This window comes from Haliotis rubra, unplaced genomic scaffold (assembly GCF_003918875.1).
Source record: "Haliotis rubra isolate DU_JTF1 unplaced genomic scaffold, ASM391887v1 Scf50, whole genome shotgun sequence".
NCBI classification, from domain to species: Eukaryota; Metazoa; Mollusca; class Gastropoda; order Lepetellida; family Haliotidae; genus Haliotis; species Haliotis rubra.
The window spans coordinates 2,804,153-2,948,331 of record NW_025767191.1 but is presented as its reverse complement, the minus strand read 5'-3'; the positions used below and the strand labels follow the sequence as shown (position 1 = coordinate 2,948,331).

General features: G+C 39.6%; 2 protein-coding genes, 1 long non-coding RNA gene and 2 pseudogenes across 3 annotated transcripts; 1 reads left to right on the top strand and 4 right to left on the bottom strand.

The window, feature by feature from the left end:
• Positions 1-25,592: 25,592 nt before the first annotated feature.
• On the bottom strand, positions 25,593-28,634 carry LOC124291878 (annotated as a pseudogene).
• Positions 28,635-32,940: 4,306 nt separating this feature from the next.
• On the top strand, positions 32,941-75,822 carry LOC124291877 (atrial natriuretic peptide receptor 1-like). Its single transcript, XM_046728943.1, is given in 21 exon segments — positions 32,941-33,131; positions 47,737-47,846; positions 53,324-53,517; positions 55,423-55,536; positions 56,253-56,388; positions 57,765-57,895; positions 58,482-58,593; positions 59,477-59,558; positions 59,994-60,093; positions 61,006-61,179; positions 61,713-61,817; positions 67,547-67,618; positions 68,495-68,518; positions 68,520-68,658; positions 69,238-69,390; positions 69,483-69,687; positions 70,538-70,678; positions 71,210-71,592; positions 73,290-73,373; positions 73,919-74,010; positions 75,772-75,822. Coding segments are annotated over 21 exon segments (2,793 nt in total).
• Positions 45,864-45,978, bottom strand: LOC124291885 (annotated as a pseudogene).
• Positions 75,823-77,944: 2,122 nt separating the features above from the next.
• LOC124291883 lies at positions 77,945-88,730 on the bottom strand. The gene is made up of 3 exons (XR_006902305.1): positions 88,542-88,730; positions 85,567-85,568; positions 77,945-77,955 (listed from the first exon to the last, which is right to left on the bottom strand). It is a non-coding gene; the product is annotated as an uncharacterized LOC124291883 (long non-coding RNA).
• Positions 88,731-89,435: 705 nt separating this feature from the next.
• LOC124291876 lies at positions 89,436-90,827 on the bottom strand. Its single transcript, XM_046728942.1, has one exon. The coding sequence runs from the start codon at positions 90,825-90,827 to the stop codon at positions 89,436-89,438; it is 1,392 nt and encodes a 463-aa protein (XP_046584898.1).
• Between the last annotated feature and the right edge of the window lie 53,352 nt (positions 90,828-144,179).

Here is a 144,179-nt window from a genome sequence, read left to right as displayed (position 1 = left end):
GTTAGATTGCAATTCATCGGTCCGCTTTTGAGCCAAACGGACTATAGGTGAAATACCTTTTCTCATTTTGTAAAATGTAATCAATTTGAAACGATGTCTTTCGTTCTTTTAAAGGTTGAAAATGTATTTCTTTGTATATATTGACATGGCTACTACCACGAACCGCCCCACAAATAATTCTCAGGGTGTCCAAATACAAATTCTCGAATAATAATGATTGTTCGTTGGTACAGTTGTCCCTGATATGACAACAGTAGTCGATGTTAGGCAGGATTAAGACACAAAACATAGTATCAAGAGGATTCTGGTCAGTCTGTACTTAAAGAGCAGTTGATCATTGGACTTTCTTATCTGATAATTTTTGTTGATTTGGATTTTCCCTGAATGTTCTCTTGAAGTGTAATTCCTAAATGTTTATGACTTTGAGCTTCATTAATAAGAATATCTTCTATGTATTTCTATGTATCCCCTAACCTTTCAAATCTATACTCCGGCTTTGAGTGCAGTAGCCCTTGTCAAACAACTTTTGAGAAAGATTCCCATGGTGCTCTTTAAAATATGAGGAGAAAGGGAACGTTCAATTGTACATCAAACATTGTGTGATGCAGGCACTAAAGGCTGGAACAGGCAGAACATTTTTTGACATGGGGAACGAGCTGTTAGAAAACAGTAACAATTTCAGTACACAAAGAAGGGTCACTAAGTATTGTCTATTTACGGTAATTCATAGGGACCAAGGTACACATGACTGTCTCGGTGATATACTGACATACTGAGTTTTCGTGTTGGAGAGGTCTGTGGCGAGGAGAGAGAGAGCTAAGTGTATCGGTACACTTTGTCGGAGAGTCATGTACTGGTTTGGTCTAACACTAAATCAGACGTTTTCGCCTTCGTCTTATTGGGGTTGCAAACAAGAGTACTAGTTAAATAGTATCTTTACTTTACTGAGAAAGTGTAATCCAGTCATCGAAACACTATATCATTTTTGGGAAAAGTTATCTCCAGCAGGACAGCCTGCACGTCTCACCACGGTCCAGTCGTCCACATGTAACGTCGGTCAAGAAGACAACCATATTTTGTTGGTGCATCTACGGAATTTATACACCCACCCAGTTTTACAATTGTCCATAGGCACCCAAGCTGAGTTTGTCAACTTCGTAGGTTTTGGATTGGATGTGCGATGGTGGTGGCACCATACCAAAATGGCGCATGACATCGTTCAATATCATTATCTGACCCTTTTTGCAAATAAGGGGACGTTGCAACAGCTAGTGGCCGATGTTTTAGGGCAACATAACATTGCTGCACTGCTATGGTCGACTGTTACTCCATACCTCTTCCTCGAAGTATGCTTTGGATGAGATCAGTATCCTGGTATGGGTTTTGTTATGATGTTTAATTGCCATTTTAAATTGATCAGTACTTACATCACTTGATATGAAGCAGTTTGTTTTCCCCCGTTAATATATAAAATGTCAAAGCAAGATAATATCCATCGAAACTCATTCCACTGGCCACAAACGATCAAATAGCGGCGAAAAGATTATATATAGAGATCACTGAACATTTTGAAAAAATGAACTTTATGTCATCTTTTTTTTTCATCATAACCATGAACAATTCTCACTCGCCTTCACACGTTTGTGAAGGATCACGACTGTGCAGTCGGAATTGTGTAGCCGACCCACATTCGAACTGCTTTTGTTTCAGTTAAGGCATCCTTGTACAATGTATGAACGAATTCTAACGAATGTTTAGATGTTCAGTCTAACTTGAATGTTCTTTATTAGACTTCATAAAGGCATTGAAGTGTGATATCCTGTGCTTCGTTGTCAGCCACCCATAGACATGCGGCCAGTTCGCCCCGCAATGTTGGATCTGAAGGTGTGGATGAAGATTCATCACTTTTTTTACATTCATGGAGGTTTGTGGCTTCTGCAGCGTTCCTGGTGGTTGATCCATGGTCCTTTTGGGGTTTCCTGACTGAGTTTGGGCCTTCGTTGGAAAGTGTTGTTCTCACGTGAGTTCGCTCGGACGTAAACTATGGACCATTGATCCATCCAACCTTTCAAATCCTCCAGCTTTGTGTGTTGTAACCCTTATCAAACAACTTTTGAGCAAGATCCGTATGGTGCTCCTTAAAGATCACATATACTCTAGGGGGGTACAAATACATAAATCACTAACTGGCATCCCTATAAATTAAACCCCGTCATTAAAACTACTCACTTCGATCTTTAATCAACTTAAATCGACCTTTTTGACAACAGTGCACAATTCTCACCCGCGAACGAAATTTCAATTAATCAGAGCGGGGCATCTCTGTGACGTCATATGAGGAATAGATATGAGGGCCGATGCAGAATTCATCTACATTTTAGGGGGTAAATTATCTTGTTTACAGGTTTATATAAACCTGAAATCGTGACAACTGTTGTGGAAAATGAAAGCTATATGTTCTCACAATCTACTGTCATATAATTTTGTCTCTTGCTTTGCCTAGTTTCCGAGTTACAACTTGTTTTCATAGACGATTCTGTCAAAATCGCTTGGTGTCGTTAGGCCTTATTTGTATAATGACTGATCCAAATTGATCCCATTTCTGTGTTTTTCACCTCGATGTTTAATCATGTCATGTAAAACTATGACGTCTATTACGTATGATATTAAAAATTGACATTTGATATATTTGAATCGGTAAACTAAACAACCCTATTTTGCCATTGCTAGAAGAATCTGAAATTTTACTTAGGTAAATAGGTACATACAGTTTTAGCACACAGCAAATGCTTATATGTATTTCTTATACAACAATGAAGTTCTGTTTGTATTCTCAAAACAGTGTCGGCCCATAAGTTTTCACATGCAATTAAAACTGCATGCAATACAGCAATTAATACTCCCTCGTTGTAACCTCGTTGTTATTTGTCATCATTCACTTGATGGTCAGTTAATGAATTTATAACAGGTATAATTAGTGGTAACACCACTTAGATTACCCGACAAAGGTTCCCATTTGGCATTTCTTGTGTCTGGAGTAAATATTCAACATTATAAACATCGATCAAAGGATTAACTGATAACACGCTGATTGATTAATTACTTTTATCTTACACAGCGGATTTGTCAAAAGGTAGTGTTTATGTATGTAGATTTACTAATTTATACTGAATACACTCTGTCGTGTCTGTGTCTGCGTAAAAACAACGTCCTTCCTTCAAAGGATTACCCGCCAATACAGTGATTGATTGCTCATTATTGGCTAACTAAATTACCGTTTTTAAAGAATGGCGGACATTATGCAATCAGTTGCCAGGTGTGCTATCTTGGGTGACCAATGAGACTATACACCAATGTGACATACCTGAAACGATATATCACTTTTTCGTATACTAGACTGTTAAAAGACACATTTCTTGGAACAGCTGCATATCCCTCGTTTTTGTGGATATTGATGGATACATTCCTCGAACAAGGTAATAGCCTGACATTGTTCCTATAAATTTAATCTGTTTTAATTTTAATATTTGCATTTTGTTTTTATTCATTTGTCGTAGTATTCAACAGAATCGTTGTTTTCGCCGTGAAGTGTAATGAGACATACACTAGGGCGTGTGTGCGAATTATGATTCACATTGGCAAACTATAAAATGTCTAGATATTAGTCCTGTTATAAATGCACTATAAGTATCAGCAGATCGTCTGCTTTTTATTTAGTTTCAAAATGCATACACGTATGATAATAAACTAATTAGGATTATAAGACCAAATATAAAGACGTACATTGACTAGTATCTACATACTGGTGAGTGCACGTTAACCACGTGAATGTAGCCAGAAAATTATTAGGCAGTATTGTCACTTCGACCCCCCACCTCGCTTCCTTGGAAGAAATCGTTATGTTATAAGTTGTGTCATGCAAAATGCTTTTGGTTATGATTCAAATACATATTTAACTACGAGTAGAAAGTAGTTTTGATTTTCTAACTTGATGAAAACAAACCATAATCTCATTAATTCTAACAGACTTTAGCCCATGACTCCACGATTTTCAAAAATGGCGGCGCCCTGTCGCGAACATCCGCCAGTCTGAGGATAAATGCTATTTAGGTTTGTTTTCACCGAGTTACAAAATCAAAACTACTTTCTACTGGTAGTAAAATATGTATTTGATTGATGGCCAATAGGATTTTGGATGACATATCGTATAACATAACAATTTCTCTCGTGGAAGCGAGGTGGGTGTCAATATAATACTACTTACAATATTATTGTTACTTCAACCTCGCTTCCCAGGAAGAAATCGTTATGTTACAAGTTGTGTTATGGAAAATCTTTATGGTCATCAATCATATACATATTTTACTACGACTAGTAAGTACTTTTGCTTCTTAAGCTACCGTGAAGCGATCTGAACACAAGTAAGATATCGTTTCAGGCTTCCACAACGCTCGCTTCGCACTCACAAACATAACCCATTTTGCACGAACTGCGGGGTCCTGTGGAAATCTGTGCATGGCGACACCATCGCCCGACATCTAGGAGCAATTGACGACAACGCAACGATTTGGCATGTCTTCGTTGGTGTCGAGAAATCATCAAAATGACGAGCTTGCTACACACTTTCCATACAACTAACTGAAAATCCTTCCTCATATGACGTCACTGCAGTGCTCTGGCGACAGAGTTACGTAACCTGTCTGTGGTTTCGTTGGCGGGCGAGAGTGAAGCAGGCGACTTTTTGGCAACTTTTAATCGCTCGGTACTAATTAACCACAAGTTTTTATAGAATGAATTTGGTGTTCCACATAAGACTGACCACAAATCTGTCATATGTTATAGTTAAAAGAGTAAAAAAAACCAAAGTTTATTTGTTCTTTAAAATATGAGGAAAGAGCACGTTCATTTGTACACCAACATTGTGCGATGCAGACACTAAAGGCTGGAACAGGCAGAACATTGGCTGTTAGAAAACAGTAACAATTTCAGTACACAAAGAAGGGTCACTAAGTATTGTCTATTTACGGTAATTCATAGGGACCAAGGTACACATGACTGTCTCGATCGTATACTGACATACTGAATTTTCGTGTTGGAGAGGTCTGTGGCGAGGAGAGAGAGCTAAGTGTATCGATACACTTTGTCGGAGAAACATTCTCGTCAGGACAGGTACCAGCAAAAGTAGTTGTTGACAATTTTGACTCTGATTCTCTGCCCTCCGTCTTCAGACTCGAGTGTCGACAGGAAGGCTGAGGATAGTAAAATGCAAGTTTTAACTCTGGAGGACAATCTGATCCACCCGGGAATTTTAGTGTTGGTCTGAACGAATCGAAACTCGGGATCCGCGATGGGCCCTTTAGGCATGATTCATTGGACTCGTCACCATATGTTGAAGGTGCAGAGGGATGGCGCTGTCTCTTATGTGTTGTCTTCATATCAACAGCTCCCTGTCCCAGAGAGTATTTGCTACAAATGGTTCTTCTGCGAAATCCCTTTATAGACTCTTTGTGCTCATTCTTCTTCATGTCAAATACGGAATCGCAGTTTATACTATTGGACAAATTCATAAAAGTTTTCTTGGATGCTTTTCTTGCCTCAAAGTTGTCACTGTACCATGGAGTGTCGAACATCGGTACTTCGTTGTCAGTAATGACGCCTTGTGTCTTTTCACTGTGTTCCTCAGGTTGAAGAGTGGGCGAAACTGTGACATCTTTCAAAACCTGAGTGGATACGTTTTTGTCATCAATCAAGAGAATACCAGAGATGCTCTGGTTTATAGGACTTTCGCGAGAATTGTCTACATCCCTTTCACAAATATGGCTAGTAGGATCATTTTCCTTGATATCAGTTAAATGTACTAATGGTAAACTGTAGGTCTTTCTAGCTAGATTGCACATTGAATCCCAGCGTTGTGGAGAGGTTGCACCCCGTAGGTCATTGCAGGTTGTTGGAATGCAGTCGCTTGATTCATTCATATCCCTTTCATGCTTTTCTACTTCAAGATTCCGACTGGATGTGCTCCAATTATTTGGATCTAGCAGAGGTTCGGTAAGAGGTTTATGTCCCGAAACTGGCCCAGGAGATTGGGAAGCTGTAAAGGTTTGAGCTCTTTCTCTAGCAGTGGGCAATTGGTTACTAAAATCGTCATTAGACACAGCTGCATTTAAATCAGGACAAGAGTTGGCACAATTGAATTGAAAATCACAAGTGAATCTTTCTGATATTTGCTCATTTCGGCTTGTAGGGCGATCCACTAGCGCTTGTATTGGGTCCTGTGTTGGTAGTAGGTGAAGTTCGTACAAACTGAAGGTAGGTTTGTATGTTGTGTCGATATGTGTAGGATTCCTATCATCTATGTTAGGAATTTGAGAAACCGAAGCTCTTGTCACACGCCGAGCTGCAACTGGTTTTTGACTTGTGAATGGGTAGGGCCTTCCTTGAATGGTAGCTACCGCTTTGAGTTGACTTCGATTATTGCTTTTGTGACTGATATTTGAATTTGTAACTGGACACATTTCTTGGCCACTAGTGCCATTTAGATGACCAGAGGAGGATTCAATGTGATCAGAGCTCTCTTCGAGACTACCGAAAATGGATTCACGTCGGTCTGTGTTGTGTCTTGCGTTGTGGTTCGTATCACTGGTAAAGACAGATTGTCTCAAAAATCTGCTTACAAACATGAGAAGGAATGGTTTCAAACCCTTCGGGATGGCCTGCAATAAGCGATACCACCATTGACTTGACACAGTGGAAGCACATTTCTTGTCATGAATCAGACCAATGAATGAGATGGAGGCGAGGCATGCGAATGACAGAACTTCCACCAGGATTACCCAACGTATTGCCATAGCTGAACTCATTTCGTTCTTCTTGTCATTGTAGGTATTCTGTTGAGGACGTGCTTCCACAGCAGCCACTCTAGTTCCCATCTTTAGAATCCATCTGCTGAGGCTGCAGGTTACTCCAACCGTTGTTGCAACCAGCGTCATGGATGTCAGGAAGGTGAAGGCATTACTTGCCACTACAGTTTTACTGGCAGCACACATCGGATCGGAGGTGAAGTGAGAGGTCCACGGAGTTGTCACACCTATTAGGAAGAAGAGTGAAAATGGTAGACTGGAACATGCAATCATCTGTGGAAATGGTTTGGTCGATCTCATTCAATGTTAGCAATAATGAATACATATCTTGTCAAGATTAAGATGGGTGGTTTGTTGTTTAACGCCGCAATATTCCAGTCATATGACGGCGGTCTGTAAATTATTGAATCTGGACAAGACAATCCAGTGATTAACAGCATGAGGATCGATCTATACCATTGGGAACCGATGACGTGTTTCAACCAAGTCGGCGAACCTGACCACCCGATCCCGTTAGTCGCCTTTTATGACAGGGTTGCTGAAGACCAGTTCTAATCCGGATCTTCAGGGGTTTCAATGCATAGACATTACTATATTCACACAAAAACAGTTTCATTATTTATATCTAAGAGATCTTTCGAGTAACACCTTGTATATGTGCCTGTGATCAGGTTGATTCTAGTAGCTTGACATTAAACCTGGGTATGACACGCTGTCTAGAACCCAAGTAAAACTGGAAACGGGCCATCCTTCACATCTCGTCAATACATAATACAACACCACAAACCAGACAGACCAGATCCCGTGAATCCGAAATTCGGATACTGATAAATGTTGGTAATAGATGCAGTATCCCATAACTAATCTGGAGAGTTGTTGATGTTTATGTATATAGTGCCAAATATACTGTGCACATTAGCAGGGCTTTATGTATACTCACAGGAGACAGTCACGACGATGAAAATGATGATGCGCATGGTAACAGGTTTGTCCCACATCTGAAAGTGAGTGTGTGTCTTCACGGCCAAGTACCTGGAATATCAAGTGACAAAAAAACCTAAGTTTATACAACACATTGACACCCCAACCCCCACGTACACACACATACACGCACACACACACTCACACCCATCTATCTATCTATCTATCTGTCTGTCTGTCTATCTGTCTATCACACCAAATAACTAAAACATCAAATGTGCTTCATATGTGCTTTTCAGCCAGAAAAACAAGCTGCATATCGTGTTCATCGCGTAGAGTGTAAGTGAGTGAATTTGGTTCAAAGCCGCAATGGACAATACCACGGCGTGGCAGCTTAATGAGCGGGCAAAGCCTGAAGTCACACTCGTGGCAGACGTTTTTGACCTTGGCATATACTGCTGTCAAAAATACAAACATAATCGGAATGACCCGGGATTCAAACTTGTGCCTCGCATACATCCCATAGCGATTTGGAGAACTAGGCTATTCGTGTCCCTTAGTAGCAAATGTCGATGCAGATAATACTTGAGCAGAAAGTATATTGTGTTTGGTAGCAGGACAGGATCATGATTGTACCATATAAAACATATTAAATGCTTCTCCTTGTAGTGAGTGAGTTATGTTCCGCGCCGATCATGACATTAAGGGTAAAATAAATACCAAGGCCACCAGATGTGTGGCTCGCACGGGTGACCTGGTCGTATACATCCGGAGTCATACCTCATGATCCGTCTTACGTATCCCTATCCGTATTATTGACAAGTATCCGCATAAACGTTTTCACTTGAGATATTATTACTGTATCACAGTTGAATGAAGTTCAATTAAATTGAATTATGTGTCATGATACTTTCATGTATTTTTAACCACATATTTACAACCTCCAAAACATGAATTCTGAGCGAAACTAAACGTTCTCGCCCAGGGGCCCAGCTTGCTCTCTCGTATCTTAGCGCTTTGTTGATTATGACACCTATCACTATACAACAGACTGTTTGTGGCACCAAAATGGTAAACGGGTGTCGCAAACATCAGCCGGTTTTCGGTTAGCATTATGATGATTAAACATGAAACGTTGTTTAAGGCGGCATTCCATCTGAGTCATCACTTCACATATCCACAACTGTACACAGATTCGTTGTACACACCTGTCTATAGAAAGGCCAGCTGTTGCGACAAGAGCTACACTGCTTATATAATCCATGACAGCGTGAACTCCTGGGAGATGGTGCTCCTCGGGGGAGGCCAGCTCGTACACCTGCAGACCCGTCCCCAAAGCAAGGAGAGCCATGTCGGCGACAGTCATTAGGGCAAACAGACCTGCAACAAAAGAGCAGATGTGGAAGTGGACAGTGCATCTTTTTGCGTCGGCACTTGCTCTTACTTATGTATTTTCGCTTAAAAGGTCCTTTGAAACAACTACTGATTCATCCCACCAGCTTCAGAATACAACAGTTACTTCTTCGTTTTTTACTTTTGTGCTAGTTTAAACGCATCAGTTCAGAGGATGTCGTATACACTTTCCGCTGAACAATTTCATTAATGGCCAATAGTTATCCCCTATATGTTCTTTGAATTAATTTGTTCACTCTGTGTTAAGGAAGTAAGCAGTTTATTAACTGAGTGTGTTTATTCAACATATACAGTCCTAAAATTGTCATTGTATATGTATGGTGAGATAATACTTTTATCATTGACCTTTCAATAATCTTTGTTTCGTAAGTCTTACTTTATTGCCTGTATTTACCTTTTATATGGTCAGGGAGTATTTGCAACAATGCCCTTGAATTGACTGGGCAAAACTTGGCTGTTTACGTCGCGGTGGTGTAGACTAATGCTTAAAGCATTCGATTACCCGCATGGGTACACTGTGTGACGCCCATTTCTGGTGTCCCCACCGTGAGTTTAATTGTCTACTGCTGGGCTGTTATTTTTTCATAATTGTCTGAGTCTCGGATGCTACTTGGAAAGCAGGACATGTTTAGCCTTTTCGCTAACACCTGTCAAGTGGTCCATTGATTTGATTTTCACTAGTATTTGACCTCTTACGCCACATCTAATTTACTGAGGCTAATTATTTACTGGTATTGAGGATTTAAATAAAATAGTTCCTGCCTCAATGCTTTGTAGTCAAGGAATATTTTACTAGACCTTGACCATAGGTCTAAAGGTATCCTCTGGTTTACTGTAGAATAACATATATGTGTTGTATTGTCAGATAATACTGTAAGAATGTGTGTATATTCAGGGGTCACTTAAAAATTATTTGCGTTGTCTATGCAATTAAATGAAATTTGTGCCCATACAGTTGGTTAGCACTGATGATTAAGTCGTTGAATACGAAAGAATAAAAAAAAAAATCTAATTATCGCCATTGTGATGAAAATGTGAAGGCAACATCAGTGATCCTTATCTAGTTAATGGACCAAAAACCATTTACTTGACTTTATTCAACCCTGTGCTAGTTGATCCCAAACACGAGTAACTCCAAGCATGGAGAAAATTGAGGCGCGCAATGTTATCAAGTTTTTGCACTTGAATGGATGTACTGCCCGACAGATTCAAGAGGAGATGAAATCTGTTTATGGTGAAGATAGCCCATCTTATGGTACTGTTGTGAGATGGAAAAGGAATTTTCAAAACTCAAAACCAGTCATATGTCCCTGCCAGATGAGCCAAGAAGTGGATTTCCCTCACTGACTGATGATATGGACACCGTGAAGAAAGTGAGGAAGATCGCCGTGTAACCATGCAAATAATAACGCATGAAACCGGCCTGAGTTATAGCAGTGCATGGAAGATCATCCATAACCAAATGCACATGTCCAAGAAGTGGTTTTGGACGCTGGGTTCCTCGGTTACTGACTCCTCTTCAAAGACACTCGACGGAAACTGTCACGACAGTTGGAGCTTCTGGAACAGGATGAATAGGATTTCGTCAGTCGGCTTGTAACCATGGACGAAAGTTGGGTCTATTGTTAAGATAGACAGATGCGTAAACAGTGGAAGCACGCCACGTTACCCCTTCCGAAAAAGGCCAGGGTGCAAAATATGCAGGTAAGATTATGGTGCCAGTTTTTTGGGACTGTCGTGTAGTCATACTGACAGACTACCTTGCAAAAAGTCAGACCATCACCGCAGTTTAATACTGCAACCTTTTGTGCACGTTACGAGACGCCATCAAACAGACACATCGCGGTATGCTAACAAAGGGAGTACACCTGTTAGCTGACAACGCGCCAGCCCACACGTGTCAAGCAGCTGAAGTGGAGTCAAGACGATGTGGGTTCCAAATCATGCCGCATCCACCCTATTCACCTGATCCTGCACCAAGTGATCTCTTCTTATTCCCTGAGATGAAGAGTCAACTTCGTGGACGCTGTTTTGACGATACCAATGGGACCGTTCAAGAGTTTGATTTCCATGAAGTCAGTGGACTTCTATTCAGGCGGTCCGCGAAAGGTCAGTGAGTGAGTATGGTTTTACGCCGCTTTTTAGCAATATTCCAGCAATATCATGGCGGGGGACACCAGACATGGGCTTCACACATTGTACCCATGTGGGGAATCGAACCCGGGTCTTCGGCGTGACGAGCGAACGCTTTAACCACTAGGCTACCCAACCGTCCCCTGCGCAAGGTCAAGCAACTTTAGGAGAAATGAGTCTTAAGGACAAGAAATCAAAATAAAGTTTCTACCCTGAATACGTCTTGGTGATACCCCTCGTACAGTTTATATTCTTGAACTACTTATTAATACGTTTCTTCAACACCATTACATACCCACAAACGTTGTTTTCTTCTCTGAAACGACGATCATAGCTCTGAGTGATAATCCGTGTCCAAGGCAACCGCAGGTGCTGATGATGAAGATTGCCACTGATGCCATTATAATGATCACGTACATGATCTCAAGTACGGGGATGGTAGTTCGGTGTGTTCACAGCTGTTTCGACGTCTGTGCTGCCAAGTGAAGTGAAAATCATAAGATATATAAACGTCAGTTTGGAATTTTCCTTCGCAGAAACGGGTAGCTGTAAACTCATTTAATGTTTTGATTGTATATTTTTGACAACATCTCCAACTTTACCTGAGCAAAGACATTCCTTCCCAAACTCAGAATGGAACCCAGGAAATGGTCTCAAAAACGCAACCTGATCTCGGAGATGGTACGGTGTTCTCCATGTTTTTCATGCAACTCGTGCTGCACGTGCTGTCCACAAGGACCAGCCCTATAAAATGCACCCTCAAACCTGGTTGAAACATTCACATTACAACGTCAGCAGGATGCCACGACTCACGACAGCTCAGAGGAACCAGGCGCTAGGAAGCTGGTCACTCTGCATAAGCTGTTGCCAATCACTTCCAGGTCAACGTTCGGACCATCTACAGGCTACAGCAATGTTTCCGGGGCACCAACACCACAAATGATCGCCCCCGTACTGGCAGACCAAGGGTGACCACAAGACGACAAGACTGCCATGCTGTGCGACAGCATGTACAGAATCCCTTCATGCAGGCAATCGAAACAGCACGCCAGACAGTGGGAGCACACGGAAGACCAATCAGTACTGATACAGTACGCTGACGTCTTAACAGCGGGAACCTCCATTGCCGTAGACCTTACCGTGGACCTATCCTCACCCCTCGTCATCGGAGTGAACGTCTACAGTTTGCCCTACAACACCAAACCTGGCGATACAAGCAATCGCGACCTGTTCTGTTCACAGATGAGTCAGTACTGCGTATCAACTGCAGATGGCAGAACAAGAATATGGCGACTACGTTTACTCAGACCAATGTGTTATGGGAAGAGACTCATGGGTAGGTGCAAGCATCATGGTATGGGGTGGAATAGGCCTGACCCAGAGAGTGGGTCTTGTGGTGTGCCGGAACCTTGGTCCTACATCGACCAAACTCTCAGACCCCACGTCATACCACATTTCGCACGTCACCCGAACAACATTTTCCAGCATGATAACGCCCGGGTCCATACTGCCAGAGCTACACGGGACTTCCTACAGCAGAACGGTGTCAACATTATGCAGTGGCCAGCCCTTAGTCATGATTTAAACCAAATTGAACATCTTTGGGATGAAATTCAGTGGAGACTGAATAATGTCATACCAAGGCCGAACACAGCCGATTTATTGCGCCAGGTCTTTCTCAGAGTGTGGTTCAAGGTGCCAATGGGCTTCATCAATCGATTGGTGCACTCCATGCATAGACGCTGTGCTACAGTTATTGCCGCTCGTGGTGGTCACACTAGATACTTCAAGGGTCTGAATGGACAGCAAACGTTATTCATTGATATATCAAGATATTGTACACAAAAAATGTTTTTGATCCGCTTATTATGTCCGTTTCTGTAATGATTTAATACAGTGCCTATCTAATTTTGAATTCGTACTGATGTGTTTTTTGCTGCTGAGTATATAATATGATTTAGTATTTTATTGTTTGAGCACACTCCAAACATGATAATGAATTTTGTAAATTTGACATTACACTGGAGGTGGGTATTTATAAATTGTTCTACATTGTGCCAAAAGTTTTTAACTAAATCAAAGTAAAAACATACATGCGTATATGTGTTCTGAGGTATTTTTACAAAAAAATACATGTATCAATCTCAACTAGCTTCATCCTCTGATGATGATACTCTAAGAAGGTTCCTCTTATTTTGTACCTCTGTTTCAGATCTTCAAAACTGAGAAATCCATTTACATTACAAATATCTCTGACATGATGTATACCGCAATCAAACCAATTTTTTATCATGTTGAAGATTTAAAGAAATGATTTAGCCAAAGTAACTCAGCCAAGATTTGGCTCCAATGAGGATTATCATTGTCAGATAAGCAATCAACAGCATTAGAACCAAGTAAATACAGATGACTTAAGGGAAAGATGCTATTAAAGCTTTAATTTTTCTTAAGTAACATTTTAATAATGATAATTTCAAAGCATCGATGAAACATTCAATGTCAATCATTCTGAGGCCTCCATCCTCATAAGTTCTATTGATATTTGACCTTTTAATCTAATCATTTCTATTATTCCATATGAATCTATAGATTATTTTATTGAGTTCATCGATGAATGTTTTTGGCGGGTCAGGGAGTGCAGAGAAAATATGAGAGTTTTGACAACAGTGATTTTTTCCGATTGGAGTCAAGTTTCGTCTTCGCCAACTAGCGAGTAATCTATTAATATGTTCTAGGCGTTTTCTTGTGTTAATTACCCAAAGGTCTTTAAGAGAAGCATTCAGTGTTATTCCTAAGATTTCAAAGTCACCACTGTGCCAGTCAAGATAAAAGTCATTGGCTAAAGTTATATTACTACCTGTCGTTGAGCCTATCCATAATAAAGAAGTTGGCATCTATAAAATTCTCTTCCTCATGTGTATCACTTTTAAATGCCACACAAAGACCTGATGAGGGACAGGACAGACATTGATCTATACCCGTACAGACATTTAAGTTCATTATACCTTCAATGACATCATTTCACCAGTTCCCTCTGTCTTCGTTTATACGTGTACATATCGTTGATGTAATAACAATAACCGTAAATCAGCATCATTGCTAACAGAACCTTGGGGCAGTGGTGTAGCACCGCTGTTTAAGCATTTGCTCATCACGCCGAAGACCTGGGTCGATTCCTCACACTAGTACAATTTGTGGAGCCCATTTCTGGTGTCCCTGTCGAGATATTTCTAAAAGCTGTGTAAAACCTTACTCACTCATTCACTTCTTAGGAACGTGATTTCAGAGTTCCAGTCAGCATAATAAACTCCAGTAGAATTGCGCAGGTATGAATGTTGTATAGCACCGCAGTCAGAAATGTTCCAGTTAAACCACGGCAGTCTGTATATAAGCGAGTATGGACGAGACAAATCATTGACTGACCCCATGAGCAGCTATCCACACCGCTGGGTACCCCAACACCCGCCTTACGAATATATCCCACATAACATCAATTTTAATTGACACAAAAATATAAACATTTTGACATTCGGTCAAACCGTGCGGTCCTCTCTGTCATCGGAAAAAATCAACTAAAATGGATGTTAATAGAAATAACCCAGTCTCAATTATCTGTCTAAACATATTCCAGTGTGTATGTCAAAATAGACATGACAATTATTACAACACAGGAAATGAATATGTATTGTCGACACAATCCTAAAAGTATCATTTTCGTCCGATTTTTACATTCGTTAGAAATGCTTTCATAATACCACCTACCTCCTGCTTCGTCCTGAATAATTTTCTTATGAAGATGTGATGTCTTTTTATGCACACCTTTGACATGTGTACGCAAACATCTTTTCGTTGCCATGGAAACCCTAAAGTATTTCTGTCAGCCTGACAGAACCTGAGAAAAACATTATTCCGACTATTCCGAGTTTATGAATAATTAATAAATAGTGCCACCAGATGTCACAAACACAGACAAGTCAACATGGGACATGATACAAGACAGCTTGGAGATTGTATCAGACGTTGTTTATGTTATTGGTGCGACAGGTACCATAACACGTGAAACCTCCACAGACACTTCCATGTTGTAACCGTGGTCAAGGTCACTTGGTGCCATTGACTCTTCGTAGAAAGAACATGATTGATTTTAACTCAAAAGCTGCATAAAGGCTATTTTGTTCAACATAAATGGAAAGTTATAAAACAACAGTACATTAAGAATTTTTAAACGTAATTTCGCTTCACATTTGTTATGGTATTCAGTATGGATTCAGTACAGTTGGGGTCAAAGGCTGTTATTTAAATACGTTTCTGAGAAATTACAGCTATACTGCGGCGGTCCGTAAATAATCGAGTCTGGATCAGACAATCCAGTCAACACCGTGAGCATTGATCTACGCAACTGGGAACCGATGTCATGGGTCAACCAAGTCAGCGAGCCTGACCACCCGATCCTGTTAGTCGCCTCTTACGACAAGCATGGGTTGCTGAAGATCCTGTGACTGTATCATGAGTATGTGTTTATTTAACGCCGCATTCAGTAGTGGTCTGCAAATAACTCGAGTCTGTTGTCAGGCTCGCTGACTTGGTTGACATATGTTATCGTATCCCAGTTGCGTAAACCGATGCTCATGATGTCGATCAATAGAGTGTCTGGTCCAGTCTCGATTATTTAGAGACCACCGCCATATGGCTGGAATATTGCTGAGATTAGTGTTAAACAAGGAAACAATAACAGAAAAAGTGGGCTAGATAATCCAGTGACTGACACTATTCACCCCTCTGAATCCTCCCCTGACGATACATGTGAAGGTATATCTTTGTTCACCTCGTTTATTTACAAATGCGTCCTGGATGTCGGAATTAAGTTTTCCCTTACGTTTGTCATGTGGGATAGTGGTGTGCAACGTTGAAAATTCAAATGTTTTGACAGAACTGAACTCGGTCTTTTTCTGAGATTATAACCAACCTCAAGCATATGCTTTGGGTTTTTGAGAATCCACATGGTATTACTTTCAGTTGTCTCAAATACTTTCTGTGAAAATATACTATTGACACTCTGCTAAGGATCAAATCATGGATTCAACAGAAAACTATTATGCAGGGGCAAATTTGGTTTAAATGCCTAAGCTTATATTAAGCATGGATCCTAGGTTTCAGTATGTCATTGCATCTTTTGGATCCCATATCTGCTATTGACATGTGTTGTTTATTTGTCAATGACTCGTTCCATGATTTGCAAAATGGTTGATTGGTGCCATGAAAACCATTTTCATGGTTACTCATGTATCAAGTGCATAAGGTTAGATTAAATGACTATTTGCCTAATGAGGGGTTACCATATTATTATTTATCTAGTTTTAAATGGATACAATTTCAAATTATAAACCTACGTTTAAGTAAAGTTGTGAATTTGTGTGATCCTTAGCAAAGTGTGAGTAGTATATACATAAAGTTCTGCCTCGATAGTATTAAAGATTATGGTTAATCTTTGAGCGATGGATTATGTGGTACATTTACTGGACCCAGCAATATCTCTCTTTGTACTGATTTTTATGTAGCTTTGGAATCCAGTATAAAAGAGGAAAGGACATGTCTTCCGGTTTCAGAGCCAAGACAAACGTTGATAGCACAGATGAATGGTATTAGCATATGTCATCCTCAGTTAACATACCGGCCCTATTTGTGACATTGTGATATGTCACGTATACCAAACTATTTGATCAAACAATGTATGTAATATGCTGGTTATATTATTTAAGACCTTGTCAATGGCCAAATGGCAATATAATGAGCTATAGTCTCTAGTCTATACGGTGGGCTTTTGCCGTGTTGGATAATCAGCAGGAATCTGACTTCGCTTCTCAGTAAGGTAGTTACAGGCTCACTCTTTCCGAGCCTGAATGTCGCTAGAAGAATGTCCACGTAGAATTAAATGGTTATTGGCTGTTGGTTATAGTCTCTTTTATGTACTTTGTCGGCAAACTGTTCTGAGAGTGGGATGTGAAATTCTCGTTTTGTATCACCAACATACTGTTTTTGCAAAATTTGCAAGTGAGCAGGTCACAATGAGTGTTTTACAAGTGGTTCCACGTGGTGTTTCGGATTTGTTGCTTGTTGTGGTACTGGTATTTTCATATAGGGAAACATTTTCTGCAATGTTTTATCTGGCAAACAGTTTGTATGCTAACTACTGTTTTGCCCTGTTTACTAGTGTTATGAGTGTACAGTATCGTGGGTAGAGGATGGTTATCAAAATGTGGCACAACAGCCCTCTCAAGGATCTCCAAGGCCAATTAACGTGGTAATGCGGTCCATCTTGCAACACAAGGAAATGCATACCCGTGCTACGATTGACTTTCCCCCAAAGTGAACCGTCTCCTGGATATTGCAGGGAACCATAGCAGTGTTCCTTTTACTGCAGACACGTGCGACCATTCACTATGATGTCACATACATCAGTGGCATGCATCCGCATCACATAACGTGTTAATACCTGACACATGAAATATATGATATATAGGCATTTTACGGGCGCACCTGCAAGTCCGGACGTCCATGATGGTTCCGTAGCTTATCCGCACTTTAGAAGGCCATACACATTTTCTGACCCTGCTTCTCTCAATATCGTATCATACCCCTGACACAATTCCCACAGAACGAAACCGGTCGGGTTTTCTAAATCACTTCACCGAGGTAATAGCAAAATCCTTGTCCTGTTTAATAACATTTTGAAAAATGAAATTTGTGCCATCTTTTTTCTCATCAGAACCATGAAAAACGGATTACCACCCACTCGCCTTCACGACTTCTTGTAGGATCACGGCTGTGCAGTCGAGATTGTGTAGCCGCTTCACATTCGAATCGACGTTTGTTTTCACCTCAGACGAACGTTTAAATTCTCAGTCGCACATGAAACTTCTTTACTGGACTGTAATATACATGTATCTTCAGAAAGGCTTTGAAGTGTGCTACCTTGTGTTTTGTAAATCTGCAGCCTGTTGGCTCTCAGCAATGTTAGATTTCTAGATGACGATTGAAGATTCTTCACATTTTACTTTTCTGGAAAGGGTTGTCACCAGAGATCCCGGGTCCTCATTGCGTTTCCCTGGGTTTTGACCCCCGTTGGCATGCTGTGAATGTAAATTGGCGTTTTGAGTGACACAGGAGATTGTGTTTGCTTTCACTTAAACCATGGGTAATTCATCTTAAGGAATCTTTACTACGACCTTCAGTGTTGTAACCCTGATCAAAAACTTTTGAGGAAGATTCATATGGTTCTCTTTAGAGTACAGGATAAAGGGCATGTTCAATTGTACATCAAACTTTATGCAATGTAGACAGCAAATGCTTGAACAGATAACATATTACTTGACATATAGTCATATATATATACATATATACTTCATTTTTAAAACCATTGGAAGTAACAAAAGACCACTGAAGTCTGAAAGAGAGTATAATTGTTCCTGCGCATGTGTAGACTAATTGATATTCTACACATGCGCAACGGTAATCGAAAAAGGGCGACAACGCGACAATGTGACACATTCATTATGTCGCGTTGTCGCAATGTCGCGCATTTTTAGGCCTTTTTTACACATCTGAGATAGGGCGACAATACGACAACGCGACATATTTTGACCTTCAAAATTGTCGCTTTGTCGCATTTTCGCCCTTTTGATGAATACAAAATTATTATTCAAAAATGCGTCATAGCGACAATGCGACAAATGGCCGAAATGTCGCGTTGTCGCGCTTTGGTTATTTTTACCTCTTTTTGCTTGTTTTTGAGAGGGCGACAACGCGACAATGCGACAATGTCCCTTCTAGGATTCCATAACAGACACACACACACACACACACAGACACACACACACACACACACACACACACACACACACACAGACACACACACACACACACACACACACACACACACACACACACACACACACACACACACACACACACACACACACACACACACACACACACACACACACACACGTTCGCGCCAGCTACGGCAATCTGAACATATTCCAGTTTGTTTATGAAAGTGGATGGGACACGTATTATAAAACATTATCATATACTCATGCCAATAATGGTTGTCACCACCCTCCCCACCCCACCCCACCCCACCCCCACTCACACCCCCACCCCAATTAAAAAATTAAATGGGGTGACAACCATTATTGACATGAGTATATATATCGTGGACGTAATCCTTAAATGTTTATTTTCGTTCGATGTTTACATGAGTTAGAAATGATTTCATCGTTCTTCTTACCTCCTGCTTAGTCCCGAATAATATTTTTATCAAATTGTAATGTCTGTTTAGCCACACCTTTGACATAATTACGGAGGTTTTTTTCGTTGCCATGGAAATCCTAAAATAATCATGCCACCCTGTCAGATCCTGAGAAACACATATTTGTTTCAACTGTGAGATGTGTCATAGCTACGTATGTCGAGAGTCTCATATTAGGCGCATTCTTTGCATTTTTACCAGATATTGCTAGAGTTATATACACGTGTTCATCTAAGTATTTCGATAAAGAAACTTAAAACTTCCGAAATCATGCGACGTCTCTGCTAAAAGCAAAGTACATCCGACTATAGCATAAACATGCGTTCATGTGCTCACCTCAAAACACGGGAGCGTAAATATTACACCAGACAGGGTTAGAAATTGTATCATACATCGTTTGAGTCAGGTTGGAAACTACCATAAAACGTGAAATCATTGTAGACGCTTGATTATTGTAACCGTGATGTTTCGTAGAAAGCACATTAAATGCTGTGTATAGTATACACCAATGTATGTTGACTATTTTGCTCGATACAAAGGGGAAACTTGAAAACAAAAGTATATGAATAATTTTAACTTCATTATGCTTCTACTCGTGAAGATCCGGGTTAGAATTGATCTTCAACAACTCATGCGTGTCGTAAAAGGCAACTAACGGGATCGGGTGGTCAGGCTCGCTGACTTAGTTGACACATGTCATCGTATCCCAATTGCGTATATCGATGCTCATTCTGTTGATCATTGGTTTGTCTGGTCCAGACTCGATTACGTGCAGACCGTCGCCATATAGCTGGAATACTACCGAGTGCGGTGTAAAACTAAACTCACTCACTTAATTATGCTTCACATTTGTTATGGTGATGAGTATGGATTCAGACCTTTAGCGAAATGTTGTCAGTATGGATGGGGTTAAAGATATACTGAGTGAGTGAGTGAGTTTAGTTTTACGCCGCACTCAGCAATATTCCAGCTATATGGCGGCATTAAAGGTATACAGTTGGACCCAACGAAATTCAGTTGATTACTTTTCTGAGAAAAGGAAGAACACATTGTCCACGGCAACGAATTAGATTTGTAATGCCTTGAACAAATCTACTCACATACATTATCAGTTATACAAATTGTCAGCATTCTACCAATTGTTGTTCTTGTTCAACATACTTTAGTAGAATCAACTCTTACATATTTGTAGCACCATTACTAAGAACAAACTCAACAAGAGTCACCAGAAGTTTGAAAGAACATCATCTGACAGTGACTTAAAATCCAAGTTGATGAGAGTATTTCTGTCTAATCTGTCCGTCCGTATACAGAAGTAGTGATTGAGCTTATCAAAACAATAACATGGAAGTTGGATTCGTAACTTTGTACTTCTGTGTCAAGTACACACAAAGAGCAAAGTCAAATGAAAAAATACAAATTTAAAAAATCCCTATGGCAAAAGGCAGCAGTTGACAACCTGTTTTTTATTTGTGCACAGTTTCATGAAAGAATACATAGAACTCATTCGAGATAGGGTCCTGACAAACACTATGAATAGAGTCAAAATCAAACGCGCCTGCCTGTGACATGGTGTTAGTGGTGGACGAACTACAGGTCGTCTACAGCGGAGTCCGGCTGCCCTTAAACGTCGACGAACGGTGCCCCTGGATATCCTTATATTGTTAACATTGAAGTGTTCTGTCTGGAGATCTGCTGCGTTAAGGAATCTGTTACGTGTTAACCATGTGCCTACCATCTCGGACTGTTGCGACGTTGGGACAGTCGACCAATAGCACTCCGACTCACAGTAAAACGGACAGCAACCTGCCGCTGAGTTTGACCAGGCCTAAAAGGCCTATACCCTAACCCCTTTCAGCAAGTGTCAAAAACGTCTCATTTTAAGCTGCGATTTCAATCAGGTACTGAACAGTGAACGGCAGTGAAAAACCCATCAATACATGTGTATTGTCTTCCACTTTCCATGATAGGGCGACTTGCACATACAAATCATTGACATTAAGAGGCAGGTAGATTTCCATATTGACAATTTGAATAAAGAATGTGCCATTTGCAACAGAATGCATCGGACGTTAAAGAACGTAGTGTCATTTCAACGGCCTCAGGTGTTTTTCCACACTGTTAAGAACGTTTGTAAAGCATTCAGTTGTATAGATTTCAAACAAAAACGAAGTTTTACAACTTTTAAGAAATAGTGTTACCAATACCTTGACACTTCATTAATGACGCTGAGTATAGATTCAGAATACTTTAAAAATATTGTGTCAGAATTTAAAAAAAATGAAATTAGATGTGTGAGGAACTGTTGATCAAAACGTAATTTTTATATTTATGTTTCATTCTACACGGTATTTATTCAATTGTTAGGATGTGGAATAATTATAGGCGATAAAGGCCTTCCAGAGGATGCCCGCTGGCTGCATTTTCGATTTTATTACATTGAGGTCTGTGATAGTATTTGAGAACTATTTGTTAGATGTGAATGCAGCAACCATTGACTGGGGGTTGAGTAATTGTCTTTGGAAATAACATATGGACTGATGAAGTGAGGTTTCATTATTTCATTGATGCTATGACACCCGAGAGTTACACTGTCTCGTGTTCTGTGGTAGAAAATGTCATGACAGTATACCGATTTTTCATGGCGTTTTCCCCGTTATCTCCTAGCGTGTCAATTCGCATTGCACTTGGAAATTAAACAAACGATGCTTTGTAAACAAAATATCACCTCAAAACATGTATGAGTCAAAGCTTTTTCGTCGTAAATGATCGTTTCTCAATCAAGGTGCAGCAGGGCAAAAGCGTGAGCTCTGTCTTTACATGTAGCGATTTGTCGGAGCGCACATTGAGTCTGGAACCAGACCGGAAGCGAGAAGTTGGACTATCGCTTACAGCATTTCAAAAGGAGAGTTATCACCCTTCGGAACAAAATGATCGCCCATTGCTTAGATCGATGCGCATGCTGTTGATCACAAGATTGGCTGGTTATTTTACACACCGCTGCCACATTGCTGACTGCAGCGTTAAAATAACCTAGTTCTTTTACGGACTAATTTCCAGTTTACTTTTTAGTTTCAGCTTGGGATTCAACAAATAACATCATGGCTAAGGCAAGGAACGACAATGCATCCGCTACTTGGCACTTTGATAAGTTGCAAACTGAAAATGACCTATAATTAACCCCTCGCCATGGAATCGTTCCCCAGAAATAGGGGTGCCAAATCTCTACCCTTTACTCAAGTGTGACGTATATTAATGTCGTAGGTCACAAACGGATAGTTCAGAAACTTGATATGCCTTTAATTGTATGGCGTGTTTTCTGATTCGGTTTGTCAAACAAATGGCAGGTTTTGCAAAATTCAGCCACATCGTGTAAACAGACTGGACGGGTATGAATTTGCCCATCCTCATTAAAATAAGATCATAGTTCTGACTGAGATTCGACGACATCCTGTTACAGGTCACGTCAGATCGACATTTCATCCAACTGGAGTGTCGCTTACTGTATTGGGAAGGTGACGCTCGGGATATCATTTTTTCAAATGACGCGTATATCTTTCAAATTTAGTGGTAATATTACGAGCTACAGTTACGGGATGTACGACTGATTCCTCCAACTCTCATTCATCTATCCCTCGCTTCAGTGAGGAAATACATGAAAATGGAAGAAAATGCCATTGCTCGTTGAAGTTCTGCCACGCCCCCTCAGCCATCAATAAGGCATTAGAGAATGTTCTTTTGTTAAAGTTTCAATTTGAAACAGAGAATCCACATCCTGGGAAGAAACTTGTGAGGTAAAGCTCGACAACAAGAGGCTTTCCGAGTATGTCATTTCAACGTCTTTCCGATCATTTCACTGGTTGGTCAACGATTACGAAATGTCGCTTTGACTAGACCTGTATACGATGTTCTCAGAATAGTGTATGCGGTAGAGAGGGCTATGAGTTGCAATGAGACTGAAATTTGCCTGAATTATAAAATATCCTGCCACCTGTATGTATTTCTTTTAATGAAGCCTTTAACTCTGCCAGCAATTTTGTTTCAGAAGAAATTGTCCTCTGAGGTTAGAGACCTTGCGTCCAAAGCTGAGTGAGATCTGTCAGCAGTGTATGAAATAAGCCAAAACCCCAGCCAGACACCAGGGCTGGTAACTTCAAAATGTTACCAGTCCAAAATGGATTTAACCAGACCAGATACCAATATATGACTCAGATTTATTACTCACCCGTGGGAGATACTGCAGTGTAATATATTTATGGGTCTTATGGTAATATACCAGGGGCGGGAGCAATATTACACTAGTGTAATACCGCTAGACATATGACGTCATAATGGTTACAGTTATGACGTCACAATGCAAATGCCTCTGTCGCAATAGTATTCATGGATCCGCGCATCTTCGCTAAGCCCCGCCCCTTGGATACTGTCGCGAGGCACCCCACGCTTTCTAACAAAATGGCCGCCGCTGAGCAAAGCAATTGTCTCGCATGCATTCCTGAAAAGTTTTCTGTGTCCTTTTTACAGATTGCTGATCAAATATCGACTAAGAGCATGCAAAAGGGACTTAATTATTACCAGCAAGGCTACATTCATGAGGTGACACTTCAGTTTCCGACCGTATCCGCCAAGTGTTGGCCATCACTCAGGAAAAACAACTCGCCTCATCGACTGTCACTTGACCTTGATGTCGACCGAATCAAATATGCTTATTGCTCTTGTAAAGCTGGGTAAGTTGCTATTTTCGCAGATGATTTTATACCTGTTACGAAAATGTGTGCGTAAGATTTACATTTATTGTGATGCATAGTACAGCCAATCTTGAAAGGGTCTAGAACGTAGATGCCAGACTTGTCAATGTCAAAATACCGTTTGGTTTTAATTATTGAGAGGCCCTAAATCAAATGTTGTTTATGAAGTTTTAGTCATTTCTAATAATAAAATTGTCAAAGTGAATTAATGCAAATATACCACAATTTTTGGTCCAGCATTTTCCCAATAAATCCATGCTTGAAGAAAATCTTAAATATTAGGTTAGAACATTTGTATGATCAAGGCATTATTTATTAGAACCAGTCGACTGAGTATCAAGTAAACAAGGTAAAATCTACTCATAATCTGCTAAATAAATTTTATCTTTGCTATTTCTCTTTCAGATTAAGTGGGAAGTGTTCCCATATAATAGGTCTGATCAAGACATTCCAGGGATTCAAGCTCCACGACTTCAAAGAAATTCCATCTGATTTGAGTTCCACATCCATGCCACAACAATGGAACAAGCCAAGGGGAGACAAAATCTTGCCAGTGCCTATCAGTCAGGTTGCGGTTGCAAGACCAACTGAACAACGCAAGCGGAAGCCAATACAATGCCACACCGACATGAATTACAAGTATAGTTTTATTCTTATTTCATCAGAAATTTTGCTAAAATTGATAATTCAAGATATCCATGAAACATATGTACATTTTAACTTGATTACAAGTTAAGAATGATAACTGCCCTTATGTAACAGAATGAAGGAATTATCTATACATGATAGAAAATCTGCATTTTTAATGATGTGTAATTCATATTACAAACACAACTGTAAGATGATTTGTTTGTATATGATCTGTATGTATATCTGTGTATTTCAGGCTACCAAGGGTTGATATGGCAAGTCTTCAAACTCTACAGGGCACACCACTCCTGCATAGAACAGCACAACATGATTTGCCTTCGGTGCAAACTCCTATGGGAGATGTGCCAATTGGATCTGCACTATCTTATCAGGTATATATCTACATATCTATGTCAAAGAGGTGCAACTAACTTAAAAACATTTCAGAAGAGTTTGAAATTTTGTTCTATTACGAGTTGCTGTATACAGTAGTAGCTTGACCTCATTGAACAACTTAGATATGCACCAGTACTTAACAAAAACATCCTAAAATAATGTCAGGTGGCAACAAACAGATCAAATCTTGTTTATCCTTGAGAATAGAGATGTTGGAACACAATTTGACAATAATTTATATTGTTTCACCTTGTTAATAAGTCTCCCAATGTGAACTCTGTGCTTTGCCACTTTTTCTGTACATGCATTTTCTCCCATGTTGAATTGTTTTCCTGTCTTTCCTTTTGGAGGTATATTCAGTTTCAAACCTAGTTTTACAACTTCATTCTTGATAGAAAAACCTTTGTCAACCATGATGCCATCACCTTCATTAATGTGTCCAATTTCTTTCATTGACTTAATGACTGTTCAGTGATTGCTTTGTCAGATATTGAACCAGTAAATAGTTCTGAAACAAACATTTAGCTTCCATTTGGATCACATCCAATCAAACCCTTAAGAGTAGAAGAGGACTTGTAATCACTGTAGACTTGACTTTGCAAACTTACAGCACATGGGGTCTGTGTTTTGACTTCTGAACCATCAATGATAATTAATGTTGTTGGATAGTCTCTACGATATTTTTCAGGCATATGTTGTATTATATCATCCCTGTGTGGCCATATTGGAATCTACCTTACCTTGAAATATAACAGATCAAGCCATGTGTTGAAAATGATGCCTGCTGAAAAGCGAACTGCAATGTCTTTAAGTCCAAACCCATGCCTTAACCGACAGAGAGTAAGCAATAATGCATCCTGAGGTTTAAGTCTCTTGATGTCTTTTCTCCCTGATGAATAATCAATGTCCTCTCCTTGGGGTAGCAGAAATGTAAGTAGTGTGAGAAATCTCACATATGTAACACCTGTATAGTGTTTGAATAAGTTTTTGATTTTTTTACCCCCGGTGATCACAACATCTATGGAAAATAATGATGATTGTTGAAGCTCTCTCTGTAATTCCTATATTGTCTTCTCATGTGATGCCACTTTGATGTTCAACTCTCTTATTTCTCTTGACTTGTCTTGTAATTGTTGCTTCAAATCATGTTTTTCTGCTGCCAGAGCTAGTATGTCCATTGCTGATATCCCTGAAACGACAAAATATTTGAATGATTTATTTATAATTTCAGATCAAACACATCAAGAATGCAACACCAACTACACACATATATGGGAACACCAGTGTTATCTTGCTTCCACCAGTGAAGCTTACCCAGGAATTTGCTCATCTAAATGATGAAGATACAATCTGTAAGGATCCCAAATCTCTTGAAATGAAAACACAGAGTCAGTCAAATGAACTCTGGTTTGATGAACGCAGGAAACGTCTAACTGCATCAAGTTTTGGAAAGGTTTTGTCCAGAAAAAAAGGCCAAATCATGGTTTCTTGAACTCTATTTTCACTAGAAGAAATATAAAAGCACAATCGATAGAATATGGGAAGAAACATGAAAAAGATGCTAAGGCAAGGTACCATCAGAAATATCCAGACAGACATTTTCATGAATGCGGGTTTGTTGTAAACAATGAGTTTTCATTTTTGGGAGCAACACCTGATAGCAAGATTTGTGACAATGGTGAAAGTGGGATTGTTGAGATCAAATGTCCCTACTCAGCACGCAACATGACCACTGACAATGCTTGTGAAGATTTAGACTTTTTCCTTAAAAAGGAAAATGGTGTAACTTCTTTGAAAAGATCTCACCATCACTACGCACAAGTACAAGGTCAGTTGATGGTTACTGGGTGCAGGTTTTGTGAGTTTATTGTGTTCACTCAACTGGACATGCATGTGGAGAGAATAACTCCCGACATTGTTTTCATGCAGTCAATGTTAATGAAACTAGCCATGTTTTACAGAGATCATGCGGCATCCTACCTAAAGAATGCAACCACCGAGGAATAAATGAACACAGAATCTCCATATATACATACATGTTTCATCAGTCTGTGTAGATGTGTTGATCAGGAAGTCAGTGGACTTGTTTTCTGCTTGGTCATTGGGTAACAATATCTGAACTGAAGCAGTCGACTGGGTGGATGGCTTGCCTGTGTTTAGTCTGAAAAAAGCGAATATATAATGTTTGACATGACTATGATGATGTTTATTATTTATTGTCATTATGAATATTATTTACATGTATTTTTCCATCATTAAAAAACATGAATGAATCTACTCTGATGTGTGTAATTTGTGAAACGTATACAAGTCAGTATTCTCTCTGAGAACAGACTACACTACATAATGAAAATAAACATACATCTACAGTGAATAAGGGGATAATGAAAACTCTGGGCACTCTGAAAAAAGATATGAAAGACATAGAAATAGCAATGAAACCTAAAATTTGATTGAAGTTATTTAAAATAAATTTGCATACATACATTTCCAGAAATATTAATAATTATCCCACAATTATGATTACGGTATATATGTATTTTCCATTATTGAATTTGAAGAATGCATCTAGTTTGATTTGTGTAAGTTTTTAAATACACACATGTCAATATTCTCTCCGACAAGAGATGACCTCTGCTTTTTATCCGATATGCAGGGAGTGTACTGGCTTGGGCGTTTCAGGGGTGGTTTTCTGACTGGCTTTGGGCAGGCTCCGTCTGCAGGCACTGGGTCAGGATATTCTCTGCTCGGTCCTGTTCCTCCTACAAAATGCTGGAATAAAACAAAATACTATCAGATAAGACCAACAGAAATACATGTCCATTTTCCAGCTATCTATATCTAATTACGTATCAGGCCTAAACAATTACGTCGAATCAAATGAATTGAGATCGAACTTCCTTTGCCGGAAATGGTTACAAATGAATTCTCCAGATATATTATTGCTCCGATCTCGTGTTATAACAGTGAACATTCTGTATAAAATTAAGTATGCCTTTTTTATAAATATTATTTAAGTGCAATAATTTTTACCTTAGCTTTGTGTTGATTTATTCTGGATAAATTTAGCTGCTAATGAGGACAACCGCAAGCTTTAATCCATCGCTTGCATTTTTCTTCATTCCGTTTGACAGTTGGAAATCGGACGAAAAAAACTCCTTCCAGTCTTTCAGGGTAACGTTCGTCAGCATTGCATGTCCCCCACGCGCATCGTAATACCATTTTCTGCGCTTTTCACCGCACGGTAACTAAGGACAACAAAGCTTTTTTCTGATTGGTTGATACCAGCTGTCAATCAATATGCGCGGATCCATGAATTAGACCTTGCTTGACTCGAGGAAAATTGACATGAGAGTCATCACACTGTAACCAGTTTCGATCAATTTATGTTGGAGAGTAATAAACAGAATACTAAACTCGCTTCTGTGAAATACCATTTTTATTAAACTCGTGAAAGATTTAGCTTCAAATCATTAACTCGTTTAATAAAAATGGTATTACACGGAAGGTCGTTTAGTATCCACTATGTATATAACATCTAAATTTTTACCAGACCATCGGGATGGCTAGCTGTAAATCTCGACCGTCCGTCTGAAATCTAACCCGTCTCGGGCGGTCGGACGGGCCTTATTTCATACACTGTTGTCAGCCATTAGAAATCGTCCGTTATAAGACATTGCCTAGCGTACACAGCTACCGAAAACACACGATTCATACTGATATCCTTATTATTTACTAATGAGTACATGGAACAATAGCGTTCAGTAATTGGCATTACCGAGATAACGAATGCATTATGAACCTCACTATCCATTAGTTAGCGGGTTTATTTGCGAGTTCGCGTTGCAGGGTGATTATGAAACCTGTGAACTGTTACTGAACAGCAACAACCATTGTTATAGGAGATTATCATGAACACCATCATTAATTAAGAGCGACAGTTCCCACCCACATATCCTGTTCATCGGTGGTACCCGTCACAAGTATGGGAAAAGAAAGTCAGTTGTTAACCTGAAAACACGGGGATTATGGTAAAAGTCAAAATAGGGAATTGCAGCAGAAATGTTGTTTCACAGATGTGTCCAGTTTGGAAAGGTACTGCACTTGTCCATCAGAAAACGCGTGGCAAACTTCACTGAGGCCAGAAATCTTGTGACTATTGTCAAAATTCGCATTACATTTATATCTTTCGAAGGAAAAGAATGCCGGAATTGTAGCACAAACGTTGTAATGTGTACACAGGCTAGAGCTGAAAGAAAGGAAAAGGTTAACAGTTAGAATGTCGTTCCCATTTTCATACAGTCTAATGTAGAGTGACCACTCTATAACTTTAAGCATATATCTAAATATGAAACAGACGCGACGGTGTCAATGGGTTTGGGTTCGAACCCCGGATGGACTCAACCCAACAACAGTGCTAGAATCTATATTTTACTGTGAATGTGTAATACTGACTCTTACATATGTTACTTGAGCCCTGGTATAAGATAATACATATGAAACGTTCGCAGCCACAAATATACATGTACAACCTGTTATCCATTCATATAATTTTCACAGCTATGTCCCCTTTATCTTTCTGAGTAATACATAATGTATTTTTTATATGCATGTTATGCAAATTATATCAAAACAAAATCCAATAATATGTCACCAAGCCACTTTAAAATCTGAAATATGTGTGTTAACTGCGCATTTTACCTATGAAAAATCTTTTCTCTAAATACCTTACAATTTAGTATTTTAGTATTTGTTAAAAACGGAATTGTCGGAATAGAGAAACCTCTTAAGGATTAATGACTAGATTATCTCATATGATAATAGAAATAGAAGCAACAAACCCCTTTCCACATCCATAAACATTCGAGTCGAATGCACAATTGTGTCTATATCTTGAGTATAAATTTATGTCAGCATTATTACAGCTGTTTGAGTCTGGACCAGAAAAACCCATGCGATAAATGACAGAGCAGGTGTTAATGAATCACTATGAAATAGTGATGATACCAATTGTTCGCGAAAACGTGAGCGTATCCTGCTCCATCGATGGCACCCGTCATAAACATACGCAAAGTCTAGACAACGGTTCACCTGAAATATTTCGGTAACCTATGGTACCAGTCAAAATAGGGAATTACATCGGACATCATTTTTGTCACTGATGCATCAAATTTCGAAATGTCTACCAATAAACTTTTTGAAAGCTTTACTGAAGCCTTGAATGTTGTAACTTTACTCGATCAACAAACACTCTAACTACTCATGCATGTGTCTCAAAGATAGAATTTAACCAATTGCATTGGGGGAACATTGGGTGACGCTGTAAGATTTTATCTGCATCGCATAGGCGATAGCTACACAAACAAAACGATGAACAGATTAACAAATTCAATATGCATAATGTAAAAAACATCCCCAGCGACGAAGATGACATTTTAATTGTGTTTACAAAGGAAGGAATCTAACGAACAAATGAAGACGATGAAAACGTCATTACCAACATCAAAAGATGTCTGAGCTAATGAGTTGATGTACACCGTGGTGGTTGGTACAAAAGCTTGGCTGCTTAATTATTGGAATAGATAAAGTTCATAGGAAATCCCTAAAGCCTGTCTGAAAGGGTATCAATGGTGTGAAATAATAGGCTCATTGTCATGTTTCACGCTAATGTTCTTGCTGTGCGACAACACTAAACCTGTCAATGAGTAAATTGATTTCAGAATAAATAGGACTGTATTAACCATATACAAAGTTTGTATAATGAGGTCTGCTTCATTCTTTAAGAAGGCTCTTAAACCAATGAACAATTGTGTGAGAAGAAAGATGATTCAACGGCGTAGATCACCCTCCGATCATGAAAATGTGAGATTGTTATGGGAAGTTACAGTTTGAAACGGGTCAGTTCCCTATAACAGTCAAAGTAAAACGCAGACTCGTTTCAACGCTATTGCCGTATATAAAAAGTTAACGTAGAATTGAAAGGGAGGAACTTGGGTGGTCACATAGATGAAAACACTATCCCTCCCTTGTTTCAAGATAAATTTGTCCTTGTGGGGTCGAGATGTTTCTTTGTTTGTAGTTTGACGCCACACTCAGCAATGTGTGTCTGTAAATAATCGAGTCTGGACCAGACTATCCAATGACTCACATCACGACTCGAGATTAAGCGTCAAACGTTATTAAACGGGGGCTTGGAGGAAAGGAGGCATAAATCAACATGGACACTTTTACACACCTACAAACAATAGTCACATACATACATACATACATACATACATACATACATACATACATACATACATACATACATACATACATACATACATACATACATACATACATACATACATACATACATACATACATACATATTGTAACGTTTCGGTTAGTATGAACAAACATACATTCATATCTACCTGACCAACCACACAGTGTATTAAGCCAATAGATCATGCATATTAACACATTTCGCTTGCATTCTGCCACCACATATCCGCTCACAGCCCAAGGTCACACCTCGTTATCGTTTAACATTCAGCAGACATACCATGTAAATACATGTACGGCACGGATGAAATATGTTGTGGTAACTTCTCATAACCTACCTCTTCCACACGCCCGAGGCTGATTATCGCCAACACCCTGTTCAGTCGTCGCGATAAGCGGCTTGTCTTATTTTTGGTGGTTTTCAATGTCAAGTCTTTTACAGCATCCAGTACCTAGATGATCCACATTTAGTTTCATCGACTGAATTCTGATTGAACGTTTAAGTTCCTGTTATATCCAGCATAATAATATTATGCAATGCAAAGTATCATGTGAGCCTAGAGTTTCCAGACAGCGATTAGTCAATCTATCAGTTTATAATGAGTAGTCTATTTGTGTTTGTTTCCTATGCAGTGGTCCATGTGCTTTCACCAGCTACACAATACCCCAGATACGCGCGACAGAACATATGATGTGTGTACGTCATTACCTGATGGGCATTTAAGTAACTGTAAGCCAAAGTAAATTTATCTTATTTTGAATTCTGATGACTGGTAAAATTTGTAAGGTATGTTACAGTTTTTGTAGCAAACACATACTTTACACATTATCAGAGTTCTGAGCCATTCCCGATATAAACAGGCTGGCTCTGGTCATGGAGTGTTATTGATCTGCACAACATACCTGGAAATGAACTGCTCTGATTCGCCGTGCTCAGGTGGACAAACGTAGGTGATGGTCCGCCTTCCAAGAAACACACCATACATTGAAACAGGACGGCAGAGACGGAATCACGTCATATATCAGCATTACGTTGGAACAGCAGAGACCTATATGTCACATTAGCTTCCAGAAACGAAGACGTTATTGATGTCTTCCTCCATACATCCTGACCACTGATGTCAACCACCAATTATTGTTTGTTATAGTTGTTGGGTCGCGAGTCAGATGGTGAACTAAAAGAAAACATTGCGCAAGGTTCCACCCCATCATTCACATGCTTAGGTTGTGGGATAATAAGATGAAGAATCAAAACGTAAAGATGCAGATGGCGTGTTTCTTACTGCGTCTGGAACTTTTGCTGTTGGGTTCTTGTCAAGCAAGGGAGTTCCGACTGGGGATGCTGAGTCCGTTCCGACATGTCCGACTGGGCTGGGAAAACAACGCCGCCGCAGCAACGCTGGCCATCGAGAGGGCTCAGGCAGAAGGACTCCTCCCTGGACACAACATTACGTAAGTTATATTGCGTTTATGTAGTAACACATGTACGAAATTGTGAAAGAGTAATCCTAAATATTGATGCATGTAGAATAACTCTTTCACAATTTCGTACATCCTGTGGTTTTACGTCGCTTTTAGCAATATTCCAGCAACATCAGGGCGGGGAACACCAGAAATGGGCTTCACATAGTGTACCCATGTGGGGATTCGAACCCGGGTCTTCGGCGTGACGAGCCAACACTTTAACCACTAGGCTACCCCACCGCCCTTGTAGTGATCTTATGATATCACAGGGTAGAAAACTAGGCATACATAAAAGTGAAAGACTTTGTCCATTTTGTATCATCCCAAATGTCGAAACAGAATACCATGTCTGTCTAGTGTGTCCATTTTATAATGACCTTAGAAAAACTGTCCACAAGTTATTACTACAAATTTCCTTCAGAGTGTAAATGTAAACTTTTATTTACCACCAAAAATACTTCCATGCTTAATAATTTTGCCAACTTTACTTTCTTTGCTCTTAAAATGAGGAGCAAGCAATTGTCCATTACACATATAACCTACATATTTTATATTCACATGGATATTGTACTAGATATAAATTGTTGTATTCAAACATTGATACATGCACTGGTGGCGCAACATCAACATACATTTATACATTGTCAAATGAATACATTAATTGTAAAATGGGCCTGTGGCCTGATTGACAGAAATAAACTACTACTACTACTACTAGTAACACATGGGAGTTCATGCCATCTCTTGAAATCGACATAATGTCGCAACCCGTTAAACTTGACCATTCGTTTAATGGGGGTGGCGCTGTTTTTAATTTTCTTCTGTTTATATCTGCTCATACTTTAGACGACACTTATTCCAACGGTCATCGAAAGTGTATGGGATATTTGAATTATTTCGTTTCAGGTTTTTTAATTACCCTAATCAAGCAACAGCAGATATACACGAGTTTAAATTGTTTGTCATTGGTCACACGACGATTATGTCACGATGTGTTTCCTTGAAATGTTTGCACGATTGTGAAATATGCAGCACATATTCAACTCTACAATTGATATCGAAAACTTCTGCTTTCCACTAATAAATTACATGATTAAAAGACAGATATTTTGCTTCAGTAAATCAGGTCAACTTGACCTCTAAGAAGTATTGCCGATGTCTCAACCTTATAACTCAGTCATTTTTCAGTGCAATGTGAAATTACAGTAACCATATTTTTGTAATTAAAAACTTCTGCTTTCCACTAATAAATTACATGATTAAAAGACATATTTTGCTTCAGCAAATCAGGTCAACTTGACCTCTAAGAAGTATTGCCGATGTCTCAACCTTATAACTCACTTATTTGTCAGTGCAATGTGAAATTATATTTTATATAACCATATTTTTGTAATTTGAGTATGTTCATAAAAACACACAAATATATAATATCACATACGTATTGACAATATAGAGTACGCTCTTTCGAGTATCTGTGAGTTTTGAACAAAACACGTGATCCATCTCGTTTTACCAAATTAAGACCGTAAAGGTGAAACACTTAAACCAACGTACGCGCATCCCCAACGACATGCTCGCTCGAAGACTGTCTTCAAAATGTCACTTCTTAAACACTTCCATAAACGCTTGATATATTGTTATAAGGTAAAAAATGCATCCCTAAATCAGTACGAGAATTACATCAGACTCCGTATATAGAGTTACAGTTTGGCTCATGGTGGATAACGCCCAGACATTGTTCGGAGACAGAAAGTCTAAAGAGAATGGCGTTTATTCGTAAGTTAGAAATATATACGTCGCTTGAGACAGAACCCAATAATAGATCAATAAATATTGGGGGAGTTACCGAACTGTATTTACCGATAATTTTCCAATCATAATATTCATGAGTGCTGGGATGGATATAGGATTAACGAATCAAAACGATGGGTTGAAACATGTGATCAGGATCAGGCCAGGCTCGAACCATATAAAAAGATAGGTTTGGCACTGAGCGAGTGGTGCGCGCTTTTAAGTGACCGAAGCCAGTCCACGTCACTCAGTTGCCTGTGTGGTACGAGCCTATCGTGTCTGTTGATGAAGTTGTAGTTAGAGATGGACTGAGACAGAGACATTGTCCGTGAGTAGGTGGAAATCAATGTGCTTTTGTACAATGCTCTTTGTGTGTATGAGAGATAGATACAAATATAACCACTACGCCTGTTGGAACATTGTATGTTGATAAAACAGACCAATCATTAGTTGTATGTCTACAAAACAAAAACAAAACTGAAAACTTGACATTCGGGATTATTTGGACTAGGTCTTTAATTTTATGTTTAAGACAATCATCTTAGTTGCATGCTGCGTACAGAACATCTTGACATCAGAGGAAAACAAAAAACAAGTCCCGCCGAAACTCTTTAACAACGATAACGTTCATTATGTCTAGGTACCCTCCAAAATGAACTTCACAGCGTGGAGAACAATTCGATTCAGGTCTTAAGTAAGGGTTGTGGTCCCCTCTAGCGTCTCTTACAGCCACAAAACGTCTCCTCATGGATCTTAAAACGTTAGTAAACACAACCCGTGGAAGACGTCGCCATTGCTCAACAAGGTGACATTGAGGATCTGTGGTGGATTGGTTTGCTGACGAACACGTCGACCAAGCTCGTCCCAGATGTTTTCGATAGGACTGAGGTCGGGGCAACGCGACGGCCAATCCAGAAATTGAATTCTTGAAAATTTTGTTTAAGAATAACCGTATACGGCGAGCGTTGTCTTGTTGGAACATCAGTCCTGGGCCATGTTTCTGCATAAATGGAAGCAGGACTGGTTGCAAAATTTTGATCCCTTTACTGGGCCGCATTTAAGTTCCCTCGAATGAGTACAAGGGAAGAACGTCCGTGTGCGCAAAACGAACCCCATACCATTACGCTCCGCCACCAAATCTGTCCACTTCAAGGACGCAGACTTGAGCATGACGTTCACCTCGCCTGGGTACACTCGGGCCCTGCATGCCGTCGGCAAATCGCAATGTGAATCAAGATTTGTCGCTGAAGACAACCGAATTCCACTCTTGCAACAGCGACCGCAGACTGACCAGCACCAAGCCTCCCCATAACACGGTGACGTTCTTGATTTGAAAGGCGTGGCATTTCCAAACAAAGATTAAAACGAAAACTTTAATTTGTTTTTTTCAGCTCACATGTGCGGGTTCAGTTTAAGCCAGCATGCACCGGATGGTCTCATGAAATTGCATTTCACAAGTGCATTTCGTGTTTTTCATCTTTATAGGCTACAAAGTCAATGATGACGGACAGTCTGTGATCGCTGTTGCAAGAGCCTTTAATTGCTCACGGCAAACAATTTTTAATCTTGGGATGAATGTGCATCAAACCGGAACTGTTGCCGACCGCCCGAGGCCGGGAGCGTCACGTGTGACGTCACTTCGGGAAGATCAAGCAATACGATTACGTCATCTTCGGAACAGATTTGTTGCTGCAGTTTCCACAATTAGGGAGATGTTTGGTGGAAGGATAACTGTCAGAAATTGCTTTTGTGTCGCTGGACTTCGCGCCTGAAGACCCCATAATGGACCAATTGTAACCCCTTTTTATCGCCGCAACGGTGTCAGCCCGATCTGTCGACAAATGAAAAATAGGATGTTGCTAACCGTCGACAAAACAAAAAACCCGGAGTGTCGACATCGCGCGGTCAACATACTGGGACGGTGTTAATTAATGAAAGAGAATGTTTGCTTAGCGGTTTGCAAGTGGCTATGGTGGCTCGTATCATGAGTAAATGAATTAAGTTGATTAAAGAGAATGTCTATTTAACAATTTGCAAGAGAATTAAGGTTGCAAAAACAGACTATTATTTTACGTTATGCGAGTGGAAGGATTTACCATTTTGGAGTTTAACATGCAACAACATCCGGAAAGAAACAGAGAGCTTACAAATTATTTTGTGATATTGGGAGTAGAAGGATTATGGAAATGCTGTTGTAAACATTTAGCATTTGGGTATATATAATAGATCATGAATATTTTGTTACCACTGTGAAAATGGCAAATGCTATGGTGCGGGTTACATTGATTGACAACATTCATAGAGGTCAGAATCTTTACCACAATGGATTCAAGTACAGAGTCAACAGACGCAGAGCTCAGAAAACATACTGGAGATGTACAGATGCAACTTGTCCATCATATCTGCAGACGCACCACTAGGTGCATGGATGGATTACACAGCTGATGGATTACGTTACTACCACCTGGGTAGAAGGTCCATGGACACTGCCAACTTGGAATCATTTTGAAAATGGTGGAAACAGAACTAACAATAATTCGGAACGTTGGCACAACAAAATCAACAAGTATGCCATGAAGACACATCCGAATGTATTTGAGGTTGTGCGAATGCTACAAAAAGAACAGTCATCTACTGAAGTAAAAATTCAGCAGATCCAAGGACAGCAGAGAGATCCCGTCCGTAGACGTCGCTACCGAATCATCGACGCTAAGATTCGATCCTTGAAGGCCGACCTTCTTGCCGACAGACTTACTGATTTGAATTACACAGACCATGTGTCAGAGTTGCTTCATCTTGGCTGAACATTCAGATTACTTTAGTGCACATATAAAGGAGTTTTGGCAAGAAGAAATAACTGGACTCATCTTTTATATATTTATTACTTATACACCTGCAGAAATCACTTATTTATATAAAACACACACACAAATATATTGTGTGAGCTTTATGAAATATATATACAAATATGTTATATTGTGTGACATATGATACATGCATGATACATGCATGTTGTTATATTGACTGAATAACTATATTGTCTACTAAATATATCACACTCTGTTTTAATTGGTTTGTTAATTTCGATGACACTGGGAGTGAAGTCACTCATGTAGAACATCACCTCCCTTTTCCAGGACTGTCGACAAGTAATTTGGACGGATTATTACTTGTTGTCGACAGTCCGGGCATAAACCGCCGCAACCGACTGGTGTGGGCCACATAAGGTTCAATCAAAGACAGATTGAATTCGGTTGTCTTCAGCGACGAATCTCGATTCACACTGCAATTTGATGATGGCAGGGCCCGAGTGTACCGCAAGCGAGGTGGACGTCACGCTCAAGTCTTTCAGTCTATCTTTGTTTGATGGTGGTTAAATTAAAAAAAACCCGACCAAGTTTAGACTGAAGTGAGTTTTCTTTTCACTTTAAAGCTAACTGCAGTGATCTAAATATGAACCAGGGTGAGGCGGTTGTACTAGGAAAATCAGCTGAAGTTAAGTTTCTTGTTTGACAAATATTGAACATCAGATCATCGTTATACATAACGCTAAAGTTACTTCACGTTCTTGACTCCATTGAAGTGTGTACGCTATCATGCATGACATCCATTTCAAGGTGCATCTCATTGCTATCATGTCTTCTTCGTGACATGTAGCGGTAATGTTTGTTTGTTGTTTCACGCTGCATTCCAAGCTATTTTGCGGTGGTCTGTAAACAATCGAGTCTGGACCAGGCATTCCAGTGATCAACAAAATGAGGATCGATCTACGCAATTAGGATACGAGGACGTGTCAGCCAAGTCAGCGAGCCTGACCACCCAATCCCGTAACAACAAGCATGGGTTGCTGAATACCAATTCTCTCCCAGAGCGTCACTGGTTTGTAGCGGTGATGGTGATAATCAACAGTTAGTACAGACTGAAAGAATCTACAGTTTAAAGATTGACACTCGGAAGCCATTCATTCTTTCCGTAAACATTTTCGCAATTTGCCTTCACCATCCGAAAATTGTGGACTACACTGAAGGTATTGTTTTGTTTGGAGTGGAACTGGTAGGAGTCAAGCACTATTTCCTTGGTAATCCCAAATCCGGTTACCCAGTTCTTGAACACGTGAAGATCAGGAAGAGAGTTGTTTTTCAGCAAACCCGGGCTTGCGATAGGAGGTGACTAAAGGGATCGGGTGGTCAGGCTTGCTGACCAGGTTAATACATCCGAAATACACCAATGTTGGTTAATGTTCACCTTTAAGAAGACCTTTATGCTTCCTACTGTCCTAGTTACTACATTCTGACGGATGCAATTCACTTTACGCATTTAATCTTATATATGGAAAGATATCGTTAAGGAAATCAATGTTACCCTCATAAGCTATTTTTGGGATACTTTGTTTATCAGGGAATAGGGACACATTCATTAACACATGGTGCGACATTTATCTTTTGTTGATTTATGTGCATCTCACACAACGGAAAGTGCCTGAATGTGCACAGTCCATTATGGCCCCATCGTGACAACAGAATCGATAATATCCATAAGACGAGTAATCACATTAACATCGTTATCTCAACGGATTAATTAATCCTGAAAGTTTAGATCACAAAAAGACTTCTACACGCTTAATATTTAATGCAGTGATGATTGAGTGAGACTGACTCATGAAACTATCCATATTCTGAGTGAGCAATGTCTCAGGTTAGGTTCTGAATTTGAGAGAAAATAATTGCGAGTCTTCTGGCTGTGGGTCGGTAGGGGAGTGTCATTCTACTATACGTATTATCGCTCATATGATCCTGGAGATGTGAACCCGTGAAGATCCGGGGTAGAATAGGTCTTCAGCAACCCATGCTTGCCACAAAAGGCGACTATGCTTGCCGTAAGAGGCGACTAACGGGATCGGGTGGTCAGGCTCGCTGACTTGGTTGCCACATGTCATCGGTTCCCAATTGCGCAGATCGATGCTCATGCTGTTGATCACAGGATTGTCTGGTCCAGACTCGATTATTTACAGACCGCCACCATATAGCTGGAATATTACTGATTGCGGCGTAAAACTAAACTCACTCACTCACTCCTAGAGAATTGAGGAAACGCTGAAAACGAAGACCGAATTATCTAGTACATGCTTGTCCCGATATCTAGTACATGCTTGTCCCGAATAACACCACAGCGTGTAATGAAAGCAAAAATCCGATTGTATGATAAGCACGTAGCATAGTCAATTTTCCCTTATGTCTACCGTGAAACGTTTGGAAAGCGTGAAGGAGACCTTGGATGTTGTAACCTTGATCCAACAACTTTTGAGTCAGAGGTGTTCGGTACTCTTTAAAATCTTCCATTTAAGAACATGCTCGAGTGTAGACCAAAGGCTGGAGATGCTTGAATAGTGCTCGTTAAGAGGTGAAAGATTGTTGTTCGTCGCACACATGCTCGATTTGCCCCACAGATACACCTAAAACATAACATAAAGAAGATCCGAGAGCGTTTCCTTTTTCTTTGGACGTAATTTTTCATAGCAACAATAAACATTATTTATCATAATCTCACATCAATTTTTTAACTATATATAACAACTGGTCTAAATAAATTTTATTTCTACCGAAATCTAAGTGAATGTTAAAGGTTACAAATTAGTGTTAATTGGTCTTTCCGTGTTGACATTGGTCGTCTAATTGGTTCAACCACACGTTCCTTTGACAAACCAACAACTCAGATGTAAGAATATATGTATGGTCACTGAGTGAAAATTCAACGGGCACTATAGTCTGTTTGCAGTGGAAACGTACCGATGAATTTCACTTTAAACAAAAAAGTAAATCCACTAAAGTGAAATTAAGATTGCGAATCCTCATAATTTTACCTTGCCAATTGAACATGTAAATCTCAGGATTTTATTCAACTTAGGATAAATGTTGTTTCACCAACGATCATAGTTTCAAATCGCTATTATTGGTTGTATTAAAAGGGGATACGTGCAGTAGTTGGAACAGTGAAACAAGTGCACGTGCGGTCCGTGATGAGTGTTAACTTCTCAGTTGAATAAAATTCTGACATTTTTATGTTCATTTGGCAAGGTGAAGTTATGAGGATTCGCAATCTTAATTTCACTTTATTTGATTTACTTTTTTGTTTAAAGTGAAATTCATCGGTACGTTTTCACTGCAAACAGAATATGATATGACGGACACTGTTATGCTACTAAACACTATACAAAAGCAGCGAAAGACTGCAAGTCAACTCTCCACTATTAGGTCAGGTGATGGTAACTTTACTCGTTTACTCTCAGCAGTGTCCGGAATATTAGCAATGATTTCTTTCTCTATTTTATGCATTATACAAGCAGGCCTTGAACCATTACTTTACTTATCTTATTTGCTAGATTCACGATAGTATCCTTTACTAGATTGAATGAATAATGTAACCTTGTCTCAAATGTGAGGGGCAGTGATGTAGCCCAGTGGTTAAAGCGTTCGCTCGTCACGCCGAAGATCCGGGTTCGATTCCCCACATGGTGCAATGTGTGAAGCCCCTTTCTGGTGTCCCCCGCCGTGATGTTGCTGGAATATTGCTAAAAGCGGCATAAAACCATACTCACTCACTGACGCGGTGGGCAAGCTGGCTTAAGGGCCAGGTTAGTGATCCGTCGAGCTTGAGGTGTCGGGATCGAGCCCACCTGTGACCGGGTTTACAACCCCTAGTGTACAGTACACAACCCTGTGCACTTAAAGAACCCACGAATCCGTTGGCATATGACCAGATGGTGGCCACATGAATACGTGCAAACACCTAGTTGCGGGTACAGGAACGTGCAGTGAACTTGGACAAAGTACTGTGACTATGTGTCCCAGTCCACCCAGCTGAGAATGGGTACCTCGTTAGGGTGAGAAAGCCGTGAAACACAGTGCACCTAGTGGCTGCAAGAGTTGTATGATCCCTGGGGAGTTGAGATTGATAATACGATGTGCCGTTGGGTTTGACATCCAGTGATCGAGGGAAATACCAGCGCCTTGAGCATGTACTAGTCACGTGGATATGTGCGCTATATAAATATCATGTAATAATAACAATAAATAACTTTACAACTAGGCCTTGAGTGTCGGTGTGAATCATAATAGGCATTTAAAATGTCCTATTGCATCATCACAGTTTCATTTTAGTTGTCATTCTGATATAGAATGTAATAAGTATGTAACCCATCATATCAAGTATGTTACGTTGAAGATGAATCATCACCTGTGTGAGAAGCAAAGCTCTAAGTGATAAATATTTACATAGAAAACCCAACACATGTGACACAAAGACAACACGATAATGAGTAACCAGATGGTAAATTTTAATTGGTCTGCTCTCTACGTTATTATCGTTATACACTCATTATATCTAGCATACATGTTTACATATGTTATGATTAGTGTACATTGAAATGTTTTCCCTCTATCTCTGGAGGGGCGGTGGGGTAGCCTAGTGGTTAAAGCGTTGGCTCGTCATGCCGAAGACCCGGGTTCGATTCCCCACATGGGCACAATGTGTTAAGCCCATTTCTGGTGTCCCCCGCCGTGATATTGCTGGAATATTGCTAAAAGCGGCGAAAACTAAACTCAGTCAGTCAGTCAGTCTATCTCTGGATGCATGTCCTTCAAGTAAATCCCATTGAAAAGGTTTATTGTGCCAGGCTTGTCAACACAACCCGATGGCCTTCATCCTTCACACAAAACGTCACTCCATGCAACAATATTGCGACTCATTGACCCTGTCAATAATCGATTCTGGTCAAAGAAAACACATGGACCACGACCAGTACCAATAGGTCACTATGACACACAACGTGGTGGTTTGGTGATACACTATCTGATTGACATGCATAAACAAACAGTTGAGCTGGAAGGGAAGCTATAAATTTAGGTGGAAGGCACTGGGGCAAGAATTGATGCCCATAGCGATGCCTACTCTATGCCTAAAGGCCGTACCCTTAAATTATACATACAGTAGGAAATCAACGGTTTCACATTTTGTTTTACCCATTACTTTGACCTGACATTTACTTTCATTTTGTACAGTTTGTACCGAACTTCCGAAGATAGAGATTGATTTTGGAATCCAGTACAAGAGGAAAATGATTAAAATGTTTAAAATATATATGATTCAAAATTTGATAATACTGATGTGTGGCTTTGGCGAAATTCTCAAGTTATAAAACAGAAATGTGGTATTACTGTATTTCATTTGTCATGGACACCAAGGTCTTTAGTATCAGTTTGATATTATCCGTATTATTTCAAAACCAATTACCTCGAAGTAATGAACTAGTCATGTGTGACACTTAACGCCAGTCCATAAGGTTCAGAATATTAGGTGAAGTGAAATGGGGTGTAACGTCGCACTTAGAATATTTCACTCATATGACGACGTGTGTATGTCTATGTGTGGCTGCTTGTACTAGCCCAGACTGAAGCTGGTTTTATAGTGTTAGCTCACTGAGATACCATGCCGCAGTTTAGCATGCATACACCACTCAGACACATTATACTGACTCCGTGCCGACCAGTCCTTGTTGTACCCATTAATACCGAGCGTCAGGCAGGGACCAACAAGTACCATATTTTAACGTCTTTTGGTATGACGCGGCCGGGGATTGAACGCGCGACCTCCCGCCATTACACCACGGAGGCGGTCTTCAAAACATTAACACAAAAGATGTTCTATGTGTGAATCATATTATCCGAAGACGTACACATCAAAATATGATCTCACACTGCAAGTAAAAATAATTGTCTGCATTAGCAACAGAAAGGGTCTTCCGTCATTCCTGGAAATATACATATCATCCACGGTCTCAGTTTTGGCTTATCGGCAATCTGGAAGACAATGACAGGATGCGAATGTAACGTTGTAAGGCTGCAACTACCACGGCAGTCATGCATCCGTTAATAGACACCAGCAAAAACAGTGTTAAACGATCAAGTCGTACATGTTTTGTTAAGTCTCTCGTGACACTAGGTGATGCGCTGATTCAAATCCTACATAGCCCAAATGAGACAAAAGGACGATCGAATACTGATGTCGTTACTTGGGCGAGATAACATTAAAGTAAACATATAATATCGAACCTGTTATCGAGTGTTGAATAGATTGAATAGAAATAGTATTAAGATTGGGCCTTTGGGGCATGTTAAATTTTCGATTTCGCTAAAAAAAGTAATTAATAGGTTTGTTTTTATCCTCCTAAATTATACTACTTTGGCTGAAATGAGAGACAAAGGCGGTTTGGCCAAGACAAGGTCTCATCTATGTGTTTTCGTTAATCAATGTTTCTGCACCAAAACCCCATTGCTCAAGTAGCTACACATTCGTTATGCAGATCTAGGGGATCTGGAAATCAATATCTTGACGACTGCTTTTGCTCGCGAATGACATGATGTCCTTCTCCATGTTAAAGTACTGTAATGTACGTAAAGCTAGGTTCCTTACTGGTTGGAGACGTAAACGCCTCTAACCTTATAATCAGCCTGAATTTGTCTTTCAGGTAAAATTTCTATGTATAATATACTCTTGGATTATTAAAAACGAACCTTCCGCCAATGATACTGAGTCTCTTTGTATTTTGGCAATTCCAAACGACCAATGAACATAGCTGTAGCAAATTAGGACCATATGGGTAATCCGAAATAGGTGTCCCGCTTTACTTCTTGGTTAATGCGGAAATCGGGCTTTCTATAAAACTCTAATATAAACACATTCTGTGTTTGTCCTCATCAGAAACTTTAATAAACTGATACACCTTCAATTCAAAACAACATTACAAGTAATAGAGTATACTTGTACTAGTTCAGTGCATAATTTCGAACTTCAGAATCGGAACATCCTTTCCATTTTAGAAGCACCCATTAGCTTTTCCCGGAATTTAGCGAAGGGCCGTTTCCTAGAATCGGTTCTAGAGGCGTGTTCAGTAACAGTCCCGCGAGTAATCACTGTGCGAACCCACGCGCGCTTAAAGCCAGGGGTTGGTGAATTTCTTTGAAGGGGTAGGATTCACATGACGTTTGCAAACAATTGGGGGCCGGGGGATATGTAATCATTTGACGGCTCGTTACCATACGCCATAAAATAGAAGCAATATATTGGGCCATGTTTCCTCCGTCCTAGTACTTCATTTCCAGACATGGTTTGACCACTGGTAAACTCTAGCGAAAATAGGGTAAATGAGTAAATGACCAGTCTTCCTGTATGCGAGCTAAGCGAGCAAAGGTTGGCAACGTGCTTCCCTCGCTTCGGTTCGAAAAATATTTTTAATATCAAAATAAAATACCGCCAGCATCAAAGGTAGTGAGTGAGTGAGTGAGTTAAGATTTTAAGTCCCATCGGCAATATTTCAGCTATATCGTGACTATAAACGAGTTGTGAATTTACCGTAAATACATTATAAATTATAAAAACCTGCCGACGAACGACAGTAAAACCAACTAGACTATCACAGATATATACACTAAAACTAGTAATTAAATCTAAAATACCATCAAAGGTAGACACCCATTTCCTCACAGGGTTGTTCTCTCAGATTTCCAACCCCATATTTAATAATTACTCACGTAAAACATATTTAATTCAACATTTTAAGCGCCGCTCGTGCTATATCAAACCGTTCTTCGCCTCCATTACCCCTACCAGCTTCAGGTTCAACGGAGTGAAGGAACAGGGGGACTTAAATCTAAACATACTTGTTGACTCACATGTCCGCCATATGGGAATACTTGCGGAGTTACCTCCCCTGCTTCATTCGCACACTACGCCAGAAGTGTTTTTTTTTGTAGAATAAATATTACGAAAATTCTAACAAAAACGACGTCAGAAAAGCAAAACAGTTTAATAGTAAAATTAGGCAATACATTAGGTATGACATTTCTCTTTAATTTCTGCTTATTCTTGTTCCTTCACAGTCTAAGTAAACGTAGGCTCAGTATCGTCCTCGTGGTTTGGTAGACTGTCAGTGTTACCTGAAGTCATGGCGATGCATACTATAGAAATGATCCCTAAAAGTATATTACACTGCTATACTGAGTCTAACAAAACCTTGTAGAGGTCGCGTCAGCTAACCTTTTGGACTGACCAATCAGAGTGATACACGCAATGAGTAAACAATCGCTGAAAATAGCATTTTTGTCAATATTCAAGGATGTCATCTTGCGAAAATATAAGTAAACACCGGTAGTAACCCATAAGCGTATATACTGCAGGTCAAATATATGTGTTTTATGCGGAGTTTCGTTTGTCGATAGATCAGTGTCAGCGACCAGGGAAGAGAAAATTCAAAAACCGTTTTGAAGTCACGCCGTACCCTAACAAGTAGGGCTGTAACGATGCATCGAACTATCGATGAACTGCAATTGTTGAGTCTCCGATAGCAATTAATCGATGGTAGAGACGAAAAACTATTGATGCATCGATAGTATGTTTGACTATCGATAGTTTAGTAATTGACTTCCGTTGATAAATGTGCAGCGGAAAATACAGGAAGTACTAGATTCGTTCACTATGATTTAGAGTTATCCACCCCTATTACCTCTTAAACAAACTTGATCTGGATTTCACGTTTCTTGTCAGTTAGTAAAACATACTGAAACTACTTCAACTTGTTTTTATTTCATATAAACTATACATTCATTTGGGAAATGACTTCAAATGAGACAATTCAAGGAGAGAGAAAACTATTTCAATAGTATTACAATAGATGGTCACAATAGACTATCGCTATCGCAATAGTTGCTTTTCCCGCAATAGTCACCCCTACTAACAAGCAGTCGTTTTTTGATTGGTTAAATCCGTTCGGCCGTCTCGCGTTTGATTGGACGGCCATAGGTCGCTCAAAGGTCAGCTGACGCGACCTTCTACAAGGTTTTGTTTTGTATAGCAGTGTAACGAATAATACTGAGCCTAAGTTTACTTAGACTGGATCACTCCGTAATATGTTTTACGTGAGTAGTTATTAAATATGAGGTTGGTAATCTGAGAGAACAATCCTGTGAGGAAATGGGTGTCTACCTTTGATGGTGGCGATATGTTTTCTTGATATTAACAAAATGTCATGTACTGGAGATGAGAGTACCGTATTTGAGATGCAATTACCGATCTCTAACAGACCGAGGTATGGTCATCGCGATGCTCTTCAAGTCAGCTTCACTCGCCCCCCAAAATCATCTCACGTTGTTCTCACTAAATTTCTTAATTTACTCAGGTGCCTCCAACCTTGCCTTTTTAAAGGCTTTTCTTGTTAATAACATTTTCTGGCTCCTGAATTACTTCACATGCGTCTCGGTTTATGAATTACTTAACCACGAGTAATAAATGTATTAATCGGTTATTTCTAGCACCTCGGTCTGGTATTACTTTAAGCTGTTTAATGAACGTACAAAGTTCCTGATTTACTTTATCGCGAACACTTTTTCCCCCTAGGTCCTTGAATTACTTTACGCAAAGTAATTGACGCGTTCCTGAGTTACTTTACCGTCATATCAAGTTTCATATGAACTAACGAGGTGGCCTAGGTTTGGCTCTTCTTGTGGCTTTTAGTCCATGTTTAAAGTCTCAATATTTCGCAGAGTTTTCCAGATTTTATCGCATTTAATGAAAAGTTGTATGTTTCTTAAATATGTTTGACATGCATTTTGATATTTATATTTGTGCTTGTAGATGTTAAGACTTATTCCCGTCGCAACATGGCCGAAATGATGCCCGTGCGACGTTGTATTTGAACTTTCTAACCTCAGATGACACTAATATAATAACTCCGTTGTTCCTCTGTTGTCAGCGTAAGGTGGAGGGACGATGACTGTAGCGCACTAAAGGGGTCAGGCAACACCGTGCTGTTGAGGGATGAAGATGACGTTGATGTCTTCATAGGACCTCCATGCTCGAGCTGTATGTATGACAGTCGTCTGTACTTGAGTTAAAATACAGTCACATACAAAATCACTGATCCAGCTAGATAGTGTTAATATACACAAAGAGAAAAGTATAGAAACAGCCATATTTGAATATATTGCTGATGTTTGATTCGATGTGTTCTCTATATTGCGTGTGTAAACAAATGCTTTGTCATTGTTTCTCGCTGTTCTTTGTATAGCAAATATTGACACAAAGAGAAATGAAAGTTTTGGAAAAGATCATAATGTGTTTATGCTGATTTACAAAAATGGCCAAAAATGGAGAATTTCGAGTCCAAAGAACTATGGCTGTAACAGGTCTATCATAATTCCCAAGTCTATTTCCTTTCATGTCACCATCATGAAGTTCATAGATTTTGCAACAAATAAAAATGTCAGTATCTGGAGTAACCTCCTCCAGCTTGAATCACCTGTTCAACCCCCTCCCCATTGACCTAATGAGTCGTCTGATACGATTGTTCTTGTGCAAGATTGTTCAATCCCTGGTGTAGTGCCTGCTCCAATTCATCAACCGTCTGCACTGGTGGTTCACTCTGACAGATTTTACGCCCCAGAATGTCCCAAATATGCTCAATGGGTTTTTTGCGGTCACGTGACAACAGGGGTCTTCAGGCACGATATCCAGTAGTTTTAAGACGATTACAGTCGGGTCTGGGGCATATGCGGCGATGAGGTAACCACCCCCTTTTCAGAACAGTGCTTGGTGCAAAAGGATAGCGTCGTACAAGTCTTAAAAGAGATGCATCATTTCTTTCCAAAGTACAGCGAGGTCTACCTGGACGCAGACGGCCCCCGACGTCATTTGTCTGCTGATGCTTACTTAACAAACGACTTATTGTTTAAGGATGGCGACCCAGATCCCTTGCAATTTACCTCATTGACATACCGGCATTCCTCAAGCCAATAACGTGCCATCTTTCTGCTGTACTGAGTTATGGAGGACAGATGAACCAATGACTTGTAAGCTTTACTCAATACAGTGACAAATTTCCTATGATTTTCACGGTGGACGGGGTACATGCTTTCCTTGTGCCATAGATAGGACACGTGCTAAACATGCATTTTATCATGACTAGTATGGAGGACAGGATATGCCATAAATATCAAATCAAGATCACCTATACTTATTTATGGAAAATAGATCTCTTGACAGCTTATACATTTTTTGTGTTGCGATATTTTGTCTTTGTGTATATATTTATCAATGCAAACATGTTCTTTTCTTTAACATAAATATTGATTTAACGCTCAGATTGCTTTGGGTGTTATACAAAAAAAATGTTTGACGAAAACAGCTTTGGACTGGACTGGATCCCCACAGGGATATATGAGAATATTTGATGTGATGTATGGCTTGTACTTGAAGAGATGTGGATACCAACTGAGTGTGGTTTGTGCTTGAATGAAAGTGGCTGATAGTATGGCTGCTACGTCAAGAGAAGTTGAGGCGTATTGGTAGTACTTGAATATATGTGGCTGAGGAGTATTGGTAGTACTTGAAGATCTGTAGCTCAGGCGTATAGGTAGTACTTAAAATGTTGCTGGGTTATATTGGTACTACTTGAAGATATTTTATCTGAGAAGAGTGTGAGTAGGATTTGAAGAGATGTATACATCAAATAAAAGGTATATATTTCTGGCATAACTACACTGACTACATTATAAGTTGCATAAATAATAATGAACGGTTTGTGCGTTCTCATTTGTGTTGCCTTGGGAACAAGTAACATAATGAATGATAATATCTATTTAGAACAAAATCGAAAAATAATGTAGATAAACACGTATTCATAAAGGACATAAGGCAATTTTAAGATGTTAAACATCATTCCTGAATATTTCTGGGTACCCTTTGAGTACTTTTGAGGAATTATACGTTAAAGAAAACATAACTGATGGACGGACGGAACCCGTTTCTACATCCCTACTGAAACCGCCCTTTGGTGGATAGTACACAAAAATGCAACCAGAAAACATAATATGTTAAACCAGAGATTGGTTATAGTAGCCTAAAAATATGCTGATGTAGGGAAGTGTTTTCAGGATGCAATATATCAAGTTTTTGCAATTAACCTAGAACATACATGTACATGAACAGCATTCTGCAAAAAATCTAGTTCCTTTCTGAGAACAATCGAAAAACATTGGAAGCATTAGAAAATATACGAAAGCCTAACGTTTGTGGCTCAAAGTATTTTTCCAGCGAAATTTATGTTTCGAAATTTTAGATATTTTTTGTTATTTGGAATATATTCGAATCATTCGTAATTTCAGTTTTTTCTTGTTATTTTAAGTTTCTTTCAAAAAGCAAAAAGTTCATGTAGTTTCGTGTTGCTTCGATAATGTTTTGTCATTTCAATGATTTCCTCGTCATTTCAGTAACTTTTTGGTTCTATTATTAGCATTCAATCATTTTCTAGAATGTTTCAGTATTTTTCGGTAATTTAGTTCTAAAACAGGAAATTACAAGAAAATAATTGAATGTTTTGGAAAAATAGATTTACATGAAACGAAAGCGACATCATTTGGCCTTCTTTTCAAATACTGTGCATGAGTTGTAGGTTAATTATATTCTGACTGCTCTTCATGAATATCGTCCGCGTCATAACGCCCAGAAGTAATCTGTCGGTAAAATAGTAACATTTGAAATGAACCTGTTCCAGTAAAAACTACCAACACCAAACTTTTTTTCTTGATCTTAATTCGAGAACATCTCAACCAGTAGAAGATGTTGATACCTTCACGGTTGCTAGTCTTACAAGGGCAGTGGGGTAGCTTAGTTACTGTAGGTAAAGCGTTCTGTCCGGGTTCAACTCCCCACATGGGTACAATTTGTGAAGTCCATTTCTGTTCTTCCTCGCCGTGATGGTATTGCTAAAAGCGACGTAAACCCCTAAATAACTTCTTTTAGAACTGTTTAGCTGTGATGAACAGAAGAACGTTGAAATATAATTATTTCACCATATCTCCTCCGTAAAATGGACGGAGCGCCTTATTGAAACAATCTGTTTCTTATGCGTACAACTCGTCATCCAATGTCCTTGCCATGACAAATGCTCAGATGCTAAGGAGGAAGCTACTTTTCTATCGACATGAAGACAAAGCCCCGAGGACACCTTGTCTTTGAACAAATTGCATAACCTGATATTCCACATTACCGGTGCCATTATATCTTTGTCAGGAAACATGGACACGCACGTAGTTAATGAGGAAACATTATTTAAGTGAACTTCGAATCAACGGAAATGACATCATGACAATGTTTTTGTGTGAAATAGACCATGCCTCATTCTTCGTGATTCTTTGCGACTGAATTCGTGGTGATCTCATATACTATTCCAAAAGGGGATATTCCATTATTGTGTGATATTAATTGGGAACCAAGTTGTTTGATTGTATATAGCTTCAGCAATGATCATTCCATCCACAACTTGTGAATTTAGAGCAAGCGCGAATTTAGTGCAAGCGTTTTTCATGATAAATCCTGTGATGGACAGAAGGACGCTTTGGCCAATCATCTTGCAAAATCTATGGTCATGTGACGTCTAACGACTGATGCAAACCTCAGGCATATGTTCCTTTTGCACTGTTAAACAATTTCTTGCAGTAAAGATAGATATTAAATATTAGTATTTGGAACACCTTTTTATTGAAATGTCTCCAGTTTTTAATAGACTGTAAATACGAGGATACGGTTGAACACTTAGCGGTCACGTGACGGACAATGGTATAAACATATTTTGACCTTTGGTCCAGAAAAGCTAAAGATGCAGCTCATTCTTCAAAGCCTATTTAGCTGAAAAACCTTGGTATCGTGCAATGAGTAAGAGAATGTTGTTTTCTGACTCAGACAAACTACAAAAAGTGCGTAATACGAGAAAGTCATATGCTGGCTAGTTGGGGTGACACGTGGTCAGCTAGTTCACCAAGACTTGTAATGATCACACGTATGGCTCAAACTATATAAACGCAAAAGACACTGACTTCACAAAGAATCAATATTTCATATTAATATTTTACTCTCCGACAGTTAAGACATCGGTAATGCTGGATAACCATAATCATATAAATGTTGAAACTGTGACATATATGTTACTGTCTAATGAATATTGGCATTTCAGCAACACAGCCCTCCGGTCTCTTAGCCTCATTTTGGAATCTTCCAATGTTCAGTCAAGCATCCAGTGACCCAATGCTTGGTGACAAGACAGTGTACAAGACATTAGTAAGACTTGGACCACCTTTCAACAAAATGGGCAGGGCTTTTGTTGAGATATTTAACTTTTATCACTGGACTCGTGTTGTCATCATATCCAGACGTAGAACAGACAACAAAAAGGTGTTTTGTGACTATTCGTCTCGCGCGGCGGATGGGATTTTCAGGGCAAGTAATATCACAGTTGCTGATTGGATCGTCATTGACGATGGCATTAGTCGAAGTGATATCGACGACATCTTGTTGAAAATCAAGCAACGAGGAAGAAGTATGTATCTTGTTTTGTTTGTAATGGTTGTACACTGTTTGGTGAGGTGCGGTGAAATGGGTTTAACGTCTCACTTAAGAATATTTCGCTCATATGACGACGTGCATGCGTGTGTATGTGTATGTGTGGCTGCTTGTACTAGCCCAGACTTAAGCTGGTTTTATAGTGCTAGCTCACTGAGATACCATGCAGCAGTTAAGCATGAATACCCCTCTCAGACACATTATACTGACTTCGAGCCGGCCAGTCCTTGTTGTACCCATTAATGCCGAGCGTCAGGCAGAGACCAACAAATACCATATTTAACGTCTTTTGATATGACGCGGCAGGGGATCGAACCGTACATTATATGGAGTATGTCAATTAATTATGTCACAATGATATCACGGTGTGTCATGAGTAGGAAGTGATGCAGGTTTACTACTATTATGATAAAAACGAGCATGCGTATGGCGTTTAGAACCCTAGCAACATATTCCCGAGAACCGAACCAACGGTCATAGGTTTCTGACGTGACCAAGGGGCGCAAGTCAAATTTTATGGGTTCTTTCTTAGCTGAAACAGTCAAGCTTATTTCCTCGATACCACCAAACCACTGAACACCCAGCTTACGACTGTTCGTAACGGTTTTGATAACTTTATGAAAATGGTATTTACACTAGAACATGGTTCTGGTTTTAACTCCACTTAGACCATCATTTAATTTGGTTTAATAGGTGATGAACATAGCCGTTGTTGCGAAGTTTGATTGTTGAGTTTAAAAAAGCTTTCAAGAACATGTCAGTTATTTAGCTTGTATATGATGGACATTAAATATTGTACATCTTTCCACTTCACCTTTGACAGCCCAAGGTATACAATGCATGTGGGTTGCAGACTCGAACACACGACCAGGGATGCCTGATCGTTAAGTGACAAAACTCTGCTCTGCTCCAGAACACCCTTTAGCGTTACCTATTTATTTCAGTTGTAATACTCTGTACTGAAAACACAGCAGATCGACGGACAATCCTAATACACGCAGCACGTGAAGGAATGATGGATGGAACGTATGTATTCTTCCTCCCGGAGCATCTGCCACCACCCAATGTGCAGACACCGTGGGTTAAGGGAGACGAGCTTGATGAAGAGGCCAAAGCAGCGTTCACCTCCGTCTTCCAGGTAAATCCTGGTTCAAGCATTATCATCAATTCAGTCTTCTATCTACGAAGTCGACGCTGATGGGCGTTGTTGAAAGTTTATCAGACGTGGCTGTTACTTACAACGCACAAATCAAATGGTCTATAGGATAATGACGATAATACCTTGAGAAACGGCATTTAGAACAAAGTGTCCCTTTATCTTGACAGCACCTCAACCCCTTCTAAAAGTGTCTCATTTTACTTTGTCATCGTTGTGTTCGGTCTGTATGTTCTAATTCAAGCCTTTGCGCGGAAAGCTCAGTCGTCCTTACACTCTGTTGCCTTTGTCAGCACAATGTATAATAGGTGAAAGCCAACTCTCAAATCATAATCTGTGTTACTGATAGTTCCTTTGACCCTTTGTGACACCAACAGCATCGCTGATGTTCAAAACACGAACGAAAAGATTCATCGATCACAAATCAAAACGTCATTCATAAACACATGTTTGAAATCATAATCGTGCAATGGGAGTTTCTTATGATTTGGGCATGAGTGTTGTCTCTGTTTTACTTTGCAAAAGATTTGACATATGGAATTTAACGTCCCAAAATCGTTTCTATTGTTTCCCCAATTGATTGCCTGTCTGAGAATCAAGTTCCAGATGTCTGTTTCCACATCACTCATGATCCACTTGTTCACCGTTATAGTCAGCTGACCTATGTGAAGATATATGGGGCTGCAGATCGATCTCCGTGATAGGTATTTCTTAGTATTTTATAACAGCTCAAAATGTTTTGTAGCAGGAAAACAAAGCAACATGTTTGATAATCGTAGGTGAGATAGATTAAAAGTTAGAAACTATAAAGTTTCTTGTAACTATGATGAAAGCATTCATTTGGACATTGTTTGCTGTTTTGAAAATGGTTCAAAGAAATATATTAAATCGGGGACATAAGTATTTCTAGAGCATTTTGTTGCAACTTGATCGATATGGAGTACCTTGCTTTATCGCCATCTGCGTTAATGATCCGTACACCATTGTTCTGTTACACAGAACAACAATTAAGGTAATGGTCTTCAGAAACTGCTAGTTACCAGATCGGTAATTGCTTCCAAATGAGACAGAAGCCCCAGAGTGCATTTGTGTTCCGGTCCACGCAGACATGTGTACATGGAATTTGCACAATGACATTCACATAAATATCTGTCCATACACCAATGGTGTTAGTGTTAAAATTATGTAACAGTGCGGTCAACTGCACCTACTATAGTGTCAGTATTGATGTCATCATAATGGAATTAGTGTAATATTATAAAACTGTAACAATTGTTCAATACATTTGTAATTATTTTATTGTAATGTCATATGCCTTAGCCCATCGCAGGTGTTTCTTGATATAGAAAAGGTTATTTGAAATTGAAGTAAACACTACTGCCGATTGGTTAGATTTTGTAATTATATGAAAAGTTTTGGTAAATAGTATTATTATCTAATTTCATTTCAGTCACAACATCACAACCAACTCCAACGTCTCCACGTGAAGATTTGTACTCAATAACCACATCCACCTTTGTCAAGCTATATAGCTTAGCCTTACAATAATACTTTACCGATGCTGGAACGTGTTGCAAGAGCTGCATTTATATGATTGTTTCTGAGAAGTAGTGTAACAGTTCACGCATTGATACGACTAATATATTTATATGAATTTATGTCACGAATGTTGGGGATCATAATTTGCACATATAACAATGAACATATTTATATACTTATTTCGTCTTTTCGTCAGTGAGTGAGTGAGTTAATATTTATCGTCACATCAGCATTATTTCAGCCATATCGTGACGAGGACATTATAAATTAAAGATGAAGCCAGAATTTAGAATGACAAAAATGCTACGATTAAAAAATCTGGTAAGTTTAAATTTACCTTTTCTTCAGATTACAGTGTCTGAGTTGGCGGGTGCCGAAGTCCAGGCATTCCGGGATTTAGTGTCTGTAAAGATGGCTGAGGCACCATGGTACTACAACTACACCCTTCTTAATGGCATCAAGGTATGGAGTCTTAAGAGTAACAAACTATGTTAAAACAACTAAGAGTAACAGAAGCCGTCTAACCAGTACGGGCTGTATAGTCTTTTGTCCTGCTCTGTCTCTGAACATTACTTTACAATTTAGTATTTAATTCATTACAGACGTTTATTTGCTAAGAGGAGACTTGAACGTCCTCATGATACTGCCAACCACCTCGATGTTACTTTTGATACCTTTCCGTGGGGAAATGTCTAACAAGTGAAGATCTGTGTTAGAGCTGGTCTTCGGCAACCATGCTTGTCATAAAAGACGATGAAGGTAATCGGTTGGTTAGGCTTGCTGACTTGGATGATTCATGTCATCGTGTCCCAAACGCGGAGGTCGATGCTCATGATGAACATGATGCTCAATCACCGAATTGTCTGGGCAAGACTCAATTATTTCCAGATCGTAGTCTGAATACGTGGAAAATACCGGATTGCTGCGCTAAACAACGAACAAACAAAAGCAAAAAGTTATATGTGTATCATATCGCCCACAGAGCGTAGTGGGGAGCCCTGGTGGTTAAAGCATTCGCTCGTCACGTCAAAGACCCTTGTTCGATCCCCACATAGGTACAATGTGTGAAGCCTTTTCTAGTGTTCCTCGCCGTGATGTTAGTGGAAAATTGCAAAAAGCGTGTTAAACTACACTCACTCACTCACTCACTCAACTTTACCATCTGATATGTCCATCAGGGTTCTGACTACTCCCCGTTCCTCCACGATGTCGTATACCTGTACCTGCTGGTGCTGCATGAAGCTGTTACCGAGGGAGCAGATCATCGGAACGGAACGCTCATATTTAACAAAGCCAAAGGGAAATCATTCCACGGTAAAGTGTAACCAATGTTGCGTTGTTTTATGCAAAGCTGTGTGATGGCTGGAACCTGTTGGTTTAAGGCGCAAAAGGCTCCGACCTTTTAATCAGGCTGAATTTGTGTCTAAGGTAAAATGTCTTTCTACAAAATACATGTACATTTGGAGTATTCAAAATGAACTTTTAGCCAATGCTACTTTGTCTCTTTGTATTTTGGCAGTTCCAAATGGCCAATGAACATAGCTGAAGCAAATTAGGAACCACGTGACCATGTGGTTAATTCGAAATAATTGTCCCGCTTTACTTCATAGTTAATGCGGAAATCGAGTTTTCTATAAATCTCTAATTTAAACACTATTTTTACTGATCAAAAATGCTAATAAACTGATACACTCAAAACAATTTTACACGTAATAAAGCATGCTTGCACATGTTCAGTGCATAATATCAAATTGCAGAATCCATTCCGTTTTAGTCGCAACAATTAGCTTTTCTTGGAATTTAATGAAGGGTCGACTGGTTTCCTAGAATCGACGGGCGTGTTCCTCCGTCCGTCACTAGTACTTCATTTCCAGACATGGTTAGACATGACAAAGACCTTTGGTATGAAATGTCATATACTGGAGCTGAGAGTACCGTATTTGCGATGCGGGTACCGATCTCTAATAGAGGCAAGTCTCTAACAGACTGAGGTATGGTCATCTTGATGCTCTTGAAATCAGGTTTACCCCCACATCATTTCACGTTGTTCTCACTAAATTTCTTAATTTACTCAGGTGCCGCGAAAGCCTTTTTAAAGGCTTTTCTCGTTTGATACGGTGATGTCTTAGATGCACGTCATCCTGGTATAGTTGGTGAACACCATAACACCATAAAGGATGAAGCAAATGGTCCGGACTAATGTTTTATAAAAAAACTATATGACGAAAGGTGGTGAATGCAAAATGACAGTTCAGCGTCACATGTATGTATAGATTTTGAAGGAGCCCGTGTTCTAATTGGTGATATGTAGTTCAGTTGTAAAGATGGTGACCAAACACTGGACTGTATGCTGTCTGAAACAAATGTTTGTGACCAGGTATGCAGATTATAATGGATTCCCTGTGATATAAATTTATATATCAATGCTCGCTGAAGGAAAACTATTGTTTGTCCAGCATTTATTTCAATCCAAGACATCCAGGTACCTTTTCGAGTCCGTCAAAACTGCATTCGCTGAAGCGAATACGCACCTGAATGTGGTGCAAGGGGATATTTAATTGATCTTACCTTTTCACCACATTATATAGGTTTGACGGACCCGAAAAGGCAGCTTGATGTCTAGTATTGACATAAATGAACAATAACACATCTTTAATGTGAATAGTTATTTCATTGCTGTCATCCAACAGGCATTACAGGAACAGTGCAGGTGGACAACAACGGTGACCGGGAGCCGGATTACTGGGTGTGGGACTTACAGCCAGGAGGGCAACAATTCAGGGTGGCTATGGAGGCCAGACTGACCACCACGGATGACCAGGTGCGTCCTGTCAAATTACATTGCATAGTTTTGCACCGGTAATATGTTCTCTATGAAACAATGACATTAAAAAACTGGTGAAAAATATAACGTATTGTATTTTTATTACACTCTTTCAGTAAAGTTCAGATTAATTCGGTGGCCGAGTGGGTTAGATCGCTGACTTTGTCTCCTGACAGTCATGTGGCTTACTCCGACGGTATGATCAAATACCGTATGGGACTTACCCACTAAATTTGTAATAAATTCTGTGTCATATGTTACAATAAATGTCGCTGTAGACACGAGGGTGAGGTTCTATTTATCATCAAAAATCATTCTTCATTAATTTTCAATGTCAAATGTACATCTCTCAACACCGTACTACCATTAGACTTGCAGTTCAGCGATGTCATAGCATTGTGACGTCATCAAGTTGATGACGTCATATCATTGCCAGGGCATTGTACAAAATCTACTGTCAAAACGATATGCCCTCGGAGATATCATATGATCTCACACAAGCGATATCTCCTGTGGAACACAGTTTTGGATGATAATAAATGTTGCTGTCAATGCGATGATCAAGGATGTTGTTATGTTACAGAAAATAAACGTAATCCAGGACATCGTGTGGGGAACAAGCAACGGCAAACCTCCCACAGATGCCCCTGCGTGTGGTTTCTTCGAGGAGCTGTGTCGACAAGAAGACGGATCAGGTTAGACTCATGGTTTCATTTGCATGCATCAAAACAGTTATGTACCTTGACGCCGGCCGGAGTGGCATTTCATGTTGTTCAAAGGTACGTCCATATAACTGAACACAAAAAGGAACAATTAGATTTGTATCTCCCCAGCATGTAATACGGCGGGATATAGTCGACACCTAGTCGACACCTAGACACCTAGTCCTTCCGTCCGTCCAACAAAAATTGGTAGATATATCAAACTGAATCCAAAGTTGCGCCTTTGCTATTTTAAGATTTTTTGTCATTTTTATTTTTCTCGGTTTCCATTTGGGAAAGAGTTTGGACTTTGTCTCAAAAGGGAGGGTTGCGCTTCGTTTCCGGAGCAGAACTTGAAAAACGTTCAATATGGTTCAAGAGAACCTAGCAGATATATGAGACAGATCTTGAAGTGATGCCTTTTGCTATTTACAGATTTTTGGCGTGTATATTTTTCATGATTTCCTTGGAAACGATTTGGACTTAGTCTAAAAATTAAACTCTAAGTAACTGTCAGATGATATATTCTTTCAAATATGAACCTGTGAAGGTCCGGGTTAGAATGAACCTTCAGTAACCCATGGTTGTCGTAAGAGGCGACTAACGGGATCGGGTGGTCAGGCTCGCTCGCTTGGTTGACACATGTCATCGGTGCCCAATTGCGCAGATCGATGCTCATGCTGTTGATCACTGGATTATCTGGTCCAGACTCAATTATTTACAGACAGCCGCCATATAGCTGGAATATTGCTGAGTGCGACGTTAAACTAAACTCACTCACTCACTCACTTTGAAATATGCGGGGCGGGGGATTTGTCATGTTCTGATCACTCTTGTTATAATGGTCAGTGATGTTTTGTTGTTCTCTGCCTTCCAGGTCGGGACATCATAATAACTGTATCAGTATTAGTGGTTTCAGTCATCATCGTGGCCGTTATCGTAGCAGTTATAATACTCAGGTAAAGTAGCTAACGCGACTGCGAAGGTAAAACGTTTCTGAGTTTGTCATGAAGGGCAACTTCGTGAGCATTTGAGATTTATTAATTATTTTACATGAGGAGATGAATTCATTTTATTAAGTTATAATTCATAATATTACGTTCTAAGAGCACAACAGGCGTAGATATCAGCCACATGAAAATGGCTAATAATGTTCAAATAACATGTCCATTTCAACTGTTCCATTGGGCAATAACTGGCTCGTACCATACGTCATTCTTTGAAGTTAATGCATATCTGTTACCCAATTAATACATGGAAACTGATACATCCACTCTGTTGCTTTACGGAAATAGAAATGACAACAAACAAATCAAGGTGAATAAATTGTTTCAGTACATGCAACTGACGAAAGATGATGCTCTCTGATTAATGTTTTTTGTACACGATGACAGACGCTCAAGTCTTGAACGCGAGTTACAACAACGACTGTGGGTGATTCCATATGATGACATTACTTTCAGCAAGACTCGCCTGTTGGGCAGTATAAGTACAGTAAGTAACATGTAGTCAATATTGGTTTTCCGCTTCTACATAGTGCAGAAATCATAGTGGAGGGCTTTTTAGCTGTTCTGGGGGGTTTTATTGCAAGGAGACTATTTCAACGGATATGTTTTTGTGAAACGTGATTATGTCAATATTAACACACTTTATGATTGACAATTTATTTATTTCGTGAGTGCGACATTTCGATATTGATTCTTGTAAAACGGCACATGTGATCATGTTGACATTGACAAACTGATTGGATTCCAATTTCTTTTATTTCTAATTTTGCGACGTTTCGATTCTTGTACCGTTGTACATTTCGATATAGATTCTTGAAAAACGGCACATGTTATCTTGTCAATATTGACAAACGTTTTGGAGGCAAATTTCTTCTATTTCGATTTATTACTGCGACGTTTTGATTCTTGTACGCTTGTACAAAGGTCGCACTCAAGGAATAAAAGAAGGTGCTTTGCATAAAGTTTGTCAATATTGTACTTCCCAACTTCTTATATGCCACTCAAAGAAATGATCTTGTCAGCAGATTCTTGGTGTTCGTAAGTGTATGTGTCTGTTAGGATCACCATACGTGTACGAGACAATACCATTTTATGACAACTTACGTTAGCACAGGGACATTGCCTACAGACAGTTAAGTCGTCATTTTGCATCTACTACATCTAAATCTAAACAACTAAATCTTTATAAGGCTTTATAAAGTGTAGAATTGTGTCGTTTCAATGAGCGAAACTTCAAATGTTCTGTGCCTAAGGCATCCAAATTTTGTGGAGAAGATTTTAGTTTTGTGCATGTAATAAGATATACACATGACTCTACATCGGAGCGTGGCTCCAGTGATGTTTGCCATGGGGTAAAACGATGGGCTAATATATGTGTGAATGTACCCAACTGTTTCAGATAAGCATCAACACTAATACATCCTCCCAGAAGCTGGAAACGGGAGGGATAGGTGAAGGTCAAATATTCTCAACGATCGGGCATTATAAAGGCAACACAATGGCGATCAGGAAGATAGAGTACCCAATCAACGTCTCAACGATGTCAAGACAAGACATGCTTGAACTCAAAGCTGTAAGTAATTGTTGCACAAAAAACCATTACGCTACAACGAAAACTTGTGATGAAGAACATCAAGTAGACTCACACACACGTACGCCAATACTTAATCATATGTTCCCAATTGTTGTTAATATGGTAAATGGGTAGTTTTGATGAGAATTTTCGTAGAGAGATAATTGATGAAACAGGAAATGAGGTTTTTAGATGTCAATGCGTGTCATTATGATTTCTAAATAGATAGCTTCGAACAAAGCTATGACGTTTTCGTCGTTACAGAAAAGACTACGATCTCATGAAGACTGATTAAGGTAAACCGGGATTTCAGAGAAATCAATTAAGCTGACCATCGATTCCACAGGGAGCTATTATGACAAGCCACATGTTCCAAAACAGAGATAACATTACCAATAATAGCGTTTGGACATAACACGCTCCATAAAGCATATTCTGACACCGCTATTTCATATGTCCAATGTCCACAATGACTACTGGAATGTGTATAAAGGTATTTAAGTTGTATTGAATGTGTTTGTGTACCGCTTCAGATGAAAGATTTGCGCCACGAGAACGTCAATGCATTTATTGGTCTTTGCCATGATGACCGGTTTCCGTGTTGGCTCACGCTCTACTGTTCTAAAGGTAGTCTGCAGGTAAACGAATACGGTAAAACAACTGGTGATTGTATTTAGCTATTTTTCGAGGTAGATTCTTACAAGTTCTCACAGAGAAAAGAATCAACATCGAGACGAAATTATTACAAATGATCAGAAGTTTAAGATGTCCTTTAAGATGTATGTTTTCTGATTAAATGGTTTCAGATGACCAGTATCTAACAAGTGGTCTTTGCAACTCGACGCATATATTTTGAATGACACATCCCGATAGCATGACACGAGATCCAGATCTCAACAACGTTCTTTGCCTGGCGTTGACATTTTAACATTCTAAATATTCGGCCTACGCTGTCCTTTTCAAATATGTTCCAAAAGACCTTCAACAAATCCTTAAACAAATAATGCATGTTTTCTAATAAAAAACACTTTGACAATATTATTTCATAACCGATGGTTACTGACGACTTCTCTGTTCAGGGATTGAAATGTGATCCACTGCGATTTTGACCTTTAGTTTATTTGTTGTGCGATCTCTTCATGTCTTTCACAGTTAGATCTATGTATAACGCAGGGAGTGACTCTCCACAAGTCTGTATGATAACCTGGTTGACGTCAACATGCCAATCTTTTCAAACAATATTTTTATGTCGAGCAATATTCCAACAGCTCCAACTTTTGCTGTTGTACGTTGGGAGACCTTTGAGGTAAATAGAGCATGCTTTTTGCATCCAGATTGCAGCTTGCTCGGACCTAGTTTGATCAAGTTTAGAACATTCAAGACCTCGATGAACCTTTCAAAAGTTTCATACTGACATTTCCAAATTTGACACATCAGTAAGATAATCATGTCCGATGCAAATCCCAACTTTCAACTGTACCATACGTTCCCGTATGTTCTTTGCTGGTACACATTTGACGAGCCTTTGCATTTGTTTATGACGGGGGCCATCAGTAGGTCATGACATCTCTTGTCATGATTATTCGAGAGTGATTCATAAACACACCCTCATGATACAGTCGGAATTGTACAATTGACTTTACTTCTATCAGAGATTTCTTTTTCATGTTAACAGTTCTTTGTTGCTTTTATCCACGTACCTCCCATCTGTCATACCCCAGTATAATGACACATGATTACAGATTAACTTTTGAGAAAGGAACGAAAAGGCCAGTCCGTAACTTCTTTTGAATTGTACAAGGTTTTGATGTTATTATCTGTTTAGATTTATATTATAAAGTGGTCCTTTAATTCCAGAACGACAATGTATTGGTATTATACATGGACATGAGACAATATCTCTTCATGAGAAAAAAACATTAATATCCCCAACTAAACAGTGAGCTTGGCATGTCGTGTTACCTTCGTATAAACATTTACTAAAACGTCTGACGACAGCACAACGATCAATACATCAGTAATTATGTCACTGATGTTAAGTGTGTTTAGTTTATAGCGGCTTTGAACACCAAGGCCCACTTGCACAAAGCGATCTTAGCGCTACGACTATCTTAAGCCTATGTTGGAGAATGGGAGTTCAAGTGACGCCAAGTCTATTTCAACAATAGTATGGTCGTGTCATCTTGTTGGAAACAACTGAATACGACGATCGTAGCCGAACAAGGATGTGATATTGACAAAGGATAACAAAGAAAGCCGATCATGATGCGGTTAAAGGAAACACAAGAGGGGTGAGTGAGTGAGTTAAAAGTGACATCGGCAGTATTTCAGCCATATCGGGACTATGAAAGTTGTAAATTTGTAACTGTATAAATGAAATAAAAATAAACTTATATACTTACCTGTCTGCAATGGACAGTAAAATAACTAGTCTATCACGGATTTATACGTAAAACTAGCATATAACCATAAAACACTATTTCTATCTTTAACAGTACAATATAAAATGGGCTGTAGGACGACAATAACTGAAGGTAGATCGCTATACTAGGAATCATGGGGACTTACAGTACCTTTGCTACCTAGCTGAATTGGCGATTGTAGTAAAAAGTAGCCATACATTAAAATAAGGGACCGGTCATAATTTATGGCTAGGAAGGGGGTGGGGGTGATGATGATTGTAACGGGGGTTCACCCATTTTGTTCTGGGGAGGATGGGGGTCATCAATTCTGTACACATGTACTGGGGAGGAGGTCAGCAATTTTGTACATGAGTAAATATGCTTAGAAAGTATGGGAAGGGGAGGGGTCATTGATTTTGTACATGACATGCAAGGTGCACTTACTTTGTACATAAATTTTAGGGGGGTTCATTCACATTGTACATGCTTTTTCATAAACATCATCATCACCGCCCCTAGCCATAAATTATGAACGGTCCCTAACATATTTTACGATTAAAACACGTGGTATGAAAAAACCTTTGAATGAAATGGGACTTGCATACCTTCTCAGAGGGACCCCTTAAACCCCTTTGCCACTAACAGTCAAAGTCATTAATTCATTCTCACAAATTGAAATTTATATTCTAATTACAATATACATTTATCAATTAATTTAATTTCTTTTAAAAACTCAATAATTAAATGAACATGTACATTATTTAAAAAGATCCTTCATCGTTTTTACATTGAAATAGTTATTCCTTGTGAAAAAATCAATACAGTCAAGCAAGACATGCTTGGAATCTGGACTGACAGTAGATGTAACCGATGGATGGTTTAATTGCATGTAATTTATTTATACCTACTTGGGTGTCCAACCTCTTCTGCATCAGATCACGGCCATAGGATCTAATAACAGCTTTGTAATGGAATATGGAATGAGAAGTGATATCACAGATTTGTTGAGCGCTGCCTTAGCAGCAAAATCGGCCATTGTGTTACCAGAAATGCCGACGTGGCTGGGCAACCGATGTCGAATTGGCCAGTAGCAAGAACATCTTATAATTCAATAATTTCAATTAAAAGAGGATGTTTACAAGATACGTTTTAATAGCCTGAAGGCACGCAAGAGTGTCAGAAAAGATTATATATTGTTTATATTAAGGGTGTTTTTTAATATATTTAAGAGCCGTGGATATAGCTTTGGCTTCTGCTGTAAAAATAGAGCTGTTATCCGGTAATGTAGAAGATATTGTTCTGGATCCAACGACAGTAGCACACGCCACTGCGCCACAAGCCAGGGAGTTAAGGAAGTGAGTGAATATGGTTTTACGCCGCTTTTACCAATATTCCAGCAATATCACGGCAGGGGACACCAGAAATGGGCTCCACGCATTGGTCCCATGATGGGAATCGAACACGGGTTTTCGGCTTGACGAGCGGACGCTTTAACCACTAGGCTACCCACCGCCCCCACAATAATGAGGCGTTAGTTCATTGAGAAGCATGTTCAACTTTGTATACGTTCTATCGGTCTATGCAAATATTATTTCTATGGTATGTGTGGTCTCTCTATGGAGTATTTGCAGTTTATAGGAACTTGTTTGTCATTGTTAGTCGGTAGGATGAGGTATGTCCCAGAAGGTTTTACCAAGGACTCCCATCTGTCCCATCATATCACATTAAGATAACAGCCCAGACCTGAACGGATGATACGCCTACTATTACTCTTCAGTACTACCACGGCTGAGAATAGTATCGTACTTCTCAGTACTACTACGGCTGAGAGTAGTGTCGTACCTCTCAGTACTACCATGGTTGAGAGTAGTGTCGTACTTATCAGTACTACCATGGCTGAGAGGAGTGTCGTACTTCTCAGTACTACCATGGTTGAGAGTAGTGTCGTACTTCTCAGTATTACCATGGTTGAGAGTAGTGTCGTACTTCTCAGTACTACCATGGTTGAGAGTAGTGTCGTACTTCTCAGTACTACCATGGTTGAGAGTAGTGTCGTACTTCTCAGTACTACTACGGCTGAGAGTAGTGTCGTACTTCACAGTACTACCATGGCTGAGAGTAGTATCGTACCCTTAGTACTACCACGGCTGAGAGTAGTGTCGTACTTCTCAGTACTACTACGGCTGAGAGTAGCATCGTACTTTTCAGTACAACCACGGTTGAGAGTAGTGTCGTACTTCTCAGTACTACCACGGCTAAAGAGTATCATCGTACTTCTCAGTACTATCATGACTGAGAGTAGTGTCGTACTTCTCATTACTACCACGGCTGAGAGTAGTGTCGTACTTGTCAGTACTACCACGGCTATGAGTGGTGGCATGACAGTGAATATTACCATGGCTTAGAGTGAGTGAGTGAGTGAGTTATTATTTAACGTCACATCGGAAATATTTCAGCCATATCGTGACGATAACTCATTTGACATTGAAATGGACATGGCTTAGAGTAGTGTCGTACTTCTCAGTACTATTACGGCTGAATATCGTACTTCTCAGTACTACCATGGTTGAGAGTAATGTCGTACTTCTCAGTACTACCATGGCTGAGAGTAGTGTCGTACTTCTCAGTACTACCATGGTTGAGAGTAGTGTCGTACTTCTCAGTATTACCATGGTTGAGAGTAGTGTCGTACTTCTCAGTACTACCATGGTTGAGAGTAGTGTCGTACTTCTCAGTACTACCATGGTTGAGAGTAGTGTCGTACTTCATCAGTACTACTACGGCTGAGAGTAGTGTCGTACTACCATGGTTGAGAGTAGTGTCGTACTTATCAGTGCTACCATGGTTGAGAGTAGTGTCGTACTTCTCAGTACTACCATGGTTGAGAGTAGTGTCGTACTTCTCAGTACTACCATGGTTGAGAGTAGTGTCGTACTTATCAGTTCTACCATGGTTGAGAGTAGTGTCGTACTTCTCAGTATTACCACGGTTGAGAGTAGTGTCGTACTTACCAGTACTACCATGGTTGAGAGTAGTGTCGTACTTCTCAGTACTACCATGGTTGAGAGTAGTGTCGTACTTCTCAGTACTACCATGGGTGCGAGTAGTGTCGTACTTCTCAGTACTACTACGGCTGAGAGTAGTGTCGTACTTCACAGTACTACCATGGCTGAGAGTAGTATCGTACCCTTAGTACTACCACGGCTGAGAGTAGTGTCGTACTTCTCAGTACTACCACGGCTGAGAGTAGTGTCGTACTTCTCAGTACTACTACGGCTGAGAGTAGTGTCGTACCTCTCAGTACTACCATGGCTGAGAGTAGTATCGTACTTCTCAGTACTACCATGGCTGAGAATAGTATCGTACCTCTCAGTACTACCACGGCTGAGAGTAGTGTCGTACTTCTCAGTACTACTACGGCTGAGAGTAGTGTCGTACCTCTCAGTACTACCATGGTTGAGAGTAGTGTCGTACTTATCAGTACTACCATGGCTGAGAATAGTATCGTACTTCTCAGTACTACAATGGCTGAGAATAGTATCGTACTTCTCAGTACTACCATGGTTGAGAGTAGTGCCGTACTTCTCAGTACTACCATGGTTGAAAGTAGTGTCGTACTTCTCAGTACTACCACGGCTATGAGTGGTGTAATACCGCTGAACACTACCATGGGTGCGAGTAGTGTCGTACTTCTAAGTACCGTTCTGAGTTGTGTCATATTTCTCAGTACTGCCATTGGTCTGTAACAAACTAAGAGTATCCGAATCCTGTAATGTTTCCGACTCCTACTGGGAATATAACTCTATCATCGATCTGCGTCCCATGGTGGATCAAGGTCTATCATAATTCTACCATTGATATAAGTTATGTCAAACAAATCTAAGCCCTATCGTGAGTCTGAATCCTGTCGACGTCTAACCTTACTGTCCTTGGCGACCTAAATTTTAATATTTTTGTCTTTGCAGGATATTATAGGTAATGAGGACATCAAGTTGGAGAGGATGTTCAAGATGAGCCTAATCACTGATCTGGTGAATGTGAGTGTACCCAAAACACTTTGTATGAAACAAAAAGAGTTATTCTGTACCACGCATCTCATCAGAGAAGGTAGTTTGAGGATATTGGTCAATATGGAATTCATTATGGAAGCAGGAGTGTCCGTCAATACTGAACCTATATGATCGTGGATGAAGCTTTTTCATTTTGTGTTGTGATAATGACCATGAATGTCGCAAACCTGGACTACTATATATCAACACGATGCACTCACTTGTCTTTAAGGAATATGTTCGTGGCATAATTTATCCATATGACTTTCATGCTTGAAATTGATCAAGTCTCGGTGAAACAGCTGATATAAGGTATTATATAAGGAACGACATGGCCTTCACTTGTAAAATATAATCAGTATAGGTTTTAATTGTATTGACGATAGATCCAAAACGTTTTTTTCAAAATTACTATATCAACAGATATAAAATCTATACAAATAGTGGTCAATGGGAAAAGCATAAAGTATCATAAAGCATCATAGAGCATTCTCTCACAAGATTTATTGTGCACTTGTCTTAATTATTTTGACGGCAGATCCACAGTTCCTTCCGAGGAAGGTTTTTCTCGTAATTAGATTTTAACAGATTCAAATTCAAATTGAATTCGATTTGTGTGTTCGTTATACACGTTACTGAACTGCCTGGATTGTTCTGGTGAACATAAGAGAATATTTTCTCAAATAAATTCAGTTTAAAGAACCTCTCCAAACTAATATGATCCACATGTTTGCATTGTTATTATATGTATAGAAAGACGCGTTGTTACGCCTTTCAGGTCTTATATCGCATATATGGATGTAGATATAATGTTAGGATATAATGTAATTAAATTAAATTTTCTTGATGACATTGTTCTTTTAGGGTTTATGCTACATTCATTCATCACCCCCTTCGTGACCATGGCAACCTGAAGAGCAGTAACTGTGTCGTTGACAACCGTTGGGTCCTGAAAGTAACCGATTTTGGCATGAAGCACTTACGACGTCCTTCTGACAAGATTAATGCTGAGTATCAACTTTTACAAGGTTTGAGTCCATACATCATTAATCAGTCAATCGATAAGTGAATCAGTCAATCAACCACTATTGCTTATAGAGTTCGTTAAGGAGACAGTATCTTAGATGCCATTGAAACTAATGCCTTCCCTTGTCGGTCAATTAGTGCAACCACAAATCCATTGCGTTCTGTTATTTTGAAAATTCAGTTTTATGCGGTTACTGCTTCATTTAACTCGTTATACTAAAATCCCATATATGTTTCTATAATAATCGATGTATTTTAGCTCCTTCACGCTACATAGAACACTACAACTATAACATAACGTGAATGTTCAGTTTGCAAGATACAGGTGTTGGTACAGACTTAAACGTTTAAGCCTTTTTTTGTAAGGGTTTCAGTATGATGTTGACATGAACTTACTGCTGAAATGTAATAGTTCAGAAGGATGGTGCTGTGGGGAGTTTATGTTACTTGTATCATGATTCACGGCTGTATACAGTCTAAAGCAATAGTTACATGAACTTCAAATGTGTCCGTCGGTGTTTGGACCGTACTCAAGCGTATAACTTTCTTCAGTTAACCTGCATATATCGTGTTGAACACAGGGCTGTTCTGGACAGCCCCAGAGGTCCTTCGTTCTAAAGACGTCATGGCTCCGGCTCAGCTTCAGAAGGCGGATGTGTACAGCTTTGGCATCATCATGTACGAGATTTTACAACGCTGTCAACCTTACGATACAGATCGGAGCACACCCAAAGGTACATTCACACTTTAGAATTAGCTAACCGGAACGTAAAGCATTTAAACCACAGCAAACACAACAATACCGAATACCAATTGTATTCTTCAGAGATTATTGAGAACCTAAGAGCTCCAAGAAATCCGATATTCCGCCCGGATACTGACAAAAACCAACAGAGCGAGTCTCAGACAAGTGGTGATAACGTCCCCGAATCCGCCATGGTTCTGATGAAGAATTGTTGGGAGGAAGTCCCTGATTCCAGACCCACCTTTACAAGCATCAAACAGTCGTTGCTTACACTGAACAAGGGAAGGTAGGTCGCAGACATTGAATAATTGAGGCGGTCCTGTAAGCCGACCATCAAGCCTGATGCAAATCCGAGATCGTAGTTTAGAAGCCAACTCGTTATTGTATAAGAAAAACAACGTCTTTATTGTATTTGGGAGCACCGTTTCAGTGTCAGTTCTGACACCGTTAACACCCGTGAAGATCCGAGTTAGAATTTGTCTTGAGCAACTTGCTTGACACATGTCATCGTATCCCAATTGCGTAGATCGATGTTCATGCTGCTGATCACAGGTTTGTCTGGTCCAGACTTGATTATTTATAGACCGCCGCAATATAGTTGGAACATTGCTGAGTGAGGCGTAAAACAACAATCTATCAAACCAATCTAACACCGTATGTGGCGGCGGTCTGAAAATAATCGTGTCTGGACCAGACACCCCAGTGATCAACAGAGATAGTTAATTATTGTTGACATAGCGATTAATTGAGGGTAGAAAAGAAAAACTATCGATGCATCAATAGTTTTTGTGATTATCGATAGTTTAGTAATTGACTTCCGTTGATAAATACGCTGTGCAAAATACAGGATGTTTGGGTGCAGACTTCCAGCTTCATTGAGTTTATGCTTTAACTGTTTACTTGATCTGGGTTTCAAGTTCCTTGTCAGTTATCAAAAGAGACTGAAACTACTTCAACTTGTATTTATTTCATATAAACCATACACTGATTTTGAGAAATGACTTATTGAAAATGAGACAATACAAGGAGAAAAATACAAACTACTGCGATAGCATTGCAACAGTTGGTCGCAATAGACTAACGCTTTAACATTCTTCATCTATAGGGGTGTATTAACATAATCCGTATGTCAACAGGAAGCTGAACATCGTAGACAATATGATCCTGATGCTGGAGAAATACGCCAACAACCTTGAGGAGATCATCGAGCAGAGGACGAGCGACCTCGTGGAAGAGAAGAAGAAATCGGACACGTTGCTCTTCAGGATGCTGCCGGTGTCAGTATACGTTCGAACAGTCACGAAACACCTGTTGCCCTGTTTTCTTTAGTGCCATAGCTCGCAGAGTTGCGTCCCTTAGGCGTGCCAGAAGCCTATGACAGTGTTTTTCATCATTATTATGTTTCTGGGCTCGTCGAGATTACACGTCCTGGCAAGGAGGCTGTGTATCTATTGATGTCATTATTGTCATGTTTGGGGGACGATAGGGTAGCCTAGTGGTTACAGCGTTCGCACGTAGACCCGGGTTCGATTCCCCACATGGGCCCAATGTGTGAAGCCATATCTGGTGTCCCCCGCCGTGATATTGCTAAAAACGGCGTAATACTAAACTCACTCACTCACTGACATGTTTGGGGAGGTGGGGTAGCCTAGCGGTTGACGCGTTCGATCGTCACGCCGAAGGCCCGGGTTTCATTTCCCATATGGGTGCAATATGAGAAGCCTATTCCGTTGTCCCGGGAATATTGCTAAACCATAGTCACTCACACTCGTGTTTTATAAACCGAATTATTTATGCTTCCTTTTCAGTTCAATAGCAGAAAAACTGAAACGTGGATCTAAGGTAAAAGCGGAGATCTTTGAATCTGTCACTGTGTATTTCTCTGACATAGTGGGTTTTACCGATCTTGCGGCCAGAAGCACACCAATTCAGGTCGTCGACCTTCTCAATGACTTGTACACCATGTTCGACCTCAACATTAGCCACCACAACGTGTACAAGGTGGAGACCATCGGAGACGCCTACATGGTGGTCAGCGGACTCCCAGATCGAAACGGCAATCGTCATGTCTCTGAGATTGCCAATATGGCACTGGACTTGTTACAGTCGATTGGAAATTTCAAGGTTGCGCATTGTCCGGATTACCAAATGAAACTGCGGATTGGACTTCACACTGGTAGTTGTGCTGCAGGTAGGTAGTTTAGCTCTGGGTCAAATAAACCAGGGGTTGACATCATGAACATTGATTAATGTTGGTGTATAGTAACACATACTGCTCCTCGAATGGACATGCCTTTTAACAATCAAGTGGGGAATGAAGTATGTAGAGATTAGGGGCGGTGGGGTGGTTAAAGCGTTGGCTTGACAGGCCGAAACCATGGTTCGATTCCCAACATGGTACAATGTGTGAAGCCCATTTCTGGTGTCCCCGCCGTGATATTGCTGGAATATTGCTAAAAGCTGCGTAAATCCATACTCGCTCACTGTATAGATAGAGGCCAGTCAGTAACTGCTTTGAAAAGTATTTCTATCGTAGTAGTAATAAGATCAAATTGTTAATTATGTGACATCGAAATATGATCTATTTTAACACTTCAAGAAACACATCAATAACAGATTAAATACTCTCTCGGTATATTAACACTTGAACCAACTTCAACACGTCAATCACCTAGTCCCTTTCCCACAATTTTTCAACACTTCTAGAACCTCAACGAAATATTCCGAAATCATAGGCTCCTGTTTATTACATTATGTTACTCATTTTGCCGACTGTATACACTAGGGTGGCTGAGTTGGTTTAATGCCGAGCGTGGGATGAAAGACGGAATTGGTGAGGGTCGGAGGGGTAGCCTGGTGATTGAAGCGTTCACGTCGAAGGCCCAGGTTCGATTCCTTACATGAGTATAATATGTGAAACCCATTTCTGGTGTCCCCCGCCGTTATTGCTGCAATATTGCAACCATACTCACCGACCTACCTGAATTGCTGGGGATATTTACCACTTTGGTGAAACCCATGAGACAGGTATAGTTCCAACTACATGGAAACATAGCGATGGAGAGTTGGGAGTCGACGGTACGATCATGTCGTGATCAGCTTTGTGTCATCAAGGGCGTAGCTACCATTGCTTACACATGATTGTTGCTAAAAAGGTTGGGCAAGCTTTCAGTACTATCTAGTAGGGCAGGATTTTTATTTTTTGTTTTTCTCACCGCCCGACAGACCCTTCTAATTTTATTGCCGACCCCTCCAAAAAACCTTTTTTTTCATTCCAACATCGACGACTCGAGCCTAAAACGTACCGCCTCGTCATATAGAATGTTTATCTATCTAAAATGTTTTAATCAATCGCTGCCGCAAGTCCAAAGAACCACGAGAACTTGTAATAAGAATTACAATAAATGAGAATCAAGAACATTATTCGGATAATTTTGTCTTTGTTAATTTTTTTTTAAATAGTTTTTTTGTTTCCTGACCGACCCATGTTCAGAATTTGGTGGTTACGTGAAACAAATTAAAAAAATGATGCCCATATCAAGCTTTGCAACCTATCGGGCTCACACGAAAAAAATGACAGCGAATTGCAGCACCATAGCGAGTAAGTGAGTGAGTTTAGTTTTACGAGCATCGATCTATGCAATTGGGATACGACTACATGTGTCAACCAAGTCAGCGAGCCCGACCACCCGATCCCGTTAGTCGCCTCTTACGACAAGCATGGGTTACTGAAGATCAATTCTAACCCGGATCTTCATGGGCGCCGCGGGCCACGGGCCACTTGTACAGTAGGTAAATGGACAGTAGGTAAATGCATTTATCATTATGTATGACGTCGAGCAGTGCATGCCTACACCCTTTGTATACTGACGTAATTCATTTCTCTAGGGGTGGTCGGCAAAACAATGCCCAGGTACTGTCTTTTTGGTGATACGGTTAACATGGCCTCCAGGATGGAATCGAACGGGGAAGGTGAGGAAATATTTTATGTTGGTGAAGATCACGTTCGTTTATATTGTCAGAAGCGTACATAAAATATTATCAACATCAGCATGACCAGTTGTTGACAAAATAAAATTAAACCAAAAGTTTCTGTATCCTCGGAAACGCTGAAACATGTTTGAAAATATGATGCACTTGCTGTCAGATTCTGTTTCGTTGATATAATATGTTGTAAATACACAGATATCCACTTCTTTATGAATGAAATGTCGATAGCTGATTAATGCAATTGAAGTACAGAACACACAGGAGCGGATCCAGAGGGGTAGGGGTGGGACTTCTTGATTTGCGTGCATAGCAACCCTTCCCCCCATACACCCTCTCCAAAATCCTTGATCCGCCCCTGACACTTAACTAAACGCACTGAACATCTTGCTCAGCTTATGAAAATGTTACCTGCATAAGTGCAGTTGTTATTGACGTGCGTGTATATATCATTGAACTGCTGCTTCTTTAGGGAGATTGGCATCAATTGTTGATTTTGTATTCTATCTTCTGCCTGTTTTTGGTCTCAGCATTGAAGATACATATGAGTGAGGTGACTGCAAGCTTCCTGCAAGAACTAGAGGGCTACATCGTTTCTCGACGAGGGGAGATTGAAATTAAGGTAACAGATGACCGTACATTATAACTGATCATACGTTATAGCTGGTCATATATAACAGATGTTCGTACATCGTAACTGGTCATACGTAATAGCTGCTCACATATAACAGATGATCGTACGTTACAGTTGATCATACATACCAGATAATCGGACATTATAGCTGATCATACATTACAGTTGATCGTATATACCAGATAATCGGACATTATAGCTGATCATACATTACAGTTGATCGTATATACCAGATAATCGGGCATTATAGCTGATCATACATTACAGTTGATCGTATATACCAGATAATCGGGCATTATAGCTGATCATACATTACAGTTGATTATATAACAGTTGATCAGACATGATAGCTGATAGTACATTACAGTTGATCATATACAACAACTGATCGTACATGATAGCTGATCATACATTAAAGTTGATTATATAACAGCTTACCAGACATGATAGCTGATCATACATTACAGTTGATTATATAACAGCTGACCAGACATGATAGCTGATCATACATTACAACAGATGACTCATTACACCTAACCGTACGTTCTAATCGATGAAACAACGGCTCATCATAAATACTGTTAAGAAAAGTAGGGGAACCTGAACTTTCAATTTGGATAGGAAGTATGAGCGTTAACAAACTTTTCAATGAAAGACATCTTATGAACGCACCACCATTTCTCTTTATCACCACCTCTTAACACAACGCATGGGATACACATGCACAACGCAGTAGCCCCATACACGTGCATGAGGTATCATTCTTGATTTTGATGGTTTTCAAGAAGGTAGACAAATCAATGTATACCATCAATTTTGACAACCATCCTGCATCACACAGTTGTTAGTGTTTGTTTTTAGCCTATGTTTTAAAATGAAAATCATACACATGCAAACTTCACGTCACACACAAATCATCTTTCAAGAGCGATTACTGTACAAAGAACTATGGTCCTAAGGAAGTGCAAGTGGTGATGCACTCTCAAAACAACAACATTGATTGACTCAGATATATCTCCTAATTGTTTCAATCGTACATTAATAATGAAGTTCCCCTACTTTTGTAAGATTATATCATAGCTGATCATACATAACAGACGATCATGAATAATATGTGATCATACATAACAGATGGTCATTGTCAGTGGTCATACATTATTGCTGATCACAAATTACAGCAGATCATTCAATGCGGCTGATCGTACGTTGCCGCGAATCGTACATCACACAACTGATCATACGTTTTCAGCTGATTACAGCGGACCATACATTGCAGATAATTACAAATTACAGATGATCTTCCATTATAGCTGATCCTACACTATAGCGAGTCATATATTACAGCTTATCATAAGTAACAGGTGATCTTGCATTCTACCAGATCACATATTATACCTGTTCATACAAAACAGCTGTATGTGCGTTACAGTTGATCACAGATTACAACTGATCTTACAATATTTCTAATCATACATTGGAGGGATCATCCTTACCTTTGAGCAAACAGCATGGCTCATCAACAGTAGCAAAGATCAACAGAAATAGTTCCGTGTCAATAAAGTAAAACAAAAACTTTACAAAGTTCTAAAGGTTCCTTGCCATATGTATTAATAACAGTTGTATCCTTACTGTTTTGCAGTCGTTTATCGACATTTATCGTTTTGTTCTGATACTTGGTAATATTTATTTCATGATCCCCTCCTATTTTGCAGAGTACATTTTTATGTTCTGTGATGTCTTTTTCTTCAGGGCAAGGGGCGGCAAACAACATATTGGCTCTGTGCCAGAAACAAACACTAATGATGACATGTGTGAAACACGCGCATGGCCGCCAGAGACAGTTTGTATGAGAACAATTAAAAGAGTAAAAAAATAATAAAACAATACACTATTGACATCTGCGCAGTGTGACAGCCTTAACAGTTTGTCAGGACAACCTTCGGAAGGATTCAGGTATATGATTTATGGAAAACGGAAAAACGGAAAAAATCTTGTTCAAATGTGACACCGAATTGTATAAATCACGCATATGCATTTCTTATTGTATAAGTATTTTTTAATGTGTTTTGTACAAAATCCGTGAAATAGGTGGGAAGTATGTGTCCTGATTTTGTGCAAGATATTTCGTGAAATAATTATGATACACATGTGATGTCGTTCATTTTTTATCGTGGCTCATACACTGTAATATGGCATAAGGCAATGTGCCCACATCGATTTAGGAGATCATCGAACCATTTTCAAACGATGACCTCAAATGTAGCCAACTGAACTTTACCAGGAAAGAAGCTTTGAGTTAGCAGTTCCCCAAAACTCCATGACAATACTCTATCTGTATTATTGTAAAAATTCTGAATTGAAATACGAAACCTATCTGATTTTTTTAATTCATAACAATCGGAGGGCGTTAATAAGTTTCAGCACCTCAAACAATTACATTCCAGACGAAATGGGACGATGGACTATAGTACCCCCAAATGAAAGATTAAGCTCTCTTTGTAATTCAAACAATATTGGGATGATTTTCACTTTCTGTTTTATTTGCCCTACCTTGATGCTTGAAAGCAAGAAATATGTAAACAACTATTACTGTAGCAACCCGAACATGCACAAAATGAACCAGCATTTTCACTCTTATAAACTACGAACAATTAGGAAATCAGAAATTTTTGCAAAATAATAATGACCCATTTTAAGCAACGCCCAAGAGAATAAACAATAACGCATTAGCGTAACATTATATACTAGTATTTAACTGATTAAATCCATGTACAGACATAGTATCTTGCAACCAAGCGATGTAATTTAACATTTTGTGCATCATACATGTATGTAACATATTTATGTTGTACATAATAGTGCTGTAAACATGTTTGTCTAATGCCCGCAGAACGAGGCCGGAGTGTAAATAAAGTTCAATTCCCTTATGTGTAAGTCCTTTTGTGAACATATTTATGTACGTGTAGTACTTGGTAGCAAATGACTGAAAACGTTTAAAACATCTCAAGTGCTTTCGCGGCTGGATTTGAATATCTTTTGAAAGCAGGGTGTGGAGATTTAAAGAATGATTTTGTATTTTGAATTAGACTTATGAACATGGCCGTCTTGATGGAACGAAAATGGTCTGAAAAATACTTTTTGCATAAGGCTGGATGTACCTATAGGAGGGATGACCAGAGGGCAATCGGGACCGTTTCGACCAGACTTTGTTTTAAGCTTTTGCCACAGGACCATCATACTCAAGGAAATTAATTAAGAACCCCTCATATTGTGAAAAATGTGTCAATCTATTTTTTGGCCTTCATGACAACGGTATCAACTGATGTTTACTGCTTAGCAAGGTCATCAATCGTGACAAAAACAAGGGTTTGAAATGGCAAAGATTCGGAATTGTTGAAAGACATTACAATCAGCAATACCAGTACCAATAAATACTGAAAAGCTATTAAGCAATCTGTATACCACCACAAACCTGAACCAATGTCAGTTTCTCTTGTCTAACCTGACGGGTTACAATATTCCACAGATGGTCAACTACGTAGAGATTTGGACTTGTTCTTGGCCTAGGACGTGTGTCCATGGACGTCTGGAAGACATAAGTACTGGATATGTGAAGTCTAGCATTTTCATTCATTAAAGACTTGTCTAGTTGCCCACGCATGATTGAGTGAGTGAGTTAATATTTAACGTCACATCGGCAATATTTCAGCCATATTGTGACGAAAAAAAGTTATGTACTAAGAATAAACATATGTATACTAATTTAAAAACCTGCCAACGAAGGACAGTATAACGACTAGAATATCACAATTGGATTAAAACTAGTTTGAGTTCAGTGTAAAATGTTAAATCATTTCAAAACATCACAATATAAAATCGGGCTATAGATCGCCAACAACTGAAGGTAGATCACCATACTAGGGATCATGGGGACTTACATTACTTTTGCTACCTACTTGAGCCCTAGCTGGATTTACACCATCCCCTCAGCCGCTGGCGATGGAAGGGAATTTAGCCATAATTTAAAATAACAAATATTCTACGTTTAAAAGCATGGTTGAACTAAATTGACTTTGAATGTTTTGGGACTTACGTATCCCACGCATGATTGTCAAAACGAGGGATAACTGCCGTCTCCAGGCTGTCATGCTGATGAGGTCCCTTCAGATTAAACCTATTAGAGATTTGTCAAGTTTACAATTGATTGGAACACACCCTGGAACACATTACCAATCCCCTACCAAATGGTTCTGCTGAATGTTGTATACAGCCATCGTCTCATTTACCTGCCTCCTGACACCTGTTCCACATACCTTTCATGTATAAGGTTGTCACAATTGGCAAGGTGCATAATTCCTGTATGGACTTTGATAAGACCATACCAACAACGTTTTGAGTTACCATGGATGTTGCATTGATTTTTTTGGTTCTGTATCCAGGCCTTTTCCGACAATTTTTGATGGTTCGGATTGGAATTGCTTTACTTTCTAGCCACCGTGCCTTTAAAACTAGTGTTTGACTTCGTCTAACTAGCCTTCATAATGCTGTGTTGTCTCACCAGCATACCGCGAGAGATTGCCAGGGCATAGCTTTTCCGTAACCTCATTTCTTATTTGGTATGTCTGCACTAATCTTGAAATTACACTTTGATGACGTTCACCTTGACGTCAAATTGTCTTACACGACATTCCTGCCTTTTACAGTCTACGACACAACATTTTGGTGCCTTTTAACAAGATACAGTGTTGAGGAATGTGTATGTGCAACGTTTACGGCCATTAAGTGTTTTAGACATATCATGTGTACTGTTCTTCACTTGCAGTGTACAGCATCGGGCTTGTTGCTACCAGTATTGGCAATGGTATGGTGAGGAAAATGGACCTTAATATTTCATATGTGGACACAACTTACATCATTTAGTGGCATTTTCATTTGCGTGTCCGTGAGGGTGATGGCGTCTAAACGTTTTCTGGATTCAACATCTGAGGCGGGATTATGTAAGTCAATAGCGACATTTGTGAAATCATTAAATTAAGTTATAGGACTGCTACGTAACTGGTCTATTGGCCTTTTCTATTGCAAAAGATAACACTCTGTGTACATTTAATGTATTGATTATGCATTGATCTTGTGTGGTCATTCACCGATTTCAAAACTCTCTGTGACACGAATTCCTGTTTAAACTTTACATTTTAACTTCTTTGAGTGGAATTTTAGAAGATGGGACGTACAATATTGAACACACTTTATGGACAACTTCTTGTATTGCCAAGGTGTTATCAAACGGTACAAAAATCTGTATCAAAACGTCGCACTCACTTATCCATAAGTTTGTGCAATATTGAACATTTAACTTGGAAATCACCCCGTGTCAGAAGCGTGCTCAGAATCATACACTAAACTTTGTCAGTTTTTACTTTTTTGTAGATATGGTTGCTTTGACGTTTTGTAAATGAGACAACAGGTTGATGTCTTATCGTTCACCCTTGCTGGAAGTCATACGATGATATAATTATAGTAGAGGCGCGCAGAACTCGGTCAACTAAACACCACAGTTCATTATCGTGCTAGGCTATGGGTGGGTCTTTTATTGTATTTGGATATATGATATTATATACTTCGGACTAGTTTCCGTTGATAGCCTAGCACAGCGAGAGGTGGTGGGGAGTTAATCAAATGTTATTAAATATAAAAATAAATGTGTGATCATGCATGAAATCTATGATACACCAGAGAAGGAACATTTATATGCGAGTAGACGATTTTTAGGCGTTAAGTCCAACACCCCAAATGTTACAGTTTATGGGAAATGTGGGAGATACCCTGTATATGCATTTAGTTACATAAAAGTAATAAAACATTAGATAGGATTGCTTAAAATGCCAAGTACCAGATTCCCAAAGAAATGTTATAACATGATGACGCTTTACGATAATAGGTAACATAACTGGGCCCCTTGTGTCAGTAAGATACTCCAATCTTGCGGGTATGAATACATATGGAGAGAACAACAGGTAACAGCACCATATCATTTCATATATGATTTAAGGCAAAGGCCACGAGATATGTTTTTTCACAAAGTGGTACTCTTCACTATCTTTACATAATAAGTTAAATCATTACTGCTCTTTTGAATAATTTATTCGTACTGAAAAATATCTTTCAGACATTAATGTTAATACATTCTGAACAGCACTAGCCCGTTTCAGATGTAGTTCTTATGATATATTTAGGGATATTTAGACATTAAGGGATATGAAGGGAAGACCGATTGTGTAAATATTGTACTTATCTGGAGGTAGAAGATGAATGCCATTTCTTGCTTGTTTGTCCATTGTATACAAATATCAGAAAAGAATACATAAAGAAATATTTCTATAATAATTTGTACCCCCGAATAAACAAATTCTATACCCTCATGTCATCCCAAAACCAAACAGTCAAAAAATATCTTGCAATGTATATACACCATGCAATGACTGTCAGATCCTCTGCATTACAGATGTGATGTTATTTATGATGTATTTATTTCTATTGCACACTTTGTTACTGTATGTAAAAAAGGTACAATAGGCCTATGGCCTTTTCAGTACTGTAAATAAAAGATTGATTGATGTCTTGCGTGTCATTGTTTGTTTTGAGAGTCCTTTCATACTGAAAGTTTCACGGAGCTCGAGTGTTTCCATCTCTAAACTGTGCACTACCCTTGCCAATCAATTGACTTTGTATAAGGGAAAAGAAGCCGAAAATGAAGAAAATATGTTCATAAAATGTGATCAAATATCAAAATATGATAATGCAGGTCTTGCGTGCCAGAGATTTGAAGTTGCAATGTAGGTTTTTCACATGAATATAAACTGTATAACTCTGCCCATAAACTATATTTTTAGATGTCTTATACAGGGTTGTAACAAACTGTATTTATTGCTCTCTTAGATAATGTTTGTAACAAACTGTATAATAATTTATTGCTCTCTTAGATAATGTTTGTAACAAAATGTATTTTTAGCTCTCTTATATAATGTTCATAACAAACTGTATTTTGAGGTCTCTTAAATAATATTTGTAACAAAATGTATTTTAGTTGTCTGAACTAATGTTTATAAACAAGCTAAGAAACGTCACGTATTACGATAACTAAGGGAGTCCGTCTTAAACAGCATCTCCTTCAGAGCCAGTTACATAAACTTAAGGTGGATTTAAGCCGAGAGCCCCGAAAGCCGGAGACGTTTATCATTGGGAAATCTCACAGGTAAGCTCACGGCTAGCCCAGGTTAACACCCATGGTGAATCAGGCGTCCAAATCCAAGACCAAGGTTAATACAGTGTAGGCCAGGCACCTACTTTATCTAATAGACATCATGATACAACTGGGACACGATGCTCGGAGACTGTCTAGACAATAAACCTCCAGACTAATAAAACAAAACTCAACTCGGTTTTAATGTGGAAGGAGACAATACTGGTAGATGGTTTCATTTGTAATTGGAACTGGCTGTGTTCCTGGTTTTCCTTGTTATTGTGACATGAAAACAGAGCTCACACAGGTCAGAAGTGGGTGAAGTTTGACTTTACAGGGCAGGGTTCTATCCTGCAACGATGAAAAAGACACTATGTTTCTGTATGTGTGTCTGTATCTGTTTACGTGCTTCACAAAAATAGCGAATTGATGCAAGGTTAAAGTTTTTGAAAGGCATTTAGAAGTTGGACGAACATGAATACATGTATTCATGATGCAAGGTTGTATGATGGTGATGCGTATGGCGTGGACACCTTCCAGGGCCTGACATACAAGTTTGGAATAATGATCGCCAGGGAGTTGAGAGGACACTTGTAATGTCCAGTGATCAGTAATCGAGGAAATAATGTCATACACTTTGGCCATACCAAGGTATTTCGCTTCGTAAGACGCTTATCAATTGAATAGTCTGTCCTTTTCATCTATTGTATTCTTTTTGTATAGAGCTGATACAATTCTGTATAAAATGTAAACAAAATATTTGGTGATAATTCCTGTATGACACTGAGATGTGGTGTAAAAGCCAGAAAAATTACCTGCAAAGGTTGTTATCATTTGCTTTTTGTCAAAGGTATAGTTAAAGGACCGAAAAGACCTTTCCATAACCATAAGAATCAATCTGCTTTTTGCATGAAGAAGAACAGATGTGCCCGTAAATATTGCAGTTCAGCTGTTTGTTACTCCGGGGGTATTCGTGATCGTAGACATGGCAAAACGGAAAATGAAGTCCACCCAACTTAAAAAATGCACAAAACACATGTCGAAGATGGGTCTGTAGGAGAGCTCGAGGTCCAGTGGTGTCAGGGTCATTAGTGGATGTAAAGAGTAAATGTAAATATTATGAATATACCCCGCAGCTAGACGCTGGGTCATAGCCTTGATTAGCCTATTTATGATTCTCGGACTTCATCTCGGGCACCGTACCTTTCCGCAAGAATTTCAAAGAAGTGGTGAATTTCAAGTCTTGTTAAACTCATCTATCCACGCCCTTCGTGCTATAGCTACGTGTTATGTAATTGTATCACTGATCTAAATATGTATATTAATGTACAACTTCAACAGCCCAAATGAAACAATATAACAAAATCAATGTAGTCAGTAAGAGTTATTCAATAAACAGAAAAACAAAAAAGAACAAAAAAGGACCCTCTGGTACATTGTCAATGGGCAACCCAGCAGCAGGTCTCTGTCGAACATCTTCAATTAGGAAAGATCTATAAGCAATCACAGTCCCATATCGCTCTCACTGCACCAGAAAGCCACCGAATATGTTGATTATTGTTTCCTGTCATAATCATCTGTCTCGCCTTCAGGAGGCGGGAAGGTGTCATGCTGTCATGTTACAAAACGTCCATGGTGTAAAGTCTGTCCCATAGTGTATAATGTCTGTACTTCACAGTAGCTCACGCAGTAATGGTATTAGGTATTTTAATGAGCAGAACTAGCTGCTATGTCCTGAAGACTTGTTTAATTCAATCTGTGCTGTAAAATTCGATTTATGTCATGTGCGTCTGTGCGAACCTTTCCATAATGCCACCTGCAGCGAAACGATGTGTCACCATGTCAAATGCCAACCCTTCCACAGTTTGGACAAAATTTATGATATTCGCCGTCGAAATATTCTGTTTTGAGGGTTTAGAATTTTGACAGCTAGTCCATTTCAGATCTACTGCATACTGAAAATTACTTGCTCTTGTATGAACCGGTGAAAGCATCACATTCAAATGTGTTACTATTGCTATCTCCAGACAGGAGGGCTCTTGGACAACCTTGAAACAAATCTGGACCTATAACTGTCTATGAGGACTGATACGTGCTCAGTGAGACATCAGAATGTCTTTAACATTGTTGATAAGAAGTTATGAACTGAAGTCTTTGCCAGAACCATGTTCAATCAAAGACGACAAAATATCAAACCTTTCAGGTTGCAGTACCCGTTTTCGTTTCCTAATGTCGTAATTTGTTTTAACATTATTGATAGGATATCATGACAAACGAATCGTTATGCAATTAGTGACTGTACTTTACTTGCGTTGAGTTACAAATCTGTTTTACATTATCCCCTAAAATGTCCATCAAACAAAACGGAGGTAAATATTTTATCATACAACATGCAAGCTGTACCAAAACATATGTTGATACAGTCGGAGTCTTCCACGGAGGCAAAATGTTTATGTTCAATGACATTCGTAAAGACAAATGTGATTAATAGTAAATAACAGTGCTTATTGACTGAACACAAACATGTGTGGTTTCAAAAGAAACTTTATAAAAGCGTTTATAAAATCTTTCAATGACTTCAATTACAAATTGATAGCACTGCTTCGTGATGAAATATGGTATTAACTGGCTTGTTTGCCACAAATGTATCTAACCACAAAGATACAAGTCATAAACTTCTAACGTATGGTTCAGGCAATCAGAATGCGCTGCAACTAATTAAACAGTTGTTGGCATGCAATATGTTCTCAGTTTCTAGACTGTTAATTTGGATCCTAACATAAACACCCTTCATTATTGATTAACGTTGGACCCGTTCACACAAACCGGTATCTGCAAAATCACAACTCATTTCCAACTTCTCTTTCATGTGTACGGCCATTTGGAATGGACATGCGACGTCCAACTCGAATCACGTGATGTTGATCACCGTCACATACATATTGGATACATCGACACGTGCATCGATGTAACCTATCCTATTTTCTGGGTAATATCCAAGCCTTGTCTTGAAACTACGATTGTTATCAATGAGAGATCTGAGACCACAAACAGGCAAAATCTATGGCAACAGACACTCACATCCGTCACATAAAAGAAGGATAACTTCATTCAGTCTTGAGACATAATAAAGTTGCAGATCCATTGAATCAGAAACACGCGAATTACTGTACATTGTGAAGGATACCATTTGTTCATGAAGCGTATGAACACCACATGTTGTGATTCATGTTGTGTAATTGATTTATGCTTTAGTCTCCTTAGAATGAATTAAGTGGAGTTCAGAGTAAGGAAAATATTTAAATGGTCTTTTCATAGGGGAGTCATATTTTATTTCACTACGCTGGTCATGTCGGTGATGCATCGATTGCACGAACGTCTTTTGATTTCGATAGCAAACATAACCTCGAGTAGAAAATAGGAATTCATCAGTTCATAGCCTAAGATAGAATACTGACTCTGACTTCGCAGCTGACATAAATATGTTATAAGTTAGAGACATATTCTGTCAAAGCGTTATCATAGTGATGATGAGGTACTAAAATGTGTACTCCATGAAAATTAACAAATGAACATGTCGTCACCCGCATGTTCGAGCAACGCTTACTTCATATTTCACCTTCCAACTGACACACTCAGAGCATGTGAGCATTATATTTTCACGACATCGGCGAGGGCTTCACTCGTGCTCCCTTAAAATAGAGTAAAATAAGCATGCATGGTTAAGAAACGCTGCTTTTTTTAATCAGGTCTATGATAGTCTCATGACAAAATGAACATTTGACTGATTTTGCTGAGGTGGAGACATAAGAGAGCTGTCTGACATCTGTTACACTGCAAACGTATGTGGCAATTCAATATTTCTTTTCGTGCGCTAATTACACTGACATATGAAATAAAATGCACTTCTATACTAAAGGATATCACATCAAATCAATACTATACGGCCACCCTAATGGATCTACTAAAGATAATCTTGAATTATTAGAATCTATCCATTCTTTCATTGTATTGTCAGGCAGATTTGTGTTGTAGGTAGTATAAACGAAATTGCACTAACCATTACTTTCCGACACTAATTGTTCTAATGTTATAAGCAGCATATTTACAGTTATTGTTACATTTCCAGAAAGCTGTTGTTTGTTTGTTTGTTAATAGCATGATTTTCTATTCATGATTGTTATATTTAGAATTCATTTGTATTCCGGAGCGGTATTCAGATAAGCAACATACAGCTTGTTTACCAATCCGGTTTCACTATTGGAAATAAATATGTTTAGAGCAAACCTATGTGCTGTTGATACTTCTTTGCACTGTAATTCATAATAAATTTCATGGTATTTGTATTTGTGAGTTTAATTATATTTGTTGTTTAACAACGTTCTCAGCAATGATTTTGACGCTTAAGACAAACGTGAGATCCTTAAGATAAATTCTAACCCGGGCGGAACGATCTGTTTAATAAATCGTCTCGGGGATTACAACACTAAGTCATATGTTTTAGAAGTTATTTTTGAGGCATTACAATATTACCACTAAGAACTCCCATTAGTGGCTTAAACATTTTCTGCATAATAGATGCACACTGTGTGCTTTGAACCAATGTTCTTTGTAAATGGAGTTGGATTGTTTTATATGAATATTGCTGTAAATCCATTACCTTTGAAAATAAGGTAAACAGACCAAACGCTGTCTAACATAGTGTACATGGAATTTAAATTTTTCGGTTTGAGAATGATCAAAATATACGGAATAATACATTGATGTGTATTGTAGATTGGAGTAAATGAAACGAACATTGTGGCATCCCGAATGGAAGCAATGGAAACAGCTTAAGTTGAAAACGAATTGCCGTAGTCTATATACCTACAGCTATTTCCTCTCACATCCAATCTTGAAACAGACATGCATGTACAGCAAATTGGAAAATAGAGTTAATGTGAATGGCTTCAGATGGTGTGACTGCACCTGTTGACGCCCTTATTAAGCGCACTTCATGGTGCTGTCTGGCTCGAGGGTCGGCGACAGATGCTTTCGAGAAGGCACAACCACGCTGTGATTAATAGCAGCGTCTAGGTGAGTGCCAAATGTCTTGCTCAAATAACAAGGCACATTTGAAAACCTAGTTGAACGATCACGGCAGTTTAGATCTACGCGCTTTAGTGCCGATTAGAATTGGTTTCATTGGATAAGAACTGTCATTACTCGCCCGTGCAGGATACTGCAGTGCAATATTTTTACGGCAATATTACACTAGTTTATTACCCATACGGGTGAGGAGATCCCGTGTAATATCTTTTTGATATTTGCACAGTGTGCAATTTAGTGATTCTCGACGTTGATTGGTTGATCGTATATTTGTACATTTTCATTGGATGCCGGAACTACTTTCACACACTACGTTCATTCATAAAGTTTCATCGATTCATTGATAAATTGACATAATGTAATGTAATCACACATTCCGAGATCTAAAAAAGAAAACATTTTGGTTAAAGTATATGAATATTATTTTTATTAGACGTTATTACATTGGAATAAAACTGCGTTATAAATAGTAGTCTTTTTTAATTATATAATCTTTAAAAAACCCACCAAAACAATCGTTTGCATTGTTTGTAAACAAACATGGCCGCCGTTAGGCTAACCCCGATCAAGGTCACTTACCTAGTTAAAGTTGACGGTGACCAAATAGGAAGAGTGATAAGAATTTTACAGCCCTTGAATTCCCAAAACCTGTTTGTTGTTGAAACTGAATTCGGGGAAATAGAAACAGCAAGATACCGACTAAAGATATTATCTGAAAGTGTAACAAGTAAGTCGGACACGGTGTCCATGCCATCGAACCAGAAAACAGCTCCTTTCTTACCGGAATCAGTGCTAAATGTTCTTCTTCAAGATGACCTTTTATATCCATGCATTCCTAATCAATCCGAGAGGTTGGTCCCAGTAGCCGATGCAGAGATTGACACATTTCATAGACTCGGATTCCGACTAGAGTTATCCTTCTTGGAACTGCTGTACTCTGCTAAGACAAGAGTGTAACACGCCTTCCACAGAACAAAATGTTGTTTAATCTTCAAACTTGAGTTTCTTGACAGAAAACTTTTTCTAGATGTATTCGTTGGATGGTTGTCTTTTAGATTTCCCGACTTTTAACCGTTGACTTTCCCAAAAATTGACAGGTTTTTGCCAGAGTGTGTTTCAAAACTACAACGTCACCCGTCACTAGAAAACACGTCAGTCGTGAATGAACGATGTTCCGTCGCACTGACTTGATCGAATAAATGTTTAGCTCTTATTAAGTTCATGATACATTTAAAAGATCATTTTTATCATATCAACAAATGTTAATTAATTATTCCAGGCATAATAATTTTGTTGTATTTTAAAGCGATTTTATGATGTACTATTTCCATAGCGTAGTTATGTTATTACCGCTGGAGAAGTTAGGTTTAATACGCGCATGAATACGAATCAGCTGTTTAAGGTCACAAGTCCTGTCTCCGGGTGGTTTTTTATTTCGTGGTTCTTCCTTTTAAATTACATACTGGGTAATAAATAGAATAACCAACGAGGTACGAGTGATTACGGGAAATATACCCTCGTTAAAACAATGTTCAGTGCCTCGCCAAGGCTCGGCACTGTGAACATTATTTCAACTCGGGCATATTTCCCGTAATCACTCGTACCTCGTTGGTTATTCTCTAAGTAATACCGCTAGACGTATGACGTCATAATGGTTTACAGCTATGACGTCACAATGCTACTTCCACCGCCACAATGGTATTAGACCTTGCTTGACTTGCGGAAAGCTGAGAGTCATCACACTGTAGGTAGTTTCGCCGCAGTTTTCATCAATTTATGTCGGAGAGTAATAAACAGAATACTAAACTCGCTTCCGTGAAATACAATTTTTATTAAACTCGTGAAAGATTTAGTATCAAGCTTCCATTTCGCTCGTTTGATACCAAAGCATTAACTCGTTTAATAAAAATGTCATTACACGGAAGGTCGTGTTGTATCCTCTATATTATTCTCGTGTTTATGTCGTATATTTGGAAATCAACCTGAGGGAGCAACGCCCGTTTACCATGGCGAATCTACGAGCATGTGTATGGTAAGAAAGTAAGATACATTGTACTTAATGGATAACAGCTTCTTTATTATATATGATGCGACGTTTCAGTATAGCTTCTTATACCGTTGTACTGACTGAGTGAAGTACTGCAGCACAGAACGGACTTGTACACATCAACAGCGGATTATCAACAACAACAACAACAACAATGGATGGTAGTAATAATGTAGTGACAATAAGAGGAAGCCAATAGTCCATGAGGCAGAAACAAAATATACATGGCTGATAAGATTAATTAGCAATAATAGCTGGTCTAATCTGTTGTTTTATCAGTTCATCGTATGCAGATGGGATGAGATATCCCTGATCTCTGTCGATTGATGGCCTGTGTCTCCGGACTACATTGTCCCAGATTATGTCTACATGAATACATTCATTATGACCTGTAACAGCGGCAGTGTTGGGTCATAAAGGTAAATGCACGTGCAGTTCATGATAGTTACCTGTGCACTGCACAGTGATAGACCGTTTGGATCATTCACATTGACTACTTCTAGCTGTCATCATGAAAGCTTATTCAGATGATGCTAAACGTTTAATTAGCAATGTGTTTAATTTTTTTTAAAAAGAGAGCAAACGTAGCAAACCGATTTATAAGGTGTCGGATTACATGAAACGTACAACTTTTGCTCTTGGCATGAAAAAAGAACATCGTGCCAACAATTGTGAAAAATAAACCAACAACCAATAAACAAAACCTTGTACAAAGAGGTAGGCATCCAAAGTTAGATTCTTTTGACATCAGGGTCATCAGCATAGCTGACCTACATTGACGAACGTTGACCTTTATGACCCAACACTGCCGCTGTTACAGGTCATTGGCTCCCTCCCTCTGCAAGCCTTCTGCGTTCTGCTGTTTATTTTGTTGACAGTTACATAGACGGATTCTTTAATACAAATGCATAAAATCGGTGATTTACAATGTGATTAGGTTGTCTGACAAAACATCCACTTGCACAGTTTGAGATCGATTGGGTCATTGGATGAAGAGATATTTACAAGAAAACGGGTCCACATGCATTTCATGCCAAACTATAGTTTAGATAAGTAGGAAAGATTAGAAACTGGGCGATAGTTTTTCAACACTTCGCTGTCGAGATTTGGTTTCTTCAGAAGCGGTTTTATCATTGCTTCCTTCATTTCAGGAGGAACTTTTGGTTTTGAGAGAGACAGATTGATGGTGAGTGTGATAAGTGGGAGGGTTGAATCTAGTGATTTCTTCAGGAACCATGTTCGCATGGGGTCGACCAGACTTGACTTATCCGGACTTTTCAAGATCAGGGATCTCACTTCAGCCTGAGTGGTGGGCTGAAACACTGGCAGAGAGGCATCGCAGCTCTGGGTTTCATCAGCATAAACATAATCGGACTGTGCGAGTCCAGATCTGATTTTGGTGATCTTCTCTGAGAAGAACTCTGAGAAGCGATCTGAAAGTTCTTTTGGAGCCTGACAACTGGGAAGAGATACTTGCTTCTGTTTGTGTAAGAGTCTGTTTGATATGATGAAGTTATCCTTTTGCCCCTTTGCTTCCTGTAGAGCCTGATTGAAGAACTTGGATTTCGTAGCTTCCATCAACGCGTTGACACAGTTCCTCTCAGCATCATGAAGCTCCCGATGAACGGTGAGCTGGGTTGTTCTGAACTGCTTTTCCAGTTTGCGACGTTTCCTCTTTTCTTGCCTGATGTCCATATCATACCGGGGAGCATTTGTATGAATTGTTGCAGTGCATGTTTTCAGAGGTGCATGCTCATCAATGGCTGATCCTGAAGCCGTGTTGTACAACTTCAGACACTGAGATACAGACAGATCCTGGTAGCCTGACAGTTTTGTAGAAAGATCTTGCTGGAAGTTATCAATGTCAATTTCTTTCCATTTCCTGAAGGATACTTCTTTTCTCTCCCGTGCAGGTACTTTGATGCTTGTTTTGAATAGGACTGCAGCATGGTCGGACTTTATGGACAAATCAAGTGAAATGTCCTTAACAGCTATGTCATCTTGGCGAGTGATAATCTGGTCTAAAAGGTGTCCCTTGATGTGGGTTGATTCACATACATGCTGGACTAGTCCGTGAGTATCAATTAAGCTCATGAATTTCTGGGCATCCGTATTCTGCCTGTCGTCAATGTGATAGTTAAAGTCACCTAGTATCAGGAGACGTCCCGGGGCTGTATCTAGGGAGTCCAATAGTGTGCCAAAATCGTCAAAGAAATCTCTCGATGTCTTTGGAGGTCTGTATATGAGCAATATGTTCATATGCTGTCCTTGTGCAGAGATCTTTACAAGAAGGTGTTCGAATGTCGTCTGTAAAGACACAGTGTTCAGATGAGAGCACTGAAGTCTGTCATTGTATATGACAGCTAAACCTCCGCCTTTTTTCTTTCCCCTTCTTGCGACTTGAGTGAGTTTGTAGCCAGGTTGAGTCATTTTAGCCATTGATATGTGGTCGGATTCGCCGGTCCGTAGCCAAGTTTCTGTTATTGTGAGAATGTCCAGTTTGTTCTCTGTGATAAGATCATATAGGGATTGAGCCTTATCACATAATGTGTCATGGAGCTTCACAGATCTAGCATTGATTAGGCCAAGCTTCACGTCATGAACCTTGTTAAAAACTTAGGGGATTTATAAGTATCAGGTGTACTTTTAGTGTTTGTATGCGGATTGCGCCGACATCCCCGTCTAGTCCTTATCACTCCACATATGCCAAGACGGCGAAGGTCATGCAGTGTAGATAATGGAATTATGTTTGACTGCCCATGGTTTTTGGCTTTCAGAAAATCTGGAGATAGGGTGAGCAAGTTGATAATCAAATGCCACAATAGGAACAAGCCCTTCATAGCCAAAGTCACTCAAGCGTACACAGACTGAGTCCAGGTCTGATTGAAGAACAATAGCCTCCCTGGCCTTGGTCGACTAGCTAATTGGTGAGCTTCTGGTTTGCTGAATGGAGGCAGATTTGACTACACCTTGAATTTGAAAAAATATGAAAATTATCACATAGTTCAGCAAAGATTTCTTCATTCAAGTTTCACAAAACTGTCTTTGAGTATCCAATTATGGTGGTGTCCAAATGTTATGACTGGCAAATGACTTGGTTTAGAGATATAACTCTTTCAATCAGAGCTCAGGCGAGGTGCAACCTACCGGGCGCGACACTCATCACACATGAGGCTGATAGAGCCAGAGGCAAGGGATCAACAAACAAATTCAATACTGCAACCTGGATTTCAATTGATAATCGATACAACCGCCGAGTTCTTGGGTCCTACTTTATCAGAGTTTGCTGGCAATATCAACACAAACGTGCCAACGAATTTGCCTTGAATAATCCAAACGGAAGAAATATTTTTATCAAAATAGAATCTGAGTCTTTTGTAGGGATATCTACGATCTGCCTGTGTTTGTCACAGGTGCCGCCGGTGTGATCATGGCGATTCATACACATACTTTTGATGATTGATGATATGAAGTTGAACTTAATCCTTGGTTACTCCTGTTGATGATTTTCAGACTTTCCTTTCCTCGAGAGCCTCACAGAAGTGACCTTCACGATGGACATAACACCAAGTGTTGTTAAACCCATCTATCAAACGTCATTCATGCCATGTAGAATGTAAACGTTTCAGCTATCTTGCACGTTTATTACGTACAGTGTCATAACAGTGATTCAATACACAGAAGACTCAATGCCAAATCGCTGGTCAGACACTGTCTGCAAAATCAGCTGTTACGGTTTAGAAAGTACTGTGATGAACGGTTTGTGAGTCCCTTTTAAACCAACAAAATATAACACAAAGGAGTCTATAATATTCAATTAAATATTAAATAAACAAGGTTACAAAGAATGACAGTAAAAAATTCTTATATAATACTGTTGGGTCACAAATCTAAAATATTAACTGAATATCTCTTGTCACTGAGGTCTTGATCATTGTAGATAGACATACTGATTGCTGTCAGCTGTTGATAGTTCAATATAGACCAAGCCTCATGAGTCGTCGCTTGAAACGTCAATGTTGGCAGCCAGATCAGCGTAAATCAAAGTACATCATGCATCTCAGCAACCATCCTTCATATACCTATTATACAGTTGTAGAGAATTCTAACAAAAGTTATGCCACACCACCTTGTAGACATAACTGGAATCCCACCGTCTTCCACCGAAAGCAAAACAAACAAAGGGAGGTAACTCCTCAGCACAACCTTAACAGGTTGCCTATGTTCAAGGTAGTGAGTTCAAATCCACGCTCAGCGCATTAAACTTTTTTTGACAGACAGACAGACAGTTTATTTGCGTAATATCGGCCTAGTGGCCTATAATACAGTTTTACAGTTGTATAAATCGATGTAAAGTGGTCAAATGGATCCAGCTCTTGTTTGGAATACATTATGCAGAAATAAAGCAGTGAAATATATTACCTGACAGTTTCTTGATTTGAAAATCGATTCTTAAGTTAGTGGACCTTTATACACTTTTCAAAGTTGTACAAAATATTTTTCTCGCCAACATTCGTAATATTTACAATAAAAATAGACATGATTCTCGTCTTCAACTTCCAATGCATTACATACAGTGCACAAATATCCTGTTATGGGGTTATCTGTTTTACATCTAAATTTGTTTATCTTCAGATTGTTATTGGAAATTCGAAATTTGCAGTACGCACGTATTAAGTATTTGTTTTTCAATTCAGTGATGAACGGTTCCAAGTGAAGGTCATATTTAAATAGTGAATAGTGGCTGAGAAACGTTGAGCTGCAAATATCATTATGCCAAGTCTGGTAGGCTATATCTTTGATTCGTTGTTCGAAGGTTAAGATGAATAGCTGCACATCGCCAACACCTTGGTTTAACCATACATGTGAAAATCCGTTTGTGAATAAAATAGATCTTACACTTGACACCCAATTAATTTTGCCCATATCGTCAAAAGTTTTAAGCATCTTATAACACTGTATGGGATAACGTTGTTGATTCATGTGTAACAGTTTAAACCAAAACTTAATTACTTTGATCTGGCTGAAAACATACATTGGATAACCGAGGATAGCCTTGTTTAGAAGCAAATTTTCCAATTTTGAGAAATCTTTTAAAATTAATTTTTTGTGACTCATAAGAACTAAAAGCTAAAATGTGACATAATAATTAACAAAATGACATCCTCATAACACAACACCAACAACAAACAACAAAACAAACAAAAACAAAACACATTTTCAGTCAAGTCAGGTCCTTGTGGAACATCAACACTCAGGATAAATTTATACAAAACGTTTACGGATGCCTTGATGTCATGCACAATCGAATTAAGATTTTAATGAAAAGCACTAGCGTCTATCCCCTAAAGATTTGTTTAATTCAATCGATTCATGTCATGTGCATCTTTTAGAACCTTTGGAAAGATGTATGCCTCCATGTCAGATGTCAAACGAACCGTCGGCAGTTTGCACATGAGCAACGATTTTCACAGTCTGACTTATGAGTCATGATCTTTTCGTGGGCACACAAGCCAGGCAGTCCGTTTCAGATTTATGCTTATTTGAAACTCTTTGGGTTTTTTAGTTTCCCTGTTTAACACATGCTGAGTAAATTCTTGAAACATGGCAAGCATATTGAAATTTCCAAAAGCAACAAAATATAACTAAATCAATATAATCAAGTATCCCGACAGTGGTTCAATAAACAGAAAGATTCATGCCCCATCGCCCGTCAGGCAATGTTTTCCCTCTGGTGCATTATCAGTAGGCAACCCAGCAGCAGGTCCCCGTCGAACATCTTCTCTTAGAAAAGATTTATAAGCAATCACAGTCCCCCATCGCTCTCACTGCACCAGAAGGTCACCGACTATGCTGATCATTGTTTCGTGTCATAATCATCTGTCTCACCTTCTGGAGGCGGGAAGGTGTCATGCTGTCATGTTACAAAACGTCCGTGGTGTAATGTCTGTCCCAGGTACTTAACATTAGCTCACGCCGTAATCGTATTAGGTATTTCAATGAGCAGAACTAGCTGCTATGCCCTGTAGACTTGTTTAATGCAATCTGTGTTGTGAAAACCGATTCATGTCATGTGCGTTTGTGCTAACCTTTCCATAATGCCACCTGTAGTGAAGGGATGTGAGCTAACCCTTCGATAGTTTGCAAGGATGTATGATGTTCGCAGTCTATATATTCTGTTCTATGAACGTTCAGCAATCTGAGGGCACATACGACGTTTCAGATCTACAGCATATTGAAATTTCCAAAAACAAATTTGTCATGCTCTTGTATGAACCGGTGGAAGCATCATATTGAAATGTGTTACTATTGTTAATCTCCAGAAAGGTGGGCTCTTTGGCAGCCTTGTTTCCAGAATTAAAACTGGACCACTTCCTGTGTGTATGAATGTCATGCTTGTGAGAACCGATACGCCATGGTCAATGAGACGACAAAATGTTGAAGTCTTTGCAACCGCAGACGACAAAGTGTCTTTAACATGGTGGATAAGAAGTCATGACAAGGTTTCGAGATAAAAAATAGCTGCAAACGCAGACGACAAAATGTTAGATCTGTCAGGTTACACTTCTGTTTCGTTAGGTCGTTTACTTCCTTTACATTGTTGATAAAACGTCGTGACAAATGGACAGTTAAACGATAAGTGCCTGTACTTTACTTGCGTTGAGTTAGAAACCTCCCTCGGCTGTTTGCCATTATCCCTTACATGCAAGTTGTACCAAAATACGTGTTGCTGAAGTCGGAATCTTCATAACCACATAGACATACTGTTTACATTCAAAGATATTCTTAAAAACTAATGTAATTAATAGTAAATAGCACATCATTTGAACACTAAAGTGTGTGTTTTCAACAGAATCTTATTAAAAGCATTTGTAAAAATGTTCAAAGACTTAAATGACAAATTGATTGCACTGCTTCGTTGTCAAATATGGTATTAACTGACGCGTTTGCCAGAACTGTGTCCAAGGCATGCTTTAGGCAATCCAGATGTGCTTCAACTTTTTAATTAGTTGTTGGCAATACAGTATATTCTCAGTTACTAAACTGAATGAAGACAAAAGAGGGCTATCAGACATCACTTACGCTGCAAAATTAAGTGTACATCCGTTTTCGATAGTTGACTCTCAGGACAATCACGGAATCCTGAATATGTAGTGATCTGTTTAATAAATCATCTTGGAAATATCGATGTGAAGTCATGTGTTTTAGATGTTATTTTTGAGATATTGCATTAATATCATTTGGACCTCCCATTAGTGGCTCGAGCATTTCCTGCATAATTAATGTACACCATGTGCTTTGAAGCAATGTTCACATCCAATCTTGAAATAGACATACATGCACAGCAAACTGGAAAAGCGAGTTATGGTGAGTGGTTTCAGAAGATGTTACTTCCTCTGTTGCCCCCCTTATTAATCAGCGCTGTGCATATTGCTGTCTGGCAGCAGATGCATTGTTCTGACAAGGTACAGCCACGCTGTGATTAACAGCTGTGTCTGAGCGAGTGCCGAATGTCTTGCTCGAATGAAAATTAATAATTCTGGTGTTTTAACCAGAATACGCAATTTGAATGTTATGTTAAAAAATATATATTGGTTTGAGTGTTTGATTTGCATGTGAACTGTCTGAAGCAGACAGTTTTGATACGTGACGGACTGAGACAGAGGCAAGAGCTTAATGAGATCATGAACAAATTGAGTACTGCAACCTGGCTAGCTATTCTCGAAACGTTCGTATCCCTACGAACTTCTTAATCTTAATACATTGGCTAGGATCAAAGTTAAGAATTATTAGGGCTACGAACGTTTCGAGAATAAGGTCCCATGTGTCAACTGACACCCAGTATCAGGTGAGGTGAGGTGAAATTGCTTGAGAATATTTCGCTCCTATGACGACGTGCACGCGTGTGTATGTGTATGTGTGGCTGCTTGTACTAGCCCAGACTGAAGCTGGTTTTATAGTGCTAGCCCACTTAGATACCATGCCGCAGTGAAGCATGAATACCCCACTCAGACACATTATATTGACTCCGAGCCGACCAGTCCTTGTTGTACCCATTAATGCGGAGCGCCAGGCAGGGACCAACAAGTACCATATTTTAACGTCTTTTGGTATGACGCGGTCGGAATCGAACCCGTGACCTTCCGCTCTCCGGGCGGACACTCTAACCACTACACCACGGAGGCGGTCGACAACCAGTATCAAGCGCCGGGTTCAGTTTGCTTGTAATGACAACACAAACGTGACAACAAGTTTGCCTTGAATAAATCATATACTTTTAAAAAGATATTTACCAAAAATAAAATCTCCTTATGTGTGGTTATACTTTGAATGGATATCTGCAATATGCATGTGTTTGTGAGGGTTAGACAGGTAGGAAGGGTAGGGTTGGGGAGTAATCAATATTTCATTGTGATTCATATACACACATGTTTCTTATGAAGTAGGAATATTAAAATGGGGTCTGCTTTCCGGGGCACTTTTGCACTATTTTACACGCCCACTACACAGGCTTAAAAAGCCACCATTAATAATAACACATCATTTCTCATTAGACTTTTTACCAACATGACACAAATATAGTGATATTTCTGATAAACATTTAAATCTGCCAGAAACGTCGACAAGACAAAAAAACTTTTGCTAATTTCTGGAACAAGATCTTACACAACACTGTGCAGAAAAAAAATATCAGTCTTGTTGGCCTTGAATTTAAATTGAGTTTCGGCGAAATAAACAATTTGTAACATTCCCAAATAATCGTAATTATAATGAATTGTCTACCGACATGACAAATGTTTCCTTCCTGATCTTCACTTGCCTGAGGTCGACGTTCTTTCGGGAGGTGAGGGTAAATAAATGCCACTAAAAGAAGTGAGGTAAAGTAGTGGCATGATCTAAGGGCCGTTATTCGATCTAAACAGTTACAACCCCTCAACTGATCGATCTACATCATGATAGGTCGTAGTTTTATATCCCAGATTATTTATGTTTATGGTTCGATGTGGTGGACTTTACCATGAGCTTATCTTCAAGCGTTGTTAAGCTCGTGTCCTTCATGCCATGTGGAATGTAACTTGCTTTATTCAATCTATACTACCCATCAAACGTTTAGACTCACTTAAAACGCTCACTATATGTATATATATGTGGTTACGTCGAAGATGACTAACTAACTTAGGGGAACCAACTGCACACCTTATGCAGATGAAATGCACGAGGATCATGCATAAAAAAGCGGAATAGCACGTGCAAATATCGTGCATGTGAACAATTGCCTTTTGGTGTGAAGTTTTGTTAAGAATTCGCCAATTTTCACTGAGTTGCATCATTTATTGAACTCATGACAATAATCTTTTCAACGTTACGGTACGTTACGTTACATCAGTTCATGTGTAAACAATACCCTTAAACTGTATAGAGTATTTTGCAAAATCTAGTTTTGATCAGTTGACTGAAGTAAGTTGCTATATTTACACTAGTGAGTCTAAACTTTTGATAGGGAGTATATGTGGTAAACATTGATGTATGCCACGTGCGTCTGTGCGAACCTTTCCATAATGTCTTCTGCACTGGAAGGATGTATGTCCCGACGTCAAATGTCAATAAACTCAAGTTTCATGTTTTAACAGTCTAAATATTTTTGTTTAATTATAGCTATATGTGGTAAACATTGATGTATGCCATGTGCGTCTGTGCGAACCTTTCCATAATGTCTTCTGCACTGGAAGGATGTATGTTACGACGTCAAATGCCAAATTCAGGTTTCATGATTCTTAAGTTCACAATCTAAATATTCTGTTTCAAATCTGTATATTCAGAGCATATTCTAAGCATATTAAAACATCCAAAAACAACTTTTCCTGTTTTTTCCTAGTCTGTCATACAGACCCTGAAACAAACATATCCAAGAAAGCCCATGCAAGTCTAGATTATGTGGCAAGTCTAGATTTCCACAGTTTCAGGCTGAAAATGAAGTATGTCTCAGGGCTACGTTTTATTATATATATTTTCATTATGAACGTTTTTTTCTGTAAAATATATTCATTTCAGAGACTAATTGTGAGTCTAACTTTTCTCTGGTTTTGTATCAACTAGTGAAAAGAGCATATTGTAAATGTTACTATTGTATCAACTAGTGAAAAGAGCATATTGTAAATGTTACTATTGTATCAACTAGTGAAAAGAGCATATTGTAAATGTTACTATTGTTGACCTGCAGCATCACAATTCATTTCTGATTCCACCTCCATGCTTACGGCCATTTGTAATATAAGAGAATGGAACATGCGACGTCCAGTTGGAATCACATGTATTGTCACATCCATACACCGAATATCAACATAGCCAGTCTTGCTCTGGGTACTACCCTGTGCCTGTTCTGAAACGAGGACTATTATCAATGGAAGATCTGGCAACATCGTATGGGATCACACATTCTCATCCGCCACAAATATAACGATAACTTATTCACACATAATGAAAGTTGCCACACTGAGCAATAGTCCAGCTATATGACTGCGGACGGTAAATAATCGAGTCTGCATCAGACAATACTATGATTTACATCATGAACATGGTTCTACGCAATTAGGATATGGCGACATGCATCAACCTAGTCAACAAGCCTGACCACTCGATCCCGTTAGTCGCCTCTGATGGCAAGCACACGTTGCTAAAGGCCAATTGTACCCGGAGTTTGACGGGTCTTACGACATAAGAGAGAGGGCATCAATGTTGTAAACATACATATTGTTTATACTTCTAATCATAATACATTTCATTATTCCTGTTTTCCATCATGGCTGTTTTCCATCTTTGACTGCCCATCATGCCATCTTGATTCATCGATACGCTGTAGAGAAAGTGACTATTTTCTCAACACAATGACGCAGAAAGCATGAACACATGTGCTAAATGAGGCATGATATGTTTATTTATTATTTGTTGTTTAACACAGAACTAAGAAATAATCCCGCTATTATAATTGAGCCTGGACCAAACAATCTAATGATTGGCACCATAAGCATCGTTCTATGCAAATTGGGATGTGATGCAATGCAGCAACTTATTTGGCGAACATGTCATGAGCCGCGACCAGGGAACCTATCTCCCCAGAGCCTGGGACTTATTGCTTTGATTATTGCCTGTTCTAAATCTAATTTCTTGCTTCCATATGTCCATCTCTAATGTTCTTACCTACCAGTGATATTACCTGCTGCCGGGCGGTGGGGTAGCCTACTGGTTAAAGTGTTTGCTTGTCACGCCGAAGACCAGGATTCGATTCCCCACATGGGTACAATATGTGAAGCCCATTTCTGGTGTCCCTCAGATATTGCTGGAGTATTGCTTAAAGCGGCGTGATTCTAAACTCACTCACTATTATCCGCTGCTACCCGTTTGTCCTTTGTCCAATACCTATTATTTATGTCCCGGCTTCCATTTGTCCTTGGCTAATTACCTATCAGCGCCAGTTAACTGTTGGCTTCCTTTTTTGTTAAGCCCTAATCTCTTTTGTCTTATTACTTTTGTTGTTTTTACATGTACATGTGTATGTTACTTGCCTCATAGCATTCATTTACCTGATAAAGGAGGAAGTATATACTCCTAAACGTTTTGTTCCTCATAATAAAGAAGTTGACATCCACAAAATGCTCTTGCTTAAGTGATTTAATAAACAGAAAAAGCAATGCCCAATCCCTGGTCAGGCACGTTTGCACATGATTCAAGATTTTCACAGTCCTACGTATGGGTCGTGAGCTTCTTGTGGGAACATAAGATATGTAGTCCGTTTCAGATCTATGCATATTTTAAACTCTTTAAACTTTTGTGACCCATAAGAACTAAAAGCTAACATGTGACATTATAATTAACAAAATGACATCCTCATAACACAACACCAACAACAAACAACAAAACAAACAAAAACAAAACACATTTTCAGTCAAGTCAGGTCCTTGTGGAACATCAACACTCAGGATAGATTTATACAAAACGTTTACGGATGCCTTGATGTCATGCACAATCGAATTAAGATTTTAATGAAAAGCACTAGCGTCTATCCCCTAAAGATTTGTTTAGTTCAATCGATTCATGTCATGTGCATCTTTTCGAACTTTTGGAAAGATGTATGCCTCCACGTCAAATGTCAAACAGTCGGCGGTTTGCACATCATTCACGATTTTCACAGTCTGATTTATGAGTCATGATCTTTTTGTGAGCACACAAGCCAGGTAGTCCGTTTCAGATCTATGCATATTTGAAACTCTTTGGTTATTTTTAGTTTCCCTGTTTAACACATGCTGAGTAAATTATGGCAAGCATATTGAAATTTCCAAAAGCAACAAAATATAGCTAAAAAATATATAATCAAGTATCCCGACAGTGGTTCAATAAACAGAAACATCAATGCCCAATCGCCCGTCAGGCAATGTCTTCCCTCTGGTACATTATCAGTAGGCAACCCAGTAGCAGGTCCCTGTCGAACATCTTCTCTCAGGAAAGATCTTTAAGCAATAACAGTACCCAATCGCTCTCATTCCACCAGAGAGAGCGGAAGGTCGCGGATTCGATCCCCGACCGCGTCATACCAAAAGACGTTAAAATATGGTACTTGTTGGTCCCTGCCTGGCGCTCGGCATTAATGGGTACAACAAGGACTGGTCGGCTCGGAGTCAGTATAATGTGTCTCAGTGGGGTATTCAGGCTTCACTGCGGCATGTTATCTAAGTGGGCTAGCACTATAAAACCAGCTTAAATCTGGGCTAAAGTACTGTCGGAAATAGAAAAAAACTGTATTTTCTCATTTATCTCTACAATTTATGTAGTTGATATGTGCAAGTGTGAAATATCTGTTGAACTAAGTTCGGCCTAACTACAAGTCTCAGTGGTAGGGACATATGAAACGCGACAAAAGGACTTTACTGAGGAGAGATTAGTGAAGAAATGAGCAATGCGGTTTTTTTCTAAGTCCAATGCGATTTATTTGGAACAGTCCATGGCTTTATGCAAATTAGTGTGCGACGATATTTTATTAAAAAGGACACTTTTTAAATGCCCAATTTGAAATTAAACGAAGCTTCATTATAAACGATAGCTGGCGTAAAAATAATAACTTTCATGCTGAAACTATTAAGGATGTAACTACCATGGAGTCTCACTGTCACTATAAAAAGAAACGGTTAGGAGGGTTTGTCTCAAAAGCAAAACCTGGACGGGTGTCGCAGACGATCGATGGGGTCGGGCGATATCAGAGATATCAGCTAACATAAGATAATCCTTTAGGGCAATTATACTGGGGAAGTGCACGGCATGTCATAACAATTTACAAATAATATCCAGTCCTGTCGATCTTCACGATCGGGTGTTCATGCCACCTAAAACATTCAATACGTTGCGTTTCTATGGTTATCAGGTATCATACTCTTTTACATATCTCAACATAAACTTCATGAAAGAAAGATACGTAAGATGTTAATCAATACATGAGGCATAGTCAACACACATGAAAAAGCACAAAATATCTTTGAGATGACCCCTTGTGCCTGTAGGCAGCACGTGTATATCATGCCAGGTGAGTCGACGGCCAAGTTAGGCCGAAGTGGGTTATTTCGACATTTGCTATTTGCAGTTGTGTAAATTTTAGGGATACAGGGTAACAGCCTAAAATCATTTTTTTTCTATTTCCGACAGTACTTTAGTACAAGGAGCCGCACATACAAATACATACGCTTGCACGTCGGCATATGAGCGAAATATTCTCTAGCACGACGTTAAACCCAATTTCACCTCACCTCACCTCATTCCACCAGAAGGTCACCGAGTATGTTGATTATTGTTTCGTGTCATAATCATCTGTCTCACCTTCAGGAGGCGGGTAGGTGTCATGCTGTCATGTTACAAAACGACCATGGTGTAATGTCTGTCCCATAGTGTAATGTCTGTACTTCACAGTAGCTCACGCCGTAATCGTATTAGGTATTTTAATGAGAAGAACTAACTGCTATGCCCTGTAGACTTGTTTAATGCAATCTGCGTTGTAAAACTCGACTTATATCATGTGCGTCTATGTGAACCTTTCCATAATGGCACCTGCAGTGGAGGCACGTATGCCAACCCTTCAATAGTCTGCAGTTGATATTTTCAGTCTATACATTCTGTTCTATGAGTGTTGAGCATTCTGAGGGTACATAGACGTGTCGTCCGTTTCTGATCTACTGCATATTGAAATTTCCCAAAAACAATTTGTCATGCCTTTTCCTGCTCTTCTATGAATGAGTGAGTTAGAAATTCGCGTCACAACGTAGAACGTACAAAATCTGTCTTCGAAGGACAGTAAAAATACTAGAGTATCACAGACATAAATTTAAAACTAGTACGCTATCATAAAATTAAATAACTATAGACAACAGTACAAAATACAAACGGGCTGTAGATCACCAGCAACTGAAGGGTGATTACCATATTAAGGACCATGGGGACTTACAGTACTTTTGCTGCTCTTCTATGAACCAGTAACAGCATCATATTGAAATGTATGACCATTGTTAATCTCCAGAAAGGTGGGCTCTTTGGCAGCCCTGTTTCCAGAAGTAAAACGGGACCTGTTCCTGTGTGTATGAACGTCATCCCCATGAGAACCAATATATCGTCAATGAGGAGACAGAATGTCTTTAACATTGTGGATAAGAAGTCATGACAAGGTTTCGAGATCAAAATACAGTTGAAGTCTTTACAACCGCAGACGACAAAATGTTAGACCTTTCAGGTTACACTTTTGTTTCCTTAGGTCGTGTACTTCCTTAACATTGTTGACAGGACGTTATGACAAATGGAATAGTTAAGCAATACGTGCCTTTACTTGCGTTGAGTTAGAAACCTGTTTGCCATTATCCCTTACATGCATGTTGTACCAAACACACGTGTTGCTGAAGACGGAGTATTGATAACCACAAAGACATAATGTTTATATTCAAAGATATTCTTAAAAACAAATGTAATTGATAGTAAAAAGCACACAAATTGAACACTAAAGTGTGTGTTTTCAACAGAATCTTATTAAAAGCATTTGTAAAAGTGTTCAAAGGCTTAAATGACAAATTGATTGCACTGCTTCGTTGTCAAATATGGTATTAACTGACGCGTTTGCCAGAACTGTGTCCAAGGCATGTTTTAGGCATTCCAGATGTGCTTCAACTTGTTAATTAGCTGTTGGCATAAAATATATTCTCAGTTACTAAACTGAATGAAGACAAAAGAGGGCTATCAGACATCACTTACGCTGCAAAATTAAGTGTACATCCGTTTCCGATAGTCGACTCTCAGGACAATCACGGGATCCTGAAGATGTAGCGATCTGTTTAATAAATCATCTTGGCGAGTACGATGCGAAGTCATGTGTTTTAGATATTATTTTCGAGGCTTTGCATTAATACCATTTGGACCTCCCATTAGTGGCTCGAGCATTTCCTGCATAATTGATGTACATTATGTGCTTTGAACCAATGTTCTTTTGCAAATGGAGTTTGATTGTTTTGTATGAATATTGCTGTAAATCCATTACCTTTGAAAATAAGGTAAACACACCAAACGCTATTCACTACAGCTTGTAAAGGAGAGAACTGTCCAACATAGTGTACGTGGAATTTTCATTACTCGTATTCAGTATGAGAATGAGTAAAATATACAGAATTAAACATTGATGTGTATTGTAGAGCTAAATGATACGAACATTGTGACATCACGAATGGAAGCAATGGCAACAGCTTAGTTTGAAAACGAATTGCCGTGGTCTACATACCTACAGGTATTTCCTCTCACATCCAATCTTGAAACAGACATCCATGTACAGTAAACTTGAAAAGAGAGTTAATGTGAATGGCTTCAGACGATGTGACTGCACCTGTTGACTCCTTTATTAATCAGCGCAGTGCACATTGCTGTCTGGCTCGAGGGTCGACGACATATGCATTGTTCTGGGAAGACACAACCACGGTGTGATTGACAGCTGTTTCTGAGCGAGTGCTGAATTTCTTGCTTTCATGATATATTCCTATATATGATATATTCTGAAAAAGATGTTATCGGTTTCGATCTTCAGTGAACAATTTATAAATTTGAAAAAAAACAACAGTTTAAGGATCACAGGAAATTTAGAAAGTGTAGCTTTAGTTTCTAATGGTTACAGTGGTTAAGACTTGTTATTCTCCTCTTGGTAAAGTATATTTGGTAGATTTAAGTAACTTGGGGGAAAAAACCTGTTTACCAAGTTAGTGAAATCTAACAGGCATGTGTGTGGTGCCGGCAAACCAGGAACCTTAAGTGGAACGAACCATGATTCTCGAACATACAATAATGTTTTCCTGTCTCGATGAAGGGACGCAAACCTGCACAGTCATTTGCGACTTGGACACCAATACACAAGACGAACATCAGTCAGCAATATCCCGATTGTATCGTTGATGATGTTATACTCGCAAAACGAGATCAACAATACGGTGTCACATTGTATCCAACCACCTCACAACTGGGTGGACATGGTTTCTTTTAACCAGAATACACCATTTGTATGCCATGTAAAAGTCACAAATGTATTTGTTAGAGTGTTTGATTTGCATGTGTGAGCTGTCTGATACAGACATGTTTTGACACGTGATTGAGCCAGAGGCTTAATGAGATCATGGACAAATTGAGTACTGCAACCTTGAAGAAAGAGGAGAGTTCTATGGATATACAACTTCTTTAATATAATATGAGCAACGTTTCAGTATAGCTACTAACACCGTTATCAAGCAAATGATTAGTAGCTACCCTGAAACGTCGCTCATATTAGATTACAGAAGTTGTATATCCATAGAACTCTCCTCGTTGTTCATCACACCAACTTCTAAATGCCACTCAAACAAGTTACTGCCACCTTGTGTCAATTGATAATCAATATCAAGAACCGGGTTCAGTTTGCTGGCAATTACAACACAACCGTGTCTACGAGTTTGCCTTGAATGAACAAAATATTTTTAAACAGTTATTTACCAAAAATAAAATCTGCGTATTTTGTGGTTATACTTTGAGGGGATATCTACAATATGTTTGTGAGGGTTATACCGGCAGGAGGGGGAGGGGTAGGGAGTAATCAATATTTCATTGTGATTCATACACACATGGTTCTTATGAAGCCGGAATCTTAAAATGCTTTCAGGGCAGCGTTTTTTTGCGATTTTACACGTCCACTACACAGGCTTCAGAAGCCACAATTAAAGCAATAGCGTTACGTATTCTCATTAACAAAGACATCTGACACAAAATAAGGAGTACGTTCGTGCACACCAGCTACTTTATGGTGAAGAAAAAGGTGCATCATCTGAACAGACGGATTATTCAAAATGATACCAAAACGTAATTTGTGAACTATTTTGTATTTATATATGTGTGAACACATGACTGATATTTACCTTTAGAAAACAAAAACAAAGAGCAATACAATATAAATACACAAAAAAAAACACTTTGGGAAAGAGTGACTACCAAGCTCTGTGTCTCCGGATTTGAACTGCTTCTGCAAGTTTTCTTTTGATGAAGTCCTGGAGGGTTTGCGATAATATCTCTACATTGTCCCAAATTATGCCTGGTATCGCTGATTTTTGGTCTAATTTTGTGGTAGATAAGTGTTCTTTGATTCTGGTGATTATGGGCCGGGAGGTGTCAGCTACATAGGCCTCGCCACAGTCACGGTTGATTTTGTAGACAACACCTGTGGGTTGATGTTTTCGTTTTGAGGTGTTCCTGCCATTAACCTTCAGTAGGGTTTACAGTGGTGTAGAGCTGGTAAAGTAGGTTTCGATACCTGCTTGTCGCTTCAGAAGACGGCAGATGTGGTGGGAGGTCTTCCCTATGAAGGGGAGAGTGATACGAATAGGTGTTGGTTCAGGTTTGTTGATGGCCGGTTTTCTTGTTGGGTGAAGTGTGGAGCTGATAATTTTATCGACTAGCTTTGACGGGTAGTGGTTGAACTTGGTGAAAACATGACGGAGGTGCTGAATTTCTGCAGTAGGACTGAGGTTGATGGCGGAGAGGTTGATGGCTCGTCTGGTAAGTGTGGAGATTATGCCAGTTTGGGTTCTCAAAGGGTGGTTAGAGTCAAAATGAATGTATTGGTCGGAGTGGGTTGGCTTTCTATAGTCACTGGTTTGGATCTTGTCAGCTGGGGTTCTGGTTACGAGGACATCTAGGAAGGGAAGTTGACCATTCGAGTCTGTTTTTGTGGTGAACTTGAATAGACCCAGGGGTGCTGTTGGTTGAGGTGATGCAGGAGGGTTGCTGGGTTTTGGTTTTGTCGTAGAATGACAAACGTGTCATCGACCTTCCTGTACCAGCCGGTAGGTTTGATGGTTGAGGTGCTGAGTGCTTGCTGTTCGAAGGAGGTCATGTCGATTTCTGTGAGTATTGAGACAGAGGGGAGCCCATGGGCAGGCCATAGATTTGCTCATAGTAGTCGGCTCCCCAGGTGAAGTAAGTGGAGGTGATGCAGACAGAGGTCAGGTCGATGATGGAGTCAGTGGTGAGGTTGGTGTCAAGGGGGGTTTCGGAAATGTAGTGATGCAAATCTGCACAGCCAATTGCGATTCGACACAATTTCACGCGATGTGCATCGTCAGCAATATCCTGACTATGTCGATGATGATATATTCATAACCCCTTAAAACGAATTCCAAAATCACTTCATATCCAGCTATGTCCCTGCTCCGTAGGCACGGCGTGTTTTAACAAGAATATAGAATTTGAACGCCATGCAAAAGTCAGAAATATATTTGTTAGAGCGTTTGATTTGCTGTGTGAGCTGTGTGTCAGGTCTGATACAGACATGGTTTAATACGTGACGGATTGGTCCAGAGGCAAGAACTTAATGAAACCATGCACAAATTGAATACTACAACCTGGTGTTAATTGATAAGCAATATCAACCACCGGGTTTTACTGTCTTTCGTGATCAGTCAACGAGTTTTCCTAAATTTATGAAATCTTTCATAAAAAGATATTTGATAAAAATAGAATCAGCGTATTTGCGATTATGTTTTGAAGGGGCTATCTACGATTTGCATGCCTTTGTGAGGGGTTGACCGGCAGTAAACAATATATTTGCTTGAGTATATCATGTGCATATGTGCGTTGTGTTTCAGGTCTGATACTTTCGTGTCCGTCCGTAATGAGGCTGATAGAGCTCGAGGCAAGGGCTCAACAGACAAATTGAATACTGCAACCTGGTGTCAATTGTTAATCGATATCAACCGCAGCGTTCTTGGGCCTACTTTATCAGAGTTGTTGGCAATATCAACACAAACGTGCCAACGGATTTGCCTTGAATAATCCAAACAGAAGAAATATTTTTATCAAAATAGAATCTGAGTATTTTGCGATTATGTTTCCTTTAGGATATCTACAATCTGCCTGTGTTTATCACGGGTGTGCCGGTGTGATCATAGCGATTCATACACACATCAACACTCAGGATATATTTATACAAAACGTTTACGGACGCCTTGATGTCATAACTAAATCAATAAACGCAAGTATCACAACAGTGGTTCAATAAACAGTAAGATGAAAGCCCCATCACTCGTCAGGCAATGTCTACACTCTGGTACATTATCAATGGGCAACCCAGCAGCAGGTCCCTGTCGAACATCTTCTCTTAGGAAAGACATGTAGCAATCACAGCCGCTCTCATTTCACCAGAAGGTCACCGAATATGTTGATTATTGTTTCGTGTCATAATCATCTGTCTCGCCTTCTGGAGCGCGGAAGGTGTCATGCTGTCATGTTACAAAACGTCCATGGTGTAATGTCTGTCCCAGGTACTTCACATTAGCTCAACCGCCTCCGTGGTGTAGTGGTTAGAACGTCCACCCGGAGAGCGGAAGGTCGCGGATTCGATCCCCGACCGCGTCATACCCAAAAGACGTTAAAATATGGTACTTGTTGGTCCCTGCCTGGCGCTCCGCATTAATGGGTACAGCAAGGACTGGTCGGCTCGGAGTCAGTATACTTTGTCTGAGTGCTGTAAAAAATCGCTATAAGGCACATGCGTCTGTGCGAACCTTTCCTTAATGCCACCTGCAGTGGAGGGATGTAAGCTAACCCTTTGAAAGTTTGCACAGGATGTATGATGTTCGCAGTTTATATATTTTGTTCTATGAGTGTTCTGCACTCTGAGGGCACATGAGACGCGTATCTACAATATGCATGTGTTTGTGAGGGTTAGACATCAGGATGGGGAGGGGTGGGGAGTAATCAATATTTCATTGTGATTCATACATGCATGTTTCTTGTGAAGTCGGAATCTTAAAATGGCGTCTGCTTTCCATGGAGGCTCTTGTGCGATATTACACGTCCACTACACAGGTTTCAGAAGCCACCATTAAAGCACTAGCTTTACGTTTTCTCATGAACGATGACATCTGAAACACAATATACATAACGAGTTCGTTCGTGCACACCAGTTACTTTATGGCGAAGAGGCGCATCATCTGAACAAGGGGGATTATTCAAACTGATACCGAAACGTTTGTACTTATATATTTATATGTGAACATATCACTGACATTTACTTTTAAAACGCAAATTCAGATGCAAACAGAAAAAGATTATAACACACACACACAAATAGTGGGAAGGAGTGACTACCAAGCCACGGAACGGATGGCTCTTTAACATGGGCAATGTCTTTTGTGTGACGGTTGAATGCTTCAGCGTCCACAACACTGCTACAACTAACACCACACACAATCTTGAGAGCGAATAACGTCAAGGGCGTACGGTGAGCCAACTGCCATAACCGTCTTCCCCTGTACACTGCTTTGAGTACAACTGGACCTATACATCACTGCCGTTTCTGACAGGGTAAGCTCTTGTTGTTAAAATGTATTACAGATAATAATGTCAGATCATTTCTCACTATACTTTTGACCTACTTGATACAAATATAGTGATATTTCTGTTATCATTTAAATCTGCCAGAAACTTCGACAAGACAGAAAACTTTTGCTAATTTCTGGAACAAGATCTTACACAATACTGTGCAGAAAAAATATAATAATATCTAGTCTTGTTGGCCTTGAATGTAAATTGAGTTGAAATAGTAAAATGAACTATTTGTAACATTCCCAAATTATTATAATTATAATGAATGGTCTACCGACATCACACATGTTTCCTTCCTGATCTTCACTTGCCTGAGGTCGACGTTCTTTCGGGAGGTGAGGTAAAATAAATAAATGAGGTAAAGTAGTGGCATGATCTAAGGGCCGTTATTCGATTTAAACTGTTACGATCCCTCAACTGATCGATATACAGCATGGTAGGTCGTAGTTTTAATCTACCGATTATTTATGTTTATGGTTCGAAGTGGTGAACTTTACCATGTGCTTATCTTCAAACGTTGTTAAGCTCATGTACTTCATGCCATGTGGAATGTAACGTTACAATCATCCTAAATATGAACAAGGGCGTCGCTGTTTTTATCAGCGGCTTCTGGCGACCTGGCACCGTCACAACGTCTAAGAAATCCAGCTGTGGCAGAGTACACGAGGTGTCCGACTCTCAAAATAAATTCCAGTTGAATAGAAATAAGATCCGTGATCGACAGTTTTAAATGTATGATAAATAAATGTTTTACCCTGAATCACTTTTTGTGTGTTTCTTTAAGGATTGTTATTAAAGGGGAAACAATTACTCGACAAATCCAAAACATAAGTTTAATGACGTATTTGCGTATTGGCAGAGGTATCACAAAGTTGAAAACACATAAACACTTAAGGGAAATGTTATTAACCCCTATTCTGCCAAGCTGAAAATTTCTGGTCACGATCAATACAAAATTCGCCACAGATTTGGGTAGGTTTGGCAACTAGTCATGGATTTGAAAATCTGCCATGGATTTGGAAATCCATCACGGATTTGATGTCTGCCATGGATTCAAGTCTTACGTGTGTATACTTATGCACAACTTCAACACGAACCAGCTGAACTGAAAGAAATGTCGGTGAATCAATATAATCTCATATCATGACAGTGATTCAATAAACAGAAGGATCAATGCCCCATACAGTCTCAGTCGGTACATTATCAGTGGGCAACCCAGCAGTGGGTCCATGTCGAACATCTTCACACAGGGAAGATCTATAAAACAAGCACATTCCCCCATCGCTCTCACGTCACCAAAGTGTTGAGGAGTATTTTGATTATTGCTTCCTGTTATAAACATACGTCTCATGTTGTCATGGTACAAAATTTTCACCAACACCATGATGTCATGTCTCGGGTGATTCACATCATCAGCTGCTATGCCCTACAGACTTGTTTAATTCAATCTATGTGGTAAACATCGATGTAGGCCATGTTCATCCGTGCGAACCTTTCCATAATGTCACCTGCTCTGGAATGATGTATGTCACCACGTCAAATGTCGAAATTCACGTTTCATGTTTTCATAGTCCAAACATTCTGTTCTATGTCTGGGTATTAAGCATTCTGAGGGCACACAAGACGGGTACACCGTTTCAGATCTGTATATTTACACCATAGTCTTAGCAAATTAAACCATCCGTAAACAACTTTTCCTGCTTTTTCCTTGCTTTTGTGTGAACTAGTGAAATTTGTTACCGTTGCTGACCTCCAGCCTCACATTTCATTTCCACTTCCCCCTTCATGCTTACGGCCATTTGAGAAGCACGTGATGTTTGGCGCCACATACATACGCCGTACATCAATAGAGCCAGGGTAACATCCTACGCCTGTTATGCGATAATGTATTGAAACATAATGACAGTTACCGCACTGAGCAATATTCCAGCTATATGACGGCGGTCGGTAAATAATCGAGTCTTGACCAGACAATACTATAACTGACGTCATCAGCATCGTTCTACGCAATCGGGATTCGACGACATGCATCAACCAAGTCAGCAAGCCTGACCACTCGATCCCGTTAGTCGTCTCTCTTGGCAAGCATGGGTTACTGAAGGCCAATAATAGCCCGGATTCTGATGGGTCTGAAGACATAAGAGGACATTTGTTATGTTGCAAACACACGCATTGTTGATACTCATTGAACTGTCAATCATGATAAATTACATTATTCCTGTTTTCCGTCTTTCACTGCCCATCATGCCATCGTATTTTATCGATTCGTTAGAAACAACGTTACAGTGACATGAACGTATTTTTAACACAATATAGTAGAAAGCATCAACATGTGTGCTGGATGAGACATGATATGTTTAGCACCACACTCAACAATATTCTCGCTACACAACCAAGGACTGGAAATAACTGAGTCTGGAGCAAACAATCCAATGATTGACATCACGAGCATTGGTCGAGGCAAACCGGACGTGGTGTCATGCCGCAACTAAATCGGCGAGCCAGTAGACCTGATTTCGATTGTCGTTGCTAAGACCAAAGAGGGATACTGAAATCAGTTCTAACCCTGATCTTCATTGATCTTCATTGATTTGTTTTATAGATCATCTGGGAGATATGTTATATGTTTCAAAAGATATTTTGACTGGCGCCATTGATATCATTCTAAACTGTTATCAGTGACACAAGCATTATGTACATAAGTGATGTACGCAGTGTGCTTGAATCGGTTTGCATAGATATAGTTGTTAATAAATTTGAAAAGCAGGTAAGCTTACCGAACTATTCACTACAGCCTGTAAATGAGAACTATCCAGCACAGGGTACCTGTAATTTGAATTCTTCGGTTTGAGATTGAGGAAAATACTGACCCTTTAATTCCTTATTGTACAGCGTTGCCCATGTCACGGTGTGACTCCAGAGTAGGCGGCTGATGGTTCAGACAAGGCATCATAAGAACCATGCTGTGATTAAACGTCTGAGCGAGGGCTGAAAATCGTGTTTTGTTGCTACACTTGAGTACTGAAACAGGTATTTGTGTTTTCTGTTATCTCAAGTGACAAATTTACACAAATATAAATCTAGTTTAACGATCGCATGATTTTAAAACGTGTACATTTAGTGCCAAATGAAATCGGTTTTAGTGGATAATCGCTACTGGTTATTCTCGTTTTGAGAAACTTTGGAAATCAACTCAATGGAGGAAAGCCGAAAACATGCCGGTCCGATACGTTTACCATGGTGATAAATAGGCTAGCAATTGGTGATACCGACAATAAAGGGCAAGTTGCTTAGGCTTATTCCGGTCAAATCGGGATTCGACCCCACGACCAGGTTTCATTTACTGGCTCAAAGGATGCAAATCTACACAGCGACATTGTGGCGTCGCTCTCTATTACCGCGGGTTCAAACACGCACAAAACGGAGTAAGTAAGTCATGTTGATGCGCATTCGCCAGTTCTATCCTGATCCTGTAATTGCTGATAAGAAGGTACCAGTCCTTGGTAATACGAAACAGGAGATATATTAAGCCGATTGACACATTGTTGCTAACTACAACCATGATTGCATGTGGCGTTTTGCCAGAACTGAAACATGAAAGGTATGTCGTAAGAGTCAGAGACATGCCATATATTTGCTGGAGTATTCCATCTGAATATGGGAGTTGTGTGTTAGGTCTGATACAGACGTGTCCGTCCGTAAGAAATTTGATAGAGCCCGAGGCTAGGGCAAATTGAATACTGCAACCTTGTCTCAAATGACATCAACCGCGGGGTTCTTGGTTCATACTTCATCGGATCTTCCTTGCAATTTGCCTTGAAGAAAACCCAAAGCATGTTAAGGAAGATATTTATGAAAAATAGAATCTGTGTATTTTGCATTTACATTTGAAGTGAGTGAGTATGATTTTACGCCCCCTTTACTAATATTCCAGCAATATCACGGCGGGAGACACCAGAAATGTTTACATTTGAATGGGCTATCTACAATGTGCCTGTGTTTGTGACGGGTGCCACCAGTGTGGGATGGTGATGGGGAGTAATCAATATTTCATAGTGATTCATACACACATGTTGAATTGAACTCTGCTTTCAGCACAGATATGTGAAGGGTTGTGTCACTTTTAATTATACGATTTTTCACGTCCACTACAAGGCTTCAGAAGCCATCACTAGCGCAAAATGGTTGCATTTCTTTCCTCTAACGAAGCCATCTGACACAGCATAATAATATGCATTTCGTTCGTGTACTTTATGGCGAACAAAAAGAGGCATCATAAGAAAACATGGCTTCATGTAATTGATATCGTCACCCGTAGAAAGTTTAGATGGTCAAAAACTAATTTTTCAAATAAGACGCATTATTGATAATTAACGTAGAAAATAAGGTTTGAGAAAGAGTGACTCTAACAAGCCAGCTTGGACGCGTCACGGATGGCTAGTCACCATTGGTGGCGTTCATTGTGAGACGGTTGGACATATCCTCGTTAATCTCCAGGGTATACGTCCCGATAAATCTCCTCTGGTACCCTGGATGCATCTCCGGCTTGGAAGTGCGGTGTACCAATCGCAAGGCTTCTATCACAACTCACTTCCGTTTCTTTTAGCTAACCGATTAAACTTGACAACACAGTCACTCTGAAAGGGGTAGAATGAGTTCGTTCATATATATCTTCTTTGAGAGGCATTTTAGAAGTTGGGGCCCTAAGGAAGGATAACAATATATGGATGAACAACTTCTTTATTGCTGTGAGAGTGACTTTTCGGTGTGGTTCTAACACCGTTATCAAGCAAGTGATAAACTGCAAAGGGATAGAGGAGCATATATACAAGTTAGAGGAGATGTTTGTACAGTACAATAGGGATTAGTAAGCCAGACACAATAACAGCACAAGATCGTTGATGAAAGCGTTAACAAATGAAGCCTGCAAAGTACACAAGGGGATAGTGAAGCCTGTGGTATATATAAACGGGGGATTATCGATGATGAGGATCTTTAATGAGTTGGTAGTATGCAGGAGGTATGTAATAACCTTGGTCACGGTTGATTGATGGCTGGAGTCTTTTGATGAAGATGGCTTCTTGGAGTTTCCTGAGTTTAAAGTCTTTGACGTTGGTTGACGTTAGGGTTTGGGTTCTGTCCCACTGGATACTGTGGTCGGGGTTGTCTTTGATGTGCTCTGATTTTGAGTCCGGTTTAGATACTGAGGTCTGATGCTCTTTGATTCGGGTTTGGGGGTCTTGATGTTTCACCTATGTAGGTCTGTCCCCCTATTATTTCATATATATTCATGACAACTGCATGTTTTATTTTGTCAAATCCTTTCTCAGAAAGTGGTCACAGTGCGGAGAGTTTCTGGACTTTTGTCAGTCCAGAATTAAATTGTGACGTGTTCTGTTCATTTAACAAATTATAGCACATGTACTTGGTGGAAAGTGTGTCCCAAACACACCTTGTGAAAGTTGTCCAGAAGAAAACCCACACACTTTCACAAGTGTAGTTTGTGCACTTGCCACATGTCGGTATGTATTCTGCTTGGGTTACACTGTTCAATCATATTCCTGCCACTGTGACACGAAGAAGGTTATCAGATGGCTAGAGATGGCAAACTATTCGTATGCATAACTTCGGTGCGCCCTTTAAAACATTTGGTCGGGAAATGAATGTCCACTGCAGTCGTTTGATCACAACATACAGGGAAATCAATGAGGTGAAGGCTCGCCACGTCCTGGGCCTAGATATTCGAAGCTCTCTCAGTAGTCGTAAGTGCCATACATTAACATTGACTTACGACTATCTTAACGCTAAGAGAGCTTCGAAAATCTAGGCCCTGGACGTCCCAGGGTGACATCATATCGTTAAGACAGGGCACTATTGAGGTGAGGTGAAATTGGGTTTAACGTCGTGCTTGAGAATATTTCGCTCATATGACGATGTGCATGCGTGTGTATCTGTATGTGCTGCTGCTTGTACTAGCCCGCACTTAAGCTGGTTTTATAGTGCTAGCCCACTGAGATACCATGCCGCAGTGAAGCATGAATATCCCACTCAGACATATTATACTGACTCCGAGCCGACCAGTCCTTGCTGTACCCATTAATGCGAAGCGCCAGGCAGGGACCAACAAGTACCATATTTTTACGTCTTTTGGTATGACGCGGTCGGGGATCGAACCTGCGACCTTTTATTGAGGCTCACTCCACGACAATCATTCGCCACAAATACTGTTCTGAAGCACCACCGGTTTCCATTTCGCCGGCTCTCTATGAGAACGGGTCAGTGGGATAGCTTTGTGGTTAAAGCGTTCGCTTGTCACGCCGATGACCCGGGTTCGAATCCCCACATGGGTACAAGGTGTGAAGCTCATTTCTGGTGTCCCCCGCTGTAATATTTGCTGGAAAAGCGGCGTAATACTAAACTCACTCATTCACTCACTCACTCACTCGCGACGCTGGAATCTGGAATTGGCGAAGAATACATTGGTTTCATCAAACCCGACTCCTTCATGTAACTGATGGACGAGTTTGGAGACAGCACAATACAGCATTTGCAGCAAAAAAACCATGCAAATAATTGTTGCCTTTGGTGGAGACTCCGTCATAGTGTGGAGATGTTTCTCTCGTAACTGTAAACCTGACTTGGTGACAATACATGGGAATTTGACGAGTGATCAGAATACCTAGAAAGTGCTGGATCCAGTTGTTGCCCTCCATTTTGATTCTTGCTACAAGACTTGTATTTATGGATGGCTGCAATGGGCTAAACCGTTATCGTGAAGTGACAGCTTTCATTCAGAATAATGCCCCACGAGTCCAGGCCCGAACCCCTTGGTGCACATTTGGGAGTTTATCAGGCTACGGATACGAGGACGTATACCACCTGTTCAAGATCTGCTTAAAGTACTTGGAAACTTCTGCACCAAGAATGGCGACAGTTCTTTTCTGCGACAGATACGACGACTGACTGGGAGTATGTAACGTAGGGTTCAGGCAGTTAATCAAGCACGTGGATGTTACACTAGATATTAATTGTGGAACGTTATAAGGTTAAACATAAACGTTTTTGTCGCATGGCATACACGCCATGTTGCCATCCTCTCTCCAGCTCCACTCTGAAAATCTTGTAACAGGTATCAGATGATTTGTGCATCCTGCCATATCCATTGTTACAACGGTGAAAGAAACTGTTTGTGTTTTCTTGTAGTCAAGACATGATCTTACAAAAACACACGAAACTTTACCAACGTCCTGTGTGTGTACACCACGGGCTTTTGACGAACCATACAACTTTGTAAAAATTACTCTTAACTTTTCCGTATATACGCTAAATATATATATGGTTATGTACCACCTCAAGACGCAACTGAAAAAACCCGTAACCAAATCTGTATCATCTAGTGTCATGACAGTGATTCAATAACAGGAGAATCAAAGCCTCATCGCTCGTCAGGTACTGTCTACACACAAAAAAGAAGAAGAAGAAGAAGGAAAAGAAAGAAATGAAAAGAAAATGCCAAACCAACAACACTACAATCGGCAACCCAAGTCTTTGTGGAACATCTACACTGAGGTAGGTTTAATAAAAAAAACCGTTCACGCACACCATGATGTCGTGTATGTCCCTGGTAATTCACATCAGTTCAAGCCATAATCGTATTGTGATTCTAATGAGCAAAACTAACTGCTATGCCCTAAAGTCTAGTTTAATTCAATCTGTGTGGTAAAAATAACTATGTATGTCACGTGCGTTTGCCTCTCCAAAAGCGATACAAGAAAATTATCAGTTAGTAACCCATCAGTAAGTACTTGGGGAACATCAAAGTCCCCCATCGCTCTCGTTTTACCAAAAGGTTGCCGAGTATGTTGACCATTGATTCGTGCCAGAGTCATCTGTCTCGCCTTCTTGAGGCCAGAAGGCGTCATGCTGTCATGTTACAAAACGTTCACGGACATTATGATGTCATGTCTGTCCCGGGTAATTCACATCAACTCAAGCTTTAATCTTATTAGGTATTTTAATGAACAGAAATAGCTGCTATGTCCCCAAGGGTTGTTTAATGTGATATGTGTGTTAAACTCGTTATGTCGTGTGTAAGCGTGAGAACCTTTCCATAATGACACCTGCAGTGGAGGAATGTATGAATCCAGATGTATGCATTTTTTTTTCAAGTTTTAGTTTCTCTGTTTAACATGCTCACTAAATTCTGGAAACAATATTTATTTTGAAAGGTCCAAATTGAAAATGGCAAGCATTTATGTTTCAGTAATCGTAAAAAAAACCCAACAAAAAACGTGTTTGACATTATCACCTAAAATCAAACGACTGACTGACTGACTGAGTTTAGTTTTACGCCGCTTTTAGTAATATTCCAGCAATATCACGGCGGGGAACACCAGAAATGGGCTTAACACATTGTGCCCATGTGGGGAATCGAACCCGGGTCTTCGGCGTGACGAGCCAACGCTTTAACCACTAGGCTACCCCACCGCCCTAAAATCAAACGAAATGGAGGTAGATATATCATCGTGCAAGCTGTATCAAAACATGTGTTGATAAAGTCCGACTCTTCATAACCACGAAGGCATACATAATGTAATCAAATTTGTGAATTTACACCAAGTACTTGGGGCCATGGAGCCGTCAAGCTATTCGTTGTACAGTGTCATGCAACGAATGTCTTGAAAATCGGACTACGATAAATGAAAGACTTGAGACCGTAAACAGGCAGCATCTTGGAACAATCACAAGAAAATATAGTGAAAGTTAATGGAAGTTGATTGAACCATTGAGTCATTACTTCATGAAACATTATCAATTGTGATTGATACCAGAGGCGTATGAACAGAAACTGTCGTGATTTACAGTCCGTTTGAGACAAAATGATACCGATGGATTGCAATCTAACACAAAAACAAATAGACATAAAAGAATCAAACCAATGCGGAGTGCAATAAAAACAACAGGCCAACTCTAGAAAAAAATTGCATAATTTGTGTCACAAAAATAAAAAAGTTTGTTTAAGAAACTGTCATCATTTATCTGTGCGTTTTCCCAATCTGTTACAAGGGCGCATTGGCAACTAAAGGAACAGAACGTACCCTCTCAAAGATTCAATTAACAGAAAAATCAACGTCTAATCGCTCCTCTGCGAATCCTGAGTCTCTCCTTAACTCATCTCTTCCGCTCGGCATTTGACTAGACTTTCAGGATTGTGTGTATATATGTGCATAGCTTTGGTTAACTTTGCCATAGAGCCACAGCATATTTCCATTTAGTATACTAGTATTGCAGATGACGAATCTGGTTTTCATATAATAGTGGTAAACTTAATGCGAGGGGTAAGTTGGACCAACAGCCCCTTTGATATTTCTTAAATGTAATCATTCGTTTACTTGTATTTGCGCGTGTGGTTATTTTGTACTTTTAAAAATATCCTTGTTTATTAATTCATTGTTTAAAGTCAGCAAGCCTGAGCATGACAACATGGTCACGGTAATCAACTCATACTACAAACAGTGATTCCTAGAGACCAATTGTGATCATCATGTTAATTATATAACTTTGTCAACATGTTTACAATTAATTTGGGAGAAGCATTATCGAAACCGAAACTTGTGGTGGAAGCATTTCCTGCCAGAAAGAATATTCTGCTGTGAGTCAAGTTTGAACGTTTTTGTATAAATATAACTTGGAATCTAATGCTTTTGAAAGACAGTTAAATATTCCATTTATTTATGTCTGTCTGTTATCCAGTACTGTTAAGCAAAGTTCACATGCTATGTAAATTATTCAGTATCAGATTGAACCAAATATGCATAATTTAACATTGCAGAGTATAATAAAATACATAATGCGAACAGTGTGACATGAATTCTGATTCGAAATGCAAGCAATGAAACAACTCAGTTTGAAAACAAATTGGCATGTGTACACATGGGCGTTTCCTCCTACACTCAATGATTAATTACACATAGGGTAAACAGAAGAAAGAGTCAATGTGAATGACTTCAGATGGTGTGTGGCTGCTCCTTTTTGTTCAACACAGCGAAGCTCAACTCACTGTCTGGCTCTAGGGAGGAGACACGTGATTCCGATATTATAATAACAACCATTCCCTGATTGACAATGGCGCCTGAGCGGGTGCTGAAAGTCTTGCTTTCATGCTGTAAATGAGTTCAAAAATATATAATTTCTTTTTTATTTTACAGCAAAACATTTACACGTTTACACAATCAGTAACTAGTTTAACGATCCCAGGGTGAGCGAGTTTCAGGTCCCATCGGCAGTGTTTCAGCCATATCGTGAATAAATCAAGTTATAGATTGGTGGTTAGAGGGGTCGAATCCCCTGGATCTCCCCCTGGATCCGCCAATGGATATACATGTAAAACTAGTTATATAATCTAAAACGTTTTAACTATATATGACAAGACAATATTAACAACTGGAAGTAGATCACCAAGCTGGATTAACGATCTCAGAAACACCAGGGCAAGTGAGTCATGACTGAATCAATGCTTGATAGCACGAACAACGAGATACAATAACAGAAACAACACATGAGTACACGTAGTGGTAGTCTGAAATATACAATATATTTGCTGGAGAATTTGATTTGAAGGTGTGAGTTGTGTGTCAGGTCTGATACAGTCTTGTCTGTCTGTAATGAGACTGATAGAGCCAGAGACGAGGGTATAATGAGACCACGGACAAATTGAATACTGCAACCTGGTGTCAATTGATAATCGATATCAACCGCCGAGTTCGAGTAGCTTTCCTTATCAGAGTTTGTCGGTGATGCCAACACTAATGTGTCATGGAGTTTGGCTTAAATGGACACACACTTTACGAAAGATATTCATCACAAATAGAACCTGTCTTATTTTTATTAATATATTTGAAGGGGATATCTACAAACGGCATGTGACGGGTTCCACTGGGAGCAGTATTTGATAGTGCTTCATACATGCCTCTGATGAAGTCGGAGCCGTACAACAGAACTCGGCTGAGATATGTAATGACTATGGAAAGGGTTGTGTCGCTTTTAATTATTTCGTGTGACACGCCCACTACTTAGGCTTCAGAAGCCACCATGGTTTCAAACAAGCAAAACACATCTGCAACGACTTACACTGCACATGACGAATAGATAACTGATGGATCCACCTAGCGTGCACACACATACGAGTAGTTGGAGGCTGTTGGATCCATTTATGGTTTTCTTAACTGACATTAGACATGCCAGTTTGGACGCATCACGAATGGTTCGTTACCATGGTGTTCTTTGTGTGACGGTTGGATACTTGGGCTTCAGGTTAACGAAACAACTGCAAATACTGACACCATACATGACGAATAGCTAACTGATGGGTATGTCTAGCGTGTACACAGCTACGAGCAGTGGCGGAAACTGATGGATCTATAATGGGTGGGTTGACTGTTTATAGATACCAGTAGTTTCAGAAACTGACGGAGCGAGGTTGCGTATGCGCAGCTGGCAGTTGTTTCGGAAACTGATTGAAGCGTCTTGTCTGTACACTGCTACGAGTAGTACTGGACCAGGAAGTTTAGAAAACTGATGGAACCATCATTGAGCGTTTCGTTACTGCAGTAGCTGACGGAACGGTATATCAGGTGCGTCGATGGCAGTAGTTTCTGAAACTGATTGAAACATCTTGTCTGTGAACTGCTTCGAGTAGTACTGACCTCACGGATTGTTTACGTCCTCAAAGGCAAAATACTCTTTGTGAATTGTAGGATATGACCAATTTAGTTTATGCTATGCTAACCAATTTTCGAGGATGCATTTTATTTAATGAACTTAGTGTCTCACCTACTTACGGCATGATACCTTAATACGACAAATATGAAAAACCCCGACTTTTTGGTTTTCCTTTGCAGCTCATTAGCACTTTCAATGAAAGCAAGTTTATGAAAAGATTTGTTGACACTCCGCATATCATTCTCTCATCTGTCACTTAATAATTTTCCGTCAATGATAACCTGACTGCCTTTCCACAGATCATTCTGTTACTTACTTCAAAATGACTGTTGAGTAATTATATGTGAAAAACCCAACATATTTGGTATTTGTCAAAACATATACTTCTGTGTCTGCGGGACGAAAATATTTTCCACTTGTTATTTTTGGAGAAAGCAAACTTAAATAACTTCTTCAAAGATGCATTTGCCCGTGAAAATCCGCATAAGAATTGGTCTTCAGAAACCCAGAAACGGGATCGGGTGTCAGGCTCGCTGACTTCGTTGACACATGTCATCGTATCCCAATTGCGTAGGATTTCTCCTACAGCTCATGCTGTTGATCACTGTGCTGTCTAGTCAAGGCTCGTTTATTTCAAGATGGCCGTCATATAGCTGGAATGAACACATACTGGGACATAAACCAGTTCCTTTAATCCCCAGTTTTCCATTGATATGAAATTCGTCCTTGTAACTCCTTTTCCCCGTTCGTGCTCCTGGTTCTTGCCAAGTTGTCCCTGTCTGGCTTTAATGGTAGTTTGGACGTTTGGACGTTTGGACGATGGTCTGAATACACAGTAATTATACCGATCGTGAAATCTTCTAACACCTTATGTTAATCTCATAACCGCGTGGACATCGCCGAATTGACACTTATAAATACGAAATCCCATCGTGGAGTAAGATAACATCACTTCATCCATAATTGTCTCCAAAGTACTCGAGTCGATAGTAACACAATTGCAAAAGACTCACATCATCTTCCTAATCAGATTTATAGATGCACTGGTTTATGTAGTATCCCCAAGGAACGTTAAGATCGTCGGATTTTACGTGTCTTCAGTCATATGAACACTCAAGACACCAACGTTTTCTTAAGGCGTTATTGTACATTCGTATATGGTACATACATACTTTATACGTGTGCGTGGAGCAAATAGTTTTACGTAGGCATTTTCTGCTCATGCTGCAACTCATAAACTTGCCCCATGTCGAGATTCAAACTCAAATTTTCAGCCTGACGAGCCACTTTCACCACTGTGCTCCCTTACCGCCATTTCATTGTCTTAAGCGGTAATGTGGTCACTCATGTGGTAACTAATGAGTGATATTCAAATAAAAATCTACATTTTAATAGGATTACTTACATCTGAAAAGGGGCGGTGGGATAGCGTAGTGGTAAGAGCGTACGCTCGTAACGCCTAAGGTTCGGGTTCGATTCCCGAAATGGGTACGATGTGTGAAGCCAATTTCTGGTGTACCCTGCCTTGGTATTGCTGGAATATTGGTAAAATAGACATAAACCAAAACTCCCTTCGCCCTTATCTCTGAAAGCCTTCCGCTCCGATGCAACCTGTGACCCTTATCTTAGACACCCAATGCAAATTGTTCAATGGAATGATTCAAGTTTCAGTTGGCTTCAGGTACTATGATATTCACGGTCACCGCGAATCGACTTTGATTACAAGTTGGGAAAAGATGTTAGTTTCGGAGTCAAAACATAAGTTGTTATGAATCGCAGAGTTGTGTTTCTTTCTGTTCCAGATGTAGGGTTTGCTCTCAGTCGAAAGACTTTCCTTCCGTGGAAGCATCTCTCACATTGAAATATGTCATTCTTATTCTAAAGAAAATAACCTATATTTCACACCGAAAAATATACATGTTTTTATTTACGAAGCATTACTCACGTCATTGTGAGCGCATACGATTCACGACCACCCGGTGTCATACAAAAGTTACAATGATTCGTGAGTTCAATTAATCTAGTTTCCATTATGTTTGAATGATGTTTCTTTTTTTCGTGTTACGGATGTGTGTGTGTGTGTGTGTGTGTGTGTGTGTGTGTGATTTCTCTCAAGAGGAGGCCTCTTTGGTGTCTCAGATCTTTCATTTATAACAGCCCTATTCTGAAGACGGGCTATGACCGAAAACAAAGGATACAGACTAAATGGATGTCCGGAGTTATTCGAGCTGGACGTCACATGTTCCATTGTCCAATATTCAAAATGGCCGTAGACATGGAAAGGAAATTGGAACTGAATGGTTCCGCTGATACTGGTGCATGAGAACGGCTCCAAAGAAATCAATAATTGGTCTGTCAAGAGTATTTGTATCAAGAATAGTTCCTCGAAGATTCACAGTAAAGTAATTGTGATTACCATGTATGGAAATAACAAAATAATGAGCTACACGACTGGATTACATACGGCAGGCCTAAGAAGATTATGTTTTAATTGTGGTTAGGCGCAATTCTGGCACATCACATAATTGATATGGGGAAGAAATAATAAAATTGATTAGGAAATTTCATTATGTCTGAAATAGTTTGAATTTAGAGACGTCTGAAAACCAAATTGGTTTCCTAAATTGAAACTGGATGTGTTATAAAGAGAAACGAGAAACATTCCAAATACGTAACTATGAAACTGCGTATCGGTCTTATCTGTCCACATAACGTTCAACACTCGTTGTGATGTGTGTATTACCATCACGTATCATGTCGAAGGATTGGCACTTGGAACGTGGGGACATCTACACGCCCACTTCAGGTGTCATTATGAACAGGTACGTCGATTTTAAGCTCCCACGCTGCATTAATCCCGCCTTGAAGGAACAGCAGCTAGTTCTGGTCATTAAAGTACCTAATCCGTAATTACTCCTAGCTGTGTACAGGTAAGATGGTTTTCCACCAGTTTCCGGAAACAACTTGTAGATGGTTCCAACTGTTTTTGCAACAATTCGTAGACATTTACACGCCAGACGGTTCAAACAGTTTTTGCAAGCATTGCCAGCCATGTTTCCATCATCTAGTGAGTGAGTGAGTGGGTGAGTATGGTTTTACGCCGCCTTTAGCAATTATATTCCAGCAATATCACGGCGGGGGACACCAGGTATGGTCTCCACACATTGTACCCATGTAGGGGAATCGAACCCGCGTTTTCGGCGTGACGAGCGAACGCGTTATCCATTAGGCTACCCCACCGCCCTGACTACATGAAGAAATGTCATATCTGTAACTACTTACACATTGAAATACATTTAAATATTCGTCATTACGATAGATTCGACATTTGCTACAATGACCAATATTGATATGTAAATTTTCCTATCAGATGCAAGGTCACCAAATATGTTTAATAATTAAAAACAAAACCAACTAAATTCCAGATATAACTTGTTCATGTCGAATTCAAAATTTGAATTCAGGTTTTTTGTATTCAAAACCGTATGGTACCCATAACAAACACGAAGCTTCGAGATAACTGCTCCAACATATATTAAAAAAATACCCAGTTTCCGTTATGAAGGAAAATATGTTGTCAATTCAAGGCAAATTTGTTGACACTTTTCTGTTGACTTTGCAAACAAATTCTGGTAAGGTCACCCAAGAACCCGGCGTCTGTTATCGATCATCAAAAGGCATCAGATTGCAGTTTTCAAACTGGCTGTTGTCTCATTAAGCCTTTATCTCTGCCTTTCATATCATTAATGACATGTTTCAGAATTGAAACACAGTCTCACACCTTACATCGAATACTCCAGCAAACATATTGTATGTCTCTGTCTTATACCACATAACTTCGATGAGGTGATTCCAGGCAGGCCCTGTGGCTCATTGTTGTTCGTATTATCAGTCGCTGAGTATAATCATTCAGTCTCCATTACGTACACAGTACCAGAGGAGATGTGGTCATAAAATTACTGACTGTGGTGCTTTACATGATTCAGCTGCTTTGCTGGTGGGAGGAATCACGATTCCAAACGATGAAGTTTTCTGTGTTTTTGTTTCACATATATGTAAGTGGTAAACATTGCCTCGGGGTCCTCTCCCACATTACGGGGTCGTTGGGGTAGCCTAGTGGTTGAAGCGTTCGCCGAACACCCGGGTTCGATTCCTCATATGGGCACAATGTGTGAAGCTCATTTCTGGTGTCCCTGCGGTGATATTGTTGGAATATTGCTTAAGCGGCGTAAAACTGAACATTAGGCTGACATGCCTTGATGAAACTACAGTAGTGCATTGTTTAAGGAGCCGTTGAAACTAACCTTACTCACTCACTCTGTTGTGTGGCTATACTTGATATTTACTTTTCGGCTGTATATTATGTTAACGTTTGTCGCAATGTTGATATGATGTAATATGCGATAGAAAGCGTTAACATTTCAGCTGGTTTCAATCTTGGTACAAGCATCAGAAAGCCATCGTGAAAAAGTGTCTGTTAGACATTGAACCACGATTACACAAGTAATTAATAACAAAACTAGAATCAATCACAATCATGGTAAAAACTGTTTGTTTCATCAAACCTTTTACCTGCATTAAGTCCATAAGCAGCGCTTCACAGCCATTTTCTTCATTTGGAATTTATTAGATGTCAAGGAACAGGCGATGCCATAATCTTGTTTCTTTGTGCCCAAAACACTGCAACATACAAATAAAAAACCCGACTAAGATAAGATGGATTATCTTCACAAGAGGAATAAAAAATAATGAATTATAAATTTAGACCTATTGCCAACCACTAAGCCATCACAAATGCTTGCATCGTACGTAACATAAGTCATCGATCCCTCCGATGTCTTCAGTACAGTCTAATCAGTCAAACTTTCATAACGCATCCTTTGTCGTGAGACTAACATGCTATAATCTTACAGTCCAGTAGACGTTTTGCATAGAGCAGATATAACACACGCAGCAACGTTTCTGAACCACTTACGCTTACATACTTTGTACGAGAATGTACAAGAATGAAGCTTTCAAAGTGTTTGCATAATTGAATAAAGTCTTCCACACAAGTCAGCTGGAAATATAAAGGTACCAAGTGTTCACACATGCGATTGGCCTTTGGTATTTAGCAAATTATGTTACAGATTTGTATTTCTTGCACTCAATCTCTGTTGTTTATAACGTTTGCCAATATATGGAGAGCCATCACAAGTCTTGCATTAATAGGGCATGATTAGTATTCTGCTGTACATCCAAATTACGTTTAAGCGTTCTTGTTTCATTTTAGTAGACACACATCACTGTATATAATGTGTTTGGACAAATCTGCATGACTAATGTGTTCTGTATCAAAAGTACAATGCCATTGCTATTTGCAGTGTATATAGTGAACATACAGTGAACATAATGAACTCAAAGGAACTGAAACATTTAGTTCGTTAAAACAAGAGTTCGTTATATGCAATTTGACTATGATTCACTGCAAATGCCCAGGACAAAAAAGCCAAGACTGTTCGTTATTAGCATAATTTACAGTATTGAATAGATACACTTCGCTTAAGCCCATACTGTTTCTTGAGATTATGCCGCTTTTAATGATGAATTGGCCCAAAGTCGAGATTCAAACTCAAATTTCAGCGTAACCAGCCACTTGCACCACTGTGCTCCCTTACCACCATTTCATTATCTTTAGCGATAATGTGGTCACTCATGTGGTAACTAATGAGTGATATTTAAATAAAAATATATATTTTAATAGTTTTACTTACCTCTGAAAGGGGCGGTGGGATAGCGTAGCGGTTAAAGCGCACGCTCGTCACGCCAAAGGCTCGGGTTCGATTCCCGAAATGGGTACAATGTGTGAAGCCAGTTTCTTGTGTACCCTGCCGTGGTACTGCTGGAATATTTCTAAAATCGGCGTAAACCATACTCCCTACGCCCTTACTTCTGAAAGCCTACCGCTCCGATGCAACCTGCGACCCTTATCTTAGACACCCAATTCAATGCACTTTGTTCAGTGGAATGATTCAGGTTTCATATGGCTTCAGGTACTATAGTCATTGACGGTCACCGCGAATCGACTTTGTTAAGAAGTTGGCAAATGTACCCACGACACGGTTTGAAAAGGGAATAGTTCAACCACCAATGTTTCTCATTGTGCCTTTACTTGTGCAAATGTTACGACAAAGATGTTAGTTTCGGAGTCATAACATAAGTTGTTATGAATCGCAGAGTTGTGTTTCTTTCTGTTCCAGATGTAGGTTTTGCTCTCAGTCGAAGGACTTTCCTTCCGTGGAAGCATCTCCCACATTGAAATATGTCATACTTATTCTAAAGAAAATACCCTATATTTCACACCGAAACATATACGTGTTTTGAATTACGAAGTATTACTCACGTCATTGTGAGCGCATACGATTCACAACCACCCGGTGTCATACAAAAGTTACAATGATTCGTGAGTTCAATTAATCTTCAGGTTCCATTATGTTTGAATGATGTTTCTTTCTTTCGTGTTACGGATATGTGTGTGATTTCCCTCAAGACGCGGCCTCTTTGGTGTCTCAGATCTTTCATTTATAACAGCCCTATTCTGAAGACGGGTTATGACCGAGAACAAAGGATACAGACTAAATGGATGTCCGGAGTTATTCGAGCTGGACGTCACATGTTCCATTGTCCAATATTCAAAATGGCCGTAGACATGGAAAGGAAATTGGAACTGAATGGTTCCGCTGATACTGGTGCATGAGAACGGCTCCAAAGAAATCAATAATTGGTCTGTCAAGAGTATTTGCATCAAGAATAGTTCCTCGAAGATTCACAGTAAAGTAATTGTGATTACCATGTATGGAAATAACAAAATAATGAGCTACACGACTGGATTACATACAACAGGCCTAAGAAGATTATGTTTTAATTGTGGTTAGGCGCAATTCTGGCACAACACATAATTGATATGGGGAAGAAATAATACAATTGATTAGGAAATTTCATTATGTCTGAAATAGTTTGAATTTAGAGACGTCTGAAAACCAAATTGGTTTCTTAAATTGAAACTGGATGTGTTATAAAGAGAAACGAGAAACATTCCAAATACGTAACTATGAAACTGCGTATCGGTCTTATCTGCCCACATGACGTTCAACACTCGTTGTGATGTTGTGTATTAAACCATCACGTATCATGTCGAAGGATTGGCACTTGGAACGTGGGGACATCTACACGCCCACTTCAGGTGTCATTATGAACAGGTATGTCGATTTTAAGCTCCCACATTGCATTAATCCCGCCTCGAAAGAACAGCAGCTAGTTCTGGTCATTAAAGTACCTAATGCGATTATGGATTAGCCGGGACAAAGACGACAACACAGTGTCTCCAAACGTTGTGTAGCATGACAGGATGACTCCTTTTCACCCCAAGGAATCTCAAGACGACAGTTGACGATGCTTTGATCAAAACACCTCTTTGTTCTGATTATTACCTCTTGGGAATGAAAGAAATGGGAAACCATTTACTCATAGTTCACACGCTGCATGGCTCCATTAACTTTCTATATGTACTTGTAGCTGTGGACACAATAGATTGTTCCTTCGGTTCCAAAAGACTTTTCGAAGCTATGCACATGCTGGATGGTGTCACCAACTACTCACGAATGTGTAAAATATAGTTGGCTCCATCAGTCGCCTTTGTTGGTATGTAGAAGTTACACAGTTTCCACAAGTACTGGTAGATTATCTAAAATTGCTAATAGCTGAAGGGATGGTGTAAATTCAGCTAGGGTCCATGCAGGAAGCAAATGTATTGTAAGTCCCCATGGTCTCTAGTATGGTGATCTACCTTCAGTTGTTGGCAATTCATAACCTGTTTTTACCTTGTATTGTCATCTATAGTTAAACTGTTTTAGATTTAATTACTCGACTAAGTTTTAAATTCAAATCTGTGATAATCTAGTCATTTTACTGTCCTTCGTTGACAGGTTTTTACAATTTCCTATTAATTATTATGTATAAAATCAATTGTTCTCGTCACGATATGGCTGAAATATTGCCGATGTGACGATAAATTTTAACTCACTCACTCACTCCACAAGTACTGGTAGCTAAATAGAGGCCAGGTGATTCCGCCAGAGTCCGTAATTACTCGTAGCCACGCACTGGCTAGACAGTTCCGTCATTTGCCACAATTACTCCTAGCTGTGTACAGGTAAGACAGTTTTCCACCAGTTTCCGGAAACAACTTGTAGATGGTTCCAACTGGTTTTGCAACAATTCGTAGACATTTACACGCCAGACAGTTCAAACAGTTTTTGCAAGCTTTGCCAGTCACGTTTCCATCATCTCGTGAGTGAGTGAATGAGTATGGTTTTACGCCGCCTTTAGCAATTATATTCCAGCAATATCACGGCGGGGGACACCAAATTGTCTCCACACATTGTACCCATGTGGGGAATCGAACCGCGTCTTTGGGGGACGGGCAAACGCTTTAACCACTAGGCTACCCAACCGCCTCTTCCATCATCTAACTACTGATAGCTGTGCATGTGCCAGATGCTTCGTACTGCACAGTTAAGACTGTTCCGTCTTTTTACGTAATTACTCGAAGCTGTGAACAGGTTTGGGGCTTTCACTCAGTTCCCAAAAGTGTTGATACCTCTGAATTGTCATCGTATCCTAATTGCGTAGACCGATGCTGTTGATCACCTGATTGTCTGGTCACACTCGATTATTTACAGACTGCCGCCATATAGCTGGAATATTGCTGAGTGCGGCGTTAACTACAAACAAACAACAAACAAACTACAAAACAAAACCCAACAGATTCCGCTAAGTTAGTAGTTATGCAAACTCTGAATGGTTATATCAGTTTCTACATTGTTCCATCAGTTAACTACTCGTTATCGGTAATCTTAGATGTGGCCGTCGTGATTTTGTGCAGACCATTTCAGTACGTCTCTCTGCCTATAGAACTTGACTGGCATAATACGTCTGTCTGTCCATAGAACTTGACTGGCATAATGGGTCTCTCTGCCTATAGAACTTGACTGGCATAATACGTCTGTCTGCCTCAACTTGACTGGCATAATACGTCTGTCTGTCTATAGAACTTGACTGGCATAATACGTCTCTCTGCCTTTAGAACTTGACTGGCATAACACGTCTGTCTGCCTATAGAACTTGACTGGCATAATGGGTCTCTCTGCCTATAGAACTTGACTGGCATAATACGTCTGTCTGCCTATAGAACTTGACTGGCATAATACGTCTGTCTGCCTATAGAACTTGACTGGCATAATACGTCTGTCTGCCTATAGAACTTGACTGGCATAATGGGTCTCTCTGCCTATAGAACTTGACTGGCATAATCAGACGGAACGGATTGTGCAGCTAGTTGTATCCTTCGCCAAGACCGCTGCCTCACCAACGACAACAAAAATGACTTCTGCATGTATATAAATGACAGAGCAGATTCCCACATTGGACACTGGGTCCCTGTGCGTTCTGTCATGTGTGTACCATCAAGTTGACCCATTTAGACCACTCTTCCCCAACTATAATAAACATGCATGCTGTCATTTCCACACTTGACTTCTGCCTTCCGTCTGTTCCCCACCACCCTAAGCTACCAACCGAGGCACCAAACGAACGCCCTTGTACATTTTGTTTATATTAAGGTAAAGCTTTAAACTATTACCCTCAGTATAATGCCCAAATTGAAGACCCAATTGATGCGTTGTCTTAATAGATTCACCACTTCTCAAATGTTTGCTGTGAATGTTGTTTTCAATTATATGATTTAGCAATTACCTTTTTTGCCACCTTAATGTTTACTTTTGATAATTAATTAAAGGAAGCCCGCATGATGCCCCTTTAATTCACCAGTACGTATTTGGTGGGGATGGACGGACGTCCTAATTTATTTATTTTTTGGTCAGTTTTTTAGTTAGAAACTCAAGCACGACGTTAAACCCAATTTCACCTCACCACACCTCACGTTAGAAACAAGCTGAAACGCAATTCCACTCACGCTGGCTTCTGAAGCCTGTGCCGTGGGCGTGTAAAAATAAAGAAATAAAAGCGACACAACCCTTTCTAGAATCATTACAAATCTGTCCAAACAGAATCCACAGTACAATTCCGACGTTAACAGTCGGACAGACAAACAGTTTTTTCGGTAAAAGGTCCATAAGCCAATACTATACACAATGTTTGGTTACATGAACTACTCACGTCAGTGAAGTAATTGAGTTAAGTAATAGAATTAAGTTTCCCTAAGTTTTTGGACTTTATAAAATAATAAAGACATGTGTTTTTACAACATCTACAACATAATTTCTGTGAAAGATGTTACAGTTTGAAAAGCAATATACTGTTTGAGATGCATATTTCTTCAAATTTCTATTCGACCGATCTTGTTTCTCGGCTTGTCTGCGCCATATAGGTGCTTCATCAAAGAGACCAGCAACACCCTTAGATGACTCGGAGTGGTGGAACTGGAACATTGTTGTAAACGCCGTCAGAACTACACTCACTCACTCGATATTAGTGCATTCGTTTTGTCGTTAAAGGACATATTAATGTTTGCAAATCTGTAAAATTGTCGATTTGACTGAAGAGAGAAAAACATCTGTTTCAAAATTCAAGTACAGCTTTAAAGCGAGACTTTCAGCACTCGGTCAGATGCCGCTATCACACAGAGCATGGTTGTTAATATGCCTTGTCTGAACCATCTGTCGCCTTCCCTGGAGCCAGACAGTGACATGCGCTGCGCTGTACAATAAGGGAGTCAACAGTCACAACGTCTTAAGCCATTCACATAACTCTCTTTTCCAGTTGCTGTATGTATATTTCATGATTGGTTGTGAAATACAAATAGATTTAAATACACTTCAGTTTAATTTTATTGCTTGCACTGAGGAACACACTTATGCCACATTCTTTGTTTTACCATTCATGTTTCAAGGTATAACCCTTGTGGTATAAAATGTAAATTTGTTGATTTACACCGCGCCAACAATATTACGCCAGTGCAATCCATGCCCAATACACATGGTTTTGATGTGGATAAGGTTTGGTGTTTAACGAATTCAGACTTGTGGGATATTATTCCAGTGTATCTACAGGAAACGACAGCTATAAAAGCGGCATCCCATGAGAAGGATCGGGGATCCTACCCGTTTAAGCTTCTCATGTCAAGAAAGCTCAAGGAATAACATTACGGCAAACATTCCATCCAATAGCATAATTTTCCCCAACAGGCATGTTTAAAACAATAAGAACATTATTCATTGAACTGAAATCCTGCACTATGTTTTGTCTGGACTACTGTTGCTATATTTTCCCAAAACGTACATCACTACGCGGCACTTAGACAGACAGAGAGACATTCTTTTGTCAGTATTGCGTTATGTATAATTGTCGCCGACGAGTCCCCCACCTACGGAGGCTTGTGTGCAGGTGGCCGAAGGTAATTGATTTAGTGTATTCGTAAACCATGCGGTGATTCACACGCCCATAAGCAGCGGTATTTTGGTCGAGTTGAATTGGTGGAAGCAGGGGGTGAAACGAGCAGGTTTTCCCAATGTCATTTGCCAGTGTCTTTGTGTGTGGACATCCGTTCACAAAGCTGATGCCAAATTCTTGGACTGTACTTTCTCTCGCCAGACATTTAATTAAATTCATGGTGCTGAATTGATAGCCAATCCGCCGTATATTGATTTAATGATACCCTCGAGAGGCAATTCCATATTCTGACTTATATTTCGTGTCTCGTATATATTTTGTTATTACATGAGTTTATAATGTTCAGTCTTGCACATTGTTGTATGCATTGCAATGTTTACGAACCATTTATGAATGTGAGACAACAGGGAAAGAGAGGTTATCTGCCGTATACTTCACTCCAAATGACTGCATTGTAATTGACCATTGTTACTGCAAATATGTTTTGAAGTTGTAGCCTGATTGCAAAAGAAAGCTGACAAGCTATCACCCAAGCGCTATGCGTTGTCAAAAGTAGGGATATTCGATATTCACAACAATGGATATTTTATATGAACCGATCTGTCTGGTATCTGTATTAGTCGCTGAATGTCAGATGTTAATCGATTTTGTTACATGATAGGTCAAAGCGCACTACTGTCTATCAAGTAATTAACCATGAAAAGTCAAAGTCATGAATATCGCGTGATTTTCGCCTCTATTCTCATGACAATCCCGGAGCCATAGTCCAATTGAAACGTCATATAGTTCATTCATATAATTCTTCCTGCAGGGCAGCCTCAAGTTCGTTGAGAGTGGTTGGTGGTTGTTGACGGTGACGTACACGCCTACCAAGGATGTCCCACACATGTTTGATGGGTGACTAGTCTGGACTGAGTGCAGGCCATTGTAATTGATATGTTGTTATATATGACTTAGTATGTATACGACACGAGCCCTGTGTGCTCTTGCATTGTCATCCTGAAAGATAAATGGCATCGCGTGTTCCCCAAGGTGGTTTTCACAGTAGTACTGCTCAGTGACACGTCCGTGGATAAAATGTAACGGACATCAATTAAACTATCGTTCTGTGTAGCGGCGTCAAAGACGTCCAAAGTTAATCTTAATTCATCCGTAAACATAACGGTTTCCCATCGACCATTGGTCTAGCGCTGAGGCTCTTAACACCAACTATGTCTTGCAGTAACGCGATTGTCAAACGTACGCTAACACGCGGACGTCGGTCAGGGAGATTCATAACCCCATGCTTGTAGGAGGCTTTAACGGGTTGGGCTGGTTAGACTTGCTGACGTCGCAGTTACATGTCATCATATCCAATTTGCGTAGATAGATGCTCATGATGTCAATCACAGAATTGTTGTGTCCAGACTCGTTCATTCACAGACTGATGTTGACTGCGTTTTGAAATAAGCAAAGAATAAATTGCATTGTATCGGAATGACAAAGACTGACTAGAAGGTCAGAACATCCTTGCAGCCAGACACAGTTTTCCTTAATCAAACTCACAAAAATCTTCCCCGTCAAGTGTTTTCTCATACGCAGTAAGTATTTGCATTTGTCTTTGTTAAGCGTGATCTAGTTTCACTGAACAAAATACCTCTGAACAAAAACCCCAGCAAAATGACACGAACCAATTACTTCGATGACTGATTAGTAGGAAGTGGTGGTTGGCATTATCTGATACGTATCATCCTCACTGTGGCGGATCTAAATTCTGCGGCTTTAGGTAACCATAATTGACGGTATTGACCACAGGGATGGTTTAAAATTCAGGTAGTTCTGATTCTCTGTGTACTGACCCAAACTATGTTGTTGAAATGACGTGTTTATGAAAACCTATACCAATGTTTTCAACTAAAGACAATCAAGCTTGTGATTGCCTGAAATTTAGATCAATGTCATGACACTAAAAGTGCATGTTGCTTTCCTAATATCGTGGTTAGAAGAATGGGGCTTTCTTTTTCTGAAGCTGTCTAGCTTTATACATGGAATTTCCAAATCGGAATAGATAGAATTAAACTGGTTATAAAATTATCTGCAACCGAAGAACATTTTTTACAAGATTCCACGCATAAGACTCATGATTTTAAGAAACGGAATTGATGCTATGAAACCAAACGTGATTAACTCGGGGAAAGTACAGCATCAGGATTAAGGTGCACTGCACGTGCAACATGAGGGATATCGATGAGGTCATCTGTTACCTGATCCTGGTATTGTATGTGTATCTTGTGTTTCTCAGGCCCATTGTGTTTCAACTTAAAAGAAGGTACATGTTTTCTATTATGCATTGTTCATGTTTCTCTTGGGTTGAAGTAGAATATGCACGAGGAGTTTCAGTATGTTGTTTTGGAAGACAGATTAGAGCATTTCAACCTATGTATCACTGTCGTAAGTAATGTTTCATGTTTCACGTTGTCTGGGCCAAAGAAAAAAACAACAGGTATCGATTGGCCCATACTAACAAGTAGACACATTAGTGCCATCTTACATTAAAGTGTACAATACTGACATTGTTAATGAATAATATATCAGCCCCGATCCCTGATTTAAACGTTTACGTACAGGCGTTTTCTTAAAGGATGGCAAAATGTCGCTTTCAGGACAAGGAGCAAATAGACGGAAGTGTCATATTGTCTTAAGCAACATTTTGCGGATGTTGTTTCTTTTCCTTTTTTTTAACAAAGTTTTTTCTTTCTCTTTTCCAACAAACTTAAAAAGCATTTCAGTTGGCATAAAAGAAGGTATTTTAGACGCTCCATGCTTTTGTCTAGCATAACAATAATAATAACTATCTTGTTCTCAAATATCATGTTTCATTTTGACAATGGGTAATCGAAATAAAATTGTATCCGCTAACTGTAGGGGACTAGCTGACAAGCAAAAGCGAAGAGTTCATGAACATCTGGAGAAAACGTAAGGCCTCAGTTGTATGTTTGCAAGACATCCATATTTCCGAAAAACTGTGTGAGTCTATCGTTAATAATGCTTGTAAACAGTTTTCCCAAGATGCTGATGAGCGATATTCCTCGGTAATTGTCTGGATTGTTCACACTTCCGTTCTTGAAAATAGGTACAATTATTGATTTAGACCATACTTCGGGGAATACACCTGTCTGGAAGATTTTTTTTAAACATCTGGTAAGAAAAGGCATTGATTCTGGTAATGAACATTTGGCCATCTCGGAGAGAATTCCATCCACGCCTGCCGATTTTCCGGTTTTCATGTGCTCAATCGCATTGTGAATTTCACGTTCTGTTATAGAGGATTCCAGTAGAATATCGTCCACATCGTTTAAGTGATCACTCGCTAATCCACCGTAGTCGATAGTAGTACAATCATAAAGGCTTTGGTATAAATCACACACAGAAATAACATTAGCTGCATAACCAACATATGAAATCGGACAATCTGCATACGCGTGCACACACACTTGTATTTCATAAAAAAGTGATTAATATTCACTGCTTCTTTCATAAGCTGAAAAGTAAATTGTACAAGGAACATCACAGTGGGAGAGTTGACATTTTCGTGTGTTCCAAATTTAAACAGCTCCCCTATAACCATATACCTAAAACCTTTTGTACCAATCCAAGTAAAGCTAAATTTAAATTCCTCATGTCATCATCAGATTGTAAACGTATGAACAATTTTGCTAGCTGTATTTATCATGCAATGTATCTAAGATGTTAACATTATTAATTTGTACTGTACAGTCCACGTTTTGCCATGTACAATGTAACCTATGTAGTTATGGGTCGAAGGCCTACACTTCTGTAACAAAAACTGATACACTGGAATAGAGTGTATAGGGAGTGACAAACTCATTTGAAGAAACATTTCCTTGAACCGTGACATCTGCAATGGCGACAATTGTATTTGTCATTGCCACATCCAGGGTAGCACATCGGATGATATACCATTTAAACCTGAAGCGTGCATTCAATTGCACATCAGGAAAATAAATGCGGTGCCCCTGCTTCACGTGTCATACCTTCTGTATCTCGACAATTGGCAATGTTTCCCATCAGCAGTTACCAAATATTGCGAAGAATGCAAACTCAATTGGGACCATAATTCCCAATTAATCGTAGATGTTGTTGAAATGCCTGCCAAACCGTGGGGAAAACGAGGTACAACTGTGTTTCCTTTTCGGAGTTCAGTATTTCAGTATTTCAGTGTCAGTCACTCCCCAGCGTTCATCTCCCACCATTATAGTCTATCTTATCACTTGACCTTGTTTCTGTATTTGTTCCTCAAATGTGTTTGTTAGTTTGTATAACTGCATTATTGCCCTCATCTCTCTCCAGTATCTCTGTGATGTCCATTCGTTATTGTTTCTGTCTTTCTGCGGTATTTGCCTCACCCCCTTGATGCTACTTTTATCTTTCCTCACTGTTACAACTACCCCTTGTGTTTCTCACTCTATTTCTCCCCGTCATATATGTATTTGAAATGTGCTGTGCTTTTCGTTTGGTATTGCGTATGTTTCTATTATAACTGACCAGAATCGAAACTTCATACCGGCCAACGCTCAGGCCTTTGGCTTGAGACTCACGCTGTTATTACTCATTTCACGTCATGGCAACAGAATGGATAAATCCTACTCCGAACGAAACCTCTCTAAGGTATATATAGTAATTTTCTTTAGCATTCACGTTCGGAACACTTAAAACCGCATAAACAGGTTTGGATACATATGTGATTGTTTTCAATGACATTTCTGAATTCGGGAATTTGAACGAACCACTGCATTCAGAAACTCACGTTTGATAGAACTTGGAATTGGGTTTCAAAGTATTTGCTAACAATTGAGAATTGTTTTGTCTGAAGGAAGTCAACGTCTTCAAACGAACTCGATAAGAATCAGTGTACATGGCGGAGTAGCTCAGAGGCTTAGCGTGCATTTTCGTATCGGCAGTGAATCAGTAAAGTACAGACTGCCAAAAGTTTAACAGAATCATTACGTCATAGTGCAACCGTGACCTCGATCTTTTACGATTGGTCTTGTATTTTATGAGTTACAAAATAAAATCCATCACAATTATCTATAGCGAGAGGTTTTATCAAACTCAATTTATTCATATTGGTTGCTCGCCTTGGAATAAATTGTTATTGGCTGAATATGAGATAACTCAACGTCGATGATCTTTACCAGAAATTACAATTTGCAATAGTACCTTTTCGTTACGGATAGTGGGCGTAGTTAGGCTGAAATCTTAACAGGATTACCGCGTTGCAAGGATGATTGTGTTAAAACAGAGACGGAAAGACATCATTGTCATATGTGACCTCGTGGTGGCAATCATCGTTAGTCTAGACAGATGTGCCTGCAGCAATCTCCGGACCTTGGCGGCGTAATTTCCAGATGGAGGTAATATTCATATCTACCCATTCCGGGAAAACAAACGGTGGAATAAAACCAGAACATCATAGTAACCATGTGGATCATCAGTCAAACTATACGAATGAGTTAGTGAGGGTTTCAATCTGTTTTCAACTGCGACTATTTTGGTTAAATCACATACTGTAATGTTTAAGTGTTCGAGAGACGGATGCAGGTCGTCGGCGCTTTGAGCACTTTGGTACAACCCTCGAGGGTATTGATACGGTTCCTAATTCCTGTTTCAAAGCAGTTACAGTCCGTTTGAGACAAAATGATACCGATCAATGGCAATCTAACACAAAAGCAAATAGATATAAAAGAATCAAACCAACGCGGACTGCAATAAAAACAACAGACCAACTCTAGAAAAATATTGCATAATTTGTGTCATAAAAATAAAAAAGTTGTCTAAGAAACTGTCATCATTTATTTGTGCGTTTTCCCAGTTTGTTACAAGGGTGCATTGGCAGCTAAAGGAACAGCGCGAAAAGCAAGATGCACGTGCGTTAGAGGGTTCTCAACAAATTTTTGAGCTGGCGAGATGACACGTACCCCAACTGCACAGGCAGTGCGCTGTATGTACTTAGTAATTGCATACTTGGGTCACCCCCTGTCATTTTCATCCTTGAAGAAATAATAGACTTTGTTAATTATAGACTTTACGTCGGGAGAAAATTTTATCTCACTTTGTCAGTCAGCAGTAATCACATGAAGTGACGTTACTAACGCACGTGCACCTCGCTCCTTTAGTTGCCACTGCGCCCTTGTAATTAACTTGGAAAACGCACAAATAAATGATGACAATTTCTTAAACAACTTTTTTATTTTTATGACAAAAATTATGCACATTTTTTTTCGAGTTGGTCTGTTGTATTTATTGCAGTCCGCGTTGGTTTGATTCTTTTTTGTCTGTTTGTTTTTGTGTTAGATTACAATTCATCGGTATCATTTTGTCTCAAACGGACTGTAACTGCTTATCTTGGCAGCATAGGGGAAGCAACTCTGCACAGGGAGTTGTGGTGATTATAAGATTATAATTAGACCACAGTGAATTTCTTGGCACAACAACACTCTCACATGTATGAATCTATATGTATTTTTCCAGGGTATGAGGTAATTACAAGACATTTGCACAGTCGGAGGATTGATTGATTGCTTGTTGTTTAGCGCCGCAGTCAGCAATATCCCAACTACATGGCGGCGGTCTGTAAATATTCGAGTCTGGACCAGACAAGTGATAAACAACATGATCATCGATCTACGCAACTGGGACGCGATGACATGTGTCAAGCAAGTCAGTGAGCCTGATCCTGTTAGTCGCCTCTTACGACAGGCAAGGGTTGCTGAAGGTCAATTCTAACCCGGATCTTTCATAGAAAGTTGATTATATTGTGATGATTCACTGAAAAACAAGGTTCGTCTAGCCGTTTATAGGTGTTTGACTTTATTATTAAAGCTAGTAAATTCTCCTCTTGTTTTGCGTTTCCCTTTCTAAATCAATTTCAGAGTTAATTGTGTTCGCATTATGTGATTATGTCTCTTTCAATATAGTTTTAATAGACTTTATGTATTCCCATGCCAAAGTAAATACTGTAAATGGGAACTATTTAAGGTTATAGAACAATTCAGTTATTCTTCCTGAAATGGTTTTATAACAATATAAGTTCACACCTCGAATTCAACGTAACGTCGTAAAAACCAATGGAAACGAAAATTATGGCTTCTCTGAAATGGGAATTATTAGTGCACATGTGCAATGTAACGCCAAAGACAAAACGTTGGTGCATTCTGGCTAGGGCTGTGTCTGGCGCGTTTCTCTGTTTTGAATTTTGTCGTGAGGACACCATGTTCCCGTGTTTTAATCAGGCTTACAGTTGCATTCCCTGTGTATGTGTTTAACTGTGCGGCCGTGTGGTCATCATTCCGTGAACAAATAGTTTGATTGTAAAATTAGTGTCATGATTATTGACGGAAGTGTCGCTTTTGTTTACCTCTGATGTGTACAAGAGTTTGACATGATGCAGGGCGATGGCATTTATCCTTTACCTTGTGTGTGTGTCGACAAGTACCTTCGGGTCATCACTTATAATTAACAACAGGAACTGAAAGACACCGAATACCTATGTGCATGTATACAAATATATCTCTAAAATAAGCATTATTAGATCCATATATAATCATACAAAGGTACTGAAAGTTACTGTCTATACTGTAAATCTAATGGTATTCTATTAATTGAAGATGAATGGCATGTATTTTATGTGTATGAGGCATACTCTAGTATCAGGAATAAATATATTAAGAAATATTTTAGTAAGTTCCCCACACTTATAAATTTTATATCAATTCTACAGAGTGAAATATTGATATGATAATAAATGTATTGTTTATTCTTATACCATGTAAACAAGAAACACAAACTGCAAATGCTGTAAATGCGTTGATGTGTTACATATTATCATGATTGTAGTTTGGGCCGGAGGCCTGTTACTGAATAAAATGTCTGTCTGTCTGTTTATATAATCATACTACTATCACCCCAAAATGAAATATCCGATATTTTTTTCCACGATGGTAACAAAGAAACCAAGTGAGAAACTGAATATGATATACCCGCTAATAAAGTTATATCTGTTTCCCATTTGCAACATGCACTGTTTGGATTCAAGTCGCCGTTAATGTGTAACTGTCGAAACTCGATGACATCGGTCAGTTTGACATATAACAATGTATTTGAACTCTTAACAAACATGTTTTTGAATTTCAATACTTACATGAGCCAGACATGATGGTGTAAAGTCGTTCAACAAACATGTCGTCTCTGACAAACAAAAGTTAGAAATTTCACACCAGCAAACTTGACAAACCGAATATCCGAATTACCTTTACACATGAGAACAAGTGAGTGAGTGAGTGAGTTTAGTTTTACGCTGCACTCAGCAATATTCCAGCTACATGTCGGCGGTCTGTAAATAATCGAGTCTGGACCAGACAATCCAGTGAGCATCACCATGAGCATTGATCTGCGCAATTGGGAACCGATGACATGTGTCAGCCAAGCCAGCGAGCCTGACCACCCTATCCCGTTAGTCGGCTCTTACTACAAGCATGGGTTACTGAAGGTTCATTCTAACCCGGATCTTCACGGGTCATGAGAAAAAGTATACGTATTCTTTTTCATAAAATGACAAGATATCATGACCACTTGCTCAAGCGTTGTGAAATATAGGCTGGAGCTACTGAACTATTACTAAAGTAGACTTTAGGATAGGGTAATTCATTCCTCTTGACATAAAACCGTTTTTTCACTCGCTATCATACAAGCATCAAAATATGAAAACCGATATGGCAGTTTCACTGTTCCGATTTATTACTAGTTTAGGTAGATAAATCATTGGACATTGACTATTTGACTGTGCAGCTGGTCGGCCGCTTGTGAAAGACGTCGGTGTTGACGTTTCAGTGGGAATAGAAGAGCTAAGTAAATGTATTATGTGTGATTCAGCAGCATGTTTATGCACTGTTAAGGATGGTGATTGAGTCTTCTACATTCACGATGACTGGATGCTGTGGCAGCTTCCAATTTATGAAGGTGGAGCACAGTGGTGTAGTGGGTAGCATGCTGGTCTCTCACGCCAAAGGCCCGGGTTCGAATCCCGGTGGAGACACCAACATTTGTCACCTGGGTCTCATACTGTGTTGTGTCCCTGGGCAAGGCAATGCACTCAGTCTACCCAGCTGTTTAAAATGGGTACCTGAGAAGCGGATATACGGAACTATACGATCGCGCGAAGCGCTTAGCAGCGGCTTCGAAGGTACAATTCCGTCAGCGTAATAATGTAACGCCAAAGAGCAGCGTCGTGTTGGATTCTAGGCGCAAAAAGTAGCATTATTATTATGTTTTACAGATTAAAGATAATATGCAGCAAAAAGGGTTCGGGTGATCCTGGCACCGTCAGGCTGGTAAGGTCTCAGGCAGTGTACTTGGGGTGCAAGCGAGACAATTCAAAGGCGAGGTCCGCATATTTAGCATGCTTTTCCAGAATCTTGCCAATCACGTTGCATTATTATTATTATTATATGCCTTTTAGATTTAAGCCGCATTCACATGCACAAATTTACTCATGTAAGTAAATTTGCACATGTGTAAATATACATACGTGTGTAATAGCAAATTTACTGTGCGTTCATATGGGTCAAAATTTATGTAATAATAATAATAATAATAATAAATGCATATTTATAATGCGCCCCTTCCACACCCTAAGGCATGCTCAAAGCGCTACAGAATATTTACACTGGAGTATTTACAGATGAAGTTATACATAATATACTGAGAAAAGGTGGGTTTTAAGTCTGGACTTAAAAATGTCAATTGTGGCAGAGCTTTTAAGGGCACATGGGAGAGAGTTCCAAAGCACAGGCGCGGAGTAAGAGAATGATCGGTGTCCGAAGGATTTCAGTTTGTAGGATGGGATGACCAGTCGGTTTTGTGTGTTTGAGCGCAAGTTGCGTGCGGGGACATACGGATGTAGGAGTTCAGACAAGTAGGAGGGAGCCAAACCATGGAGGCACTTGTATGTCAGACACAGGATCTTAAAGTCAATTCTGGCCCTAACTGGTAGCCAATGCAGTTCTTTCAACACTGGTGTTATATGGGAACGTTTAGAAGTAGATGTAGAGTGAGTAAACTTGAAGGTGTAAAAATAAATGCATTAAATTGTCTCATTTTTTCTCTGAACTTCAACAGAGAAAGATGTTCTCTTATCACCGGCGCTTTAGAAGACAAACACAGTATTAGATATGTACTACTCTTGCAATAGTTTGCCACAAGAAAGACCGTCTGTTTGCTGGAACGACATGAATAAAACTAGTGACGACAAAGACTGGTACGATAATTTTCGAATGAACAAAGGGTTTTTCGATCTTATCTGCACACAACTGTAAGATTACTTAAAAGCTAGTGACCAAGCTGTTCACCAACCTTTGGATGTACGAATGAAAGTTGCAATCGCAATATACTGGATAGCTTCAACTTCAGAATATAGAAGAACTGTGGGGAATTTGTTTGGTGTAGGAAAGTCCACCGTTTGTAAATGTATTCATGACGTTTGTCAGACCATATGTGATGTTTTGGTTATGTATTATGTAACTTTTCCCCCAAATGAAGATGACATGACACAATCTATTTGCAGTGCAAATTTGCACATGTGTAAAAATACTTTAGCAGTGTATATTTACATGCGTGTGTAAATGCGTTCACATGACACATTTACACACGTATGTAAAGTTTGCTCATGTGTGTATTTATACATATGCGTGCAAACAGGTGCATGTGAACGGGGATTTAGATGAAAAATGCAGCAGAGAAGGTTCGGGTGATCCTGGCACAGTCAGCCTGGTAAGGCTCATCATCAGCTCAGGTCCCTCGCCCCCTCTACACGCAGCCCAGACAGCGAATGGGACGTCTCCCAGGAAACGCTGCCTGGTCGAACCCACCAAGAACTTTCCGGAGAATATGTAGACTCTCCAACACTGCAGCCTTCTGCATTACCCAGAGTGTCAGAAGGGCTGTGCTCCCGGTGGAGAACCCGGGCACTCTCCTGATCTGCGCCAAGAGATCAGGAGGTACCAACCAAGGGCACCGAGATCAAAGGGGAGTCTGACGACAGTGTACTTGGGATGCAAGCGCGACATTTCAAAGGCGAGGTCCGCATATTTAGAATGCTTTTCCTGAATCTTGCCAATCACGTTGCTATCAAAAAGGACAAGATCAGGTTTGTTGGCTGGAATTCTTCACAGGCTGTATATATCGGCCTATTCCACAGAAGTTTAAAAGCATCATTTTCCATGAATCCGTGTTCAGGATCGTACCATGGATGGACCTCGGAGTCAAAGCCACAGGCATGGCGAAGACGGTAATAAAAGCAGCGAGCCCTGCCATCATGTCTCTTAAGATATGCTGTTTGTGCCAAGGAAGGGCATCCATTGACGGGTGTTGGACAGTCTCCGTAAATTCATTGCACAGTCGGCATTTCATGTTAATATTTTCTTTAAGAATCACATTTAAGCGATTGCGACTGGGAAGTGACTGGTCTTGAGCAGCAAAAAGGAAGCCCTCAGTTTCACATTTGAGACCAGCCGAGTCGGTTGGTTTGCTATTCTGTTCCAAGCACTGCATGTACAGATATTGGCTAATTTAATTGGTGGTAGCGCTGCAAAGGGGCGTTTGGAATCACATGAAGTCTATTCTTTTTAACCATTATGGTGA

Excerpts from the sequence above, each read along its gene's own strand:
- LOC124291876 (XM_046728942.1), bottom strand. The coding sequence starts at position 90,827 with ATGACTCAACCTGGCTACAAACTCACTCAAGTCGCAAGAAGGGGAAAG.